The sequence below is a fragment of the Bos indicus genome, chromosome 15 (assembly GCF_029378745.1).
Source record: "Bos indicus isolate NIAB-ARS_2022 breed Sahiwal x Tharparkar chromosome 15, NIAB-ARS_B.indTharparkar_mat_pri_1.0, whole genome shotgun sequence".
Classification (NCBI taxonomy): Eukaryota; Metazoa; Chordata; class Mammalia; order Artiodactyla; family Bovidae; genus Bos; species Bos indicus.
In genome coordinates, this window is record NC_091774.1 from 24716094 (window position 1) to 24824695 (window position 108602).

The 108602-nt window shown below is 41.1% G+C and overlaps 1 protein-coding gene across 10 annotated transcripts; it reads right to left on the reverse strand.

The window, feature by feature from the left end:
* Positions 1-3010: 3010 nt before the first annotated feature.
* Positions 3011-66785, reverse strand: USP28 (ubiquitin specific peptidase 28). 10 transcript variants are annotated; one of them, XM_019975047.2, is made up of 26 exons: positions 66632-66785; positions 47535-47612; positions 46470-46599; positions 36764-36869; positions 35701-35860; positions 32376-32462; positions 31540-31677; positions 30585-30658; positions 29596-29672; positions 28291-28439; positions 26161-26288; positions 23311-23406; positions 18974-19153; positions 16442-16662; positions 15554-15624; positions 14473-14701; positions 12288-12482; positions 11559-11698; positions 11216-11401; positions 10152-10247; positions 9281-9459; positions 9106-9184; positions 7620-7699; positions 6963-7086; positions 5344-5539; positions 3011-4236 (listed from the first exon to the last, which is right to left on the reverse strand). In XM_019975047.2, exons 1-26 carry the CDS (start codon positions 66686-66688, stop codon positions 4061-4063), a joined length of 3432 nt encoding a protein of 1143 aa, XP_019830606.2. In that variant the 5' UTR covers positions 66689-66785; the 3' UTR covers positions 3011-4060. The 10 variants fall into 10 exon arrangements, with proteins under 10 accessions (XP_019830606.2, XP_019830607.2, XP_019830605.2 ...); XM_019975048.2 differs by having other exon boundaries at positions 11288-11401; positions 29596-29675; XM_019975046.2 differs by having other exon boundaries at positions 29596-29675.
* Positions 66786-108602: the final 41817 nt, after the last annotated feature.

Consider the following 108602-nt stretch of genomic DNA (forward strand, 5'->3'; position numbering starts at 1 on the left):
TCGCTGGCCTCTGATGTAGAACTGAAAGAAACTGGAATCACACTCCACTCTACTAATTGATGGATTTATTTTTAAAGCCAGGTGTTCTTGCTACCTTGTCCATATTTATAGTTGCCCAGAATTTTGAATAGTACCTCAAAGCTAAATCCAATGGGCGACATATGCCTTGGGTTCTTCAGGAAGCCCTGTTTGCTGGACAGAGGAGCCTGGTGGGCTACAGTCCTTAAGGCCTGCAAAGAGCTGGACACGAGTGCATTGACTTAGTACTAGTACTCACTCTAAAGACAGGGGCTCACCACTCCTGCTAGGAAGTAAACTGGTGGTCAGCCTTCACACAGCCCGCCTAAGAGAAGCACCCAGACTCATCAGGGAGGATTCCTGGAAGGGAATTCACAACAGTTGGGAGCACTGTGATGTCTCCACCCTTCCTTGTGAGGGGGGCGGCAGGGAGATGGACCACAGGAGAACCACTCACAGATGCAGCTGCTCCCAGCAGGAAAGACGGTATCTGAAACATATGCATCCCACCCTGCTGAGCGGCGCAAACTCCTGGTGACCGAGGCACAGAGGAGGGTGCCTGAACACCACTGGAGCAGCCCGTGGCAGGGGGCTGGCTGGCTTGGATGGGGCGAGGCAGCAGCACCAGCCCCCCTGCCTTTGACTGGTGCATGGATGGCTAAGTTTTCTGTAACCCGAATGGGTGCCGGGGAAGGCAGCCTGGGTGTCACTGTCCGGAGCACTGCTGGAAGGTGGGAGTGGCAAGAGCAGGAGCTGAGAGGATTGGGAGAGGTCAGTCAGAAAATCCCAAAGCTGCACCAGGGAATGATGTGGAGGTTTTGCACAGGGTTCTCTTTAGAACCGTAAAATACCCAACACAAGAGCTAGTAATTGGATTCCTGCCATAAAAAAAAGCCAAGAAATTACTTTTTAAAACACTGATTGATTGATTTGCTGTAGTGGGTCTTGGTTGTGGCATGCGGCCTCTAATTGTCCAACCCAATCAGGGAATTGGTGTTTTCAAACTGGGGCACTGGAGAAGACTGTAGAGAGTCCCTTGGACTGCATGGAGATCAAACCAGTCCATCCTAAAGGAAATCAACCCTGAATATTCATTGGAAGGACTGATGCTGAAGCTGAAGCTCCAATACTTTGGCCACCTGATGCGAAGAGCCGACTCATTGGAAAAGACCCTGATGCTGGGAAAGACTGAAGGCAGGAGGAGATGACAGAGGATGAGATGGTTGGACTGCATCCCCAACTCAATGGACATGAGTTTGAGCAAACTCCGGGAGATGGTGAAGGACAGGGAAGCCTGATGTGCTGTAGTCCATGGGGTCGCAGAGTCGGACATGACTGAGTGACTGAACAATAGTTCTTAAAAGAGCTAACAAAGCCCAACAGAAAAGGGTTGCAATGCCAGTTAACCAGGGAGAGGTGAATCCCAGTCTCCAGGGAAGTCATGGAGAAGTCATGTAACCTGCCCAAACTCTTGAATCATTCTAGGTCAAGGGTCAGGTTGGTTCTTTTCCCACCTTGTCCCCAACATCCCTTCCACTCATCCTTCTTTTTCACAACCCTTGAAATAAGTAAAACCATTCTTAGCCTGAGGCACTTTCCTGACCCTAAAAGAAATCTAGCAATACCTAAGGCAGTCCCAGCACCCTGCTGGGTGGTCTGAGCAGATCCACCTCTACAGATGTCCAGCTCTTCCTTTCTTCACCAACTATAGATTTTCAAAAGCTGATCAGGAAATAACTAATGTGAAAAGGCACAAAGCAGTCGAGTAGTTGTTAATAACACAGGTTATGACGGGAGACACACCAAGGACAAGTGTCCTGGCTCCACTACCTAGGACACCTGTGACCTTGGGCAAGCCAACAGTCCTCATTATCATCCCAGGGTTGTTACATAACTGTGCACAGCACTCAGTAATGACAGGGATTTAAAAGCAAAAGGCAAATGGTAAATAGTAAAAGCCTTCCCAGGTGGCACTAACAGTAAAGAACCCACCTGCCAATGCCAAGAGACGTGGGTTTGCTCCCTGTATTGGGAAGATACCCTGGAGGAGGAAATGGCAACCCACTCCAGTATTCTTGCCTGGAGAATCCCATAGACACAGGAGTCTGGAGGGTTACAGTCCATGGGGTCGCAAAGAGTCAGACATGACTGAAGCGACTTAGCACACACACAATCAATGAGTAAGATAATTAATCAATTCCCCATGAAAAAAATCTTTGCAGTGAGCTTTAAAACACAAAAGTACCTCTGAATATCTGTAAAAGATGGCTTAACCATTCATTTGACCAAAATATAAAATATTCAGCATCAAGAAAAACTTTTTTGCCTTCTGAATCAAATTACAATGTGAATACACTCAAGTGCAATGCAACAGCAAATGAGAGGAAATCAGACACCACTAGGCGTTGCTCAAGAAGTGACTTGCCTTTGTGAAATGGAGTATCCCCTGCCCTATCTAGAAAGGAGGTCACAGCCAGCTGTGGTTCAAGGCCTCCAAATGTCCGTTTCTGAGCCCAGAGGGCCCGAACAGGGAGAACAATGCCCCCAGACAGCTGAGATGCATAGGAAAGGAATGAGTTCAGTGAGCCCAGATGCTTGCACCTTCCCATAGAGAAGAGCGCTGAACTCCTTGTGATAGCTGGTTTTCCTTAATTATCAGTAATCTTTGATGTTCAGACTATCTACCTCTCTTTGGTACAAACTTCTATATAACCTGACTCCTTTCCCCGTCGCCTCCTTGGAGCAGTTTCTCGGGGCTACTTGAGAGGCTGCCTCCCAGGCTTGAAGTTCTAAAAATTCCCACCGAATAAAACCTCTCTCTGCTTTCAGGTTGTGACTATTTTTAGTTGACACTTTTCATTCCCATCAAGCTTCTTAACCCTTTAATCTGCTCTTTTCTCTGTAAGAAGAAAAACTGAAACATGAGAAATGCTTACTGAGTCCATCCATTTCCAAAATAGAACATATATAAACAAAGGCCATACTGCATACCAAAGGTAAAACAAATACTTTTATTGCACATTTATAAAATCTGCATAGTTGTAACAAGTCTTTGACCCTCCCACAATTCCCCTGGTAATCTTTAAAATTTGGTTAAAACACAATACCCAATCTGGAGCCTTCTAAAAATGGTCAACGGGGTATTTCTCTCTCTACATATACATATATATATTTTTTTTTACAAACCCACATCCCCTACTTTTTAAAAGGAAAAAAGGGGGTGGGGTGTCAAAATGTTCTTCTGGACCAGCAGCAGCCTTAGCCATGTGTTTTAGCCATTTTCAGATGCTAGAAAAATTTACCTTTAAATAGTTAACAACTCTGAAAATGTGATCTTTAGTCAAGTTTCACAATGCTGCTCTTCCATCTGATGTCCTTAATGCTTTCTCCTTTCTTTCACTCGGGACTGAGTATGAGGTTTTCTGGTTTATTTAAAAATATAAAATAAAATAGAAGGAAGAAAGGAGAGGCAGCCTTCTTTTGACTTTTCAGCCTCTTACTGCCACATGACCTTATGTTCTACCCACATGTGAAAGGGTGGTGGCTCATCAACAACCTATTTTTTTCATCTCCTGTCAAGAGCCGGGCAACAACCCATTTTTTCATCTCCTCCCTTGCAGCTAATTTTTTTTAATGTCATCTGTATCTGATAAAATAACGAGTAGCTGTTCATACAGTTCAGGTCCTGATGAATCACCCTTTTAGTCTGCTGTCAAAAATACTGATGCCTGAAGGATACTCTGAGGCTCAGAAAAACCCAGGCTGTCTTGCAGGGACAAGAGACATTTCAGGGCTTCTGCCACAAATCAATGCCTTAATACACTGGTTCCTGCCTTTTTTCGTGAAATTGCTTCTATGATTCTGTACCTAAAAAGTGCAGTTTTATTTTCAACCCTTCTTTACACACACAGCATAGTTAGGATCTTGATCTGAGTCTCACTTTCCCACCTAATCCCTTTCCCAGGGTAAACACTGTGACAACAGACTTCTGTGCAACAGACGGTCAACCAAAGACCAGGCTGGGTCTTGAACACGTGGGGGCTTATTTCACTGTCACAGCTGACACTCCTTGAATTGACTCCATGACAGCTGCAAATCGGCTACAAAGGTCATAGGGAGAATTGGGCCGAATAGTTGGAGGCTCCTTTAAGACAATGATTTCTGCAGAAGGATCTAGAAGTCTGGGTAGAAACTCCCCTAAGCACAGCTGCAGATTTTCTGTGGAGGGAAAATAGATGGTTAGTATACAGCTAAATAAATCTCTTGAGTTAAAACTAGTAAGTCTGCAACAACCTCCAAGTTCAAAGCATTATTCTGGCCAGCTAATGACAAATGACGATTCCTTCAGGCCAAATCAAGAGCAAAGACCTATTTGCCGACTATAGCAGAGTTTTAGGTCATTGTTTTAAGGCATCTGACATGCGGCAGGATAACACTATATATTCACTTCATTATGGACATGTCTTCTAATCAATCATCCTTTAAAATTTGAGAAAGTACCATAAATATAATGTGCTGTGAACATACTACTGCCATAAAGATAACGCTGGTCTTATCCTTCAATTAAAATATACCAGTGTGTACATGGCATTAAGTAAAGCTATAACATCACACACAGTTTAAACAAAAACTGAAAACATTAAAATGAAATTCTTAGCTACTAATTATTATAGATTTTTTCAATAAATATCATAAACTTGAACACTTTGACAAATCACCAGAATATCTTTACATCAGTGAGCAACAAAGAGGCTTCATATTAGGATACATAACAACTTTCTAAGTCAACTAAACTCGCCTAAAAATATCTAGTTTTAGGCTCTCTCTCCAAAATGCTTTGGACAGGCACAAACATCCCATTTACTAATTTATTAACCTTGAAGGCATCATAGTTAATAAAATGTTTATGTCTTGCAACTTCAAGTCACAGGAAAATTTAATTATGGCACTGACAGGTAATCAAGCTGCATAAACAGGTTTTTTTTAATATTTAAACTACAAAGTTCAAGTTCAGATTTTGGCAGATGGAAAAGTAACAGCAGTCTAACATTGCTGGAGCACAGTGATATTTTTTTCCAAATAGAGCTGTGTGGCTAGCTGTGGAGGTGATTCAGCAACCAAAGAGGAGGTAAGGGGAGGCTAAGGACAGGGCTTCAGGGTCCTGTTCCTTGTTTCAATACAACAGATGTAATTTTCATGCATTTATATGCTCGGGGATTCCAATCCCTTAAAAAGGTTTGACAACCAGTGCTACAGAGTCCAACTGTCATTTCTAGAACTCTCAGAGGTCTTAGAAATTATTAGCAATGGCAACAAACAACACACCTGCGATATCCTGCCCAAGGTAAGAGCACCAGTGGTTTCTCATGACCTCAATGGCATCCAGGTCATCCTTGGAGATGTCATTATTAATGATAAGGTGAATACAGGGAATGATCAGCTCATTCATCACATTAATACCCTCTGTTACAGAGTGCTCATCATTTGTTTCAAAGAGAGAAGCTGCTTTGGCATTCAGCTCCTATGGATAAAAAACAGTGGGGAAAAAAGTCTCAAAAAGAAGACAAATATTTAAACAAGTAGTTCCCAAACTTCACTGTACATTGGAATTGCCCGGGATCCTTAAAAACCACAGATACCCTAACACACTCATGCTGCTTTGATTGGTATTTGGCTGACCTAGGCACTGGGATTTTTTTCTTTAAATGCCCCCAAGGTGATCCGAATGCAGCAAAGCCTCTTACCAAGTGGCCTAAACTTATAAGTCAAGGTCATATTTAACACCTGCTTCTATCAAAAGACCTATTTGATGGTTCTCACTCTTCACCAAAAATCAAAAATCACCTGCAGAAGACAAGGTGGTGCCCAGGCCCCTCACCAGGAGACTGGTTTAACCGTCTGGAGGAGGCCTGGGCACCAACATGTGAAAGCCCCTTAGGTGATTCTGACACACACCGGGAACTGAGAGCCAGAGACGGAAAGAAGCCAAATCCTTATTACTGCCTTCCTGTGGCAGCTGAGCAGGACGTTCAAAACGTAATCTCTATTTGGTGATTTAAAAAATAAAAGCACTTGCGGTCCATCAAATCTACAAGGCTCCCTTTTCAGCTTCAAAGTGCCCTGCCATATCTACAACTGACACAGGAATCCAAGTATAATAAGAAAATGAAGCTTCTGAGATACATACATGTCACAACTTAATCTCTTCCATTTGGCATTAACGAGAGGTAGTGGCAGAAATGCGGGCCTGACTGCTCCTTGGTGGAGGGTGATCCTGCTGGGTGGCAGGGAGGCCCAATGCAAGCTTAGCCTGAGGTTAAGCCGCCTCTGCAGTTTTCTGAAGACAAGCACCTGGAGGGACCCCTGGGGAGGCAGACAGACTATGGGTGCGCCTTCCCACACAGCAGCCAAGTGCAAAACGACCGGGCTAGATCTCCTGTGGTTTATGACAAGAATGTTAACAGAATGGCAGGATCAATCCTTATGGTTCAAACCTTTTAAAAACTGGAGTCTCTTTAGACATCACTAAAGCTTCTCATCTACTAGCTTATTAGTTAGGGAACATAGAAAACACATGTTTATTATATGCTTACTGTGTGCCAGGCACAGAGAAAGGCTGACTAAGAAGAGGGTCTATGCTCAAGGAACTCACAACCTAGCAGAGAGGCGTGTGATATATAAGCTGTGATGCGGCACACATGAAGAGCACCAAAAAGGGGAGATGAGGTTCTCACCTAACTTCTATCAGGGGCGGAAGAAGAATGATGTTCACTGAAGTAACTTAATCTGTTTCAATGTAGAACTACTCTTGAGGGTTTAGAACAATCTAAAACCTGCAGGAGGTTTTTTTTGTTTTATGTTATATTTCTTCCTGGCTTCTAGGAACAGAGGTAAATAAATACAATAAAACACAAAAATTGTCAGGCTTTATACAGAGTACACACCAGAAGGCATTTTCTTCGGTATAAAGCGATCACCGACTCCTTTACGCCCCGCTGGGGCCCCTTCATCAGCAGAGTGGCATTACTTTGGTAGGCATACACCAGGTAGGAAAGCGCTTCTTGGTACCTGAGAAAGTTATCGATGAAAAACAGCTCAGTGCTCCTTTCCCAAACCCAGGGCTTAGTCCCCATCGCTCTCTAATATAAGAATGGAACCGGCTACAGGGATGGAAAAGTCTTAAGCATGGAGGCAGCATGGTGCAGGTGGAAAAGAGGGCCAAAGACCACAGCCAGCCTCAGCTCCTCTGCAAACTGGCCGAGAAGCTCAAGGCAAATCATGGCACTTCCCTGGACTTCTGTTTCTCCCAACTCTACAACAAGGAAGTGGACGAGAGGCTCACTACGGTCCACACTGACTCTAAAATTCATTTTCTGAGTTCATTTTCATTTATCACGAAGAAAATTGGCCATTATATCTCTCAACCAAGAAATCTATCATTATATAAAAGATGAAGATACATGTTTGATGTTCAGTGCAAACGTGAAGCAGAACACTGAAAAAGGTAGAGACACGGTGGGGGTGTGGAAGGGGCTGTGGTCCTTAGAGTTCCTGGTGGGCATCCACAACCAGTACGCTCGGCAACATGAGTCGCCACTTACTTTCCTTTCTGATAGAGTTCCAGGCCTGTCAGCAGATACACAGACACCTTTCGAAACAAACTGTAATCTTCATGCCACTTCTGAAAAGGAATGACAGCCATTCATGATTATGACCAAAACTACTTCTACCCTTTTCCCCACAGCAAGTTTCAAACTCAGTACTAATACTTACGGAGCTCATATGGCCCAGCACAAAAACAGGAGACACAAAAGCTTTCAGATAATAAAGTACTGGACATTTATGATAAAAGTCTACCGCTGACCTTAATTTTCCATGTCCTGTTCCTGCCACCGAGCAACAGAAATATTCACTTCACATGAGCTTTAGAATTTCGGATCTTAACTTCCAACACCCACGCCAAAGTCATTCAGCTCTGGTCTGAATGAATGGCCTCCCGAGTTCTGAGGAAGCCATTCAGATGAGGGAAGATAGAAGGTCAAGGCCGCTCCAATCTCAGGAACAACACTAACCTTGCCTGGGGGGGTGGGGGGTGGGGGCCAGGGGCGATGAGTAGGGCACACCGAGGTGGCACACAACAGTGTCGTACCTACATGATGTGTTTTGTTTTTGGAAATCTGTAGTCAAGCGTGCATTTTAATGCATAAAAATTTAGTTTTGAATACAGAAATATTAGAAAACTGTATTATTTAAAGCAAACCAAAACCACGAAGTCACGAATTATATTGCCTAGGACAAGGCTGCTGCTAAGTCGCTTCAGTCATGTCCGACCCTGTACGACCCCATAGACAGAGCCCACCAGGCTCCCCTGTCCCTGGGATTCTCCAGGCAAGAACACTGGAGCGGGTTGCCATTTCCTTCTCCAATGCATGAAAGGGAAAAGTGAAAGTGAAGTCGCTCAGTCGTGTCTGACTCTTAGCGACCCCATGGACTGCAGCCTACCAGGCTCCTCCGTCCATGGGATTTTCCAGGCAAGAGTACTGGAGTGGGGTGCTACTGCCTTCTCTAAAGTGAGTATTTAAGGGAAATGAAGTGCTGATCAGCTGAAGAGAAGAATGGCATAAAGAAACTGGCCATTCAAAGGGTTAAGAAAAGATCATTCATTCTGACTCAGCTTTTTTTGAAAGGTGGTGGGAGTATTGGCGATAATATAAAATTGTTTGCTTTATAGCTTATAAAGTTTATTAATATTACTACAAGTCGTACAAATTGGATTATAAATATATATGTGCATATGTATAATTTACTATACGAGGAGGAACATATTGGAGAAGGAAATGGCAACCCACTCCAGTATTCTTGCCTGGAGAATCCCATGGACAGAGGAGTTTGGCAGGCTACAGTCCGTACGGTCACAAAGAGTTGGACACCACTGAAGTGACTTAGCACGCACGAGAAGAACACATAAATGACAGCCCCAAATGTTTCAACAGCTTGGCCTCCTTACCTTTTTGTTTGTTTTTTAATTGTTAGGGTTGCCTTAGAAATTTATATGTTTGCTTTGTAGACGTAAAGAGAAGACCTCACCTTGTACTCTTCCATATTCATGTCATCTGGACCAATCTCCTTCAGTTTTGCTTGAGCCACCTTCATAATACTGATCGATCTGTGGACAAAGTTAAGAAAGCAATGACCATTTCCCCTCCAGAGGACTAAGTCAACATAGAAGGAAGGGTGGTTCACCGAAGTACTCCCTTCTCACCTTTCATCATAGCTAAGGTTTTTATCGGCAAATTGTTCCAGAAGGGTCCGCTCTACTACCCTTTTAGGCGCTTCATTTTGGAAGAAGTAGATGAGCACGTGCTGAAGACGAGGATCACTGTGAGAGGTGGGGGTCTCCTTGGCGAGCTGATAGAGCCTGGAGTACTCTTCATGGAATGCCTATTGAAGACAGAACTGGTAGTCAGAAAAGGGGGCACGGTGGGCTTATACACACAGAAACCGCTGCCTAAGGGGGTTTTCATCACTCTAAGAAGACTTCTAAGAAGTTCTTATTGAGGAATGACAGAGGCAAGTGGAGCCTATAATCTCTTTGCCTTTCAAAAAAGAACAAAACTCCTCTAGCACCAGAGACATCCTGTACTCACAAGAAAGTCATTTTCCTCATACAGTGCTCAGAAAAACAAAAGTTTTAATTGTTTCAGGCGTTTATCTTTGAGTACCAAGGACCTGAAATTTAAAAATCCAAATGTATTTCTTTTCTTAAATTTTATTCAAACACCTTAAAAAGCATGGCCTACTTTCTTATATCACGGCCTCCAAAGTACAAAGGCAAGGTCTCACTCACGGCTTTATTAATAGGCACCTCCTAAGAACCAGGAGGTTACTCCAGGCCAGGTGTGACCTGAGCACCGAGGCTGTGCTACTGCCACGAGGGGAGGAGCCATCAGTGCCGTGGAATGGCTGGGCTGTTGGCCGGGCAGCAAAGGGAGTTTTACGTTTTACTTCAATGAAAGACATTTTTTTAGCATCTGATATAATCACTGCCCCATGATTATGATCCCTGTGGTATAAGGATTAGAATTTAATCCTAATTAAATGAGAATTTAAAAGACAAGACAAAACAGAGATACCTTAATAAGCCCTGCTTCAGACCCATCTCGGTCAAAGGTCTGACGGGCTTTAGCTATGGCCAGGATGACCCCTTGCATGGCAGGGCTCAGCATCACCTACCACAAGAGGACACAAAACACAGAGAGAAAGCAGAGAAGAAGGGTTCAGAAGAAGACTGTGAAAGAAAGGTGAACAGACCGCCGCAGGGAAGTGGGGCGGCGTGCTCCCCAGCCAGCGGCCACTGCAGGGGCAGGCTCGCACACCCCGCTCCACACTAGCGGCCCCTGGCCCTCTGCACGACCACAGACCTTGCCCATGACCAGCTATTCCTACAGACGCTCTCTAATTTAGCAGATGAATAAAGAGGTATGTCTAAAAATACCTACGATGTGGCACTGCTACACAATCAAGGTAAGTTACAGCTCTCAGAGGGGAAAGGTCTGAGGTGAGAATTCCACCTGAGTTCCGAGGTTTGGGTGTCCATCCTAAATACATCGGTCTTTCAGAGCTTTTATCTGGGTGAACAGCACATTTGAAACAGTCTGAAACTAGCAGGTGCACAAATAGGACTTTATAATGTGAAAACCTTGCAATGATTAAAAAAAAAACCATCCCACAGAAACCTGAGGACAGGATTCAGGACTGTTAGTGTGTGGTGACAGCTGCAAAGGAGGCAGACAGCGAACAGCCCGGAAATCTGCAGCTCCTCCCCGGAGCTTCCGAGTTAAAACCAGGTCAACTCACATTCGACCTGCTCACTAGACAACTGAAATTTTCATATTTGGAGGAAATGCAATGGGCTAATATTACCAAAGACTCCTAATTTAAAAGGCAATTTTGTGTTCAGGATATGACGCATGGAACTAAATTCTACCTTTCTGAGCCACCTGGACTCCACAGTGGCCTTGTAAGGACAGGTCTGAGTAGAGACCTGCTGGCAGCAGTGTGACTAAGGCCCTCTCGCCCACCACCTGTGTCTAGGAGAAAACACTGTTGCCAAACACCTTACACAGCTATGCTTAGTCACTTGAGAAGGAAATACAAGACTGACAACAGACAGCTAGACCCTGACTCATCTCTGTACCTCCTCATCATATCCATCTGCATCAGATCTAACCAGAATCCTTCCCACACTGGGAATCTCGACTTCAGAGACCTCAGCATTAGGCTGGGCAGCAGACTCTGCGTCACGAGCCTGTGGGGGCTGCTCTGACTGCTCTGCAAGGTTTGTTTCCGGGGGCATGGGCTTCTTGGGTTCAGCTTCCTTAAGCTGTGGCAGCAGAATGGAGAGAAAGAGTAAGAAAAAAACAGAAATAAAGAGGGATTGGTTAAATGCAGCAGACACAGAATAACAGAAAAGTGAGAAAACTGTGGCAATTATTGCCGAAAGCCCACCCCTCCAGATTCTGGGCTTCCCGGCCTCTCACCTCACTCAGTGCAGCTTCTACGCCACTGTTCTCATAGGCATGTGCTGTGTTTGCAATCGCCTGGGCAGTCTGCTCCTTCACGATCACAGCATGCTCAGAGGACAGGCACCGAGCCCCGTGGGAAGAGGCTACTGAAGATTCTGAGAAAGAACAGCAGGTACGAATCAGCATCTGGTAATAAAACCACTAGAACACTCTACAAGGCACGCAGGACTGGATACAAAGTTTAATGTGCACACCTTCTAACTCACCTTTTGAAAAAATTATGTAAATTTCCCCTAGAAACAAGTAGCTAAAAGAAACAGCTACTTCAGCAAGGAGTCACTGATGACTCTGTAAAGTTTAATGTGCTCCCAATATTATCATATTTCTTCATGGCAAAAAGGCTTCCTATAAATAACTATCCGTTAGGAAGATCACTTTACAGAATAGTTTTCATAAAATCTACCTATTAATCTTACCATAGTTTCTCCTGCAACCTGGGAAACGAGCAAGCACTAAACAGAGTGAAAGTCCAGGTAGCTAGCTGCTAATCCTTCTGCTATTACTTCTGCTCAGCAGAACTGACTGTCTAGAGCCACAAGCTAGGCTGTCAGGCTGTGCAACACCAACTCTGATCACACTGTGCAGAGCGTGGCATGGCTCACTCAAAGGATGCGCACGGGGCTGGCTACGGGAGTGCAGCGTGAACTCTCCCAAGTCACTGGCATAAACAGCCTGCTCAGATACCTTGAGATGGAGAGAAGTCCTGTGATGCTGAGCTGGTGGAAGATGCCATCTGAGGAATTTTACAAGACTGCTCTTCTTCCCATTCCTCCACTTCCTGCTCAAACCTCCAGTTATCTTCCTGAATGTAATGCTTAAGTTCAACAGACAGGGCTTCTACTTCTCCTGACATCTGATCTAATTCATTTGGGGCCGCCTCTGAGGAAGAACAAAGACACAGTTAAAACAGAGTCCCACCAAGCAAAACGTCTCAAGGAAACCAAAGCTCCTTTCCAGAAAAAAAGAAAGTAAGACACTTTGTCTTTTTTCTTACTTTTAATGAAAAATACGCACATAACCCATCCATTGTCCGAAGTGCTGACAGTATCAGGCCAATAGTCATGGTACCCTAGTAACAGTGGCTGGCATATTGGAAGGGAGGGACACTGAATATTTGTTAAATGAATCAATCAATGGTAACAAGTGAGGATTTGGAATAGAGGCCAATCACAGACAAAGCAGCAAGAACAAACATTTCTTGGGAATTCAGAAAATCATTAGATTCAATGGAAATTTCAAGATAAACAGTTTTATCAGTGTAAACAGTGCCCCTATTACTGTTAAGAATATCCATCTCCAGGACTTCCCTGGTGGTGCAGTGGTTGGGACTCTGAGCTTCCACTGTAGGGGACATGGGTTTGATCCGTGGTGAGGGAAATAAGATCTCACATGCAATACAGTGTGGTCAAAAAATAATAATAATAAACTGAATTAAATAACAAAGTATATCCATCTCAAGATGGTTGAAAATGAAAACCAAGACGTTTATACTGCCTTAAAGTTCACATAATCAAGTGCTACCACAAAGCAAAGGGATACAAAGGTTAGATCAATAGGTCAATAATACCTGGGGTTCACTAAAGGCTATGATGAAAAATGACAAGGCTATCAATGACATATTCAATCTCATTTCCAACCCTACAACCGAAACAAATCATAAAAACCTACAGAAGAGTAGCACATCCACATACTGGTTGCTGTTAACTAGTCTTTCAGTAAATGACAGCTCCCACTTTTTGTCTATTTCTATAGATGAGCCGTACCCATTATAACAAGGCCCCTATATACCACCCACAGCCAGCACAATCGTTTGTACAGAAACTCCCACGAGCAGCTGTTCCTGCCCTCACACTGCAAACACGTAATTAGGACGATCAGTTACTGTGAAGTGAGCGTTCTCTCCATCCCCTACCCACCAAGCCCAAGAGAAAGATCACTTGCTGCCCAGACAAAATGCCTTGTATGCTTCCTTACTTATGCAGCACAGTGAAGTTTGAATATTAAAAGAAGACGCCTTGTATGATCTCAGATGTGAAAGAAGAAAGAAAGAGTAATATACATGGAAAACAGCACAGAATCTGGAACCAGAATATTTACTGGCTGTATGACAAGTACAGAACCTCAGCTGGAAAATGTGGGGGATAAGAATTTCTGCTCTGCCTCCTCCGTGTTAAGAGTTAATAAGTTATTAGAGAAATAAAGCTTGAAAGCATGCAGTGAGGAGGAAAGTACCAGCATAAATGATAATTATGATTACTGTTAGTATTAGTAGCAGTATTAGGAGAAGTCTGAAAGCGCTGAGGCAAATCCACTTGTAAAATCTAGCTATTCTCCAAAAGGTGCAAAAAATACACACACAAGAATGTCACTAAAAAAGGGAAAAACTAGAGGCAGCTTAAAAGTCTATCAACAGGAGGCTGGTTTAATAAATTATATATATATATATCTTCCATGCAATGGAAATTATTTTATAGTTGTTAATAGGAATAACTTGGTTCTATTTATAAGAATAGAGATTACTAAGAAAAACAGTGAAAAAGATGCCAAACAGAATGGAAAAATATCCCATTTGGTGGGAAAAAATGGGGTGTACATGAGATATCAATAAATAAAACCTAGCATCTGCACAGAACATTTCTAGAAGACTACCTTAGGAGCCTAAGAACGGATATTTGTTGGGCTCAAGGAAGTAGGAAAGCAAACTTATTTTTCCTTTTTCTTCTCTTTTATATGATTTGTATTTCTTAAACACATCATTACTTTCTAATAAATCCGAGTTGTTTTTTTTTTTTTTAAACTACAAGACTGTTCCCTTCCCTGAGAAGTACAAAATCTCCCCTAGCCTGGCCTCTGCTTATAGTATTTTTACCTGCATTGAAGTGGGGCAGCTTGTCGTTAATATACATCAGGCAGTAAGCACTAACATTTCTCTGGCCCCCATAGGAATCTCTTTCAAGTTCTTCCCAGGAAGACTCAGTAACAGAGATGTCGTTGTACTTGAGCCAGACTTGTCGCGGCTGATTATAGACGTAGGCCCAGTAGTGCCCCGCGTTTGCCTGTCCTTCGTGAACGAGGACTGCGTGCAAGCGATAAGGCACCTGCAAGTCAGAAAGCGTTCCCCGTGTTAGGTTAAAGCAAAGTCATCCGACAGGGGTTTACGTGACGAAAATTCCAAAGTGTACCCAACCATAAGACCTAAGAAAACTGCCCATTTACACATGTGTTTGATGTAGGGTTCACATCAACAAAACATCTTGTTGATTCAAGATGAACTAAAAAAAACACAGTAAATTTTTTTAAAGAATAGAAAAGAGAAAATGGTCAACACCCAAGATTCACGTGGTGCGTAACTACGGTTTCCCGTGACCCTAGAAACAGGGTTCTCCTCCCACAGTCCCTCGTTTACACAGAAGCCCGTGGAGGGCAGTCCCCTAACTGCAGCCTCTTTCCCGTCTATGCCCAGAATGTTATTCTAAATAAAAACATATGTGGAAAGTAAGAATTTCTAGCATGCCTACCTATCTTTTGGAATTAAGAGAGACATAAAGGTTAAAAATCATACTGCTAAATGAAGGATCATGAAGGATCATGGTACTTTACAAAGGATGGGGAACCAGTCCCTGGTCAGGTTTCCTCCACTGTACTGCTTAATTACCATTTTATGAGAAATTTTATTAATATTTAACAACAAATCTTTCCAATACATGGAAAAAATACCATGTGGCAAACTCAAGACAACTACATTTTACATCCTGTTGGTGGTAGAAGGAAGATACGCTGCTTTTTTTTAGCCTAAAATATAGAATAATACATATTTCTTTCCAAAATTGATTTTTATATCTTAGGGAAGTTTCCATTCAGTTTCAAAGAAAACCATCAACTTCTCTGTCTGTATCCCATTAGCACCATTAGAACATGCCTTGACTACTTCCCATCAATTTTCATTCTACCTGACGGAGGAGAGGATCACAGTACATCTGCTCAATAGTCTGGGTAGTGCTTGCAATACTGTTCTTTAAGTCTGTTAAAAAAGAAAACTCAGTTATAATGATTTCATCCCACGTCACACATGCAGCTTTAGCTCTGCAAAGACTACAGCTTCTCTGTACCTGAGGTTTTCACCCTTTCAGCTTCTATGAACCATAAGGAAGCATGCAGTTTTAAAGCAGCTAGTCCTTTAGGTTACAAAGGCTTATAGTTTAATATAACTACATTAAGATTTCTAAAAAAAAACTAGAGAGGAATCTAGATTTGTATCATTTACTTATTTATTGCTCCTAGATAAAAGGAGAAAGAAGGGGAGGACGAGAAACAAGACAAGACCAAAGGATTTTAGGAACAAAATACTGAATAATGTGATTTTACACTGCATGCATTAATCAAATATTCTTTGCCTCCTTAACTGTCAATAAAGCATACTGTATGTAGAAAACATTTTTAAAGTGGAAATTCAGGAAACTGCAATTCTAAGTTTGGGTCAACTGAAGTCAGAGTTCAGATAAACTATGGGAAAAGAAATCCAGCAGACGCAGAAAATTCTCTAAGGTGAGTGGCGTTGTGTGTCCAAGATACCCAGGAATTCCCAGAAAATTTGAGGAAGGAATCTAGGGAAGAACTTTTCATGGTTATATTACTAACGCAAAGTGTCTGACACTCATTGTAATTACACATTACAAAGTGTAATCTCACAGGCAACAAAAAGTACCAAAGAGGTCAAATTCCTCAATTCAACAGAATCCATGGCCATGACAGGATGTATCTCCAGATGCCTAATTTCCATGTATTCACACAAACAGAAAAGGCAAAGAGTAACCCTCTGACAAGCAGAAAGAGCCAACCTTGTATATCCTGTTCAATCTCGTTCCTCCACCTCTGCAGGCAGGTCTTAACAAAGTTTATCTCCTCATCTGTGACTGTTCGAGGAGCTGGGTGTGCGGGCATTTCCACGGAAGAACGGGGAGGTTTAAGTGGCTGCTCTGCCATCCTAGACTTGCGTACAGAATCTTCAGAGGAAGAAAAGGTTCCTTCAGCTTCCTGAGACGTGCTCTCTTCACTTGTACTGAAGGAAGATTAAAAAAAAAAAAAATGCTCAGATGATAATTTCCGAACTACGCGTGTGTGCTCAGTCGCTAAATCATGTCCAACTCTTTGGGACCTCATGGACTATAGCTCTGGAGGAGGGCATGGCAACCCACTCCAGTATTCCTGCCTGGAGCATCCCATGGACAGAGGAGCCTGGTGGGCTACAGTCTATACGGTCACGAAGAATTGGTCGGATATAACTGAGGCGACTTAGCATACATGCATGGACTGTAGCCTGCCTGGCTCCTCTGTTCGTGGGGTTTCCCAGGCAAGAATACAGGAGCAGGTTGCCATTTTCTCCTCCATTTCCAAAATACGTCTTTGCCTAAATTAATGCACTCTGTAAAGCAAGCTGCTCTGTGGGAAAGCACAGCTACAATTTAGTGAGTGTTTACTCTATAAAGTTACTGAGCCAAACCTTTCCTTTACAGGCATCAGCAGCAGCAGCAGCAGCTGATGAGGCAGGTACTATCACCATTCCTATTTTACCAACTTTCAAACCTAAGATTCAGAGAAATAAAGCAGTGTTCCCAAGTTCACCCAGCTAGTAAAGGACAGGGAGGGATTACACTCACATCCGCCTGAATTTACAAGTCTATGGTACCTGCTCTGTAACCACTTGTAACAATGAACCTTCTTCTCAAGAAGAAAGGATGAGAAGGAACATGGAAAAGAGGAGATGGGGAGTGGAGTAGTTAAGGGATCAACTATTGTGTTTCCAAGATGTAACTGACCAAAGTGAGATGGACAGGTGGATCCAGGAACAAAATACACAGAAGAAAAATAGCATCAGCTGTATACCCAGCACGCAGGAACGCAAACTAGGTGGCGCTCTGGGAAGGCACAGGGTGCAGAACTTACAGGCAGACAACTCCAGCTCCACCGCATCTCAGCTAAACACCCAAGGAGACGGTAGCAGCCTCGGGTAAGGAATCTAACACCTCAGCTGAAAGAGGTGGATGTCAACCACTTTACATCATTGTTATAAACTGAGAATAATGTATGTAAAGTAACTGTTAATTTATCTACTAATTAACTACCGCCAAAAAAACTGTACACAGACAAATCAGCAGGAATACAAACAAATCTAACGGTTCTTAGGTTTCTGTTTCACACCAAAACTGAAGAACATAAACTTCCCAGCTCTGACTTAAACTCTCACTCCCCTTCCTCCCTGCCTCTCTCCCATATACAAAATAACAGAGCAAACCTCTTTTCCCTGAGGACCTATAAATATGGGAAAACAAAGCCAATGTAAGCAAAAGAGGAAATGTCTCAATCTCAAAAAAGATTACACACATACACACACAGATACCTTTAAAATCTAATATCAGTCAGTATCATTTCATATTATTAAACAGATAAAACCACTTTTTAAAAATTAAAATCATTTATATTTTACAAAGGACATGAAAACAGTCTACAAAAATCCAAACACACACCTAAGTAGAGTACAAAAGTAAAGGAACCCTCCCTCCACCCCGTGCCTAGCGCCATCTCCTAGAGATAACTGCTATTACCATTTGGTATGTTCTATCCAAACAGGCACTCTGCACACACGTGAATGAATGAATAGTAACACGTGTGTGTGTGGGAGGGGCGGCAAAGGAATGATTGGGTTTCTTTTAAAAACATAAAAAAGTCTAAACTCTTCTATAGGCTCTAGTGTTTTTGCTAGCCAGGGCACACAGATCACATTTGATCCGAGCTGGCCCCACTGGCTCCTCCAGACCACAAAGGCTGCTGCACAGCTGAGCCAGAAGAGAACCAAGGCTCGCGTGCCATGGCCTCTCTGTCTCTTCGCTGGATAAGCCGCTGGAGGTTGTCCTCTTCAATTTCTAGCCAGTTCTTTCTCTTATTCTAATTTTCTACTTGTAAGTAAGTTTCCCTTTGCTTGGTGTTTACTTAGACGTGCAGACTCCTTCACAGCAGAGTGAATGCCATGTTTTAGAAAATCAGTGGCTAACTTTTCCTCTGGGCAAGGCCTTTCATGGCAGTTAGCTTATAGCAAACTCCGAGCCAGGTGGGCCTGGCAGAGAATGAACACTGTTCCAGACAGTTCAAGACGTCTCTGTAATAATCCCAACTATCCCTTGGGTGAGACGAATACATGAGTGGGAATAATTACGAACAACTCACTCAAGTGGCAAAACCCTTCCCTGAAAGACAAAGAGCTCGTGGCCCGTGAGCTCTCATGGGGCGAGTGTTTGTCGGGTGGAGACGTGGCACACAGCTCAGAGTAAGCCAAAATCACCAATATATACTATTTTAAAACTTGTTTCTGTTACCTTTCCTTGGATGTCAGGTCAGAAGTCAGGCAGTGTGCTGAAGAAAGTGGTTCTGTCATGCACGCATCACTTTGAGATGCAGAGCTCTCTGAGGCAGGTTTTGTACTAGCAAATTCAATCACGTATTTCAACATGTCCGGAAGTGGGAACCGGGCTGGGCCCGAGCCATACTTCACATACCTACGAGGCAGAGAAAATGGTACTCTAGTGCCAACATCTTGTTCTTTCAGGCTCGCTACATTATTATATGGAGAGTCAACGGAAAGGCTTATCCCTAAAGGCTATACAATATTTAATATATTAATCTATAGAGCAAAAGTTTTCTAACTACGAAAGTGAAAACTGACAACAATCTGAATCTTTACACTTGACAGAAAGCATTTCAGGTGGGCTCCTATTCAAAGTCACACCAATGGTGCTTTCTCTTAATTCAAATCACATTTAGGCTCTACTCATCAAAGTAAACTCTATTTTTTAAAGGAAGAGAGATATATTATCATTACTCAAATCTGAAAATAATGCTGTTGAACTATCAGGTTGGTGCAAAAGTAATTGCAGTTTTGAGTTGCTGAAATTTGCCATTTGATGTTGGAATATATTCTTAAATAAACGTGGTTATGTTATACATTGTAATGTGCATTTCTTGCTTTATGTTTTTTTGCTAATGGCTTATTACTTGTTGTTTATTTTATATGTGTTTTAAACTATGGAAATGATGTTAGTCAGAAAGCAAATTCAAGCGATTTTCTTATTCGAGTTCAAAATGGGTCATAGAGCAGCTGAGACAACTCACAACATCAACAATGCCTTTGGCCCAGGAATTTCTAACGAATGTACAATGCAGTGGTGGTTCTAGAAGTCTGGCAAAGGAGACCAGAGCCTGAAAGATGAAGGACATAGTGGCCGGTCACCAGAAGTTGACAATGACCAATTGAGAGGATCACTGAAGCTGATCCTCTTACAACTACAGGGTAAGCTGCCCAAGAACTCAGTGTTGACCATTCGATGATTGTTTGGCATTTGAAACAAATTAAAAAGGTAAAAAAGCTCAGAAAGTGGGTACCCTCATGAGCTGACTGAAAATCAAAAAACTTGTTACTCTCAAGTGTCATCTTCTCTTATTCTACACAACAAACCATTTCCTACGGTTTGTGATGTGCAACAAAAAGTGGATTATACATGACAACCAGCGACAACCAGCTCAGTGGCTGGACAGAGAAGCAGCTCCAAAGCACTTTCCAAAGCCAAACTTGCACCAAAAAAGGTCATGGTCACTGGTGGTCTGCTGCCAGTCTGATCCACTATAGCTTTCTGAATCCCAGTGAAACCATTACATCTGAGAAGTATGTTCAGCAAATGGGTAAGATGAACTGAAAAGTGCAACGCCTGCAGCCAGCACTGGTCAACAGAATGGGCCCAATTCTTCTCCATGACAACGCCCAACCAAACGTCACACAAACAACGCTTCAAAGGCTGAACAAACTGGGCTACAAAGTTTTGCCTCATCTGCCATATTCACCTGACCTCTCGCCAACTGACAACCACTTCTTCAAGCATCTCAACAACATTTTGCAGGGAAAATGCTTCCACAACCAGCAGGATGCAGGAAATGCTTTCCAAGAGTTCATCGAATCTGAAGGTACAGATTTTTATGTTACGGGAATAAGCGTACTTTTTTCTCGTTGGCAAAAATGTGTTGATTGTAATGGTTCCTACTTTGATTAATAAAGATGTGTTTGAGCCTAGTTATACTGATTTAAAATTCAGGGTCTGAAACCACAAATACTTTTGTACCAATCCAATGTACCCAAGGTTTTTTTTCTTTGCTGCGTTTTAGATCAAGTAATCTGTAATTAGGAAAAATGAGAGAGAGAAAGCTGGAAATGGGAAGTAGGTGTTGACAAAGGTCAGAGTTTAAGTCCTATGTACACTATGATTCACGTACTCATTTAACAGTGCAGACCAGGCATAAATTACTGAAGATTTCTTTGGAATCAGTAAATAACAAATGTCTTTGGTATGTAATCAAAATAACTAATTATTTTAGTAATACCCAAAGTTCTGCCATTACTAACACATGTTACACTAAGAAAAGAGATTTACTTTAGTGAATTCTACAGTTCACTGCAGTAGAGAATCTAAATGGTACATAAGTTGACTTACTGGTATAGGTAAACTATAATTCTGGGATTCCATTTACAAAAGGAGAGAATCACATTTTTCTTCTTTAACTAAAGTGAAAGAAACAGCCACAGAACTAGGGAGAAGTAAAACTGTCTGTTTCTATATCAAAAAGGACATTATGAAATGAAAAATAAAATAAAATGCAACTCAAAATCAACCACATGTTAGAGGATATGTAGCAAAGACACTTCATCCTCTCTAATTTAAAAGAGAATCAGAATGATTTCTCCTGTGGATGTGCCTGCCACAGAGAGTTTTGGCTTTCAAAGAAAAGGATATTGAATATATAAAGCTAGAGGAACTTTAAATAACTGTTTCTGGTCTTTAGATCTGTATCTTTGGCTTACTTTCAGCTATCAACTTATCTAAACTTGACTGATCTTTCAAGATCTATTTTCTCCATGGTCTTCTTTCAGCATGTCATTCCCTTGAACACTGAAGGAACATCTCCCATCTCTGAACTCCTTGTCTATCCCACAGACATGGTAAATGTCTTCTTAAGCGCTGTTTGTTGAAAGAATTTATTAGTACACGACTGCCTTGGACCAAAGGAAACATCTTTCTAGAATTGCAGCACTGATAATCTGTCATAAGATTTTAAGCCATCATTTTTCATCTCTAACTCTTTCCAGGTTTGTTGTATTTTAACATGATATTTATACAAAATTTCAGGAACAAATTTTCTTTGAGAAACTTATCTTCAATTCTAAGACATAATCATTTTCCTGTTCTTCTAATGAATTCCTACATACACTGTATTAATTCAGTAGAATTAGAATGAAAGTGGTTTCAAAAAAGATGTCTACACTGTACACAAGAAATCTTATTTTTAATATGATATCAAGATACTTTTACAGAAGAAATGGTGAACTTTTTTTTTTAAATAATAAAAGTAATACATACACCTGGTAAGAAAACTCAAATTCAAACAAGGGTAAAACAAACCATAAAAGCCATCCATTCCCACCTCAGTTCTACTACCTAATGGTATCCATTAGCAAGTTCCTTGCCAAGATTCCCAGAACTGTGTCACACATAGACAAGCAATTTTTCAAAAGTAATTTCCCAAGTAAAATTATCCAAAAATTTAAGTCACTTTATTTTAAAAAGAAAGTCGTATTCATACTACAGAAAATACTCCTGTACGCTATTTAAAATCTAAATAAGTCAGAATGCCTAGCTGGTTACTGGCAAATTGAGTATTTTTCAGCTAAAATACATCCAATATACCAGGTATGTTGTATGAAAACAATTATAACTTTCCAATCTTATAAAGCAACACTCAAACTTTTAAAGTAAAATATTGCTATAGGTATAAAGTCCTGTAAACCACTTCCAAGAGTATCTGAGGACTCAATTTCCAGCTTAAGTCTATTAAGACAACGAGATGATGGATCATAACAAGTCTTGGGTAAATTCTTCCTAAGTGAGAGGGAGGGAGCTGGGAAGTGGCACCCAGAGGTGCAGGGTCTTTCTCAGGCTGGTATAGCGGGGTTTGCCTCTCAGGGAAATCACTGAGCTAGCAATGAAGCAGTCAGAGACGGAGTAGTGGTAGCAGCAAAAATAGTAAGCAGATAAAGGCAAAAAAAAAAAAGCCACTGACATTGTATGGAATCTCCTTTCTAAACTAATAGTCTCTGACTAGAGAGAAGTTACACTGATTCCTTCTTAGGAAGTCATAGGGTGACTTCACAAAAGCAGTCAGCAAGAACAGATGAACAATGATTTCTCCGCAGGAGAAAGGACTTCGTATGTGTCAAAAATACAAGCCCTCTCTTTGAGTCAGCACTGCTGACTTGTTTTACCTTCACCAGGCACTTCAAAAACTGCTTTCTCAAGACAAAGGGATTAGAGTTTTGTGATAGTTACCTCTCCTGTGTTTGTGAACAAGATGGCAAGGAGAGCAGAAAAAGTAAAGAGCTATGAAATCAGAACTTGGCTTCTCTTCAGTACACTGTCAATAACTCACCATGTGACTTGGGTCAAAGGTGTCCTGGGACCACCACTGCCCATCTTAAAGACTGTTTCACATTTTCCTTATCCATTTTATAAAATATATTAGTTAATACTTAAACTCACAATTAATTTTTAGATAAAAGCAAATTATCCAATTTTAATACCCCATTCTAAGTACAAAGGTGTCTATGACTCACCTTTCCAGTTTTTGCTGCAGAATTTTTATTTCTTCTTTGAGTTTTCGAATACAATCTCGCTTACTTCGAACAAGCTCTTTGCTCCTGTACATATACCTAAGCAAATAATAATCCCACAAACACAATTTATATTTAAAAACATTAATAACACAAAGTTTCAGCAAACTTTGGATTCAAGGAAACTACCTTAATCAGACACAGGGTTAGTTCTATGTTAGCTCGATGAAAATACAGAGCTAATATCATATTTAATGATGAAAGACTAAAAGTCTTCCCCTCTAAGATAAGGAACAATCCAAGAAGGACCACTCTTGCCTCTTCTATTCAATGTTTTTACTGGAGGCATAGTCAGTGCAATAAGGTGAAAAAAAAGAAATAAAAGTCATATAGATAGAAAAGGAAGTAAAACTGCCTTCATTTGCAGATAACAGGATCATGTACATAGGAAATCTCAAGGAATCTACAAAAATGTATCAGAACTAATAACTGAATTTATTAGTAATGCCAAAAGACACAAAGTCAATTAAAAAAGAAAGAGGAAAAAAAATCTATTGCATTTCTATATACCTGTAAAGGACAAATGAAAAGTACATTTTTTCCAAAGCCTTATAACGTCAAAGGCAATAATTATTTAGGAATAAACAACCAGATATGTGTAAGAACTATACACAAAAAAAATTATAAATCACTGCTGAGAGAAATTAACAAACAGTTGGATAAAAGAAGCTATACCATGCTCATGGACTAGAGGACTAAAAATTGCTAAAATGTCAATTTCCCCAAATTGATCTATACATTCAACACAGTCCCAATTAGAATCCCAGTAGCTACCAGGGCTTTTGACAAGATGATTTTAATACTTAGATAGAAATGAACTGAGAATAGCCAACACATTTAAAAAAAAAAAAACAAAAAAAAACAGTAACACAGTAGGAGATTCATACTATCTGATGTCAAGATTTATAATAAAATCACAGTAACTAAGAGAGTGTGGCACCGGCATAAGATTACACAACAGATAGAATAAAACCTCCAGAAAAAAACCCACAAATGTAAGTCCAACTAATTTTTTTAAAAAGTATCAAGGTAATTCAGTGGGGAAAAGGGAGCTGTTTAAACAAATGATGCTGATATATCTGGATATCCACATGCTGCCTGACTGCCTCCTACAAAAATATCCCCTTACCACATACCATATATGAAAATAAACTCTAAATGGTCATAGACATGAACATAAGAGTAAAGGTCACAAAATTTCTAGAAAAAAAGTATCAAAGACCTTTGTGACCCTGCGTTGGAAGATTTCTTATTTAGAATACAAAAAGGGCAACTGATATATTAGACTTCATCAAAACTAAAAACTCCTGCTCTTCTAAAAATACTAGTAAAGAAATGGAAGAGACAAAGATAGATTTATATTCATATCTAAAATATATAAAGAAGTCTTACAACTCAGTATGAACACAATCAACCAAACTAAAAAGTGGACAGAAGACACCTCCCCTAAGAAAACATATAAATGACCATTAATTACGCACACAAAAAGATGCTCAGTGTCATTACCATGGAAATACAAGTCAAAAGAAAAATAAAGATATCCCTATAAACCCAATGAACAGTGAAAATGAAAGTCACTCAGTCATTTCTGACTCTCTGCGACTCCATGGACTAGCCCGCTAGGCTCCTTTGTGCATGGAGTTCTCCAGGCCAGAATACTGGAGTGGGTGCTAGCCATTCCCTTCTCCAGGGGATCTTCCCAACTCAGGGATTGAATCCAGGTCTTTCGCATTGCAGGTGGATTCTTTACCATCTGAGCCACCAAGAAAAGCCCCAATAAACCCAACAGAATGGCTAAAATTTTAAAGACTGATAATTCCAAATACTGGTGAGGACTTAGAGCAAATGTAGCTTTCATACCCTGCTGACAGAAACACAAAATTGTATAGCCACTTTAGAGAACAGTTTAGAAATTTCTTATAAAGTTAAAAACATACTTTTCATACAACAACCAGAAATCTCACTTCCAGGTATCTTACCCAGAAGCACTAAAAGCCACACCAAAACTTTTATGTGAAAATTCATATTCATAATAGCCTAAAACTGGACACATCTGAAATGTCCCTAAACTAGTTAATGGAAAAAATATTGTGGTATGTCCATACAATGCAATACCACTCAATATTAAGAAAGAAATCACTGATACATGCAACAACACACATGAATTCCAAAAACATTATTCTAAGTGAAAGATGATGACCACAACAGGGTGCATAATGAATATTAATGTCCCTAATTGCAACACTTTATAAATGACAAAACTAGAGGGCCAGAGAATAAGTCAGTGGTTGCCTGAGGGTAGAGGGAAGGGACTGACTGTAAAGGGCATGGGTGATGGAAATATTCTGTATCTTGACTGTGGCAGTGGTTACTTGACTGCATATATTCATCAAAACTCATTGGCTGTACACTTAAGAATGGTAACATTTCTTTGTATGTAAACTATATGTTGATAAAACAGACTTAAAATTCTGTCAGTCTGTCTAGTATTTTTTTCAGGAATACAAATAGTATTCAGATGAGAAAGAAATACACGGCAGCTACTCCACATACTGTTCATCATTGCAGAGAGCAGAGCTTTCACCTAAAGCCTAGCTACTCAAATTGTGGTCCAGAGATCAGAAAATAGCATCACCCTGAGAACTTCTTAAAAAGGCAAACTCTTGGGCCCCCACCTAGATCCACTGAATCCAAATTTGCATATTATCAAGACCTCCAGAAGAGTACTATGGATATTACATTAACTTACTTCTGCTACAGCACATCAAGAAGACAATCAACCACAGAACTCACCTGTCCATATAAATGATCTGAGGAAATTCAAGCTTATTGTGAATTTTCTCTGGCTGACCCAGGGACTGATTGAACTCAAATCTTGAGAGTTCAAAGGTCAACACTGGAGGTAGCTTTGTAAACCAACGCTAAATCAAGAGTAGAAATACAGGAGATAAAAGTTTAGGAAACAGCAATAGCCAGATTTAAACTATCCCTCATTAGACTCTCTTTTGGTATAGAATTTATATTCAAATCAAACTCATACTGAAATTTTTTTTTAACCCCAAATAGTTAAAACACCCACACAGAATCATGCCTTCTTACAGAATATGGTTAAACGCCCCTCAAGACCCCGAACTTACAAGCCAGTGAACAACATTTTAATTCAACTATCATCATCAGAAATAATGACCTTTAAATATGTGAACTGCACCAAAAATCTACATATCATTCACTACATCATCAGCATTTAAGAAGCTTAAAACCTGGAGAAAATAGCTAGCCCAACCAACAAATTCAAAATTGTCTAAAAAGACTAATACGTGTACACATCCTCTATACTACTTATTCACACACAATTTGAATCCCCTTTACTACTAAAAACAAAATTTGAAATAGCCTCATGATTCTGAGGGTTCTGAAAAAAATCTGTGAATTCCAAGAATTTATGGATATCACAAAGCACTTTGTCAAATCAACCTATTAAGTTACCTTGAGTTTCAAGAAAAGTACTGAGTTATTAAAAAAAGATCTCAACTGTCACTGATCATAGATGAGGAAAGACTAAACCAGGAAAGGCATTTCTGTTCAATTCACCTGTGTGGCAGAGGTTCATACCAATAACTTTAAAATGTTCCCTTTACCAAAGATGCAAATAGCTATATTCCCTCCACGTACCCTTATTGGCATGAGGTGAACCAGACAGTCTGCCTGACCTCCTCAGAGCTAAATCTAAACAGGCACTGTTTCTAAGTCACTTCAGTCGTGTTTGACTCTGTGCAACCCCACAGATGGCAGCCCACCAGGCTCCCCCGTCCCTGGGATTCTTCAGGCAAGAACACTGGAGCGGTTGCTATTTCCTTCTCCAATGCATGAAAGGGAAAAGTGAAAGGGAAGTCGCTCAGTCGTGTCCGACTCTTCGCAACCCCATGGACTGCAGCCCACCAGGCTCCTCCGTCCGTGGGATTTTCCAGGCAAGAGTACTGGAGTGGGGTGCCATTGCCTTCTCCATCTATTTTTTTTAATAGAGAGGTCTGATTCTTGAATAAAAGTCTCCAGAGGTCCAAGTTGTGAATAAACACTCTTTCTCTTTTGTAAGAGCATGCGTCAGCTCTGTACAGATGACACAGATGGTATGCCTCCCAATCAGGAATCAACACGCTCCTTGAAAAGCCAGGGAGGCAACAGTTCTCTCCCCGTTCTAACACTGCTCTACAGCTAATGTACTTTGACAAGGCTCATGTCAGGCTCCCTGTTAAATTCAAGAAAGATTTTCCTCCTCTTTTAAGTAATTACTGGACTGGACTCATAAAAAGCACAATTCTGTTTCAAAATGTATGATGAAAGGAGAATAATTCAAGCTGTGTGGTGCTGGCAATTATGCTACAATATAACTCACTAATTCTTAACCCAATGGGAATGTTGAGATATTAATTACCCTTACCCGTCCTTCACCTTCCCCCTTTCTTTCCAACCCACAAAAACAAATAAATGAATCTTAAATTTAAAAAAATTTAAAGAAAAGGCAGAATTTACAACTGAGAACAGTAAATACTATAATAGGGAAGATATTCTAAATGGCATACCATAGGAATTAATCACTCTACTTTTACCCTCCGAAAATATGGAGGCAGTGGGTTCTCCCTACTCAGGTACAGGTGGGCTTCAACAGAAAGAGAGAAACTTGATCATACTTAAAACATCAGAGGCAGCATACAACCTTTATATGATTAACTCAAATTATACAAGAATTTAATTATCAAACACTAAGACTCACTACTCTTACCAACTCATGAGACACTTCAGACTAGTACAAGTCCTGCTAAGTGTAAAAAGTTATTTAATACATGATGTGAAAACAGCCTGCCCAAAAGCTCAGTCCTATTTAACTGGCTTTGTCATTGGCAAAAGCAAAAATATCCAACTCACCTCTTGTCCGTACTTCACTGAATGATCGGAAGGAAGCAGCTCAATGTCACCCTCCACCATGGCCCCTTCTAAACATTCGTCTAAGTTACGATAACCGTTTACCTGAAGGGGATACTGGCCGAAGGTCTCATTGTTACAAAAGGGCTTTCCTAGGCAAAGAGACAGATTGCTTTTTTAAAGGCATCACTACTGCTTTCTAAAGCTTTTTTCCTGGCACCACAGAAACAGTATCTTCTTAATTCAGCAATTTGCTGAAATCAGGTTAGAAGTATACATGGCCTTGATGAACCAGTGGATCCATTCACAGATCACTGACAACTGCTAACCTCATAAAAAAGAAAGACAACCAGAGGTAACATGCCTCCTAATCAAAGACTGTCCCGCCATCTACAGATTAGTCTTGACTAATGAAAAAGCCTTACCTGAATCTGGCCAAACTCTAGATCCAACTATCAATTTATGAAATGATGAGCAGAGAGGAATATGCTAAACTATATCACAGATAAGTGAGAGCAAAATTCTAGACTGTAGAGAATATAAGAGAACAACCCAATTTCTTTAAAAAAAAAAAAATGTATTTCGAGGAAGAAAGAATGGGAGGACGGGATAGTCTGTAGATTCTGGAAAAAACTGAAAAGACATATATCACCAGTCACAAACGAACCACATTTGATCCTGATTAACACAAACTGTAAAAAGTATACACATAGGGAAGTGCACGTATCTTTACATACGTAAAATTATTCATTTATATACACAAAAAATTATAAAACAAATAGGGTATTGGAACACTTGGCTAGTTGTATACAACAGTAAGAAATGCTGTTTTGGGGAAGTGATGATAGTCGATTAGATTGTTTTAAGGAGGCTATCAGAAGGGTAAAAGATGACAAGGGTTAGATGCGGAACGACTGGCCATGTGTCCAATGCACAGCTAGATAAGCCACTAGAAGAGATACACATTTTTTGGCAGTCTGACTCAACAGAACTTTGAGCTTAGATATTATGTCTGAAAAAAACAGAGAAAACTGATAAATATCAGTGTACGTCTGATATTAATACCAGGTTTGGGCTGGGCAATATTATACAATTCATATAACATCTCTGCAACAAACACTGTGCCCATTTTGCAGATGAAGAGACTGAGGATTCATGATCCAGGATCATGGAGCTTGTCCATGGTCACACACATCAAAGAGGCAGAACTAGTATTCAGACCTGCATTTGTCTGACTCTCAAGCCTCTCCACAGTAAATACACATGTGGCCACAAGTTGAGAATTAACATTTAGAGCAGAGGATTTACCTTCACGAATCCCTTCCGTGAGGAAAGTACCATAGAACAGCTGCACCATTGGATTTTCAGATTTGTTCCTGGGATTGCTACTTTTAAAACAAGGAAACAATTCTGTACCATTTGGATGAGGTAAGCAATATACTAAACCAAACAATCATTCAAAAACAAAAATAAAACATTTTCATTAAGAGCCAGGTATGGTCTAAAGGATTAGTTACTCACTGAACAAGTTTAGTTCAAAACCTCACTGATCAAGTATATGCCCAGCACTGTACTAAATTCTGGAGACAGAAAGGCTTGATTGCTCGTCTTAAGGAGCTGAAAGTCTAGTAAGTCATACATGCAAATACATGTATGTGTGTCTGTTCAGTAGATAACATCCATATCCAGTGACAGAAGTATATAAGGTACAGAAGTTGTACAAAAGCAAGAATGAGCCCTCCTGTGCAGTTTTTCAAATGAAAAAGTTTTCCTGGTGGCACAATAGAAATGGAAAGAGAAGTTTATTTCTATAATCCCTTCTTAAATGTACTGGAAGGCTGTTTTATGATACACACTTCTTCCATGTAGAGTTAAAAAAAAAAAAGCTTAGGAAACAAATACCTCTGCATCTATATTTGGTAAGAGGTATTTATATTCTTTGCCTTGAATTTTACTTCTGTCAGTAATTGAAACAATTAAATTCAATGTATTCATATTACAGCTCCATTCTCACATCAACGATTGATTTGACCTTTCAATACATTTTACAGCACAGGTGTTGACTTTTGAAAGTTAATAGCTATGGCCCTTTTAGTAAAAAGTTACAGGTTAATGTGATTATCCATAGAGGGGAAAACCAAAGGCAAGGGGGATAAACAATGACAAACATGAGTGGTTACCCCATGGGGTTTGGTAAAAAATCAGTAATTTCTACTTGAGAAGAAGAATCTTCTCCTGTATCATCACTCTCAGTGAACTGCTATGAGTAGGAGAATGCACAAATCCGCCGCACTCACTTAACATTAACAGCTAGCTGGAAGGCGTCCTCCAGCCAATCCAGGAGCTTGTGTGTGAACTCACTCACATCTTGCTGTAAGAGAGGCACAAAGTGCAGAAGAGTTAGACTCAACACTGTATGTGGGCAAATGAAACTCTGCCCTTACCCCACCGATGAGTAAGGCTCTATGACTGCACAAGATTTCTTGTTCAGGTCCAAATATCATGAAGATACAAGGAGTACTGGAGCCCAAGGCTGCAGACAGCACACGGGGAGCTAGGATCTCTGACTAGAAGGAAACGCAGCCCCTTCCAACCACGGCTATTTGTAACAAACTATCAAACACTTCCAGCTAGGCCTTTTAGAAAGTTTCAAAGAACAGACTGTATGGGAGATTTGTGGGGAGAAAGGAAACATTTTTAAATATTCTGAGAATTCTGTAGAACTGTAGGACCTTTAGACAAACAGAGGAGAAAAAAAAGTAATTGTATGAACAGTGCTAGTTTTGATTTTAACAGGAGACAGGGAAAGGAATAGACTTGTGACTAGACAAGAAAGATTGCTCAGAAAAGCTACTGAACTCGGGTTTAGACAGTTTTAAAATTAGGATTTCGATCTGGGCCATTCCAAGACAAAGGTGCAGAAAAAGGACAGACTTTCTTTTCCTCTGTGACCCTTTGCCATGACTCACTGAGGTATCTTCCAAACTCCTCCTTTCTAATTCAGCAGCCCCTGGAAAACTCTATTCTTTCTCCTACTTCTTTCCTTTAGCACCGCCAGCCTCCTCTACACAACACACACGTGCATGTCCGTCCTTTTCACCGCCTGTTCCTTAAGCATTATAAAGGGCAAAAGCGGGCACTGAAGCCCCACACCGTCACATTCACAGCTTATTCTACAGCCGAGACAAAGCAGCATCACAGTGATGGTCGCAAGGCATCACTGCAAGCTCCAGGATGAGAGGCTTCCTGTACCTGCTGTTCCTCAGGGGATCGGAACGCTCCCTTTAAGAGGTCCAGGGCTGCTGAAGGGTCGACAAACTTGCGATTTGATCCCATCATCAGAGCAAACAAATATTGAAGCTCCTGCATAAACACGATATTTCTCTTTTCCTGCAGGAAAGACAGCCATACGTACTTATAACCTCGTATTTGGAAAATCAGAACACGTAAAGAGAAAACTGTTAACAATCACTCCCTAATTTATATTTATGAAGATCTGGATCAGAGTCAGGTCTCAAATTGTTACCGGCATTCTGATAAGGGCTGTGGTGGGGACTGCCCTAAACCCAAGCCTACCTGTGTACTGACAGAAGCCAGAGACAGAATGCTATCAGAAAGCAAAAGTGCTCCCTTTCTAAAGCCGCTGCCCTCCCTCCTGCTGGGAACAGCATCACCATGGTGAAACCTTGGCGGGGCAGGGTTGATCTGGGCAGAAGGCTACCCCCTTTGGCAAGAATGAGCTGAAATCTCTTCTATGATGGTCCAGGCCTCCAGCGTCACGTCATCTACTCTGCATCACTCAGTGCAAATGGCTGAAGGAGCCTGAAGGAGGCCCAGTGGCAGAAAAGCTGAGGCCACCAGAGTGACTCGTTGCTTTCTTAGAACTATTTTTATCATTTTATTCCTGCTTAACTTCATGTTTTTGTAAATCCTTATTTCTTGTCACAAAGAAATAAAAGGGGTCATCAGGAAATGGAAACAAATGTTGCAGAAGCCAGAGAACATCACAGTCACCAGCTTTAACCAAAATCTAAAGGTCTTTGGGATGAAAGGGGCTGAACAGTGAAGACTCCTCAACATCAATTTACCGTGTGACTTGGACAATTTTCAAGTACGTTCTGTGGTAGACTATAGCTGAGGACAAGTCTTCGGAATTCAGACAATTGAAACAGAGACTGAAATAAAGAAGGAAATGGATTAATAGCCTTTCTTTCAAAATAACTGCAGCAAAAAAATATTTTTTATCTTAAAAATATGTGTATAACCCATTAACTTGGTAATTCTATTCTAAGGAAATAATGGCTATGTATAAAAATTTACAAGGAAGAATATTAATCCTTTTTAGAGAAAAACTAGAAGCAACCTAATGGCTAATAGGAAAAGATTACATAAACTACAGTGCACCTCACAGCAGATTATTATACAGTCATTAATACTGTAGAAACAACGTTTTCATAAAACGGACACGTACACAGTAAAAACGAAGGCTCCAAAGTGACATGTATCAACATGGATGCGTCTCAGAAACATCCCGTGTAGAAAAGTAAGAGTATATGCTGTGTACATGAAGTTTAATCATATAAAACAACACGGTACACTGTTTAGGGTTACATACCCCTGTGGGTGTATCTAGGAAGGTGCGGAAGGGCACAACAGGGACTCAATAGTACAGGGATTTGAAACATTTCTTTCTAAAACTGGGTGGTGAGTACAGCTGTGTTCATTATTCTCCACTCTGTCGTAAGTACTGTATTTTAAGAAATTATAATAATAGATATCTTGGACTGGCAGAATTAGGGAAAGGAATTCCTTTTTATTGCTTGTAAATTACACATTTTTCCAACTATGACTAACTCTCTTTTAAAAGTTGATGTTTTAAAAAACCTCTTGTATGACCCTAACTCCTCATCCCAACATACTCCTCCAGTGAAAAAGCCTTCCAGCCCACAGACCGGAACTCTTGAAGGGGCAGCCTGGGTGGACAACAGGCCTCCAACCTCCCACACTCCATCACAAGCTCTGCAGGTTTCAGCCAACAGTACACCTGGACTGGGAACATCACAAGCTCCACTGGGATTCAGCCAACAGGAGGAGTGGACACCTGGCCTGGCAACTTCAGTCAGGTGAGGCTGGGATAGCAAAGTTCTTTCTGGAGCCAGGCCTTGGGAATGCTCAGCTCTGCTTGCCACCTGCTCTCCTCTCTTCCCACCTCCCCTGTCTACCTAGCCCGTCTCCACTCCTCTCAGTTTCATCCCTGTTCTGCTAAGAGGAAAGTTCCAGGAGTTCTCTTCCACCGTGAGAAAAATGGTTTTACATTCCCAAGTCTCCTCACTGCATGTTTTGATCCCATGATCTCTAACCACCCTTCATTAAATTCTCAAACTGCCCTTTCGTTCTTTCATCTAACCCAGCAAATCCTCCAACGTGGATGAACTTAATTTTCCACTTAAGCAGTGTGGAGCACCGCCAAGAGAAAAAGTCTCGATAAAGCAGGGCACACTGATACCACTATGCGTTTAAGTCTATAAGCTCAAGCAGAGCTTCGTATTTTTAGAAATTCTACTGCTGTGGTCTGGTGCCAACTGGTTTCCCGCTGTTGACAACTCTTTTTAACTTTCACCCTCTTAAAGAGATTCTGTCATCTTTTCCACGCTGTCTCAGAAAGTGGTGCTTATTTCAGAGGAAAAAATGACAATTTAGGAACCATTTCAACCTGAGTTAGCAGTCATCACTTCTTCCTTGTCCTCTGCTGTTACTCTGCTGCCCTCTTGCTACTGGAGACCAAGCCCTCCCCACACGCTCCTTGTCCCATCTTCCCATGCTTTCTCTGAAACTTTTCTCAGTTGTCTCCTCATCATCATCTCTCACAGGAGGGACGTCAACTCAGGGCGGGGTTTCAGTCTTGGTCAATCTCTCTCCCTCTCTTTCAAAAGGAAAGAACTGACTGGCATCCCTAATTCCCAATGAACGCCCTATAGCCTGTTCTCGACACAGAAGCCAGTGAGCCGCTTAAAGCGGAAGCAGACTCACAGGACTTGTCTGCTCCAAACCTTCCGACACTTACCACCTCTCATAATTCATGAGTCCTCGGCATGACCCCCAGGTTTCCCCGTACCCCCACCACCGCTGTTGTCACTGCTGTCTGCTACTCCCCCTTGGTCACACTCAGTCCCAGCTTTCTCCCTATTTCTCAACGTACTAAGCTCCTGACCCTGAGTCTTTGTACTTGCCGTCTGCAGCATTCTTTATGTGATCATAAGAAACATTCTTCATGTAACGACATGGCCCATCCAATGCCTCGCCCAAGTCCAGCCTCTGCTCGGATGCTCACCGTGGCAGAAAGGGCTTACCCAACCCCCTTGAATGAACAGCACCCCTTTCCTCTCTAGTCCCTCTTACTCTCATTCGTCTTTATAGTCCTTAGCACCACCTGATATGTAATTTGTATCCTGTATGTCCCACTCTTTTCAAACTCCCTGGGAGTGTGGGCCTTGTTTTATCTACTGCTGTTTCCCCAGCGCTAAAACAGTGCCAGGCAAGGAGTGAGTTGAAGGAACCCATGGAAGCAGAGGATTCAGTTTTTGGCTGAGCAGTTGGGTTGCTGTCAAGTACAATGAAGGAGAAGCTTGCAGGATGGGGTCAAGTGCTGCACTGCAGCCACGTTAAGTTTAAGAGGCAACACGCTCCCCAGGGTAATTCATCCATCCATCCACGGGGCTTGATCACCAACTACAGGCTGCTGATTCCCAGAATTTTATCTGCAGCCCAGGTCCTTTTACTGAACAACAGATTCACAAAGACAACTGCCTACCCAGTAGTCCATGTGGACCCTACAGCTCAGCATGTTTTAAAACCAACCAAACCCCACGTTTAACACACATGCAAATTATTCCTCCTCTGGTGTCAAACGGCACTGCTGCCCACCTGGTAGCTCAAGTCAGAAATCTGGTCTTCCTCAGCCCTTCCTGCACATATCCCTACTAGGCTGCCTGCCATGCCCTATACATCTGATCTCCTGAACACCTTGAGAATGTTTTTATTCCCACCTTCCACAGTTTATGCCACTTTTCCATTCCAGGCCGCGACCACTTCCTTCCTGCTTGGTCCCTTACAATAGCCTCTCAAAGACGGGTTTCTCCTTGTTAATTAACTCGTGCTCTGCTGTAACACACCACTCACTCAACCTATTTAAAAGCACAGAAGACTTTGTTTTCAGTACTGCCCGCTTTAGACACCAGAGCATCTAGGTCCGAAACATAAGAAAGTAACCAAAATACAATCATACCGTGGGGAAAATGCTCCAGTTTTATTTATCTTTCTCCATTTTTTTCAAAGCTGTTTTTCTCATATTTCAGCTTAATACATTACAAAACTGTCTCCAAAAGACACAGTTGTCTCTTAAAAATTTCATACCTGAATAACAGCACTAAACCAACATGTATTGCCAACATTTTTCAGCCCAACTGGCCAACCATCAACTCGTCTCCAGTCATTGGGATTGGGATTTTCTCCCCAGACTTCACAGCGTTTTCTCTTTGAGCGTTTAGTTTCTGCAGAGGTTGCCTCGTGCATCCTATATTGTGCCAACATACCACACATCAAAAAGAAAAGAGTTAAACAACAATAAGGAGGCTGTAGATAACCTTTCATAGGAAATTCAAAATGCCAGGTACACTACTAACTGGGTTATCACTGGGCATATCATAACTTTAGTTTTAACATAAATGAAAAGTAAGGTTTAAACATAAAGTTGTTAACATTCTTCCTAGCAGAGATTATTACCAGTAAGGCCTCTGATGGAACCGAGTTGAGACTCAAGACTATTAAAAGTTTTACATTTCAATGAAAGTGCCTTATTTCAGACTTGCCATTGAAAGAGGTAAGTGAGACACTCTGCGAAAGATAAGCGCCTCCAAACTGTTTCACACACATATCATGGTCCTAAGCAACTCCGCAACAGGAGGTGATCAACGTGTCTACAAACTAACATGCCACCCCTGGAACTGGGTATTTGTGAACAATACCAACACTAAATCAGTACCAATTCAAAAAAATATCCGTCTAGTCACTTCTGAGACAGGGGAGTTAATGATAACTTTCCTTTTCAAATAGCCAACAATGTAACTCTCAAAGTTTACAAAGGCTCAAGGTTTATGAACAGAATACCAACTCATAGACACCTTAAAAAAAAGAGAATATGTATTTATCAGATATTTGCACTAGTTTGGTTTCCCTCCTATCAACTGAAAACTACAATACCTTGCAGTTTCTACTCAACTCAAAGACAGCAGGCTGCAGTAAGACTCTTATCATATTTAGCTTCTTCAAAAGTGAACCAAAGAGTAAGTAAGCTAACATGAATTTAAATTTTCTCGTAAAAGAAGTTTCATTTAGGTGCAATTAAAGAAGCCTGGCAGAACTGTCTTCGACCTACACACTAAGGTGTGGCGCAAAGATTATAAATTAAGTCAATAACCTGTTAAGATCTCTTCCATCAGCTTGAATTTTGGGGGACTCCAGCAGACTCAAAGCAATGGCAGCCTGAAGATCATCCTTGCTATCGTGAGTAAGGTCTATCACTTCTGTAAGATAAACAGAAATTTAATTAGTCTACATGCAGGAAACACTGCCTTTCTGTCTATATTGTCTATATTAAAGGCAAAAAGGTAAAAGCAGTCACAAAATTAGCTCTCACTACAATGGCTCATCTGTGAAAAAACAACTTGATTACTCCTTGCCAGAGTCAAAGTAATAACTTACTGCCACACTGTAACCTTAAGATTAGCTAACAGTACAGTAACAACAAGCTGCTGAAGTACAACGAATCAAACACCCCCTTTTGCAGCCTTACTTCACAGGGTCAGAAATAGATCCCATACCTGAAGGTTAAATAATGTACTTGTTGTAAAGTAGCAGCTAAAAGTTAAACATTCAAAAAAGGGGTACTTTCGATCTCACACAAACTACTCTAGAGAATAGGGAATATACTCCTCAACCCACTTTACACAGCCAGCATAACACCTTGTCACATCCCGAGCCAATCAAGGACAGTAAGAGAAAGGCAAAATGACAAGCTCACGCACGATCACAGACGTGAAAAGCCTGAATATAAGCAAACAGAATCCTGCTAACACACCACAAAAGATTATATATTAAGACCAAGCTGAATTCACTGTAGAAATGAAATACTGAGCTACTGTTAGAAAAGAGACCGGTAAAATTCATCATCTAAACAATTAAAGGAAAAAATGATCATCTCAATAGATACAGAAAAAAGTATTTGATAACATTCAACCTCTATCAAGGAATAAAAACTCCAAGCCAAGTAGGAAGGGAAAAAGTATTTTTAGACTGAGAAAGAATTATCCATGGAAAACCCACAGCAGACTTTATACTGAATTGTGAAATTTCCTTTAAAACCAAGAGTAAGATGAAGATGTCTCTTGTGAGGGCTTTTACTCACCGTGGCTCTCAAAGTTCCAGGTAGTGTGATAAGAAAATAAAAGTTGAAAAAATAAAGAATGCAAAGTAAGAAACAAAACTGATAATTCACATATACAATGAAGCCCAAAATAATCTATGGAAAATGGGCATAATGAATAATAAGAGGTGGTTAGATAAGCCATCAATGAACAAAAGTTAAATGAATTTCTATACATGAGCAATGAAATAATTTATAAAGACAAAAATCACAAAGAACACAAAACTAATAATCAAGACCTTGTCTACCAGCCTAAGAATAAATGTATGGATCAATGGAACAGAATCAGTGGAACTGAATTGACGGTCCAGGAATAAACCTCATGGTTATAGTCAACTGATTTTTAACACAGGTACCAAGGCAATTCAACAGAGAAAAAATATCTTTTCAACAAAAGGTGCTGGGACAATTGGATAGCCACAGGCAAAAAAATGACTTTTAACTCTTTCCTCACATCATTTACAAAAATGAACTCAAAGAGTGGATCAAACCCTCAAGATAAGAGGTAAAATAAGTCTTAAAATAGGTAAATCTTCATGACCTTGATTAGACAATGGCGTCTTCCAGATGACACTAAAAGTACAAGAGTTAAAGAAAAAACTGATAAATTTGACATCATCAAATAAATACTTTGGGCTTCAAAGGATACCATCAGGATAGTGAAAAGACAACCCACAAAATGAGAGAAAAAATTTTGCAAATTGTCTATCTGGTAAGGGAACTATGTACAGAATACATTAATTCCTGCAACTGAAAAATAAAAAGACCAACTTTAATATAATAAAATAATACATAATTAAAAAAAAAAACTTTAAACGGGCAAAGAATTTCACTGGACAATTCTCCAAAGGAGATACACAAATGGCCAATAAGCACATGAAAAGATGTTTCACATCATTAGCCATTAGGAAATTCAAATCAAAACCACAATGAGATTAACATTTCACACCCACTTGGAAGGCTAAATAACAAGTGTCAGTGAAGATGTGGAGAAGTTAGAACCTCGCGTAGTGCTAGTGGGAATGTAAAGTCATGCAGTTGCTGGGGGAGCTAGAGGAATGGAGTTTGGCAGTTCTTCAAAACGTTAAACACAAAGTTTCACGAAATTGATTTTCTGGATATGACACCAAAAGCATAGACAAAAACAAAAATCAACAAACACAGCTAAATCAAGCTTTGTAAAAAACTTTAAAAGCATGAATGGACACAATCAAAAGAGTGAAAAAGACAATCTACAGAATGGAAGAAAATATCTGCCTATCATATATCTGATAGACAGTTAATATTCAGAATATATACAGAACTTCTACAACTCGACAACAATAAAAACTCAACTAATCTGATTGTAAAATAGGTGAAAGACCTGAATAGACGTTTCTCCAAAGATGATGTAAGATGGCTAACAGGCACATGAAAGCATGCTCAGTGTCACTGTCGTCAGAGAAAGTGCACAGTAAAACCTCAATGTGCTGCTATCGCCTCACGTCCATTAGAATGGCCATCAAAAAAACAACCAAAAACCGGAAAATAACAAGTATTAGCGAGGATTTGGAGAAGCTGGAACTCTTCTGCATTGCTGGTAGGATTATAAAACGGTGCAAATGCTACGAGAAACAGTACAGAGGCTCCTCAAACAATTAAAAGTCGACTCCCATATGGTCTAGCGATTTCACTTCTGGGTACACATCAGGGTCTCAGAGCTATCTGCACATCCAAGTTCAAATGGCTCTACTCACAAGAGTCAAGAGGTGGAGCAACCCCAATATCCATTGGCAGATAAATGGATAAACAAAATCTGGTATACATATACAATGGAGGATTATTCAACCTGAAACAGAAAAGAAATTCTAACATGCTACAATCTGAATGAGCATTAAAGACCTTATACTAAGTCAAACAAGCCAGGCACAAAAGGACAAATACTCTACGATCCCACTTATAAAAGGTACTTAGAGTAGTCAAGATCATGGAAAACAGAAATAACAGAGGTTGCTAGGAGAGGGAGTAATAGGGAATTGCTGTTCAATGGGTACAGGTTTCAGTCTTACAAAACAAATAAAGAGTTCTGGAGATGGACGGTGATGCTAGTTGCACAATGACACGAACGTACCTAATACCAGTGAATTGTACGCTTAAAAATGGTTATGACAGTAACTTTCATGTTATGTGTAATTTACCATAAGGAAAAAAATTGGAAAGAAAAGAAAGTCGCATGCCACTGCATCAATGAACATTGAGGACATTATGTTAAATGAGATAGGCTAGTCATGAAAACATAAATACTATATGATTCCACTTATATGAGGTATTTAAAGTAGTCAAATTCATAGAAGTAGAAAGCAGAAGGCTGTTACCAGGGATGGGGTAGAGAGAGAAAAGGGTTGCTTAATGGGAATGAAGTGTCAGATTTACAAGATAGTTCTGGAGATCTTTTACACAATAATGTGAATATACTTAACACTACTCAAATATGCACTTAAAAATGGTTAAAATGTAAATTTTGTTAATGTGTTTTTACCACAACTGAAAAAAAGAATTCTAACTAATAAATTACAAGGTAATGATATATAAAATATTATCATTTTGAAATCTCCAATAAAATAAAGAATCTAAGCAATAATCACCAATGGTGGCTGGAAACACTAGGTGGGGAATTTTATGATAAACGAATCAAGCTGACAACCTGAACACACTAACAATTTTAACAACACAAAAAGGGGGTGACTAGACATTATTTGCTTCTTGATATGACAAAACAGGAGAAATATACACAATACTACCTATGACACTGTCATGCCAGATAAGCACCTAAATTAACAGGAAAGTCAGAGGACATAAAACTTCATTAAAGTACACCACAGGACTGCAAACAGCAAATTCCAGAATGTATGAAACACGACAAAAAAAGAGATGGGGAATGTATAGATAAAACGAACCTTAAAATCATTTCAAACATATTTTAACATATTATTTTTTATGGAAGTATAGTTGACTTACAATGTTTCAGGTGTGCAGCAAGATGATTCAGTTATACAAATATACATACATTATTTTTGAAATTATTTTCCATCAGAGGTTATTACAGGATATAGACTATAGCTCCCTGTGCCATAGAGTAAACCTTTGTTGCTTCATGCATTATCTGTTTTTTAATTAGAAATCAAGCATTCTATTCATACTAAGTCAAACAAGTGGAATCAAAATGTCATAATTTTTTTAGTTAGGCAAAAATTCATCCGTTTTTTAAAATATATATAATACATGTTTATATATATGTATACAAAAGATTTTCTACTACACCTGATAAAGGCTTGAGAAAGAAAATTTTAAAAAGAGATGGAAAAGTTGGAGAACATAAACTAAATGAAATGGGAGTACTGAATATGAAATAGAAAAAGTGAAACAAACTAGATAAAAGGTCATCATATAGTCCAGTTGTTTTTATTTAAAATTTTTTTTTACTTTCTTTTTTAACTTTACAATATTGTATTGGTTTTGCCATATATCAACATGAATCTGCCACAGGTATACACATGTTCCCCATTCTGAACCCTCCTCCCTCCTCCCTCCCCGTACCATCCCTCTGGGTCGTCCCAGTGCACCAGGTCTTTCGAACTCTGTGGGAGAGGGAGAGGGTGGGATGATTTGGGAGAATGGCATTGAAACATGTATAATATCATATATGAAACAAGTCGCCAGTCCAGGTTGGGTGCACAATACTGGATGCTTGGGCTGGTGCACTGGGACGACCCAGAGTCCAGCTGTTTTTAAACATGACTGCTCATTAGAAACATATCTGGAGCTCTGGAGAAAATAAGCAATACCTGAGCATTTGTATTTTTCAAAAAATTTCAAGATAATTCTGGTATGCACCTGGATTTTAAAAACTGATTTTTTTCAAAGGCTTTTCTATTATATCCTAGTTTTGGTGATATCGAGCTCATTTTTCTGTTGCCAATCATGATATAATGGTATTAAACGAGTTATAGTTACATAATCACAATAGTAAAAGATGTTTTGTATGTTTTCACAATCAATAGCCAGAAAAAGAAAAAAAAAGATAATTACAATTGCAAGCCTTAATGGGAACATGATTAACTGAATAATATAAAATAATTATAATATAAAATAATTACATACAATTTGGGGGGGGGGGTCAAGCAGAGTGATTGGTAAATGGAAATGCATACATGCACATGTTTTCATCTCCCCAGCAAGTCTATGTCTTTTGGTTGATGCATTTAATCCGTTTACATTTAAGGTAATTATCGATATGTATGATCCTATTACCATTTTCTTAATTGTTCTGGGTTTATTTTCTGTAGGTCTTTTCCTTCTCTTGTGTTTCCTACCTAGAGAAGTTGCTTTAGCATTTGTTGTAAGGCTGGTTTGGTGGTGTTGAATTCTCTTAACTTTTGCTTGTTCGGAAAGCTTTTGATTTCTCCATTAAATCTGAAGGACAGTCTTGCTGAGTAGAGTATTCTTGGTTGTAGGTTCTTCCCTTTCATCACTTTAAATTTATCATGCCATTCCCTTCTGGCTTGCAGAGCTTCTGTTGAGAAATCAGCTGACAGCCTGATTAGAGTTCCCTTGTAGTGTTTTATTTGTCTTTAATTTTGTCAGTTTGATTACTATGTGTCTTGGTGTGTTCCTCGTTGGGTTTATCCTACCTGGGACAGACACTCTGTGCTTCCTGGGCTTAGCTACTTCCTTTCCCATGCTCAGGAAGTTTTCAGCTATTATCTCTTTAAGTATTTTCTCAGATCCTTTCTCTCTTTTCTCCTTTGGGACCCCTATAATGTGAATGTTGGTGTGTTTAACATCGTCCCAGAGCTCTCTTAGGCTCTCTTCATTTCTTCTTTCATTTTTCTATATTCTGTTCTGTGGCAGTGATTTCCACGACTCTGTCCTCCAGGTCTTTTATCCATTCTTCTGCCTCGGTTATTCTGCTGCTGATTCCTTCTAGTGTATTATTCATCTCTATTTGTCTGCTCTTTAGTTCTTCTAGGTCTCTGGTAAACATTTCTCGCATCTTCTCAATCTTTGTGTCCACTCTCTTCTGAGATCCTGGATCATCTTCATTATTATTATTCTGAATTCTTTTTCTGGAAGGCTGCCTATCTCCGCTTCATTTAGTTGTTTTTCTGGGATTCTATCTTGTCCCTTCACTTAAGACATAACTTTCTGCTTTTTCATCGTGATTAACTTTCTGTAATACAGTTTTTGTTTTGGCCATCTGTGAGACTGTGCTACTTCTTGCTTCTTCTGTCCCCCCTCTGATGGCTGAGGCTTATGTAAGCTTCTTGATGGGAGAGTCTGGTGAAAAATTTGATGGGAAAAACTGGGTCTTGCTCTGTTGGGCAGGGCCTTGCTCAGTAAAGCTTTAATCCAATTATCTGCTGATGGCTGGGGTTGCACTCCCTCCCTTGTAGTCGTTTGGCCTGAGGTGACCCAGCCCTGCGGTCTACGGGCTCTACAGTAGGGTTAATGGCAACCTCCAAGAGGGTTTACTCCAAGGGGGCCCTTCCAGTGACCCTGTCTCTGTGGTGAGCCTCTGCTGACCCACGCCTCCACAGGAGGTCCTCCAACCCTAACAGGGAGTTTTGGTTCAGCCTCCGGTGGGGTCACTGCTCCTCTTCTCTGGTCTTGGTGCGCACAAAATTTTGTTTATGTCCTCCAAGACTGGAGTCTTTTTTTCCCCTCAGTCCTCTGGAAGTCCTGTAATCAAATCCTGCTGGCCTTCAGGGTCAGATTCCCTGGCCTTCCAGTCCCTTTGTCGGATCCCAAAGACGGGAGAGAACTTCTTTGGCGTTATTGTTCTCCAGCCTGTGGGTGACCCACCCAGAAGATATGGGATTTGATTTTTTTCATGACTGTATGCCTCCTGCTGTCTAACCTTGGCTTCTTCTTTTTCTCTGGATGTGGGGTATCTTCTTTTGGTGGGTTCCAGTGTCATTCTGTCTGGCTGCAAATTTTTGCAGGTTGTCCTCCTGCAAAGCTAGTTGCAATTTTGGTCCTCTTGCAGGAAGAAATGAGTGCACATCCTTCTATTATCTGCCATCTTGTACCAGACTTCAAACATAGCTTAATGTTTTATTTTATGTGGGTCATTATACTCTCAAACCAACTACCAACATATTGTTCATGAGACAAGCAGGGAAATTTCTACAATAGTATTTGATGAGATTAAGAAATTGTTATTAATTTTTAAGTGTGATAATGTAGTAGTCATGGAAAAAAAGGTATTCTAGAATTTTTTTTAACTTAAGCACAAATTGTTATATGATCTAGCGATTCCACTCCTAGGTATATACTGCAAAGAATTAAAAACAGAAATGAAGTAAAATGGAAAACACGAAAATAATGTACAGAGCTAATACTACAGATCAGTGGTAAGTACTACCTTTTCAATAAAAGGTCCTGGGTAGTGAGGGGAGGTGCTGGGGGGCAGTGATAGATCTAACTATATTTCTATCTTATTTCTTACCAAAATAATCCATTTCAGATGAATTAAATATTTAAATATGAAAAGCAAAACATTACAATTTTAGAAGAAAATATAACAGAATATCCTATGACACCATGGTATAGGAGTTCTTAAACAAAAACCATAAACCACAGAAGAAGATTAATAAATGAAAGCTATTTATTAGCTCATCACCACAGAGGAAAAACACAGGTCATCAATAAGAAGGTATTTTGCAAAGCCCAAGTCCAGAAAGACGGATTCATATCAAGAAAATAAGGTCACTATCAGTAAGAATATCAAGAATCAATACCAAGAAACCAACAGAAAAACCAGTAGATACTAAGAGAAATGTCACATGAAGAAACATGAAGGTCAAAAGGGAAAAGATGACCAGTATCATTATTTAAGTTTTTTAAATTCTAGTTAAAAACAGGACAATCATTTTACATCAAAAACACAAGCAACAATTTTATAATCTAACAATCGTAAGAGCAAGAGTTACCCTCAAACTCTATTCGTGGGAGTATACATAGGTTAAAAAATCATTTCGGAAACTAATGTCACCAACGCTGTGTGCTTAGCCGCTCAGTGCTCAGTCGTGTCCGACCCTTTGTGTCCCCACAGACTGTAGCCTACCAGGCCCCTCTGTCCACGGGGATTCTCCAGGCAAGAATATTGGAGTGCGCTGCCTTTCCCTCCGGGGATCCTCCCAACCCAGGGGTCAAACCCAGGATTTCCGCATTACAGGCGGAGTCCTTACCATCTGAGACACCGAATACCTACTAAGATGAAGACAGGCATGTTTCAGTACTCACCGATTACATCCCGAGTTTTTAAACACTAAAGAAACTCTTGCATACATGCACAAAAAAACGCGAATTAAAATAGCTCACAGTAGATTTGTTCATAATGGCAAAAAAATTCAAAACAACTCCAAAGTCAATCAACAAATATATCAATTCTCTTGTGTATTCAGACCAAGAAATACTATACATGAAAAGAAATAACTACAGGTATAGCCAACATGGATGCATCTCAACAAGAAAAATATGGATTGAAATAAGTCACTGTGTATTAAAAGACATATAGAAGAATATTCACAGCAGCAGCACTCAGAATAGCTCGAAACTGCCCAAATATCCATTAATACCACCTGACCCAGCTGGCAGATCCTCCTCCCAGAAGCCTCTCTGGTCTCCAGAGTACCACTCTCTGGGTCTTTCTGCTATGCCTCCATACACTCTTCACTGCCCCCTCCACCTTCCCCAGACATCTCAACATCGGAAGTACCTACTGCTGAGACACGAAACCTTTTCTCTTTTCTATATCCGCTCCCTAGGAGAGCTCATCCTTTCCCATAACTTTATGTACCATTTACAAATTTATGATTTCAAGTTTTATCCAGGTCCAGCCCAGCTCTCTCCCCTGAACGGCACACTTGGATCGCCACTGTCTTTCTGACACTCCACCTTGATGTCTAACAGGCCTCTCAAATTTAATATTGCCAAAATCGATCTTCTCATTTTCCACCCCAAATCTGCTCCATCGGTAATTGTTCCCATGTCAGTTAACTACAGCTCCACCCTTTCAGCCGCTTAGGAAAAAAACCTGGAGTCACCTTTAACCCTTCTCTTTTTTGTCACAGCCCCATCTCCTGTGTAAGCAGATCCTGTGCAGCAAGCACGTGTCACCCTTCCACCACCGCGCCCTGGCCCACACTGCCCTCAGCAGCAACAGCTTCTTGAACGGTGCTGGGCTCCCTTCTCTGCCCCATGCTCACTACTCCCTCCCACAGTTCTGTTCTCAACATAGCAGCCAGAATGATCCTTAGGGAGTGGAAACCAGTTTACAGCATGCCTCTGCAGCAAACTCTCCAATGGCTGGTCCTCCAGCTCAGAGTACAAGCCAAGCAGCTATGAAGCCTCTGCATAATCTGCCTCCCGTTCACTCCCTCCATGGCCTCATCTCTCACAAGGCAGCAATTCTTGTTCCTTTTGTTCATCTCCAGTGCCTAAAAGAGTGCTTGGCACCTAACAGGGGCTCATTAAATAACTGCTGAATGAATGGAACCATTTAAGTGCTGAGAATTGTGCCTGGCACCTCATTATGGCTCAGTAATTAGCCATGATTACCATTATTTCCGAAGGGTTGATGTGATGGAAAGGACACTCACAGAAACTCATCTCTTAATTTCTGCTAGTTCAGAAAAGGGCCCAGCCAGGATATACCTACTTGCTAATTCCTCTTTGCTGGCAGCACTCCCCTCTTCTTCAGATGGTTCTGCAGCAGTCTCTTGGCTGGGCTCTTTAACTCTTTCATCAGTGAGAAGGCTGACGGCCTGGGTGATGTCACCATTACTGGCCTAAGAGGAGGGAAAAAAACAAATTTCAAAAGTCAAACATCACGGCATTTAAAATAAACAGCAAGTGAGTTTGGGGGTTATAACTCCTTACTATCCTGGTGTCATACTAAATCTAGATATAATTCTAGGATATACGGTAGGAAACGTGAAGCGATGCCATCACACTCCCAGGTACAGGAAGGGAGTGGCATGGGCTGATTCCCCACAACACGCAAACAAGAATGAAACCTCACTGCTTTGGATACTTCTCCTCCCAACTGCACAATGGCTAAGGCACGATGTATCAGACTCCAAATGAAGTCAGCCCCTACAATAAAGGTGCCAGTCAGTCATCATATTCTCTAGTGGTGACCATATTTCTATTTCGTTTTAACTTTTTAAACTTTCCTTAGGTAAAAATTCTAACGTATACAACAGAAGTGGGAACATATAACTGAATCCCAAGTGCCCATCACTTGACTTCGATAGTCACTGAGCCACAGTCAATCTTATTTTATCTCTTCTGCCTCCTCTCCCCCAGATATTCTGAAGCAAATCCTAAGCATCTTATTACATCATCATCATTCAACATTTCAGAATGTATCTTTAAAAAAATATACAACCCACAGTGTTATTCTCACACAAATCACCAGTTTAAACTGCCCTGACTCATTTATTTTTTAGTTTGAATCAGGATCCATAAAAGGTCCATACAGGGCAGTTAGTTGATATTTATCTCAAATCTCTGCAGAGTTCCCTGCACTGTCTCTTTCATCCTCAACTTTTTCTTGCTCTTATAATTTATAGGTTGAAGATACTGGGTCATTTGACCTCTAGAACTTCTGTCCCTATACATATGCACTTTCATTTTGGCATAAAAATAGCTTGGACTGACATAACTATGATATGAACAACTGTTTTAAAACCTGTTGACTCAAAGAGGCCTTGAAACTAACCTTCAGAGCTTCATGAAGAAAAGAAGGGTCCTGAATGCCTGTGATTTCTCTCAGTTGATTTAACAGCATTTGGCAGCTCTGTATTTCAGAAACAAAATGAACATAAGACATGTGTCAATCAGAAAGTAAACCGGGATACATGTAACGAAGAGACATGAACATCTAGGGTAAACAGGCTTGAGAATTGCATTTCTTACTTTAAGAAACCAACAAGCTCCAAGCAACAAGGTACTGACTGTCAGACACACTGTGAAATGTCAAATGTATTACTCTTTTAAAAGCTTAATCACAGAAAATGCTTTTGATACTTGTGGAAGAAATACAAGTGACAAGTAAAACTACAAATGCATAAAACATTTAAACGTAACATTCTAGCCTTAATGGACACTTAAAGTGCCTCCTGTTTCTCTGTGAGCAGTGCGTAAGTAGGTCACTATAAGGAGTCCAGGGAATTTGCATGGATGTGAAGATGTGCTATTTTAAGCTGCACTGCACATGCCATTTGTGTGTGTCATTTTTCACTGACAATAAGTTTCCGATCATGTAATTAACAAACACCAACAACGTCACATTTGAAACTTTAGGTCTGATTGATTAAAAAGAAGTATAGATAAAGCTGGAATTTTCTGAATTACAAATAAAATTCCAGAGAGAATAAAGTATGGAGTGTTTTCTCTTCACTAATCTGAATCATGGCAAAACCTTCCGTGCTATGAGATCAGTTTATAACCCCTTTCAGCCTCAAAGCCTTCACTAAGCATTTGGTCCTGTTTTGCACAAAGACAAAAGTTAACACAAAACACGTATTTACAAGTAAGCTCAACTTAAACGGTCGGCTGGCCCAAGTGAAGACACAGTGATCTTTCAGATGAATACTAAAAACGAAATAGTTCAAACTTAGTCCAGCCAGCAGAAATCTAATTTATACTATTCTTAAGGTTATCCTAGAATGAAGCCCCGAATCAACAGCTGATGTTGACCACTAACTATCTTTTGGTTAGTGCTGTGTCTCCAAGAGGCAGTCTAGTTCCCTGCCAGCTGTAAGAGAAACAGTATCCTCTGTTCTTCAACAGCTGAGGGCCCAATGCAACACTCAAGTATCACGAACTAGAAAAAACGAACTGAAACACCCCTGTGCAGTCCTCAGAAAAGCATCAACAGTCTTTCTGTTCTAGTCACAGGCCATGGTCATAGGCTCGAAATGGAACCCTACCCTGCTGAGCCCAGCAGTCCTGGAGGCTGGGCATCTGTCTCAGGCAGTCACTGCCTGGGCACTGGGAGAAGGACTTTTGCACTAAGAAGTGTCCAGAGCTAACCTTGGAAAACACTGAAAACACCCAGCATGTGATGTTTAGAAAAGTAATGCATCAAAAAGTCTGTTTTCAAATGAATCCTAATTCCATGATCATACTGTGTTGCTGCTGCTGCTGCTAAGTCGCTTCAGTCGTGTCTGACTCTGTGCGACCCCATAGAGGGCAGCCCACCAGGCTCCCCCGTCCCTGGGATTCTCCAGGCAAGAACACTGGAGTGGGTTGCCATTTCCTTCTCCAATGCATGAAAGGGAAAAGTGAAAGTGAAGTCGCTCAGTCGTGTCTGACTCTTCGCAAGCCCATGGTCTGCAGCCTACCAGGCTCCTCTGTCCATGGGATTTTCCAGGCAAGAGTACTGGAGTGCGGTGCCATTGCCTTCTCCAGATCATACTGTGTAAAAGTGTGCAAATCTATATAGCTCAATCATATCCAATTTTCTAAAAAGTCCAAAATGACGTATCCAAAAAAGGATGGAATAACAACTGCGAAGGGGAAATGGGTAGTGTATCAGCCTTGAACTGGAACCAAGGAGAGAAGAGTGGGATAGACAGACACACCTTCACCTCAGACCACTCAGTGTTTCAACAAAAGACAATGCCAGGTGGAATAACAGCTCACTCACACTGCTTACTTCCCACCAGGTGCTGTTCAAAGCACTTCAGAGGTATTAACTCATTTCTCTCTCAGAACAAACCTGTGAGAGACACACTGTGGCCGTCTGACAGAAGACTGAGGCACAGAGAGGTTAAGTAACTTACAGAAAGTTACTGCTAGTAAGGGTTGGAGCTGGGACTGGACCCCAGGCTGCCCGACCCCAGAGTCTGCACCCTAACCTCTATGCCATGCTGTATCTGAGAAGACGAAGAAAACAGGCAAAAAACGCCTACTTAATGCAAAACAATGCAAATATTTTATTCTTAAATTTTGACCTTGATCTTAGCAAGTTTCCTATTTTTATTGTAGCTGCCTTTATAGAAGCACAGTTTTGATTACTTAGTAGAACAATCAGTTCCAAATAAGCTACCATCAGGAGCTAGAGAGGTAAACACTAGAAGATACTGAATCTAAGGTGCCATCAGTTATAAAATGGTGTCACCAAAGAGAAAAACTGCTGCTCAACTATGACACAATACCTTCACGACAATCCTAGGAGACACATGACCTGGTCACATCAGCTTCTCGTAGCTCCAAAATGTCTCATTTATGTTGAGAAACACAAGTCACCCTGCTTCCAGGTGCATAGCCTGGCATGCATTAGGTAATTCTTTAGCATATTTCTCAGCAACAACATCAAAAAAGGCTTAAAACACCTACAGTATCTCCCTTTCTGAGGTCCCATGATGCATTCGATTGTAGTTTTGCAAGAAAATCTCAACTTGCAATCATTCCTCCAAAGACAAATATTTTACTTCACATAAAATCAAATCTGTACCCTGCTGTTCTGTTTCTATGCTTTTCTTCATAGTTTTTGTTTCACTGTTGAATCATCGTGTGATCTTTTTAAAGTCGTTTTAGACGGCAAGTAAACTAACCATGCAGTACCAACAGGGTGTGTAACCTGGCTGCCATGGTGGCAGGAACAGCTATGACCAAGCCCACATGTGTGTAGACCATAAAAACTACACCACATGTGCTATGTGGAGGATAGTAAATTAAGGAGCATCTCAATTTCAGAGATCTCAGAATGTCGAATAAGTGCTAATCAACGAAATATGGTATTCAAATGATAAGTACCTTACTAACCATTACATGTGGCCACAGGTTAAAGTCCCACTCCTCTATCTCCACGCTGAAAGAGGTAGCAGCAGACATTAACACATCTAGAATACTCTCAGGAAAGGAAACTCAGGTTCCCTTTTTTTTAAAGCTATTGGGCAGAGATGACGACAACATAAAATCATTCTGTGCAGCTCCAAGAACAGTGTTATACTCATTTCATCTCCCTCAAGAACTCTGTGTGTGTGCTAAGTCACTTCAGTCTGACTCTGTGTGACCCTATGGACTGTAACTTGCTAGGCTCCTCTGTCCTTGGGGATTCTCCAGGCAAGAATATCGGAGTGGGCTGCTCTGCCTCCGCCAGGGGATCGTCCTGACCTGGGGACCAACCCGCATCTCCCACGTCTCCTGCACTGGCGGCAGGTTCTTGACCACTAGGGCCACCTGGGAAGCTCCATACTATTCAAGGACTCCAGCCCCTTACTATTCTCTGCCCTTTCTAACCTCCCATGCTGAGGGAACAAACGAGCCTGTAAAGGAATGGGACTTACTATCTTTACCTGCTATTTCTCCCCATGTAGACCTCTGTTTATATGTGAAAATTCCTGCCTCCATAAAGACAAGAATCACACAACACACTACCTAATGTGAATTACCCACAGGACAGTGCTGTTCACAGTTGTAACCAACACTTATTGAACGCCTTTCTGTCAGGAACTTCGGATGCCTCATACATCATGTAATCCCTGAAACAACCCTAAAATAGTCAGGGATCATCTTCATTGTGCAAATTAGAAAACTACGGTTTATAAAATCAATTTTGTCATCAAATATCTTGATTAAATGATTCCTCAAAAATAACCATTAAGATTCTGAACAGCACATTTCACAAGGAATAAGCTATGCTATTGGCACACATGAACAAGTGCTATTACATGACTCAGTCCTATAAATATTTAGCTAAACCTAAACTCTCAGTGGCACCCACAACCCAAATCCTAATCAGGGCTTCCCGGGTACAGACAGTAAGGAATCCACTGCAATGTAGGAGACTCAGGTGCGATCCCTGGGCCAGGAAGATCCCCTGGAGTAGGAAAAGGCAACCCACTCCAGTATTCTTACCTGTACAATTCCATGGACAGAGGAGCCTGGTGGTATATCTGACATTTTAATTTTACAACAACAGACAAGCTAAGCTCATTGTGCATAGATAACTCACAGTTTCTCCTCAACTTCACACGAAATTGATTTAAATATTAACTTCACCATAACTATGATGCTACAAATAAAGCACACAGCCAACAAGAGACAAGACAAAGCCTGTGCTCTAGTCATAATGAAGTCAAATAACTGGCAAGAGCCAACAGGTCTGCATTTCCTTAACTAAATACAGATTATTTTCATAAAACAAAGAGCACTCTCTTTTCTTGCCCAGAGGCAGTAAAGAAAGACAGGCACACACAAATCTCTAGAAAGAGCTCAGCTACTCCATGGTTTTGGTGCAAAGCTTCTCTCTACTGAGGTTCTCTTACAGCAAAGATGGCAACTCACCTCATCATAAACAATAAACAGGATTATTTGCATGGTAAAAACATTAAGTTATCAAGTTTTGTAATAAACAACTGACCTAATCCTACTGCAACTAAATTAAAACTCCTTGATGAGCAAACTACTGCGATTACTAATCTCACAATCTTCAAAATACCCAGTTTAGCACTGTGACAAGGGTGCTTTCTAGATGATTCCATTCCTTCAAACAGGAATGCTATTTTCACCATTCTGATGCACACATTTACTGATCTCGATTATCTATTTTTACAAGGACATTTCTAAATTTAAAGCTAAGTAATTGATAAATGCTACTTTATTCCAAAGAAATACCAAGGTGTGCCTAATAAAATTCTCTCCAAAGTCAAAGATCTGGTTTTCTAATTTTAAAATAAACCTTAAATATCCAAGGAAAGCAAAGGGTAACTCTAGGAGTCAAAGAAAATACACAGCAGCAACTCCAGAAACCCAGACTATATAACAGAGTCTTAGCACAGTCTGAGACTGCCGCTAACCTTTCCAACTTCCACGGAAAAAGTCCGCAAAAGCCCTCCTATTTTTTCAGTTTTTATTCCAGTAACAACTCTATGTTGGTACAATTTACTCATAACATGGAAATCTAAAGTGCCTCATGACTCCACAAATGACAAATAGCCATTTTTTTCTGGATAAAACTGAATCCCCTGAAATCGATAACTTATTTTAATGGTGCAAAACTTAGGTACATGATGAAAATCACTGTTTCAGTTCATCAACTGGCTTAACGTTTTTAAAAAGCATTAAAAGCTTTTAAAAGTTAGTCAATCCTAAGTGGTTTAGAGGGGTATGAACTAATATTAAAAGCAAGGAAAAAGAACTAATCATTATTTACTCAAACTTTTTCATCTCTTTTGTCCACATTCACTGAGTAGAAAATTCTAACAGCACAAAATGATATAAAATGAAAGGGAAATTTCCCTGGTCCTTCCATCCAGTTCCATGTCCCAGGAGTAATCACTATTAATAGTTGCTGACATCTTTCAGCAACGGTCTATGCACACGAACGTCTTCTTTCATACTATACACGACGTCCTGCACCTTTTTTTCCCTTACTTTAGAATACACTAAGACAATATTTTTTCATTTCTTTAAATACATATATGCCTCAACCAAATACAGGAAACAGGTCCAGGAAACTAATATGACAAGGTCTTATGAAACGCATCTTCAAAAGTTTAAGAAAATGCCATTTAGCAATCTATTTGCTAAATGAGAAACTAAGAAAATACAGGAAAAGATATAGAAAGCAAGTTTACACACTTATAGTTTCAGAAACAAAATTCTATGTTATTATTAGATGGGCCTCAGTGTGTAGTTTCCATCTTTTATAAATAACAGGGACCAGAGAGGTGATGGAGAAGACAATGGCACCCCACTCCAGCACTCTTGCCTGGAAAATCCCATGGACAGAGGAGCCTGGTGGGCTGCAGTCCATGGGGTCGCTAGGAGTAGGACACGACTGAGCGACTTCACTTTCACTTTTCACTTTCATGCACTGGAGAAGGAAATGGCAACCCACTCCACTATTCTTGCCTGGAGAATCCCAAGGACAGGGGAGCCTGGTGGGCTGCCGTCTATGGGGTCGCACAGAGTCAGACACGACTGAAGCGACTTAGCAGCAGCAGCAGAGAGGTGATGTGGGATGGGATTATGAACAGTTCTAAATGTCAGGATGAGTTTAGACTTGATCTAATGAACAACATAAAATCATTACAGGCTCTTCAGCAGGGAAGAAATGTGAGGGGCAAAAAAGGCATTTTAAAGGGATTAATCTATCACATGTTAACAGCTAGTTTAAAAGTGGTTAAAATTAGGAAAAGAAAGCTTAACCATGAGTTACAGAGCTACTGAATAAACCAAAGATGATGAAAGCAGTTGGAAGCTGGTAGGAAAAATGGAATGGTAGAGTACGGTCTATGGGTTTTTCCAACGGCTCAGTGAGTAAAGAATACACCTGCAATGCTGGAGACATAGGAGATTCAGGTTCGATCCCTGGGTTGGGAAGATCCCCTGGAGGAGGAAATGGCAATCCACTCCAGAATTCTTGCTGATAAATCCAATGGACAGACGAGCCTGGCAGGCTACAGGCCATGGGGTCACAGGGATAGACACAATTGAGCGACTAAGCACTAAGAGTATACTCTGTACATCTCAAAGAGTGAAGAGATGAAGCTTAGTCAAGTATTTGAAAATGGATGCCTAAGAGAATGTGACTGACAAAGACATAAAAAGAAACCATAAAAAAAATAATGTAGTACACCATACTAACACAATGAAGGGGGGGGGGGGAGTCATCTTGATCAATGCAGAAAAAATACAACACATTTGATGATATAAATAATTGGGAAACTAGGAAAAGAACGGCATTTTCTCAATGTGATGACGGACCTGTATTTAAAAAAGAAACTCAGTTAACATCATGCACAGTAGTGCAAGACTGAAAGAGTCCCCCTTAAAATCAGTATTAATACAAAGAAGGCCATTTTCACCAATGTTATTCAACATTATACTAGAAGTTCTAGCCAGAACAATTAGGCAAGAAAAATAAATAAAAGACACCTACATGGGAAAGGAAAAAGCAAAACTATCTCTATTTACAGATGACATGATATATAAAACACCAAAAAAATCCACTAGAGCTAATAAATAAATTCAGCAAAGTTGAAGAGCATAGGATCTATAGAAAAAAATCAGCTGTGTTTCTATACAGTAACAGTGTACAATCTAAACAGGAAATTAACAATTCCATTCATTATAGTTTCCAAAAGAACAAAACACTTCAGAATAAATTTAACCAAGAAGGTGAAAGATCTGTATACTAAAAACTACATAACACTGAGAAAAAAAGTAAAGCAAACTTTCATAAATGGAAGAACATCCAAGGTAATGGACGGGAAGACCGTATTAAGGTTCTCCAGAAAAACAGAACCAACAGGGCGTGAGTGTGTGTGTGAAGAAATCCTGTGTTCATAGTTTCCAGTATATGTGAGTTAAGAAATTTATTATTACAAATTGGCTCTTGGGATTTTGGAAGCTGAGAAGTTCCAAGATCTACACTGGCTGGAGAACCAGCCAATGGAGTCATTTTAACCTGAGTTGGAAGCCTGAGAACCAGGAAAGCTGATATAACTTTCAGTCTGAGGGCAAGAGAAGACCTGCACCCAATTAGGTAGGTAATGTTTCCTCTTTACCAGCCTTTACTGTTTAGGCTTTCGGTAGCTGGGATGAGGTCCAAAGACATCAGAGAGAGCAATCAGCTTTATTCACCCTACTGATTCAAATGCTAATCTCATCCAGAAGCACCCTCACAGACATAACCAGAATGTTTGACAAAACGTCTGGACACCTCCTGGTCTAGTCAAGCTGACACATAAAATGAACCATCACAAAGACTTAATATTAATACGTTAATACTACCCAAAGTGATCTACAGATTCAATGCAATGTAAAAAAGATCAATTCCAATGACCATTTTTACAGAAATGCTGACCATATCCATATGAAATCCATATGGAATTTCACAAGACGCTGAATAGCCAAAACAATATTGAACAAAGAGGACTCACTCACACTCTAAGATTTCAAAAGTTACTGTGAAACTAGAGTAATCACGACAGTATAGTACTGGCATAAGGACAAGCAGATGGGCAAATGAATTGGAATTGGGAGTCCAGAAGAGAGTCATAATCTCTGGTCAACTGATTTTTAAGTTTTTTTAAAAATTCTATTATCTATTTATTGATTTAACTTCTGGCTGTGCTGGGTCTTCACTGCTGCACACAGGCCTTCTCTAGCTGCAGCAGGTGGGGGCTACTCCTCGTTGCAGCATGCAGGTTTCTCTCTGTGGTGGCTTCTCTTGCTGCGGGGCACGGCCTCTAGGCGCGGGGCCTCAGTAGTTGTGGCGCGTGGGCTTAGTTGCCCTGTGATCTATGGGATCTTCCAGGACCACAGATGGGACCTGTGTCCCCTGCACTGGCAGGCAGACAGTTAACAACTGGACAACCAGGTAAGTCCTGGTCAACTGATTTTTGATAAGGATGTCAAGACTATTTGATGGGGGGAAAAAAAGCCTCTTCAAAAAATGGCATTCAGGATGGTATAAGCATAAGATTGACAGTATTTAAGAGCAAAATTTGCAACAAGTACTAAAGTAGCCATAGAGATTTAATGTAAGGTTTACAGAACATCATAATAATGCACTATAGGTATGTGATGTGATAAATATCAGAAGAGCAAACATATTGTAATATATACACTTACCCAAGGAACATGATGTACACTTTATGTTTACACACTCCACAAACAAAAATGGTGGTAGAACAACTAGATATACACTTGAAAAAGAATAAAGTTTGACCCCTACTTCACACAATATTCAAAAACTAACTGAAAATGGATCAACATCTAAAGTAAAAGAGATAAAATTATAAAACTCTAACAAGAAAGTTAGAGGTAAATCTTCAGTATCTTGAATTTGACAATGGATTCTTTTTATATTATCCCCAAAGCACAAGTGACAGAAGAAAAAAATAGGTAAGTGGCATTTCATCAAAATTAAAAACTTTTATGCAACAAAGGACATTATCAAGAAAGTGAAATGACAACCTACAGGATGGGAGTAAATATTTTCAAAACATAAATCTGATAAGGGTCTAGTATTTCAGATTATATTAAAATTCTTACAATTCAAAAACCAAAGACAAATAAACCCAATTCAAAAACGGGAAAAGGACTGAAACAGACATTTCCCCAAAGAAGAGATACAAATGATCAATAAGCCTAAGAAAAGATGCTTAACAACAACTGCCATTAGGAAAATGCAAACCAAAACTAAATGAGATACCACATCATAGGCAAAGATGACTCCTATAAAACAAAGCAAAAATGGAAAATTACAAGTTTGGAGAGGATATGGAGAAACTGGAATCTTTGTGTGCTGCTGGTGGGAATGTAAAACAGTAAAGATGCTGTGGAAAAGTCTGACGGTTCTTCAAAACGTTATATATAGAATTACCCTATGAGCCAGCAATTCTACACTTAGGTATATACCCAAAATAATTGGAAGCAGGTATTCAAATATTTAGGGCTTTACATGTGGCTCAGTGGTAAAGAATCCACCTGCAATGCAGGAGACACAGGTTTGATCCCTGGGTCAGGGAGATGCCCTGGAGGAGAGCATGGCAGCCCACTCCAGTATTCTTGGCTGGAGAATCCCAAGGACAGAGGAGCCTGGTGGCTACAGACCACGGGGTTGCAAAGAGTCAGACATGACTGAAGTGACTTAGCATACACTCAAATATTTGGACATGAATGTTCACAGAAGTACTACTTGCAAAAGCCAAAAGGTGGGAAAAACTCCAATGTCCACCAATGGAAAAATTACATCTTACATCAGGTAAGATGTAACAGATATATCTGTTATTCAGTCACTCAGTTGAGTCCAATTCTTTGCAACCCCATGGACTGCAGCATGCCAGGCTCCCCTGTCCTTCACTATCTCCTGGAATTCACTCAAACTCCTGTCTATTCATGATGGCAATGCCATCCAACCCATCTCATTCTCTGCCGACCCCTTCTCCTCCTGTTTTCAATCTTTCCCAGCATCATAGTCTTTTCCAATGAGTCAGCTATTCACATCAGGTGGACAAAGTATTAGAGCTTCAGCATCAGTCCTTCCAATGAATATTCAGGGTTGATTTCCTTTAGGACTGACTGGTTTGATCTCTATGCTATCCGAGGGACTCTCAAGATCTTCTCCAGCACCACAGTTCAAAAGCATCAATTCTATCCAAGGGACTCTCAAGAGTCTTCTCTGGTACCATGGTGCAGAAGCATCAATCCTTCAGTGCTCAGTCTTTTTTACGGTCCAACTCTCACATCTGTACATGACTACTGAGGTTATTGATATTACTCCCGGCACTCTTGGTTCCAGTTTGTGTTTCATCCAGCCCGGCATTTCGCATGATGTACTCTTCATATAAGTTAAATAAGCAGGGTGACAATACAGAGCTTTGACATACTCCTTTCCCAATGTGGAACCAGTCCATTGTTTCATGTTTGGTTCTAGAGCTGAGTATCAGCCATTATTGAAAGGAATGAAGTACTGATACATGCTATAACTTGGATAAACTTCAATAAACTAAGTGAAAGACACAATACACAAAAGGTCACATATTATACGATTCCATTTACATGAACTATCAGAACAGGTAAAACGCAGAGACAGAAAGCAGATCAGTGTGGCCAGCGGGGAGAGTGGAGGGGAAATGGGGAGGGACTGCTTGGTAGAATTCGGTTTTCTTTTGGGGTGATAAAAATATTACGGACCCAGACAGAAGTGGTGGTTGTGCAATGTTGTGAATATACTAAATGTATACTTTATGTAATTTATATTATATGAATTTCACCTCAACTGAATAAAAACTGAGCTTTGCATATGTACATGCATACACACAACAAAAAAGAAAAAAGACACCAGGAAAGTACTAACTTGGGCAGGAATATTGGAAAAAGGAAATATTTTCTTAGGATATCTCAAATTTAACCTACCAACCATTATGTAGCAGCTGCTAGCATCTATTCACACAGATCTTTAATCTGGCTATGAATGTCTGGCATTTTGACCTCTGTTTTTATTAGAAAGCCTTGATGGTGGCAATAGCACCAGGTAGCCCCGACTGCACCACACATTAGCCTCTGGGTAAATTTCAACTTTCTTGAGCATCAATTTCTACAGCTGGAAAATAAAGTATACCATAAGCTTTGACAGCACAGGTGTGACTGTGAAATGAAGTAATGGGTACAGGAATTGTTATTAAAATGAAAAAATGAGTTTTTAAAAGTAAAATACTGTGATCTGTCCATCTTAACAAAATTCATCTACAGATTATAGTAAAAATACTGATATCCTAGAAAAATAATTGCCTTTGCCAGGGTTTTAGTTTTATTACTTACTAGTTGGGTCACTTTGCAAATTCTGCTTCACACTAAATTTTATTTCATAGGTTTGCTATATGGGTTCAATGAGAAATATATGTTAAAGTGCTCCATAAATTGTCAAGGTAGTCAAAAAGTTTGGTTCTAGAGAGACATGTACTGCAGCAGGCAAAGTCAGAATGGCATGAAGTCTCACCTATGCCATGCTGCATGTGCTCAGTTGCTAAGCCATCTGACTCTCTGCCACCCTATGGACTGTAGCCTGTAGTCCCGCGAGGCTCCTCTGTCTGCGGGACTTTTCAGGCAAGAATACTGGAATGGGTAGCCATTACCTTCTTCAGGGGATCTTCCCGACCCAAGGCAGGAACGCTGCTTCTTCTGCCTTCATCTCCTGCGTTCGCAGGCTGATTCTTTATCATTTGAGCCACCTGGGAAGCCCCTCAACCGTGCTACTTAGAATTTATTCTTGAGTGAGTCATTTTTTCAAATGCAATACAGAGACAGACTTTGGTTTAAAATTTTCTTATTAGGACCTTGTGAGTTATATTAATATCTGAGGCTGAGTTTTCCCACAGTAATAAGACATAGTAATTCATACCTTATAGGGTTTTTATAAAGATTAAAAATGTACCAAAAACTGGCATATGGCAGATGCTCTAAGTATGTATTTACAGGGCTGGTATAGTAACTGTGGGAAAAGGAGTGAGGCAGCAAATGTTTATCTCAAGTAGAAATGCTCAAAAAGCATTTGGAAAAAGAGGAGTTGAAGTCGTCTGCAATTTGGGATCAGACATGCAGATCTGGAAGCAGTTAATAAAAGGACAGTAACAACAAAGAAAGCAAAGGTTCGCCCCTAGCAGAGAAGAAATGTAGAAAAGCCAGAAAAATAAAGGCCTCAGGGCCTTCCTTGGTGGTGCAGTGGCTGGGACTCTGAGCTTCCAATGCAAGCGGCCCAGGTTCCACCCCTGGTCAGAGAACTAGATCCCACATGCTGCACGTCACAACTAAAGATCCTGCGTGCAGCTAAGACCCAGAGCAGCAAAATACATACACACGTGCATACAAACACACACACATGAAGCACGGGGCCCAAAGGTCCCAGGGCAGAGGGCTCAGGAAGTACAGTAGCAGCAACACTGGGCACACTTACCAGGACACGGAACCAAAGCCTGAGGCCAGGGTTCTGCCACAGACTGTGATCACGAATAAATCAACTCCCTAAACCAGTTACTATATTTGCAAAACCAAGAAAGCTGTAGTAGGGGATTTCCCTGGTGATGCAGTGGATAAAAATCACCTGCCAATGCAGGGGACAGAGGTTTGATCCCTGGCTCAACAAGATCCCACATGCCACTGAGTAGCTAAGCCCGAGTGCCACAACTACTGAAGCCCTGGCACTCTAGGGCAAAGGTGCAGTATGGAATTCCTTGGTGGTCCAATGGTGAGGACTTGGCACTTTCACTGTTAAGGGCACAGATTCAATCCTTGGTTGGGAACTGCTGCTGCCGCTAAGTCGCTTCAGTCGTGTCCGACTGTGTGCGACCCAATAGACGGCACTGGAGTGGGTTGCCATTTCCTTCTCCAGTGCATGAAAGTGAAAAGTGAAAGTGAAGTCACTCAGTCGCGTCCGACTCTTCGTCACCCCATGGACTGCAGCCTTCCAGGCTCCTCCGTCCACGGGATTTTCCAGGCAAGAGTACTGGAGTGGGGTGCCATTGCCTTCTCCGTGGTTGGGAACTAAGATCCTACAAACTTGTGCAGCACGACTCCATCCCTCCACACGAAAAAGAGAAAGCTGTAGTACATAAATTCAAACATCTTTTCCAGGGCTAGTTTTCATAAAAGTTATAAAATGATGTCATCAGTTCAGAACTGAGGGCTTACTGTGGTACATCTGTGATAAGACCATGGTGAATGATTCAAGAAAACACGCTGGAATTTTTTTTGTAAAAAGCAGAACAGTTGGTAATAACCAGCAACAAAATCAAGAGCCAAAATAACTATCAACCAAAAAGTGGCCATGAAAAATCATCACAAATCAAACCATGAAAATGGGACTTGAGAAAGAATTTGAATAAGCAAGGATGTAGAAAGAACTAGAACTAAAAGGTCACTGACCTGACCAGAAGGTGATTAGTCACTGGTCACCTCCAAGAGATCCATTTCACTTGCTACTAAAGCCTACTGCTGGCAAGGCTCTCGTTGGGTGCCCTCGGAGATGCTGATCACATAAAACCACTCACTGCCCTACAATCTAATCTTCTGTTGCCTGGTCAGCCTCTCTGTAGGCCTGTGGGCAATCAGCCCTCATCCTGCTGGAGCCTAAGTGATCCCCAGAGTCACCTGCTAACTGGGCTTTTGCAAAGTTGCTGCTGCACCTCAAGTAAAATCTGGGAACCAACTCACTTCAGCCTGGGGAGGGGGGGCCTCCTATCAGCCAAGAGCTAAACCTTGCCTAGGTCTGTATTTTTCAAATTATCCACAAGGAGCTGGAATTACATTGTAACTGGAAAACTGTTTTAGAGAAGAAACAGGTGGACTTACAAGAAAGTAAACAAAATGAAAGATAGTAAACAAAAATAAAGAACAAGGCAGAGACGATTTTGCTATTGTTGCTATTTTGTTTGAGGATTGAGGAGAAGTGTGCATAGCTGAAGGGAAAATGGGAATCCTATGGAGCAGAAAATTGATCACTTTCACAAAGTTTATCACCCAGGGATCTTGTCAAAAAGCGATTCTGATTCTGCAGGTCTAGGGTGGAGGCCCAGACAGTGGTATGTTGATTTGTCCAGCCTACTTATTGCCTTAGTAGAAATATTTCAACTGAGATTTCAAGCTACTAACATGAGGTCATTGAACACAGAGTTGGGAAGAAATGTATACAGTCACCTGGAGAGGCAGTACAAGTACAAGCTGGCTCCAGCACACCCAAATTTCTACATTTCTGACAAACTCTTAGGTGATATGGATGCTACTGGTCCATGGACCATATCCTGAGTCTCAAAGATGCAGAAGGCAGTGAAGGTACCTGGGAATTAGGCTAGGATAAAGAAGATGAAAGAAAACTTAGGCGAATGAGGAGAAACATCATCTAAACCAGGGTTTCTTAAGCCCCATTGACATTTTGGGCCAGACAACTTCTTGTTTTGGGGAAGGGGGGGCTCTCTGTACACTGCAGGATATTTAGCAGCATTCTTGGCTTCCACTCACTAGATGACAGGAGTATTCTTCCCTAGGAGTCACAATCAAAAAGGTTTCTAGATACCACTGATTTAGATTCATCTCTAAAAGAGGGAAGAAGGGAAGAGTACATCTTCCACTAAGAGAAAAGATTCTGAAGGGGGGAGGACCCCAAGCATGAGATAGAGAGCTCTTTAGGTATCAGTTAGCTCATTCAAGTAGAAAGGAAGATAATCTATTGAGAAAGACTGCAATGAGAACTGAAAATTTAAAACGTCAGGAAGAGAGTTCTACAGACTAACAGGTTCTAACCCAAGACCATTGGTCCATCAACTAAGAAGTAGGATCAGAGATTTCTTGAGCTCTTGGGAGTTAGAAGTCCCTGGGTTCAACCTTGGCTGTACCCTTTACTAGGTAAGTAACCTTGTACAAATTATTTAACAAGAAATAAGAAAACTTCCTGAAGCTGTCCTAAGTACTGAGATAATATGTTAAGTTGTGAGCACAGTCTGGCATATAGTACATGATCAATCAAGGTTATCTACTACTACTATCAGCATCATTATTCTCCTTGAAAAATATGTTTCATCTGGCTATTGCTTTAAATTTCTTTGATGAAAGAAAACACATGGCAAGATCTTGCCTGGTGAGGTGTTACTTGTCAATGGGTTTTATAAATTTACTAAAAGTACTGTGTGAGTAGCAACTGTTTGTAGCTGGAGGCATGAGAGCTGTGGATGCCAACCAAGCACTCACTCACTGATGTTCCAAAAATTACAAGTAATGAGACAAAATAAAAGAGAGTGTAAAACCAATAAATCAAAAGAAGGCACTAAATTTTCTCAGAAACAGGTTTTCATAGGGCTTCCGTTAGCAGGACACACGTGTGATGAGCCTTAGTATAGCTGCCAAGGTTGACAGGTTTGTAAGAGCCAATCTGACTTCAAATTACTTGTCCTACTGAGGCAGGAGACAGTGGGTCTCTGGGCCGGACACCTGGTGGTTGTTAAGTGGAGTAAAACTAAGCCTTTGTTCTCAACCAGACACTCGAAGGACAAAGCTAGTGGTAAAAGCTGAGTGCTGCTGAAGCAGAGATAAAGTGCCCGCTCCTGAGGTCAAGGAAGACTTCCCTGTCTGCACATGAGAAGGAATGCTTTTGGGGGTTGAAAAGGGAGGGGACCCCACTCCATAGTAAGTGTGGACATGCACCCACAGGCCTCTACAGTGGGAACTGTCTCAGCAAAAAGTTGCACACGCATCTTGGGCAGGATCCATGGGCCAGTCAGGCATGGACAGAGAAACAAGATAATCGGTCAGAGGTAAACAAAGACCTGGAAGGACAGTCCTACATAAATGATTTACATCACCTCCTCCTCATCCGGGACGGCCGCACATCTCTCTGGGCGTGTCTCTGAATGCCTGCGCTCCTCTGCAGGTGTGCGTCCCTGCCTGACTTCTGACTTATGGCACCGCTCCTCATTAGAGAGGATGCCCACACGCTGTCCGGTGTGTATCTCCGCCCTGATTCTGAGCTGGATAAACAAGCGCTTTTCCTGTGTGCTCTCCCATATATTGTGCTGTGTCTCTAATAATAAACTTTGTATCTGTTTTTATATGTTTTGCCTCCTTGAAATATTCTTGCTTCAAACAGGGCCAAGAGCCAGCGCCACTTTGACTCTAGCCTCTAGCCCTTGGTGGTCCAGTGGCTAGGGCTCTTGGTTTTCATCCAGGTTGCTGCTAAGTCACTTCATTCGTGTCCGACTCTGTGTGACCCCATAGACGGCAGCCACCAGGCTCCCCCATCCCTGGGATTCTCCAGGCAAGAACACTGGAGTGGGTTGCCATTTCCTTCTCCAATGCAGGAAAGTGAAAAGTGAAAGTGAAGTCACTCAGTCGTGTCCAACTCTTCGCGACCCCATGGACTGCAGCCTACCAGGCTCCTCCATCCATGGGATTTTCCAGGCAAGAGTACTGGAGTGGGGTGCCATTGCCATCCAGGTTACCCAGGTTTAATTCCTAAGCAGAGAACTAAGATCTCTCTTCAGGACTGCTCAATGCTGTCCCTCCGAGAGCACTACAGTAACAGTAAACGCTGCTGCTGGGTTTTCATCTAAGTCAAGAACTGATTTAAATGGTGCATGCTAACTCGCTTCAGTCTCGTCTGACTCTTTGCGATCCCATGGACTGTAGCCCGCCGGGCTCCTCTGTCCATGAGATTCTCCAGGCAAGAATACTGGAGTGGGCTGTCATGCTCTCCTCCAGGGAATTTTCCCAACCCAGGGATCGAACCTGCATCTCTCAAGTCTCCTGCATTAGCAGGTGGATTCTTTACCACTAGCACCACCTGGGAAGCTGCGATTTAAATGGTACCTACCTCTTTTAGACTCAAGTGCAGACTGAGAACAGATTTCAAGAGTACTGAGTTTTCGTCCCACTCAAGTTCTTTGAGGCTATAACAGATTCTGCCTGTACCATGTACGCTGACCAATAAGGGAAAGGAAGCACTCTAAGTTTTAAATAGCTGCTGAGTGTCAGGGGAGGAGAGCTCCCCTCAATTAGAACAATTCAAGATCCTTTAAGGACAATAAAGAATTGCTTCACAGAATTTAAAATAGAGTTCATTCTAACATGAAACTTAAGATGAAGAAAATACCAAAATTTTTCCTCTGAGATGGGAAAGGTACTTCTCATATAAGACTCCTGCATTCTAGCCTGCTAACTTCAGGCATTTTACATTAGAAAAAACCAAAAGGGCAAACATTATCAAGCATTCCAAGCTTATCATCTGTCTGTATGGGGCGAATCGCTGGGAAGAACAGTAAATGTCACCACTCTGCAGGTTGCCAGGAATCAGGTCCTCCAGCCAGCCACAGCCACTGGAGTTCCAAAGCTTTCCAAAAATAGCTATGACTTATATACAAGTGTTCATAAAACACCTCACACATGAACGTTTAAACCGAGAAGGCTGAGACAGTGGTCATCTCTCAAACTGCGGCAGAGGTAAATGCAGTTGCTGCTGACCAAAAGGCACATGGTCTCAGCCAACAAATTTAAATATGACTTGCTCTCCCTTAAAATAACATGACGATCTCAAAACTAAGATTTTCCCACCTGCTTTTAAGTCACTGTCCTTTAAACAAACAGAACTGATTTGTGAAACGAGAGAAAATCCTGACTCACATTCCAAGGGTCATTTGTAAACGCCTAACAATATTTCTATTAGAAATCAGCACATGAAACACCATTTGCCTACTTTCATTTTAGAGCCCAGGACCTGGAGGTATCTTTTACTACAGGAATTTAAAAAGGAAGTGCGGTCACTTTATACTCCATTGGTCTCTTGAGTGTCCGAAGAGGGGGGGAAAAGGAGGCGTAAAAGGTTTCTCACATGGAGGTATCTGACAGCTCTGTACTGTAAATAGATAGTTTATGAAATTCCTCACTTCCAAACTCGCATTTAAATACTTCCCATTCTGTCTTGAAAAAGTACACCACTTGACGGGTGACAGGGTAGTGTTAAGTTAGAACATTCCAAAGTAACATTAGAAGACATTCTCAAATTGCCCACTTCCCAAGGTTTTTTTTTTTTCCACAGACATTAGCCTTTTTTCTCTCAAACCAGTGTTCTTTTCCTCTCACCTTCTTAGCCCAGAAACCCCTGTATTGATTTCAATCTTCTTAGATACTAGGACTAGGAAAGCATTATCAGCATACCTTCTATTCATCACGGTGTTCCTCCCCCTTCCTTAAAAATCTACAGTGATGAATGCAGTAACTGGGGAGGCTGCTTTCTGCTTAAAAATATGGGGGGTGGGGAGGGAAATGTAGAAGGTAGGAAGTGGTAACAAGGACCCTTGGTCTTTCACACGGTGTAGATAAAATCCTCGCTTTAACTTAGATAACTTCGGTCTGCTTTAGACTCTTAAAACAGCACTGCCCTAAAACGGATTCGGGAAAAAAAAAAAATCCAGCAAAGCTGCCCCTTTCCGAAGTTTCGCGGGGGCCAGGAGCGCTCTCTTTAGAGATCCCTGATGCAGACAGCAGCCCACGTCCAGCCCTTTATTTTTGATATCCCAAATTAGCTAATCTCCCTCGAACTTCAGCCCGTCTCTGGACCCCAAGAAGAGTCCTCAATCTCTGCGAGCGAGCCTTGCAGAGACTTCAGCTTCCTCCCGGAGCCCCGGTGCTCACCCCGGCCGGAGCGCTGCCCTCGCCCCCGCCGGGCCCGGGCGCCCTCCGCAGCCCCGCGCCCCATCTCCGCAGGCCCGCCCGCCTGCGCCCCGCGCGGCTCCCGCCTGGGCCCCGCACCCCTACCCCGTGGGACCCGGAGCCCGCCCCCCGGTTCGCGCTCGCCGCCGCGAGGCCCACCGAGCCGTGGCGGTCGGTCGCTCCGGCCGCGTCGTCCTGCTGCAGCTCCGCAGTCATGGCCGAGACGCCCCTCCGTGGGTCACCCTCCTCCCGCCGCCGCCGCCGCCGGCCCAGCCTCGCCGGAGGAGGAGGAGGAGGTGAAGGAGGAGGCCCCGCCTCCGCCCTCCACCCCACTCGAGCCCCGCCTCCGCCCCGCCGCACGCCGGAGGCTCAGCCCACACGCTCTGCCCCCGGCCTGCGCGCGCACGCGAGGCGCGCGGCCGCGGGCCGAGCTGCTTTGCGTGCTCCCGCGTACGCCGGGCTCTGACCCCGCGCAGGCCACGTGACCCCGGCCCCGCCCGTGCCTAACGGTCAGCTTTTACGTCCGTCGGGCGGTCTGCGGCCCGGAAGTGGTGGTGCCGATCCGGGACCCTCCTTTCCCAAGTCTCTTTCTCCGGTGTCGGCCCTCAAAACCTCCTCATTTTTCGGACTCACCGCCGGCTCAAGACTCCTCACAGACGAGTTAAAGCTACTCGCTGTTTTGGGAACCTGTCTTAGGGAACGGGTAATAGAGGATGCCCTACCTCACTGGAGTCGTTTCCAAGTCCAGTGACGCGAAAAAATGCTTCGTCCTGAAGAAAAGGGAAGACTGAGACTCGACGGAGTGGGCAGACGTCCAAATAACTAACTGAACGGACCAGAACTTGTGTTCACTGATGATTGGGGAGGTACCCTGACACCGACCTGGGCCTGGGGAGCAAGAATCGCCACATTGTCCCATTTTAGATTTTCTGACGTTCAAACTAAAATTTCATAGTATTTTGTTAAGCTTGAGCCGGATACATATGATGGCATATAAAGAGCTAAGGTGCCCTCAATTTATTTTCAACAATTTGGTGGAAATGGTAACTGCTAAACCCCACTTTACATTCAAATGTACCACTTGGCTGTTCCAAATCTGTGTGGAGGCTGGGTAGGGAAGGATCTCTTTTAGGGCGTACAGCTGATATCGTTGCCCTGGTCAAAGCCCTTGGGCAGCACCTTCAGTGTGAATTTTATGTGGATGGTGGCCTTTCCTGTGCCCCTGGCATTGTTGTCCATGTGATTGTGATGTTTCACCTGTAGGCCTTCCTAGTCTGCATGTGAGCAGTTTGAGGCAAAAGGAAACAGGTACAGAGCAGGTGCGTCTCCCATGGGAGACCCGATTATTCTCGGGAGCCTGGGCCATGACTGTTGCTACTTCCTTCACCTGGAGCCCTTGCCTGGCAGGTCGGGTGTGTATTTATGTCTGATGGTTGTAGGACTTTTTATGCTTGTGGCTTTGTCTTTTTTTTTTTTTCCTCATGTGTAATCCTGTGTTCCTGGCCTCAACTTGGAGAGGACGGAGTCATTGCAAAACAAACTGATTTCTCAGTCCAGTTTATTTGCAGCGTTGTGTACTTATACATTGCTCCTAGAGCAGCTCCTATGTGCCTTTGCAATTTTTAGGAAATTGCTTATTTAATGTGTTTAAATGAGCTGGAAACTCATAAATCTTGTTAATGAAATATTTCCTTAAAAGACCACCAGAGATCTGTACTCCTATATCTGAAAGATGTATGTACAACCGTTTGGTAAATAGAGGTCTCTTGAGTTTTGAGTAAACGTTTTTCTGCTATATGGTTCTAAACAGTGCTCCGAATGTAATAAATCTGATAGAATCTGAGAGCTGTATATGTGGTAAATCCTCTTAGCCCCCTTGGGTTTAACTACCGCCTGATCCCAGACATGGTGATCAGCTAGAGACATCCTGTCCAACCAGAGTATTTAATGACCACTGTATATCATTGCTTTGCCATGAGTTGTCAATCTTTATGGTGATCATATATCAAAAGTAGGTATCTTGGAAAGTGCTGTCACTACAGAAAACCCCTTCTCATTTTCCCTTAAACCCATACTTGAAGCTCCAGATTAATTGCATTATTAGTTGATAATCCTCAAGAATATTCAGAAAAAAAAAGAAATAATAACAAGCAATAGCAAATACTTGTTTAAAAAGGGCATCATTTCCAGAGTATTTTCCCAAAGGAAAAAATTGAAAAAAAATGTTCCTTTCCTGGAAAAGTTTTTGTCCCAATGCTGAATTATTTTCTGAATCAGTGGATTTATACTTCTGCTTCTGATTTACCTCAATTCCAAGGGTATAGTTTCTTTTAATAAAATGATCCCACTTCGGTGTTACTGAATACTAGTTTGGAGCTTGTGTGGGCTAAATGAGAATGAAGGGGAAATGTTAGAATAAGAAAAGCGAAAAGGAAACAAAGATGTTTACATATATTTCATCTCTGCTTCACCCTGTGAATAGTTTTGCCACTGGCTTCAGAGCAACTGGATTTGAAAGCTGCTGGCTGAGGCTGATTGACAGGTGTGAATGTTTTTTGAGCTATGAATTCCTTTCCTGGAATGATCTGGTCGGGAATGTCCTTAAGAGCCAGCTTCTCAGCAGTTAGGAAATGGTCTTTCTTACTATGGAGGAAAGAATGTGGATATTTCTGTTACAACCCCTAGATAAAAGAGTTGGATGATGTATAAGGTTAAATATAGATGTTAAAAAATATTTGAGGAAAGGCTTTCATTTTGCCAGTCAATAAATGGGTTTCCAACCTTTGTGAAATGTATACTGTAGGCAGTGTAGTTTGTGGAGAAGTGAAACAACTTTCAGTGAAATTAATGAGTTCATTTTATAATAATTTGAGAAGTATTTGGTTTTGGTTCAAAATAACATCAAATTTCCTTCTTTTTGTATCTCTAGAAAAGACAGAGAAACACTTTTTAAAAAAGCTTCTAAAATCTATTTTCATGAAATTTATGAAAACCTTAAACTCTTGGGATTCAGTTTTTCTTTTATAAGAAAGTAAAAACAACTTTAGCCTCCAGATAAAAAGATAAAAATAGACAACTAGAAATAAGCCCATTTTTGCAAACTTCAGTTTTGACAGCATTGTAACCCAGTGGGGATAAGATGGATTTTAAATAAATAGTCCTCATTTCTTCATATAAAAGTTAGTTTTGGACTCTTAGGTTATAAACAAACGTAATCAAAGGTTAAATATAAAAAAGCAAAATTTAAAACTTATGAAACATTTCATTGGAAAATCTCTATTCTTAAGGCATGGGGAACTTTCTTAAATCAGAGACAAAAGCATAGTCCATAAAAGAAAAGATTGATAGCTTAAATATATTAAAATTAAGAATTTCTTATCATCAAAAAGTACCACAGGAAAAATGAAGATACCAACAAACTGGGAAAAATATTTACAACACATATAATTGATAACATATTGGTCCCTAGGACAAATCTCTAGTTTCATTTGACATGATTAACATATTGGGCCTGGTAATTCTTTACTGTGGAGACTGTGCTTTATAGGATGTTTTAGCATCATCTCTGATCTCAACCTGTTACATGCTTCCCCTGCCAAGTTGTGTGACCATTAAAAATGTCTCCAGACATTGCCAAATGTTTCCTAAGGGGCAATTTCTCCTCCATTTGAGAATCACATATTTAAACTACATGAAAAATGATATGTCAGACAAAGACAAATATTCTACATAATGTGGAATCTAAAATATAAATGAATGAATATGACAAAACAAACAGATTCAGATATAGAGAACAAATCTAGTGTTGCCAGTGGAGAGAGGGAAGAAAAGAGGGGCAAGATAGGGGTAGGGGATTAAGAGAGAACACTATGTATAAAATAAATAAGCAATAAGGATATATTATACAACAGGGAAATATAGCCATTATTTTGTAATGAGTTTTTTATAGTTTTTTAATTATATTTTTAATTGGAGGATAATTACAGTATTGTGTTTCTGCCATACATCAACACGAATAAGTCATAGGTATACAGATGTCTCCGCCCTCTTGAATCTCCTTTACACCTCTCATCCCATCCCACCCCTCTAGGTTGTCACAGAACACCAGGTGTGAGATCCCTGCATCATATGCAAGTTCCCGTGGCTGTTTCACATGTGGAAATGTATTTGTTTCACTGTCACTCTGTCAATTCGTCCTTCCCTCTCGCGCCCCCACAGTGTCCACACGTCTTCTCTGTGTCTGCATCTCCATTGCTGCCCTGCAAATAGGTTCATCAGTACCATCTTTCTAGATTCCATATGTATGTCTTTATAGACATTTGTTTCTCTGAATTAATTCATATTGTATAGTAAGTTCATCTGCCTTATTAGAACTGACTCAAACGTGTTTCTTTTTATGGCTAAGTAATATTCCATTGTATGTAAGCATCACAACTTCTTTATTCATTCATCTGTTGATGGACATCTAGGTTGCTTCCATGTCCTAGCTATTGTAAATAGTGCTGCAGTGAACATTGGGGTACATATGTCTTTTTCATTTATGGTTTCCTCAGGGTATATGCCTAGTAGTGGGATTGTTGGATCATATGGTAGTTTTCTTCCTGGTTTCTTAAGGAGTCTCCATAGTGTTCTCTATAGTGGCTGTGTCAATTTACATTCCCACCAACAGTGCAAGAGGGTTGCCTTTATTCCACACCCTCTCCAACATTTATTGTTTGTAGATTTTTTGATGATGACCATTTTGACCAGTGCGAGGTGACACCACTGAAGTTTAGATTTGCATTTCTCTAATAATGAGTGATATTGAGGATCTTTCCATGTATTTGTTAGCCATTTGTATGTCTTTGGAAAAATGTCTGTTCAGGTCTTCTGCCCACCTTTTGATTGGATGAGCTGCTTGTATATTTTGGAGATTAATCCTTTGTTGTAATAACTTTAAATAGAGTGAAGTCTATTAAAATATTGAATTACTATGCTGTAAACCTGAAACTAATATAATATTGTAAATCAACTATATTTTAATTAAAGATAAGTAAATTAAGTGAAAAACTCTTATAAATTAAAAGACAATGCAATAGAAAAAAAAATGCTAAAGGCCTAAGCAAAGCATTTCACAGAAAAGGAAATACAAGCATACAAAAAGGAGCTGAGGACTTCCCTGGTGGGTGCTTCTACTGCAGGGGGTACAAATTCTATCTCTGGTTGAGTAAGTAAGATTCTGCATGCCATGCAGGGCATGACAAAAAATAAATTTTTAAAGGTGCTAAACTCACTGGTAATCAGGAGCACATGAATTAAAGTGCATCATTTCATCCATTCAACTGAAAAACTACTTTAAGTCCACATTAACAAGTGTTGGTGAGAATGCAGAGCAATGGAAGAACACGTTACACTGTTTAGTAGTGTAAATAGCACAACCACTTTGGAAAACACTTTGACATTAGCTACTAAAATTGGACTTCCCTAGTGGCTCAGCGGTAAAGAATCCATCTGCTGATGCAGGAGTCACAGGTTTGATTTCTGGGTCAGAAAGATCTCTTGGGGAAGAAAACGTCATCCCACTCCAGTGTTCTTGCCTGGGAAATCCCATGGACAGAGGAGCCTGGCAGGCTATAGTCTGTGGGGTGGCAGAGAGTTGGACACAACTTGGCAATTAAATAACAACTAAACTTTGAAGTCATGCATGGCTCATGGCCAACCATTCCTCCCGTAAGTAAGTATCCTAGAAAGATTCTTGAACATTTTTACCAAAATATATGTACAAAAATGTTGATAACACTTTGAACAGCAGGCAAAACAGGAAACAACCTAAATAAATCAACAGTATATAAGTATATAAATTGCTCAAATCTTGTATAGACATTCAGTGGAACATCATACAACATCAAAAAGGAATGAATGATAGCCATGCAATAACATGAATGAAGCTCAGGATCATGGTCTTGTGGGATGAAAAGCAAAGCACAGACGATGACATACAGTATAACTCCATTTATACAAATTTTTTAAATGTTAATATTTTGTCTATGGAGACAAACATGATTAAACTACAAATAAAAGCAAGAACACTATAAACCCAAAATTCAGAATAGAAGCTGTGACAGAAGTGATGGGATGGAGAAGAATCATATAAGGACCTTCAAAGATACTGATAATGTTCTATTTTCATAAGTCAGGTGGTAGATACATGAGTATTCATTAAATCATTTTATATGTGTTCTATAACAACGAAAGATCAGAACTACACTCATCAAAAAATAAAGCTTAAAAGCAAACCATCCTCATTCTCTAATAGCATTTCTGTGGTCCTCACAAAACTGACAAAAATCTCAAATTTACAGAAAATAAAACTATTATGTGATTGATAAGGCAGTCTTGCCTAATAAGTAGAAATTGTAAGTTGACTATCTTCAAGATAAACAAAAATTACCATTCCATTTTATGTAGGATGTGCCAAAAATCCAGATTATAGATTTTAGCAAGTCTACATTGTAAAATATTTTCCCTTTTAGCTCCTAGCTCTTTGCAAAAGACGTCTGTGGGTTGACCAAAAAACAAAACACACAGGTGCAGTTGAGAATTGTGTTTAATTCTGTAGCTTTAATGAGGGGTATAGCCTAGGATACAGCCATGTTCTGAGGAATTGTTCCAAGGACGTAAGGGAAAAGGATATATAGGAATTTTTGCAAAAAGGAAAAAGTAGTCAAGCATTGAAAGATTACTGCTAATCACAAAAAAAGACATCTCAAGATGATTTTAGTATTTTTCTATGTAGGAAAGATGTAAGAGTCTGGGCTTAACTGAAATTATTCCTTTGATATACATCTTATCAACAACCTCAGATATGCAGATGTACTGGTCTAATGGCAGAAAGTGAAGTACTAAATTGCCCCTTGATGAGGGTGAAAGAGGAGAGTGAAAAAGCTGGCTTGAAAGTCAGCATTCAAAAAACTAAGATCATGGCACCCAGTCCCATCACTGCATGGCAAATAGAAGAGGAAAAAGTGGAAGCAGTGACATTTTATTTTCTTGGGCTCCAGAATCATTGTGGATCATGACCACAGCCATGAAATTAAGATACTTGCTCCTTGGAAGGAAAGCTATGACAAGCCTAGACTATATTATAAAAGCAGGGACATCACTTTGCTGACAAATGTCCATATAGTCAAAGCTATGATTTTTCCAGTAGTCATGTACAGATGTGAGAGTTGGACCATGACGACTGAGCACCAAAAAACATGCTTTGCAATTGTGGTGCTGTAGAAGACTCTTTTAGAGTCCCTTGGACTGTAAGGAGATTGAACCAGTCAATCCTAAAGGAAATCAACCCTGAATAGTCTTTGGAAGGACTGGTGCTAGAGCTGAAGCACCAATACTTTGGCCACCTGATGCAAAGAGCCGACTCATTAGAAAGACCCCAGGAAATGATGCTAGGACAGATTGAAGGCAGAAAGAGAAGGGGGCGGCAGAGACTGAGATAGATAGTATCACCGACTCACTCAGTGGACATGAATTTGAGCAAACTCTGGAAATGGTGGAGGAGTGAAGAGCCTGGTGTGCTACAGTCCATGGGGTCACAGGTCAAACACCATTTAGTGACTGAACAACAACATGTGTGCTATCAAGGGTCAGAATCTTTTCTCTACCTAAAATTCCCCTCAGGGCACAACAGGTGGCTTTTTGGCTGCTACATACTTTGTTTACTGAAATGGCAGGCGGGACCTACTTTGTCCACATGTGTCATAGTTGGGACCTTGCTTCAAAAACAAAAACATGACTTGGGATAAAAACCAGAAAGCTACCACCCAGGAAAAGCAAATAGAAACTTCTATAATGCAGCGAGTACTGTGACATAAATTTGGGCCCCAGGTGACTTAATTTTTTTTTCACTCAGGATCACTATTAAAGTAAAAAATATTCCTCCTCAAAATATCAGAATGGAAAGAATGGATGAGGCAGAAGTGACATATAAATTTTGCTGAGGTGAGATATAAAGATTCTGGTTTAGAGAAACCCTAACTGCGAAAGATGAACAATTAAGAGAACAAAAAGCCTTGAAAGACTTCTCTGAGGAGGTGCTATTTGAGTTGAGAAAGACAATGGGGATTTTGGCACGCAGAAGACCATTTACTGTTGGGGTGACCATAGGTCCCTGATTGCTGGTGCAATTCTAATTTAACCCTATTTTCCAAGCATGATTGTTAGTAGCTCCACCTTTCTCAAATGTATAGGTTTGGGTGATAAATTATATATTCTATCTATTTATGGAGCATTTTAACCTGAATTTAACCAGTGATCCTAGGGAATCTTAACCATAGTATTTCCCAAAGTATTTCTGAGCGAGTATCATTCACAGCTAGAAGGAATAGAGGGTAGCCTGCTGCTGCTGCTAAGTCACTTCAGTCGTGTCCGACTGTGCGACCCCATAGATGGCAGCTCACTGGGCTCCCCCATCCCTGGGATTCTCCAGGCAAAAACACTGGAGTGGGTTGCCATTTCCTTCTCCAATGCATGAAAGTGAAAAGTGAAAGTGAAGTCGCTCAGTTATGTCCGACTGTTTGTGACCCCATGGACTGCAGCCCACCAGGCTCCTCTGTCCATGGGATTTTCCAGGCAAGAGTACTGGAGTGGGGTGCCATCGCTTTCTCCGGAGGGTAGCCTAGGGTGAGTGAATTCCCTGCCTGGAGTCCCATGCCCTTAAGGGGCTGTAACTCTTTCACTTTTGTAAGCTAACCTTTATTGGCGAGGGCTAGATGGCCTCAAGGCCAGCCCTGAAGAGATGGAGACATTGTGGAGTTGGGGAGAGGGTGGATAAATAAATGGTCTCTGCCTCAGGGGTAAAAGCTAAGGGCAGAAATTAAATGGGGCTTTCAGCCCCAGGGGTTCACTGGTGGCTCAGACAGTAAGGAATCTGCCTGCAATGCAGAACACCTGGGTTTGATCCCTGCGTCAGGAAAATCCCCTGGAGGAGGGCATGACAACCTGTTCCAGTATTCTTGCCTGGAGAATCCCATGGACTGAGGAGGCTTGGAGGGCTACAGTTCATAGGGTCACAAAGAGTCGGACACAAGTGAGCAACTAACACTTTTTAGCTCCCATTGGAGAGGAAAGTTTAGAATTTCAGACCTGAGGAGGCAAAGGTGAGAACACTGGAAGCTCTGAAACAATTATTTGTTGTACTTATTGTCTCTAACACTTCTCCAGAGTAATCCCTAGCAAGCAGCTTAAAACTAAAGGAAAAGGGTGCTGAATAGACTGGAACCCAGCTGTTTTTGTGAGAAACTGCAGCACTATAGAATGGGTGTCAGTGGCTTCAGGGAGTTCACGTATTGTCTTCCTGAGGCCACCAGATTAGAGAGATGGTCTCTGCAAATCAAGGAGCTCTTGTACCAAGGAGTAAAAAGCTTTGGGAAAGTATTTCCGTTTAAGATTGTTAGTCATATTGGGACTTTAGTGGTCCTCAGGTTAAGAATCTGCCTTCCAGTGCAAGGGATGCAAGTTCAGTCCCTCGTCAGAGAACTAAGAGTCCACATGCCAGGGGGTAACTAGGCTAGTGTGCCAGAAGTAGAGAGCCCGCCCATGCAGGCAAAATTAAAAATAAAATCGTCAGTCTTGTTATTTGAAGAAGAGGATTCTCAATTTTTGTGCCCTCAACTTCATGAAAAGATGAGCAGTGATCCTAGTAACTTATTTTATGCTAAATCGTTATTTTGATGGCAAGTCAAGGAGAATGGGCAGAGGGCAAACCAACGCTGTGATTTGTTTCTCAGTGAGCGGGTTCTGAGCTCATCTGATGAACATGAAAATACTGTGACATGAACTGACACTTGAAAAAGTTTTTGTTTTTACAAATGCTAAATATGCATTGTTCAAACTAGATAGGGTAAAGAGCCCCTACTCCATTAGCCTGCAGACATTACTGAGTAAGTCTGCACAATCAGAGCAGATTCTAGAGATTTCCTGAAGCAGAAGTTTGTTAGAGTGACATTTGTGTTTCCTTTCTTGGTTAGCTGTATTTAGTCATGCTAGAAAAACTATGGTACATCTTATGCCTTTTCCATTCTCGTTCACGTGTTAGTTGGGAATCTCTATTGGTAAAATCTAAAAAACTGAACAATTCAAGGATAAGATATCTTTATCTTAAACTAACCTAATAGAGCTATTGTCTCTTTTACAAATGACATTAAAAGTAGTTTTATTTTTCTCACCAAAGAATTTATATTTTAAATTTTTACTTATAGTTCTTATCTATTTTTACTTTCAGGTTTAAAAAATTAATAATAATGAATCATTATTTTATGATTATGTTCAGTTCACAGAAAGTGATACTTTCCTTCTGTATTACTGATAGAGAGTTGACTTTTTTTTTTTTTTTAGCTGCACTGGCTCCTCTTTGCTGCCTGCAGGCTTTCTCTGGTTGCAGTGAGCCGGGGCCTCTCTCCAGTTGCAGTGCATCAGCTGCTCACTGTGGTCGCTTCCGTTAGGGAGAACAGACTCTAGGCTTTAGGAACACGGTCTCTGGAGTTGTGCTGCATGACTTAGTTGCCCTATGGCACGTGGGATCTTCCTGGACCAGAGATCCAACCTGTGTCTCTTGCATTGGCAGATGGATTCTTAACCACTGAACCACTAGGGAAGTCCTTGACTTTTAAAATAAACGTAAATAAAAGTGTAGCAATCAAGAGTACTGCTTTTGACACGGAGGAATAAAATCTTAACAAACCTACCCTCCAACAGATAACAACTATAAACTCTGGACAAAAACCAACCACTTGAAGGATCTGAGCATTAAATATAGGTCTTGAAATCAAAACGTGGAAGTTCTGGGAAAGGGTGTGTGCCCCATTAGGCAGCATTATCCTAACAACAGGCTATAATTTCAGCATGACACAGGGTGGTTGAAGCAATTATAGAAAGCCAATCAGATTTCTGGACTGATGAACCATAAACCAGAGCTTGGGATATTTAAATACAGCCACTCAAAAGCGAGAAAGGGAATTGTGAGAAGGAGCAAAGTAGAGTAGAGCATTCTTGGGTTCTCGTGTAGACTCTGCCCAAGTCTCTGGCTGACTCTTCTCCCATAGACACAAAGTGCCTCAAAAAGGACAAAAAAAAAATCAGCTGAGCTTTGAGCTGTTACCCACCCTAGAAGAAATAGTTTAAAGTTTGAATATAACCAAATTAATTTCACTGCTAAAACAAAAACGTTAACACACACACATACACATCTTTTCTTCCTTTTAGATGTAACAGAATCTAGTCTGAACAAAATAATAATGTGCAGCATACAATAAAAAAGTACTAGATACATAAAGAACCAGGAAAATGTGACCCATTCTCAAAAGACAGTCAGTTCAGATCAAGATGTTAGAATTATCAGATAAATGTTCAATGAAGTAAAGGAAAACAAACGTAATAAATAAAAAATTAGAAAACCCCAACAGATAGCAAAATATAAACAAGACCAAAATGAAAAATTTAGAATTTAAAACATTCAGTATTTGAAATAAAAGAGTAACTGAATTGGCTTTATAACATGCTACGTATTTATGTAAAGGAAAAATATAATATTTTGTTATAGTGTAAATAATACGTGTAGATCGAATACATATGACAATAACAGGAGCTAATAAATTGAACTAAGTGATTACAAAGTTACTACATTTCATGGGAAGAAACAGTTCTAACTCTAAAAGTGGACTGTGGAAAGTTAAGAATGGATATTTTAATCCCTAGTACAATCACTAAGAAAATTAAGTAAAAGGTATAGCTAAAATGTTAATTGTTATTCAGTTGCTCAGTCATGTCCCACTTTGTGACCCCATGGACTGCAGCATGCCAGGCCTCCCTGTCCCTCACCATCTCCCGGAGTTTGCCCAAGTTCACGTCCACTGCACTGGTGATACCATCCAGCCATCTCATCCTCTGACACCCTCTTCTGCCCTCAGTCTTTCCCAGCATCAGAGACTTTTCCAATGAGCTGGCTGTTCAAATCAGGAGACCAAAATGCTGGAGCTTCAGCTTCAGCTTCAGCATCAGTCCTTCCAATGAGTATTCAGGGAAGATTTCCTTTAAGATTGACTGGTTTAATCTTGTTGTCCAAGGGACTTTTAGGAGTCTTCTCCAGCACCACAGTTCAAAGGCATCAATTCTTTGGTGCTCTGCCTTCTTCATGGTCCAGCTCTCACAACCGTACATGACCACTGGGAAGACCATAGCCTTGACTACACGGACCTTTGTCGGCAGAGTGATGTCTCTGCTTTTCAACACACTGTCTAGATTTGTCACAGCTTTCCTGCCAAGAAGCAATCATCTTCTGATTTTATGGCTGCAGTCACCAGTCACCATCCACAGTGATTTCAGAGCCCAGGAAGAGGAAATCTGTCACTGCTTCCACTTTTTCCCCTGCTATTTGCCATGAAGTAGTGGTGAAGAGGAATAAAAAAACTTGGACCCATTAGAAATAACCTCATGCTCCTTCTGCTTCTGCAACTAAGCTAACTCCTTGCAAAGTCATGTAAGTTACATAGTTTTGGGGGAAACAAACTTACAACAATACTAGGAGCTGAACCTTACCTCTCTCACCCTTGTCAATTACCCAGCCCCTGTAATCCTGTTTAACAATGTTTATTTGTGTAAAGGTCAGGCATCCCCTCTGCTCTGTCCTAACCTGCTTTCCCACCTGCATGAAACCCCTAGTTTGAACTAGCGTATTAACAGTCAACACTGCCCACTAAATCTGGTGTCATGCACTGTCTATTAAAACTCTGTAACACCTTTGTTCTGGGCTCAGAGCTAGAAGTGTTATGCCTCTGGGCCCACCGGTGTAATAAACCTGAGTTCTCCAACTCTCCAAGTTGGTTTCTTGGTTTCTAGATGAACTCTGCAAGAATGAGGCTGGATGCTGGGATCTTAGCTTTTTGAATATTCAGTTTTAAGCCATTTTTTTTTCCACTCTCCTCTTTCACCCTCATCAAGAGGTTCTTTAGTTCCTCTTCACTTTCTGCCACTAGAGTGGTATCATCTGCATATCTGAGGTTGTTGATGTTTCTCCCACCTATCTTGATTCCAGTTTGTAACTCATCCAGCCTGGCATTTCTCATGATGTGTTCAGCATACAGGTTAAATAAACAGGATGACAGCAGACAGCCCTGTCATACTCCTTTATAAATCCTAAACCAATCAGTTGTTTTATACAGCTTTCTAACTGCTGCATCTTGACCCTCATATAGGTTTCTCAGGAGACAGGTGAGATGGTCTGGTATTCTCATCTCTTTAAGAGCTTTCCACAGTTAGTTATGATCCATGCCATCAAAGGCTTTAGCATAGTCAATGAAACAGAGGTAGATGTTTTTCTTGAGTTCCCTTGCTTCCTTTATGATCTAACAAATGCTGGCAATTTGATCTCTGGTTCCTCTGCCTTTTCTAAACCCAGCTTTAATACCTGGAAGCTCTTGGTTCATGTAACACTGAAGCCTAGAATGCAAAATTTTAATTAAGCATGACCTTACTAGCATGGGAGATGAGTGCAATTGTCTGATGGTTTCAACATTCTTATGCTTCCCTGGTAGCTCAAAAAGCCAACAGGTAATCTTAAACAGGAGTTTTGAAAGTGAAAAACTGAAAAAAAAAAAAGGCAGAAAAGGAGGAACAATAAATGAAACAAATATAGAAAGCAAATCATAAAATGGAAGACCTAAATCCAACCGAATCAATAATTACTTAAAATGTTAATGGAGCAAACATAACCAAAGACATAAATTAACAAAATGTAATTAAAAGCAAGACCCAACTAAGCTTTACACAAGAGATGTACTTTAAATATAAAAACATATGTAAATGGATGGAAAAAGAAGAGATATACTAATGTACCATGTGCAATGGACTAAATGTTTTTGTCCCCTTTAAAATTCATATGCTGTTAACCCCCAGTGTAATGGTATTGGGAAGTGGGACCTCTGGGAAAGTAAGTCATGAGGGTAGCGCTGTCATGAATGAAATTAGTGCCCTTATAAAAGAGGCTGTAGAGCACTTTCTAGTCCTCTTTCAACTATATAAGGATACAAGTAGTCTGCCACCCAGAAGAGGGCCTTCATCAAAGCTTGGCCATGTTGGCACCCTGATCTGGACATTGATCCTTTAAAACTGAGAAATAGGTTTCTGTTGTTTATAAGCCACCTAGTCTATGGTATTCTATTACAGCAGCTCAAAATGATGAAAGACATCCTGCAGCATAACCATAGGAAGGCTAGAGTGGCTATTAATATTGGACAAAATAGATCTTATGACACAGAGGGTCATTTTATACTGGAGAAAGCATCAACTAATCAGGAAGCTGTGAAAGTGAAAGTGTGAGTCGCTCAGTCATGTCTGACTCTTTGCCACCCCTGGACTGTAACCCGCCAGGCTCCTCTGTTCCTGGAATTCTCCAGGCAAGAATACCAGGGTGGGTAGCCATTCCCTTCTCCAGAGGATCTTCCCAACCCAGGGATTGAACCCAGGTTACCTGCATTGCAGGCAGATTCTTTACCATCTGAGTCATCAGGGAAACATATAATAATCATAAATGGGTATGTGCCTAATAACAGAGCTTCAGAAATACATGAAACAAAAATTGAAAGAACAAAAGGGTGGAGGAACATACAATTCTAAAATAGTGGTAGGAGATTTTAACATCTGTAGGAAGAGGTAGAACGAGACTCCCCCCCAAAAAATCAGCAAAAATATAATCTGAACATACTGTCAACCACCTTGATCTAATTGATGTTCATAGAATGCTACATCCAACCAGAGAATACACATTCCTTTCTAGAGGTGCTTTCACAACAATAGATCAGATCAGTCGCTCAGTCGTGTCCGACTCTTTGCGACCCCCATGAATCGCAGCACACCAGGCTTCCCTGTCCATCACCAACTCCCGGAGTTCATTCAGACTCATGTCCATCGAGTCAGTGATGCCATCCAGCCATCTCATCCTCTGTCGTCCCCTTCTCCTCCTGCCCCCAATCCCTCCCAGCATCAGAGTCTTTTCCAATGAGTCAACTCTTCGCATGAGGTGGCCAGAGTACTGGAGTTTCAGCTTTAGCATCATTCCTTCCAAAGAAATCCCAGTGCTATGCATTAAAAAAACTCTCAAAATGAAATTATTATAATCATATGTGATCTTTGACCAAAACAAGAACTAGAAATCAAAAGCAGTAAAAAATTTAGAAAACATCCAAAAATTTTAAACCAGCAACTCATTTATTTTTTATTTTTATTTATTTTTTTAATACAGCAACTCATTTTAAATGATACATGGCTCAAGAAATAAATCACAAGAGAAATTAGAAAATATTTAAAACTGAAAAATAGTAAATCCACAGTATATCAAAATTTGTACGATGCCATTTATCCTGTGCCAAGAGGAAATGTATGGTTTTAAATGCTCATGTTAGAAAGAGGAAAAAGGTCTTAAATCAATGACCTAGTGTTCCACTATAAGACCGTGAGACAGTCAAAAAAGAAGAGCAGAATAAACTCAAAGTAAGCGTAAGGAAGGAAACAATAAAGATAAGAGGATAAGACAATGAAATAGAAAACAGACAAAAGAAAGAAAATAGCAAAGCCAAAACTCTGGCTCATTGAAACCAGGCGTAGAAGGAACATACCTCAACATAATAAAAGCCATATATGGCAAACCCACAGCAAACATTATCCTCAATAGTGAAAAATTGAAAGCATTTTCTCTAAAATCAGGAACAAGACAAGGGTGCCCATGCTCACCACTACTATTAACCATAGTTTTGGAAGTCCTAGCCACAGCAATCAGAGAAGAAAAAAATAAAAGGAATTCAGAGTGGAAAAGAAGTAAAACTCTCAGTGTTTGCAGATGACATGATCTTCATATAGAAAGAAAACCCCAAAGACAGCACCAGAAAATTACTAGAGCTAATCAATGATATAGTAAAGTTGCAGGATATAAAATTGACACACAGAAATCCCTTGCATTCCTATACACTAGCAATGAGAAAACAGAAAGAGAAATTAAGGAAACAATCCAATTCACTATTGCAATGAAAAGAATAAAATACTTAGGAATAAATTTATCTAAAGAAATAAAAGACCTATATATATAGAAAACTATAAAACACTGATGAAAGAAATCAAAGATGACACAATTATATGGAGAAATATACCATGTTTGTGGATTGGAAGAATCAATACAGTGAAAATGAATATAGCACCCAAAGAAATCTATAGATTCAATGCAATCCCTATCAAGCTACCAATGGTATTTTTCACAGAACTAGGAACAACTATTTTCACAGTTTGTATGGAAACACAAAAAACCTCGAATAGCCTCGAAGCAATCTTGAGAAAAAAGAATGGAACTGGGGGAATCAAACTGCCTGACTACAGACTATACTACACAGTTACAGTCATCAAGACAGTATGGTACTTGCACAAAGACAGAAATATAGATCAATGGAACAAAATAGAAAGTCCAGAGATAAATCCACAAACCTAAAGACACTTTATCTTTGACAAAGGAGGCAAAAATATACAATGGAGAAAACTGGTCAACCACCAATAAAAAAATGAAACTAGAACACTTTCTAACACCATACACAAAAATAAACTCAAAATGGATTAAAGATCTAAATGTAAGACAAGAAACTCTTAGAGGAAAATATAGGCAGAACACTCTTTGACAAAAATCACAGCAAGATCTTCTATGACCCACCTCCCAGGGTAATGGAAATAAAAACAAAAATAAATAAATGGGACCTAATTAAACTTAAGCTTTTGCACAACGAAGGAAACTATAAGCAAGGTGAAAAGGCAGTCATGAGAATGGGAGAAAATAATAGCAAATGAAACAACTGATAAAGAATTAATCTCCAAGCAGCTCCAATGAATTAATCTCCAATTAATATATAAGTAGCTCATGCAGCTCAATACCAGAAAAATAAATGACCCAATCAAAAAATGGGCCAAAAAACTAAACAAACATTTCTCCAAAGAAGACATACAGATGGCTAGCAAACACATGAAAAGACTCTCAATGTCACTCATTATCAGAGAAATGCAAATCAAAACCACAATGAGGTATCATCTCAGGCTGGTTAGAATGGCTGCCATCAAAGAGTCTACAAACAGTAAATGCTGGAGAGGTTGTGGAGAAAAGGGAACCCTCTTACACTATTGGTGGGAATACAAATCAGTATAGCCACAATGGAGAAAAGTGTGGAGATTCCTTAAAAAACCGGAACCAGAACTGCCATCAATTCAGTTCAGTTCCGTTGCTCAGTCATGTCCAACTCTTTGCAACCCCATGGATTGCAGCACACCAGGCTTCCCTGTCCATCAGCAACTCCCAAAGCTTGCTCAAACTCATGTCCATTGAGTCGATAATGCCATCCAACCATCTCATCCTCTGTCATCCCCTTCTTCTTCTGCCCTCAATCTTTCCCAGCATCAGGGTCTTTTCAAAAGAGTCAGTTCTCCACATCAGGTGGCCAAAGTATTGGAGTTTCAGCTTCAGCATCACTCCTTCCAATGAATATTCAGGACTGATTTCCTTTAGGATTGACTGATTTGATCTCCTTGCAGTCCAAGGAACTCTCAAGAGTCTTCTCCAACACCATGGTTCAAAAGCATCAATTCTGAACTGCCATATGACCTAGCAGTCCCACTGCTGGGCATACACACCAAGGAAACCAGAACTGAAAGAGACACATGTACCCCAGTGTTCATTGCAGCACTGTTTACAATGGCTAAGACATGGAAGCAACCTAGATGTACATTGGCAGACGAATGGATAAGGAAGTTGTGGTACATATACACAATGGAATATTAGTCAGCTATAAAAAATAACATGTATGAGTCAGTTCTAATGAGGTGGACGAAACTGGAGCCTATTATACAGAGTGAAGTAAGCCAGAAAGAGAAACACCAATATAGTATATTAACATATATATGTGTAATTTAGAAAGATGGTAATGATGACCCTATATGTAAGACAGCAAAAGAGACATAGATGTAAAGAACAGACTTTTGGACTATGTGGGAGAAGATGAAGGTGGGACGATATGAGAGATTAGCATTGAAACATGTATATTACCATAGGTAAATAGATAACCAGTGCAAGTTCGATACACGAAGCAGGGTGCTCAAAGCTGGTGCTCTGGGACAACCCAGAGGGAAGGGGTGGGGAGGGAGGTAAGAGGGGGGTTCAGGATGGGGGAACACATGTATACCTGTGGCTGATTCATGTCGATGTATGGCAAAAACCAACACAGTTTTGTAAAGTAATTAGCCTCCAATTAAAATAATTAATTTTCTTGAGAAAAAGGAAGCATACTTTGGAAATTTGTTAACCCTTATGAATTGTGTTGGAGAAGGCAATGGCACCCCACTGCAGCACTCTTGCCTGGAAAATCCCATGGACGAAGGAGCCTGGTGGGCTGCAGTCCATGGGGTCGCTGAGGGTCAGACACAACTGAGCGACTCCACTTTCACTTTTCACTTTCATGCATTGGAGAAGGAAATGGCAACCCACTCCAGTGTTCTTGCCTGAAGAATCCCAGGGACGGGGGAGCCTGGTGGGCTGCCGTCTATAGGGTCGCACAGAGTCGGACACAACTGAATCAACTTAGCAGCAGCAGCAGCAGCATGAATTGTGTTCCCCTCAAATTTACACATTGAGACTCTAATCTGTAGTGTGACTGTATTTGAAGATAGGGCATTGAAGGAAATAATTAAGATAAATGAGGTCATAAGAGTGGAGCCCTAATCCTATGACTGGTATCCTCATAAGAAGAGGAAGAGACACCAATGGCATGTGTATATAGAGAAAAGGTCATGTGAAAACAGAGTAAGAAGGAGGCAATCTACAAACCAAGGAGTGAGGCCTTAGGAGAAACATAGGCATACCTTGATACTGGACTTACAGATTACAAAAATATAAGGAAATAAGTTTCTGTTGTTTAAACAACTCTGTCTGTAATAAGGGCTATATAATGACATGAGACAGTGGTTATATGCAATCTAGGAAGTGAGTGCCAGGAATAAATTACTTTGATCTTGGATTTCGCAGCCTCTAGAGTTATGAGAAATAAACCTCTGTTTAAGTCACCAAGTCCATGATATTTTTATTATATCATGAAATAATAAAGTCAGCCTAAGCTAAGACAGATAGGAAGATTCAGTAATTGTTATATTCTTTACAAATTCATCTATGGATTCAATATAATTTCATCAAAATCTCTGGAGGTATTTTTTGGTAGAAATTGATAAGCTGATTCTAAAACTTACACAAACATACCTAATTTTATTGCACTTACCTTTATTGTGCTTTGCAAATACTGTTTTTATATAAGTTGAATCTGTGGCAACCCTCCATCCAGCAAATCTATTGATGCCATTTTTCCAACAGCGTTGGCTCCCTTCATGTCTCTGTGTCACATTTGGGTAATTCTCACAATAGTGCAAAGTTTTTCATTATTATTTGTTATGTGATCTCTAATGTTACTATTGCAAAAAGATTACTACTAACTGAAAATTGAGATGATGGTTACCAATTTTTTTTAGTAATTAAGAATTTTAAAATTAATATGTATACTTTTTTTTTTTAGAAATAATGCTACTGCACACTTAATGGTCTATAGTATAGTGTAAACAAAGCTTGCATGTGCCCTGGGAAACCAAAAAATTCATGTGACTTTCTTTATTATGATAGTCACTTTATTGCAGTGGTCTGGAACTAAAGCCACATATCTCTGAGTTATGCCTATATAGAAATGCGGAGGAGATAGAATAACTAATACAGTCTTGAAAAAGAAGAACAAATTGGAGACCTTATACTATGTAATTTCAAGTCATGTGGTGTTGGCAAAAGGATATGCCAGTGACTCTCCCCAGGGACAATTTTGTCCCCCAGGAGACATTTGACAATACGTGGAGACATTTTTATTTGTCACAATTAGGGAATGGGTACTACAGGCATCTAATGAGCAAAGAGGTCAGGGACACTGCTAAATATCCTATTATATAATGCACGAGGGGCTTCCCAGATGGTGTTAGTGGTAAAGAACCTGCCTGCCAATGCAGGAGATGCAAGAGATGCAGGTTTGATCCGTGGGTTTGGAAGATCCCCTGGAGGAGGGCATGGCAACCCACTTCAGTATTCTTGCCTGGAAAATCCCACTCAGACAGAGGAGACTGGCTGGCTGTAGTCCATGGGGTTGTAAAGAGTTGGCCACAACTGTGCATGCACATGCACACGGTAGCTACATGTCACACTTGAAGTGTGACTAGTACAGGGCCCTGACTTTTAAATTTTATTTCATCTACAGTTCAGTTCAGTTCAGTTCAGTCACTCAGTCATGTCTGACACTTTGCGACCCCATGAATTGCAGCACGCCAGGCCTCCCTGTCCATCACCAACTCCGAGAGTTTACCCAAACTCACGTCCATCGAGTCGGTGATGTCGTCCTGCCATCTCATCCTCTGTCGTCCCCTTCTCCTCCTGCCCCCAATCCCTGCCAGCATCAGGGTCTTTTCCAATGAGTCAATTCTTCGCATGAAGTGGCCAAAGTATTGGAGTTTCAGCTTCAGCATCAGTCCTTCCAAAGAACACCCAGGACTGGTCTCCTTTAGAATGGACTGGTTGGATCTATTGCAGTCCAAGGGACTCTCAAGAGTCTTCTCCAACACCACAGTTCAAAAGCATCAATTCTTCCGCACTCAGCTTTCTTCACAGTCCAACTTTCACATCCATACATGACCACTGGAAAAACCATAGCCTTGACTAGACGGACCTTTGTTGGCAAAGTAATGTCTCTGCTTTTGAATATGCTGTCTAGGTTGGTCATAACTTTCCTTCCAAGGAACAAGCGTCTTTTAATTTCGTGGCTGCAATCACCATCTGCAGTGATTTTGGAGCCCCCCAAAAAATAAAGTCTGACACTGTTTCCACTGTTTCCCCATCTATTTCCCATGACATGACGGGACCAGATGCCATGATCTTCATTTTCTGAATGTTGAGCTTTAAGCCAACTTTTTCACTCTCCTCTTTCACTTTCATCAAGAGGCTTTTGAGTTCTCTTCACTTTCTGTCATAAGGGTGGTGTCATCTGCATATCTGAGGTCATTGATATTTCTCCCGGCAATCTTGATTCCAGCTTGTGCTTCTTCCAGCCCAGCGTTTCTCATGATGCACTCTGCATAGAAGTTAAATAAGCAGGGTGACAGTATACAGCCTTGACGTACTCCTTTTCCTATTTGGAACCAGTCTGTTGTTCCATGTCCATGTTGCTTCCTGACCTGCATATAGGTTTCTCAAGAGGCAGGTCAGGTGGTCTGGTATTCCCATCTCTTTCAGAATTTTCCACAGTTTATTGTGATCCACGCAGTCAAAGGCTTTGGCATAGTCAATAAAGCAGAAATAGATGTTTTTCTGGAACTCTCTTGCTTTTCCATGACCCAGCGGATGTTGCCAATTTGATCTCTGGTTCCTCTGCCTTTTCTAAAACCAGCTTGAACATCAGGAAGTTCACGGTTCACGTATTGCTGAAGCCTGGCTTGGAGAATTTTGAGCATTACTTTACTAGCGTGTGAGATGAATGCAATTGTGTGGTAGTTTGAGCATTCTTTGGCATTGCTTTTCTTTGGGATTGGAATGAAAACTGACCTTTTCCAGTCCTGTGTCCACTGCTGAGTTTTCCAAATTTGCTGGCGTATTGAGTGCAGCACTTTCACAGCATCATCTTTCAGGATTTGAAATAGCTCAACTGGAATTCCATCACCTCCACTAGCTTTGTTCATAGTGATGCTTCCTAAGGCCCACTTGACTTCACATTCCAGGATGTCTGGCTCTAGGTGAGTGATCACACCATCATGATTATCTGGGTCATGAAGATCTTTTTTGTACAGTTCTTCTGTGTATTCTTGCCACCTCTTCTTAATATCTTCTGATTCTATTAGGTCCACACTATTTCTGTCCTTTATCGAGCCCATCTTTGCATGAAATATTCCCTTGGTACCGCACAGAAGTGCCCAGGCTGCGATAGACCACGCAGAAGCATGGCCAAGAGGAGCTACCCCATGCCTGAGGTCAGGGGCGGCTGCCAAAAGGAGCAACCTCACATCCAAGGAGCGGCAGCTGCGTGGGCACAGGAGGGCCGAGAGGAGCTACTCCACATTCAAGGTCAGGAGGGGCGGCCATGAGAAGATACCCCTCATCCAAGGTAAGGAGCAGCGGCTGCGCTTTGCTGGAGCAGCCGTGAAGAGATACCCCATGTCCAAGGTAAGAGAAACCCAAGTAAGACGGTAGGTGTTGTGAGAGGGCATCAGAGGGCAGACACGCTGAAACCATAATCACAGAAAACTAGCCAGTCTGATCACATGGACCACAGCCTTGTCTAACTCAGTGAAACTAAGCCATGCCTTGTGGTGCCACCCAAGACGGCTGGGTCATGGTGGAGAGGTCTGACAGAATGTGGTCCACTGGAGAAGGGAATGGCAAACCACTTCAGTATTCTTGCCTTGAGAACCCCATGAACAGTATGAAAAAGCAAAATGATAGGATACTGAGAGAGAAACTCCCCAGGTCAGTAGGTGCCCAATATGCTATCAGTGGAGATCAGTGGAGAAATAACTCCAGAAAGAATAAAGGAATGGAGCCAAAGCAAAAACAATACCCAGCTGTGGATGTGACTGGTGATAGAAGCAAGGTCTGATTCTGTAAAGAGCAATATTGCATAGGAACCTGGAATGTTAGGTCCATGAATCAAGGCAAATTGGAAGTGGTCAAACAAGAGATGGCAAGAGTGAACATCAACATTGTAGGAATCAGTGAACTAAGAGGGACTGGAATGGGTGAATTTAATTCAGATGACCATAATATCTACTACTGTGGGCAGGAATCCTTTAGGAGAAATGGAGTAGCCATTATGGTCAACAAAAAAGTCTGAATTGTAGTACTTGGATGCAATCTCAGAAACGACAGAATGACCTCTGTTCGTTTCCAAGGCAAACCATTCAATATCACGGTAATCCAAGCCTATGCCCCAACCAGTAATGCTGAAGAAGCTGAAGTTGAATGGTTCTATGAAAACCTACAAGACCTTTTAGAACTAACACCCAAAAAAGATGTCCTTTTCATTATAGGGGACTGGAATGCAAAAGTAGGAAGTCAAGAAACACCTGGAGTAACAGGCAAATTTGGCCTTGGAATATGGAATGAAGCAGGGCAAAGGCTAAGAGTTCTGCCAAGAGAACACACTGGTCATAGCAAACACTCTCTTCCAACAACACAAGAGAAGACTCTGCACAAGGACATCACCAGATGGTCAACACCGAAATCAGATTGATTATATTCTTTGCAGCCAAATATGGAGAAGCTTTATACAGTCAGCAAAAACAAGACCAGGAGCTGACTGTGGCTCAGATCATGAATTCCTTATTGCCAAATTCAGACTTAAATTGAAGAAAGTAGGGAAAACTACCAGACCATTCAGGTATGACCTAAATCAAATCTCTTATTTTATCTTAGTGAATTTAAATTTAAATAGCAATGTTAGTGGCTGCCATAGGGGATAGTGCAAGTCTATGCAGAGAGCTGAATGGGTGGGTAAGGAGTGGGAAAACACGGGCACGGCATGTAAGTTGGGCAAAAATTACAAGTCCCTGTTGTGTGGGGTGGATTACTTTATAAAACATTTTCCTTCATAGTGAGAGCCAGTGCCGGGAGCCGGCATATTGCATATTGAGTGCAGCACCTTCACAGCATGATCTTTCAGGGTCTGGAATAGCTCAACTGGAATTCTATCACTGCCAGGAGCCAGCGTGAGGAACTCCGCCAGTGGCAAAGGTCGTGAGGAATGAGGCTCGGCATACGCAAAGGCGGGATCGAGCCTCAGGAGTCCCCGTGGAAATTCTCGAGCATCTACCTCCAAACCAGAGTCTGCCTACTTTCTGCTTTGTGCTCTCACCTACACCTCTGACTTCACAGGCGGGCTGTCCCCCACTACCTCTCTCTGAAAGAAGAGTTAGCTTACAGCTCCAGTTAATAATTCCTGGGTGTGACAGTGTTTCAACCTACAAACTCCTTTGGAAATCCTCTAGCCTGCCTGAATAGGTTTTTCCAGCCACATGTGATTGTTCAGAGCCTCCCAACTGTGAGAGGCAGGAGATGTTCTAAACTGTCTAAACACAGATTTTTTGAGTAGTTAAAAGATTGATTAGAAACTGTATTGGTGAAGGGTTTTTCACTTATTGGGCCAATGTTTGCTGCTGAGTCTCCATACTCCTTACCTACTGTGTCCTTGGCAGTGTATTGATTGATATAATGGGTGTATAGAAATGTAAGTAGTAGCCTCAATGTTTGTAACCTTGGACCCTTGAGTTAATTCTTTTCTTGATTGAGCCCACCTCACCTTTGTCCTATAGGAATGCAGCTTTGTCCAATGCTTTTTTGGAGGCTGGCGCCTGACTTTGGAATAATCACCTTTAGAGGAAGATAAGTTTCTTAAAATGTTCACAGGCCTCTGGGCCAGAAGATGATGCAAATCACCTGAACTTTTGCATATGATAAGTTTCCTGGCTTCGATTAGGACCAGGAACTGCTGTCCTTGCATGACTCCACCCCTTCCCCCATTATCCTCTTTGCATAACTTAAGGTATAAAAACTACTTTGGAAAATAAAGTGCGGGCCTTGTTCACCGAAACTTGGTCTCCCCATGTCGCTCGCTCTCTCTCACTCTGGCTGAGTCTCTATCTGGAGCGCGGAACCCACCATGCTTACTAATTATGCCTGGGCTTCTAAGATCTGACTGGGGAGGCCTCAGTGTCTCCTCTCCTTTGGGAGAACGGAAGGATGCCTGTGGCCTACGTAAGTGGTGCAAACTTCTTGTCTTGAAGTTTTATTGGTCTCCTGCGTAAACCAAGCTACTCAGCCTCTTTTCTCCACTGAATTTCCTCACTGAGCTATCGTCATTCTATTACTCTTTATATCTTTGATAAATATTTAAATAAATAGGTCGCCTATGCCGTCTCTCCTTCGAATACCCTGGATCAGCCAGGGCTGGACCCCGGCAAGCCAGGATCTCTGAGCTGTGGCTTCTTGAGACTTGGCACTGTGGAGGAGTTGTTGGAGGGGGAGTCAGGTGGGTGATGCAGGGGTAAAGAATCTGCCTGCCACTGCAAGAGATATAAGAGATGTGGGTTTGATCCCTGGGTTGGGAAAATCCCCTGGAGTATGAAATGGCAACACGCTCCAGTATTCTTGCCCAGAAAATTCCATGGACAGAGGAACCTGGCAGGTCTATGGGGTCGCAGAGAGTCAGACACATCAGAAGGGACTTAGCACGCACGCATAATGCACAGGACAACAAATGTCTCCACAAGAAAGAATTATTTGGCTCAAGACATCAGCAGTGCTGAAACTGAGAGGCCTTGTGAAATTGAGAAGCCTTGTGATAGACAAATGTATCAATGCAACAGCGCAAGAGTCCAGAAATAAATTTACAGAGTCAACTGATTTTCAGAAAAGTGCTGATCCAATTCACTGAAAAAGCATTTTCAATAAATGATGATATTTTATATACATTTTATATACAAATGGATATTTGTATAAAAACAATGAATATTATATATATAATATTATAGTATCACACTTATATTAATATTATAGTATTATGCTATATATTATATACAACAACTAATTCCATATTGGCCAAAGATCTAAATGTAAAACCACTGTGGTGGCTCAGTGGTAAAGAATCTGCTTGCCAATGCAGAAGACACGGGTTTGATCCTTGGTCCGGGAAGGTCCCACAGCTGTGGAGTAACTTAGCCTGTGCACCACAACTATTGAATCTGTGCTCTAGAGCTGGGAAACTGCAACTGCTGAGCCTATGTGCATAACTGCGGAAGCCTGTGCTCCACAACAAGAGAAGCCATCGCGGTGAGAAGCTTGCACAGCAACGAACATTCAGCACAGCCAAAAATAAATAAATAAAATTATTTTTAATGTAAAACTAAAATTTCAATGCTTCTAGAGACGAGACAACATAAGAGAGTATCTTTTCTACCTAGACACAAGAAAATATTTGTTTGACAGAACATAAAGAATGCTCAAACTGCAGCACAATTGCACTCATCTCACACACTAGTAAAGTAATGCTCAAAATTCTCCAAGCCAGGCTTCAGCAATACGTGAACCGTGAACTTCCTGATGTTCAAGCTGGTTTTAGAAAAGGCAGAGGAACCAGAGGTCAAATTGCCAACATCCGCTGGATCATGGAAAAAGCAAGAGAGTTCCAGAAAAACATCTATTTCTGCTTTATTGACTATGCCAAAGCCTTTGACTGCGTGGATCACAATAAACTGTGGAAAATTCTGAAAGAGATGGGAATACCAGACCACCTGACCTGCCTCTTGAGAAACCTATATGCAGGTCAGGAAGCAACATGGACATGGAACAACAGACTGGTTCCAAATAGGAAAAGGAGTACGTCAAGGCTGTATACTGTCACCCTGCTTATTTAACTTCTATGCAGAGTACATCATGAGAAACTGGGCTGGAAGAACTACAAGCTGGAATCAAGATTGCCAGGAGAAATATCAATGACCTCAGATATGCAGATGACACCACCCTTATGACAGAAAGTGAAGAGAACTCAAAAGCCTCTTGATGAAAGTGAAAGAGGAGAGTGAAAAAGTTGGCTTAAAGCTCAACATTCAGAAAATGAAGATCATGGCATCCGGTCCCATCACGTCATGGGAAATAGATGGGGAAATAGTGGAAACAGTGTCAGACTTTATTTTTTTAGGCTCCGAAATCACTGCAGATGGTGATTGCAGCCATGAAATTAAAAGACGCTTGCTCCTTGGAAAGAAAGTTATGACCAATCTAGATAGCATATTCAAAAGCAGAGACATTACTTTGCCAACAAAGGTCCGTCTAGTCAAGGCTATGGTTTTTCCATTGGTCATGTATGGATGTGAAAGTTGGACTGTGAAGAAAGCTGAGCGCGGAAGAATTGATGCTTTTGAACTGTGGTGTTGGAGAAGACTCTTGAGAGTCCCTTGGACTGCAAAGAGATCCAGCCAGTCCATCCTAAAGGAGATCAGTCCTGGGTGTCCATTGGAAGGAATGATGCTAAAGCTGAAACTCCAATACTTTGGCCACTTCATGTGAAGAATTGACTCATTGGAAAAGACCCTGATGCTGAGAGGGATTGGGGGCAGGAGGAGAAGGGAGGACAGAGGATGAGATGGCTGGATGGCATCACTGACTCAATGGACATGAGTTTGGGTAAACTTTCGGAGTTGGTGATGGACAGGGAGGCCTGGCGTGCTGTGATTCATGGGGTCACAAAGAGTCAGACACGACTGAACTACTGAACTGAACTGAAAGTACATTTAACATAAAAGAAGAAATTGATATATTGGCTTCATCAAAATGAAAATTTTCTGTTCCTCAAAAAACTGTTAAGAAAAGCTACAAAGTTGGAGAACATATTTACAATAAATGTATCTTTAAAATTATTTATAACCTGATATATAAGGAATGCCTACAGATTATTAAGAAAAAGATAGCTCAATTTTAAAATGGGCAAGATACTTGAACACATACTTTACAAAGTAAGATATATGAATGACCAATATATCAGTAGTCACCAGGGAAATACAAATTAAAACTACAATGTGATATTACTACCCACCCACTAGAATGACTAAAATTTAAAAGACTTTATTAAGTTTTGGAAAAGATATGAAGCTCAAACTCATATACATTACTGGTTGAAGTAAAAGGTGGTAAAACCACATTGGAACACTGAGAGTTTCTTCTGTTTTAAACATACACATGTTCTAAATAACTAGCAATCCATTCCCAGGTTTTTACCTGGGAGAAATAAAAAGTGTGCATCCATAAAAAGACTTGAATAAGAATGTCCATAGTATCTTTATTCATAATAGTCCCAAATTGGACATAACTGAAATGTTTATCGATAGGAGATTGGATAAACAAATTCTGTCATATCCCGGTAATAAAATATTGCTCAGCAATAAAAATCAAATAATTATTGTTATACATAACAACATTTATAAATATAAAACAATATATTTGAACTTCAAAAACAAAAACAATGTAATTGAATTTCAAAAACATTTAATTGTGAAAGAGAAGACTGGTGTGAAAGAATACACTATATATAATTCTAATTATATAAAACTCTGAAGGCAAAGATGTGTTAAACAGAGTAGAAAAAGAACATGAAGAAAAATTTTGGAAATGTGCTTGATTGGGATATTGGTTGCTGCTGCTGCTCCTGCTGCTAAGTCACTTCAGTCGTGTCCAACTCTGTGCGACCGCATAGACGGCAGCCCACCAGGCTCCCCCGTCCCTGGGATTCTCCAGGCAAGAACACTGGAGTGGGTTGCCATTTCCTTCTCCAATGCATGAAAGGGAAAAGTGAAAGTGAAGTCGCTCAGTCGTGTCCGACTCTGCGCAACCCCATGGACTGCAGCCCACCAGGCTCCTCCATCCATAGGATTCTCCAGGCAAGAGTACCGGAGTGGGTTGCCATTGCCTTCTCCGGGGATATTCATTACATGCTGGGAAAGACTGAAGGCATGAAGGGAAGGGGGAAACAGAGGATGAGATGGTTGGATGGCATCATCATCTCAATGGACATGAGTCTAGAAGAAACTCCTAGAAGAAAACATAGGCAAACACTTCTGATAGGATAATGCAAATCAAATTTCATAGCAAATTTCAACGCAAATGCAAATAATTCATAACAATTTTGTTTTTGGATCTGACTCCTCAGGCAAAGGGAGAAAAAAACAAAAATAAAATAAGACTTAATTAAACTTAAAAGCTGTTGCACAGCAAAGAATATCATCAGCAAAATTAAAAGACAACCTACTGAATGGGAGAAATATTTTTAAATGATATGTCTGATAAGGGGTAAATATCCAAAATATATAAACAGCTTATATAATTCAATAATAAAAAACTAAGAACATGATCAGAAAATAGAAGACCTGAATAGGTATTTTTCCAAAGACGTCATACATATGGCCAACAAGCAAAAGAGAAATTGCTCACTGTTACCAGTTACCAGGTAAATGCAAATCAAAATTACAATAAGATATCACTTCACATCTGTCAGAATGACTATTACCAAAAAGACCACAAATAACAAATGTTGGTGAGGATGTGGAGAAAAGGGAGCTCTCATAAACCATTGGCGGGACTATAAATTGATGCAGTCTCTTTGAAAAACAGTATGGTGGTTCCTCTAAAACCTAAAAATAGAACTACCATATGATCTAGCAGTTTCACTTCTGGGTGTATATCCAAAAGAAAGAAAACTAATTCAAAAAGATACATGCATCCCTGTGTTCATAACAGCATTATTTACAATAGCCAAGATGTGGAAACCACCTAAATGCCCATCAACATATGAATAGATATAGACACGTAGAATGGAATACTACTCAGCCACAAAAAAGAGGGAAAATTTGCCATCTGCAGCAACATGGAGGAACCTGTAGAATATTGTGCTTAGTTCCAGTGCAGGGAGAATGGGTTGGATCCCTGGTTGGGAAGCTAAGATTCTACATGCCTTGCGACCAAAAAAACAAAACATAAAAAACAGAAGCAATACTGCAACAAATTCAATAAAGACTTTAAAGTGGTCTACATTAAAAAAAAAATCTTTAAAAAAATTTTTATAAAACCAAAAAAAAAAAAATCCCAACCTGAATCCATGCTAATTTTAATAAATAAGATTTTTTGCTAGGAACTTACCAATTTTTCTGAAGTTTGTAGCTTTAGATTCCTCTGAGGACTAATTATATAATCTGGAGCAAATTCAATCTCTAAGAGTCTTTGAAAGTTACAGACTAAGGATATGAAGGGTTGGCATATGTAGTAGTGATGGAGCACCCAAGAATTTTAGTTTGAAGGATCATACTAGGCTTGTTTCATTACAATCAATAAAAGCAAGTTGAATAAATAAATAAAGGAGCAGACATTGTTATGAGCTGACTTGTGTACACCCGCCACCCCCCACCAAATTTGCATGTAGAGGCCCTAACCTGCAGTACCTCAGAATGCTACTACATGGAGAATATGTGGAGCCAGGGCCTTTCAAGAGGTAATTAAGTTAAAATAGGGTCATCAGGGTGGCTGTTAGTCCAATACGACTGGAATCCTTATAAAGAGAGAAGATCAGGACACAGGAAAAAAGGCCAAGGGGCAGCAATGTGAAGACACAGTGAGAACGTAGCTCCCTGCAAGCCACGGAGAGAGGACTCAGAAGAAAGCAACGCTACTGACACCTTGACCTTGGACTTCCGACCTCTAGAACTCCAAGAAAATAAATGTCTACCATTTAAGCGCTCCCCCCACCCAGTCTGTAATATTGTGTTATGACAGCCCTTGCAGACTATACATATATTATCTGACAAGCCTCAGAGTTGAATCCAACAGTCATTTATTGAATATCCACTGTACCATTTGACTATGCCCAGTGCTGGCTGGATGATGAAGGCACGGCCTCTCTCCCTTAAGGGGCCTCTAGTTTGGCGAGGCAGACAATCATGGTGGTGAAGAATAATTTCACACAGGCTCAGAAATGTATATGCACCATCAGCTCACATCCTTTACCTAACTGAAAGATATTTGGGGCATAAACTTAGCACCTTGCCAAACTAACATGGGTTTGTTTGTTTGTTTCTATTTTCTGTGCCAGACTTTAGTTTCGGCACGTGGGATCTAGTTCCTGACCAGGGATCAAACGTCAGCCCCCTGCACTGCAAGTGTGGAGTCTTAGCCACTGGACTACCAAGGAAGTCCCTACCATAGTTTTAACAAAGGCTTTTGACTTCCCTGGTGGCTCAGACGGTAAAGCATCTGCCTACAATGTGGGAGACCCGGGTTCGATCCCTGAGTCAGGAAAATCCCCTGGAGAAGGAAATGGCAACCCACTCCAATACTCTTGCCTGGAAAATCCCATGGACAGAGGAGCCTGGTAGGCTACAGTCTATGGGGTCGCAAAGAGTCGGATACGACTGAGTGACTTCATTTTCACTTTTTAGTTGCAAGCAAGAGAAACCAGCACAAAACAGCTCCCAGTGAAAAGGAGCAGCGAGGGCTTTTTTTTTTTTTTTTTGAACCGCAGGCAACAACCTCTCGGTGGTATAGCTGGGCCACACAAGCTTTGAAGCCAGTTCTTGGAGACATGTCGGCAATCAAGGTCATTCCTCTACTTGCTGCACACTGGCTTCTCATCCTTGACCTCTCTACAGGTCTGTTTTCTTCTCAGTCTCAGTTGTTCATCATTCCTTGCTTCTCTGTGCAAATGGACATCCACCCCCCACCCCCGCTAACCCAGCCCTGGGTCCTTGACACTTTTCCAGTCCCAGCACCACTAACCAATTGGCTGATAACTTATTGCCCAAGTTCTGGGAGAGAGTCTAGTGGTCCACTGGGACCATCCCTTGTCCTTTTGGCTCGGATCAGGGTGGGTGGGAGAACAGTCCACGCATGGCCATTGGAACTGGAGAAGAAGGCCATCCTCGAAGGGAAGTGAGACAGGGCGAACATCTCGACAGCTTCTGTTTACAAGAATCAGAGTAGAATTCAATAATATTGAACGAAGGGAAATTCATTCCATCCATCTGTAAGTGAATCTATTTGCTTTGATTTAAACATGTGATTTTCAGACCTGATTGCACATGTCACCTGTGGAGTTTCAAAAACATGCCAGTGCCTGGTCCACCTTTTACCATAATATCGGAGTCTGTGAAGGTGGGGCCCATGTAATTTTTTTTTTTTAAGTTTTTAAATACTCCAGTGATTCCCGACATGCTGCCAGGATTGCAAACTTCTTGTTTAGGCTTCGTGCCATTATAGTTTAGACTTCAGATTTTGGATTTCATATCTTATTCTTAAATGATGTGATCAAGTTAGAAATCATGTACCTCTGCTAAAATTTCATCAGAAATGCAGATGACACCACCCTTATGGCAGAAAGCAAAGAGAAGCTAAAGAGCCTCTTGGTGAAAGTTAAAGAGGAGACTGGAAAAGCTGGCTTAAAACTCAACATTCAAAAAACTAAGATCATGGCATCCAGTCCCATCACTTCATGGCATATAGATGGGGAAATAATGGAAACAGTCAGACTTTTATTTTCTTGGGCTCCAAAATCAATCACTGTGGACGATGACTGCAGCCATGAAATTAAAAGACGCTTACACCTTGGAAGAGAAGCTATGACAAACCTAGATAGCATATTAAAAAGCAGAGACATTACTCTGCCAACAAAGGTCCGTATAGTCAAAGCTATGGTGTTTCCAGTAGTCATGTATGGATGTGAGAGTTGGACCATAAAGAAAGATGAGCGCCGAAGAACTGATGCTTGTGATATACGGTATTGGAGAAGACTCTTGAGAGTCCCTTGAATTGCAAGGAGATCCAACCAGTCAATCCTAAAGGAAATCAATCCTGAATATTCATTGGAAGGACTGATGCTGAAGCTGAAGCTCCAATACTTTGGCCACCTGATGCAAAGTGCCAACTCAATTAAAAAGACCCTGATACTGGGAAAGTTTGAAGGCAGGAGGAGAAGGGGCTGGCAGAGGATGAGAGAGTTGGATGGCATCACTGACTCGATGGACATGAGTTTGAGCACGTTCTGGGAGATGGTGAAGGACACGTAAGTCTGGCGTGCTGCAGTCCATGGGGTCACAAAGAATCAGACATGACTGAGCAACTGAACAACAACAACTGCTAAAATTTATAGCAAAATCATCATTGAGTATTTTGGGGCAAGAAGAGCTTTCTTTGGCAGGGGCTAGTAGCTCAGTTGGTAAAGAATCTGCGTGCAGTGCAGGAGACCTGGGTTCAATTCCTTGGTCAGGAAGATCCCCTGGAGAAGGAAATGGCAACCCACTGCACTATTCTTGCCTGGAGAATCCCATGAACAGAGGAGCCTGGTGGGCTACAGTCCATGGGGTTGCAAGAGTTGGACACAACTTTGCTAAACCACCACCAATATTAATTTGAAGGTAACTTTTTATATTTCTATATGATTTGTTGTTTTTTAATTGCTAAGTTGTGTCTGACTCTTTTGTGACCCCATGGACTGTAGCCTGCCAGGCTTAAGTTCTGGAAAAGTTGATTATCAGTTTCTTTGGAATGTAATAGTCTTCTGGAGAAATAATAAAATTAGTGCCTCCCACAAATCTTCGTGGACTCTGCAGTGGAAACCTCCAGCAGTCTTCCCAGATCTCAGATTTCTCTTCACTGTTTCTGGGCTCCCTTCTCTGAACTTCCGTGTGCTATCGCTTCCAAATGCCAATACCTGGAACTTTCATAGGCTTCCCAAGTGGCGCTGGTGGCAAAGAATCCACCTGCCAATGTAGGAGACACTAGAAACATGGGTTTGATCCCTGGTCGAAAAGACCCGTGGGAGTAGACAATGGCAACCTACTCCTGTCTTCTTGCCTGGGAAATCCCATGAATAGAGGAGCCTGGTGGGCTACAGTCCACGGGTCACAAAGAGTCATACGGGACTGAGCATACACACACACACACACATACACACACACGTAAACATTTAATTAAAGGGGGCTTCCCAGCTGACTCAGTGGTAAAGAATCTGCCTGCCAATGCAGGAGCCGTGGAAGACTGGGGTTCCATCCCTGGGTCAGGAAGATCCCCTGGAGGAGGCAATGGCAACCCACTACAGTATTCTTGCATGGGAAATCCCAAGGACAGAGGAGCCTGGCGGGCTACAGTCCACGGAGTCGCAAAGAGTCAGACACAACTGAGCAGGCACGCAGTCAGATAGAGCTTCCCTTGGACTATTGAAGTTTGTCTGCCCAAGAAAAGAGCAGGAAATGCCTGGGAGTTCACCCCTGACGACCCCATCCTACCCCCACTCCCCCTACCCCGGCTCAAAGCCAACCACTGACAGGTATGGTGTGCCAGCCAGGCTCCCTTACTAATGAACAGTCTTTTAGTATGGTTTTCACTGCCATGTCAAGCTAAAGCCATTGTTTCTCCCTAGTTATTTCTATTGTGAGTACTTCTATAATAAATATGAGTTCACAAATTCTTATCTCGGATATTTAATAAATATATAATAAAAAACAATTTAAGACAGTCAACTTCACTTAATTGTATTCTTTCTGTGTAATATTATCCCCTTCATGGGTCGCAGCCTTGTCGTGGCGAGGGGGGTTGCGTAACTCAATGAAGCTGTGAGCGGTACTGTGCAGGGCCACCCGAGACAGACGGGTCATAGTGAAGAGTTCTGACAAAACGTGGTCCACCGGAGGAGGGAGTGGCAAACCACTCCAGCATTCCTGCCTCGAGAACCCCTCGGACAGTATGAAAGACAAAAAGATAGGACTCCGAAAGATGAGCCCCTGGATCGGAAGGCATCCAATGTGCTGCTGGAAAAGAGTGGAGGGCAATTACTGACATGCATTCAGTAACACTATTTATAACCTTCCAGATAAAGAGCATCAAGGCTTTACGTCTTCCTGCTCTTAGGAACAGAGTAGGGAAGTAACCCCTTGAGAAGTCACCGAGTCACTGGGAAATTCCCAGGAACAAAGCGTTTGGAGGAAGGAGAGTAAGTAAACGAGCAGGGAGGCATTGGTTGACATTTGTAAACAGAGTGGAAGTAGATTAGATAGGTTGGTGTGAGTTGATGTTGGGGAATATAAAGAGGGATATTCAGAACAAAGAAAAAAGAGTGGTAACACGAACAGAGGCCAGATGGGACTTGAAAATCACCTAAGAGTGCACCGTGTAATAAAATAGAAGACAGCTTGGCGTTTCCTGGGGCTGCAGTTATGACTGCTGCCACAAGGAGGCGCGCTCTGACCACACTCACTTTGCTCTCCTGAGAGCGTTCCATTTTCCCACTCTGCAGTCTTCAAGGGCTCTAACTAGAGGTCTGTCACACTCCAGCCATAGTCAGCCAGCCTATTATTAGTGCCAAGTCTTCCTCCTGGAGCAATGACAGTGTAAATTTCAGCAGTGGCAGAAAGGGGACAAATACAGCTGTTGTGAGTTTTAGGATAATTGCTCCAGGCCATTTGGAGACAGCTTTATAATAACAGCACTTAACATCGACTTATACAATATTTCACTTTTCTGTTTAATTTTCCCCCTTGACACTTTTTAACACGAACTTGTTAATCCACTCAACTCATGTGAACCTGGAATTCTTTGCCCCCTAGTTTTACAAAATGAGGCTTGCAGCCCCCTGAAAAGTATATGCTTTTTTTTCCTTCTCTTAAAAAAAATTTTTTTTTTTATTGGAGTATAGTTGATTTACAGTGTTGTGTTTGTATGTACATATTTTAGGATTCTTTTCCCATATAGGTTATTACAAAATATTGAGTATTTCCCGGTGATTTCACTAGGTTCTTATTGATTATCTACTTTATATATATGTGTGTGCGCGTGCTTAGTCGCTCAGTCGTGTTCGACTCTTTTCGACCCTGTGGACTGTAGCTCACCAGGCTCCTCCGTCCATGAGAATCTTCCAGGCAAGAATACTAGAGTGAATTTCCATGCCTTCCTCCAGGGGATCTTCCCCACCCAGGGATTCAAACCCATGTCTCATGGATCCTGCATTGACAGGTGGGTTCTTTGCTACCAGCCCACCTGTATAGCAGTGTGTATATGTCAGTTCCAAACTTCCAGTTCATCCCTCTTCCTCCTTTCTCCTTTGGTAACCATAAATTTGTTTTCTATGTCTTTGAGTCTATTTTTGTTTTATAAATACGTTCATTTGTATCATCTTTTTTTAGCTTACACATTTAAGCAGTATCATATGATATTTGTCTTTCTCTGTCTTACGTCACTTAGCACGATAATCCCTAGGTCCATCCAAGTTGCTATGAATGGTGTTATTTAGTGCTACCGTGCTCTTTCATCTCACTGTCCAGCCTTTTCGTGTGCTATTCCTTCTGCTCTCCAAGGTCTCTCCTCCCCTAGCTGACTATGATCTTCACCCAGAACAAATGCCATTTGTGAACAATCCTCTCCTCACCTCCCCCACATCCAGACTCTTCCCCCATCCTCCCCACCCACCCCTCCCCGAACCAAATGGCATGTGGGATCTTAGCTTCCTGATCAGGGATCAAACCTGTGGCCCCTGCAGTGGAAGCATGGAGTCTTTACTGGACCACTAGAGAAGTCCTCTTTTATTCCATCTTCCCCGGTTCACCCATCTGCTGGCATTTATCTCACTGTATTCTAGGTGTTTCTTATCCATTACCTCCACCCCAAGATCCTTGAACCCTCTTATCTTTAGGTCTCCAGTGTCTACCACAGTTCTCCATACAGTGAATGAATGAACAAGTAAAACAAGCTCTAGAAGGTCAAATCTCTTGCCCATCTTGAGTCTAAAGCAGAGACTGAAATATCTGTAAATTTAGACTCAAACCAGAAAAATCTTACTGGCTGCTGTTATTGACCATTTCCAGGCCTCTCCACTCCTGAATGAACCTAAATGGAAAGTCCTGGGCTCTGTGGTGAGCCACAGGTCACAGGAGATTCCCCAGTGCGGGCACAGCAAGACTTCAAGGCTCATGACCTGTGCATAAGGCCTGGCCAGCATGGCACACTGAGCAAGGCTCTTGGCCTGACTGTGCAGCCTAAGCACTTTCCCGGAACTCCTCTTGTGCAGAGCATACACAGAAACAGCAAGCGCACAGTTCTATATTCCTCTGTCTTTTGGGGGGACATCTCGCTCCTGATGACCACAAGACCCCTGAATTTTAAGCCGCCTCTGAGAAATTCAAAGAGAGGCATGAACTTCCTGCATTTGTGTCCTATGTTTATCCTTTGCATAACTTGCTGGCAGGTTCTGGAGCAAACCAAATAAAAGCAATCTTGCTCTAAACCCAAATCATCTTTTCCCCCCATCCTTCATGAGGTGGATAGTGAAAGAAGAGCATATTGGATGTGCTTGTGAAAAAGCTAGGCCCTTCTTGGTACCATCTTTCTTGCATAAACCAAAATTCTTTTCTATTTATTAATTCCTTCCTCCCTCTCCTCTTTCCATCCTTCTCAAACATTTAATCAGCACTCACTAGGTACCAAGCTCTGTGCTGGAGACAGAAAGATGAATAAGATACAGTGCTCTGCCTACAAGGACTCCACAGAATCCTGAAAGAGATAGGAGAGTAAACAAGTAATGATAATACACTTGAATAAGTGCTGTCATGGAGGGGTCTGTGAAGCCTTGTAAGTTCAAGGTCCTAAGTGTGTTAGTGGGTGTTTAGTGACCAGCTGGTGGGAGGGACCCTGATTTTTAGTGTTTGCTGGTTCCCATGTGGCAAATACTCCCAGCATGGCTGATTTCAAACTACTAACTAATATCATTGAACGCAGAGTTTGGAAGGGATGTATACAGTTCCACCCACCACCCCACCTTTTCTTTGTCATTCTGGATGATTTCAGGATCTTAGTTCCCCAACCAGGGATCGACCCCATGGCCCCTGCAGTGGGAGCGTGGAGTCCTAACCACTGGACCACCAGGGAAGTCCCCCCTGTTGGCCCGTTTGATGCAGTAAGAGCCCGTTTCAATAGACCACCATGATTTCTGCCCTGTGAGATTCTGAGCAGAGAATTTTATTCCTTGCTGTGCCTGGGTTTCTGACCTAGAAAATTTTGAGGTCACAAATGAGCTTTGTTTTAAGTTGCTAAGTGTGTGGTAATTTCTTGTGCAACCATAGAAAACTAAAGAGAGCCTATTATACCCTTTTTACAGATATGAAGAATGAAGCTTAGAAGCAATAAGCAGTTTGACCAAAGCCATGAGCAGCTAACAAATGATGGAGTTGGGAGGCAAAATAAGATATGTCTGACTCCAAAGTCTGGAACCTTAGCTCCTACGTTCTCATAGAAAACCATGTCACATAACCACAAAAGGTCAGGGTCATGAGGAGTCACCCTATTTGTTTATTTTTAGGGACCAGAAAATGTACATTAGTATTAAAAAATGAAATCCTGTGCAAGGAAAAAAATCAAATGTTGAATGTAGCCTTGAACTTGAAGTGGAACCCAAGTGGTTACCTTGATATTTATTTCAGAGGACAATGCTATGGAGCAGAAGAAATTTCATATGGGACTCTGCTCATTAAATATTTGAGTTTGGCTTCAGCGACCATTTCTGCTTTCCTCCTCCAGCCTGACCAGATGTGCTCAGAAAATTTGGTTCCCCCTGAATATGTACATCTGTCAAAATTCCTGTCAATTTTCGCACGACTGCCAAGGGAGTGAACAAAGAGAGTTAGCGATTAACTTCAAAGAACTTTGTTGGAGAGGAATAAAGATATTTAAGGCCTATTTTGTGAACTAATTGCATTTGCATATTTATGGGATTTACTGATATAGCAGTAATTAAAAACTATTTAGTAGTCTTAAAGGACACATAACTCAGTTGCTGTTTGCATAATAAACACTTCCTTATTATGTTTGCATAATAAACCGTCTCCCCCTGCTTCTTCAAAAGACTGGCCCATCTAAAGGGTGTCATATCTTACTTGGAAATAATGGAAAACAAAGTGTGCAAGGACTCATGGGAATGTGGAGAAGGGACCTCTGAAATAAATATATTTCTAGGTGCTCTCTTAATGATTGACCTGGCCTGAACTGCTATTAGAGAATGGCAGATTTAAACCTCAAATTGTCTTTCTTTCTCCCTGGTGATATTTAAGAAGCCTTACTGAGTATCGCCTGACAATTCCACTTTTTTTACTTTAATACCCTGATTTGTTTGAAGTGCCTGAACAGGGCTCACCTTTTACTCATACTTCCTAAAGAGATGTCTTGTGTGTGTGCTCAGTCATGTCTGATTCTTTGTGACCCCATGGACTGTAGCCCACCAGGCTCCTCTGTGCATGGTATTTTCCAGACGAGAATACTGGAGTGGGTTGCCATTTCCTCCTCCAGGGGATCTTCCCGACCTAGGGATCAAACCTGTGTCTCCTGCGTTGGCAAGCAGATTCTTTACCACTTGAGTCTCCTGGGAAGCCCCCTAAAGATATGTCTAAGGATGCTTTTGAGCTGTCGTGTTGGCAAAGACTCTTGAGAGTCCCTTGAAATGCAAGGAGATCAAACCAGTCCATCCTAAAGGAAATCAGTCCTGAATATTCATTGGAAGGACTGATGCTGAAGCTGAAACTCCAATACTTTGGCCACCTCATGCGAAGGGCTGACTCATTGGAAAAGACCCTGATGCTGGGAAAGATTGAAAGCAGGAGGAGAAGGGGATGACAGAGGATGAAATGGTTGGATGGCATCATGATGGACATGAGTTTGAGCAAGCTCTGGGAGTTGGTGATGGACAGGGAAGCCTGGTGTGCTGCAGTCCATGGGGTCACAGAGTCGGACATGACTGAGTGACTGATTTGAACTGAAGGAGAGAAAAATCTTTGACTGATGGGTGGTAAGAAACGATGTGAGTAAAAAGTGCTGAATTTAGTCAGTGAGAAGACATAGTTTCCATGGAAAATTAAAGGTTGAGCAAGGGACAGACACCAAATGTAAAGGCACTGAATATATTAACTAAACCCAGATGGGACAGTAAGGTTGGGAAAAGAAAGCTCTGAGCCATCTGGTGGTGCAGAGCAGGGAGATCAAGGGAAGATCAGGAAGGATTTGGATGCAAACTACTTCGAAGACAAGTCACTCATACAAACCTTTCCTGTCTCAGCAGAATTCATCATCCAGTAAAAAGCTGTATAAAGCTGTAATAGGCAGGATCACCAGACTGTTGTTAAATTAGCTAATGAAGGTCATAATGTACCTGTATTACACATCATTAGCAATGGCCTTCCAGTAACAGATGGGTGTATGAGAAGGCGAGACAGAAGGGAGGACAAGCATGTCCCGGAGGGGTTGACTTAGAGCCATGGCTTACTAAAGTGTGTGGCAGGATGATAATGTTGATTACCGTTTCAATTAAACCTTTGCATAAAGGCAAGCTTCTGTGTCCCCTGCCCATGACAAAGTGCACTGCTGCATGCAGCTTGCCTTTCTCCTGTCCTAATTCATCTCTTAGGTGGGAACCAACAGTTCAGACCATTTGTGGAAAGTGATGGGACTTTGATGCCCTGACCAGTCCTCGGTGATCTTACCTCTTGTGCAGACCTGCTCAGTCTCTCGTGTCTTACTCTTTGTGACCCCCATGGACTCTAGCCCTCCAGACTCTGTCCGTGGGGTTCTCCAGGCAAGAATACTGGAGTGGGTTGTCATGTCCTCCTCCAGGGGATCTTCCCAACCCAGGGATCAAACCCGAGTCTCCTGCATTGCAGGCAGATTCTTTACCTCTGCACCAAACACTTTCTCTCAAGGTTATTTCTGAAACTTTCCTTAACTTTGTATTCCGTTTCCTCTGCTAGGTTACATTTCCTTTTTTTTTTTTTCCCTGAAATATGTTCAAATGCACAGCAAAATTAGAAGCGTAGTAGAAATAACTCACTGCCCTCTCCCTGCTAGCCATTTGAGAGTTCTTTGCAAACATGATGACCTTTCACCTGTGAGTACTTAGAGAGTTATTCTTATGAACAAGGACATTAATTTACATAATCTCCATACAGTCAAAATCAGGAAATTAACATCGCTATGTCACTACAGACCCTGTTGAGTTTCACTAGTTCACCCCAAAATGTTCTTTATAACAAAAGTATCCACTCGAGAACCGCACACGGCATTGAACTGTCAGATTTGTTTAATCTCCTTTTGTTTGGTACTGTTTCTCAGTCTTTCTTTAACTTTCATAATCTTGACTCTTTTGAAGATTACATGCCGGCTGTTTTGTAGAATGTCCCTCAATATGGAGTTTCCTCCAGGATACATTCAAGTTATGAATTTTTGGCAGGATGAAGACAGAAGATTGCATCTTCTCAGATCCTATCTCCTGGTGTACAACTCATAACTGGTGATGCTCATTTTCATTATTTGATTGAGGTGTTGTCTGGCAGGTTTCTCCACTAGTAGATTTTTTTTTAATCTCTGTAATTAATAAGTATTTTGTGTTTATGTCCTGTTCCTCATCAAACTTTCACCAACTGGCTTTCATCACCCATTGATGTTTCTTCTGTAAATTAGTTATCACTGTAAAGATTCCATTCTTTCTTCTACATTTATTAGCTGGCATTCTAATTTAAAGGAAAAACTTTCCCTTCTTCACATTCATCTCTTTATTTAAATCAGGATAGACTTGCGGAATATTTGATATCCTATTTTGTAGGTTATAATTCTTTGCTATCATTATTGGTTTTGAAGCTCCCGTCATCAAAGATTGGGCCAGAGAGAGCCCCTTCAAGCTGGCTATGTCCGTGTATCCCATTCCCATAATTTCTTTAGTACTTCTTTATGCTACAAGGAGGTGTTCTAGGCTCTTATATTATACTTTCCTGTCCCAGCCCTGACTCACACATTTCTCCATTTCTTCCTTGTAGGTAGGTGTGCTGTTTAGAGACCAAGTTCTGGGTGTTAGGCGTGCTCACTGCTGTTGGGGTGTCCTGGCTCCCAGGCCCTCTAGTGGACAGAGCTAGGAACATACGCATTTGTGAACAGAGGCACATACGCACCTTTACATTTGTGTTTATTTCTGTATTTAGCCACACGTGTTGAAAACCAAGGGCTCACTCTGATACTTCCAAAACCAGCGCAACACTACAGGATTCATCCTAGTTTTCTCCCTTTCCGTGTTTGCAGTTTCTTTCACCAACAGTGGGAAACCAATCAGGCTACACTGAGAGACAGCTTTGTGATTCTAAACAAAGGGATCAAATAATTAGGAGAACAGGGATCAGGTATATATTTCCCCTCTCAATTTGTTCCATGAAAATTTATCTCAAACCAGTGGGCTCTACATTTGATTTAGAGTAAAAAGCAGGCAGATGCTGGAAACGGTATGAAATTTAATTTTTGTTTCTAGAGCGTCTAGGAGTCTACTAATGGAAAATAAATTTATGTGGAATGATGCATCTTTTTTTCCTTAATAATTAACAGTGAATGGGGCTCAATCGAAAACTGAAAAAAAAAAAAACACTTTTTAATGAACATTAAACTTTTGTAGTTTCATCT

Excerpts from the sequence above, each read along its gene's own strand:
- USP28 (XM_019975046.2), bottom strand. The coding sequence starts at position 66,688 with ATGACTGCGGAGCTGCAGCAGGACGACGCGGCCGGAGCGACCGACCGC. Across the intron at positions 46,600-47,534 it reads TTCTTCATGAAGCTCTGAAG|GCCAGTAATGGTGACATCAC; the intron begins GTTAGTTTCAAG and ends CCCTCCTCTTAG. Across the intron at positions 31,678-32,375 it reads AAAATTGTCCAAGTCACACG|GAAAAGAGAAATATCGTGTT; the intron begins GTAAATTGATGT and ends TCTTTCCTGCAG.